General features: G+C 40.7%; 2 protein-coding genes across 3 annotated transcripts; one reads left to right on the top strand and one right to left on the bottom strand.

Moving 5' to 3' along the window:
* Positions 1-82,077: 82,077 nt before the first annotated feature.
* SDHAF3 (succinate dehydrogenase complex assembly factor 3) lies at positions 82,078-110,353 on the bottom strand. Its single transcript, XM_066317779.1, has 2 exons — positions 110,175-110,353; positions 82,078-82,456 (listed from the first exon to the last, which is right to left on the bottom strand). The coding sequence occupies exons 1-2, from the start codon at positions 110,334-110,336 to the stop codon at positions 82,289-82,291; spliced, it is 330 nt and encodes a 109-aa protein (XP_066173876.1). The 5' UTR covers positions 110,337-110,353; the 3' UTR covers positions 82,078-82,288.
* A 30,689-nt stretch (positions 110,354-141,042) lies between these two features.
* Positions 141,043-143,964, top strand: DLX5 (distal-less homeobox 5). Of its 2 annotated transcripts, XM_066317765.1 has the most exons (3): positions 141,043-141,660; positions 142,862-143,046; positions 143,272-143,964. In XM_066317765.1, the coding sequence occupies exons 1-3, from the start codon at positions 141,306-141,308 to the stop codon at positions 143,602-143,604; spliced, it is 873 nt and encodes a 290-aa protein (XP_066173862.1). In that variant the 5' UTR covers positions 141,043-141,305; the 3' UTR covers positions 143,605-143,964. The 2 variants fall into 2 exon arrangements, with proteins under 2 accessions (XP_066173862.1, XP_066173853.1); XM_066317756.1 differs by lacking the exon at positions 141,043-141,660 and having other exon boundaries at positions 142,325-143,046.
* The last annotated feature ends 215 nt before the right edge of the window (positions 143,965-144,179 follow it).

The following is a 144,179-nucleotide window of genomic DNA, read 5'->3' as shown; positions in this document are numbered from 1 at the left end:
CAGCAACTCCTCAGTGTCTCAAGGAAGAAACTAAAGCAAATCTCTTCATTTGGACTGACATGGATCAAGACCATCTAGCCTCTATCCTGTCACCTCAAGTGCAATGAGGTGATGAAAAGGATAGTAACATTGACTTTTGGGCTGCCAAATATAAACCATGTGACTGTTAGTTGAAAAAAAAAAAAAGTAGAAAGTGTTTGCATAGTGATCTGTAGTAACTCACTCTGTGCTTTATCTATTAAATATCTACAACCATATCCCTTCATAAAGAATGTACATTAGCCTGTGCTGCCTTCTTGGGAATGGAAGAAACAGTAATAAAACTTCTGGTTTGGAAGGAACAATGTGGAAGGACAGAAAAATCTGTTCTTCTCTACATGAATGTCTCTGAAACACAAAGGTATATGCTGCAGAGCAGCTTGTATCATCTTCTTTTGCTAACTTCCAGTTTTTCCAACATACTGTGTTGGAATTTCCAGCAGAGCAGAAAGGACATTCCTGTGACAAAGAAACTGTGCTCCAGAACAGATTGATTGAACTCAAGATCACCTGAGCTTATCTTTATCAGCCAGTTTGATTTCATTTGGATGTAATCTTTTGGCCTTGCTTCAGTAGCATTGTATCTGAGCTGGAGGGAGCAGCTCAAAACACAAATGCTTGGCATTCCCCTGGCTCAGAGATTGGTTGTTGGTTCCTCTGGGAGGGAGGGGGAGCAATCCTGGTCTCTGCTTTCTGCTCATTTGCAGAGTCACTCTGCTTCAGGGGACGTTCACTTGAGATCCTCCTTATGTGGACACAATCTCTTGTCAAATATGAGAAATGCACAGAGCAGGCTCCAGCTGAACCCTGCATGCCACTGCTGTTGGTACATTAGGGCAAGGTGACCACGGGGCTGCAGAGCAGCCCAGGCAGACTCACAGGAATTATTACCCAGAAAACAAAACACCAAACTGTTTCTATCTGGGAGTGCATCTTCTGCACGAACGCATTGCAGCATGGATGGAGGGTGATGATCCAACAACAACCTGTGAGCTCTCAGTTTCCAAACCGTTTACCAATTGTCAGCTGTCTGACCAATTATCCAGTACACCAAGAATTTGCAGGGGCACAAACATTACAGGATGATGGCGTGTACTGGCTTGGGGTTTTGCCTGTCTTTGGGTTTGCCTTCTCCTGCACAGAGGTGGGGGAAATCATCAATGATCTTGCATGGACAAGTAGTGATTTCTCATAGTGCAGAGAATTCAAATTGAGCAGTGGCTCCATTTAATGAGTCAGTCTGGCCTTCTTACTATTGAATAGCTATAGCCTCAGCTAAGAATTGGAGAATGAAAAATAAATAGGAAGAAAAATCCATTTTGTGAGCAATTGCATCTGTCAAGATACTCTGCCTCTTTCTCATCTTTAGTTTTATCATTACACAAAAGATGCCTGTTTCAGTCTCTCCCTCTCTGGGCTGGGCTGCCTTTTCTCATGGATTTAGATGCTCAAAGTGTGAACTGTAATCCCCAGATGGCCAGAAGCATTGTTCAAGCTGGAGTTTCCAGAGAAAATAGGGGTAAGTGCAAATGCTACAGAAAGAGGTGTTTCAGAAGAGATCCATACTGGGGCACAGAGACCTCTGATTTACCCAGGGACAAAGTGTTAATGGGAGGTGCAGAGAGACAAGTCTGTCAGCCACAGCAGCACGGGCACAGCCAAAGCCACACAAACACAGCATTGTTTATGTCCTGCCAAAAGGAGAGCTGTCCTTCCTGGACTCCTGATCCTGGCAGCCTGTATCTAAAAAACAAACCCTGCTTGAAGCAGGGCCTGGACAATTATAGGTAAACAAGATTTGATTCAAGACTGGCTAGTTTCTTTAATTCTAGAGAGAAATGTTTTGGTTGGGAAATGAGGAACAGATAGGGCTGAGTGTTCTGCCTAAAGGCTCAGAATTTAAAAGGGCCTCTATACCAAGGTATGCCCTTACAATTCAAACACTAATTCTCAGCCACAGAGAATTGTTCTGATAACCACAGATATCAGTTCTGATAACCACAGCCACACCATACCACAGACATAACCTCTCTATTAATCAGAATCTTCCTCCGAGCCAACTTTTCTACCAGATATAACCAAAATCTGCTTGTTCCATCGTGGTTGTGATATCCTGCCTCGCATGCCCAACCCAGCAAGGAAGAGAGAGGATTTTTACAGTGCTTCTCATGTTGCCCCATGCATGTGTTTCAAGTGTTTCAAATGGGAGTGGAACAATACATTACAGGACTTTCTGCAGTGCTGAGGCTGAGCCAGTGTGTGCACAGAGCAAGCTAGAGAGGGAAACCAGTAAGATAACTGTACAGTAGTTCGTGCCAGGTCTGCTTGGGATTAACCATCTCCACAGCAGCCCCTAGGGAGCTCTGGATCTGATCTGTGCCCGGAGGAGTGCTGGTGTCACACCGGTGTCACGGCTGTTGCTAAGCAGTGCTTGCAAAGGGACTTTCTGCTTCTGACTCTGCCCTCCTGGTAAGTGGGCTGAGGGTGGGCAGGCAGCTGGGAAAAGACACAGCCAGGACAGTGGATCTCAGGTGGCCAAAATTATATTCCAGACCATGTAAGGGGTATTGGATACTCTATAACATCATGGGCAGCAGCAAAACCAGGGATTTGTTTTTCCGGGGTTATTGCTCAGAGACCAGGGGGGCTGTCTGCTTGTGGGAGGGGGTGAGTGATTGCCTTTGCATCACATGACTGTTTTTTTCCTCTTTCCCTCACTTTAAATTGTCCTCACCTTGACCTATGAGTTTTTCTTGCCTTACTTTTCTGAGTCTCCCTCATCCCACTAAAGTGGTGAGTGATCAGCTTTAACTTAACTATTGGCTGGGGTCAATGCACCTCACATTATAGAAGTAATTTCTTTTCTGGACATGTGTCTAGTGGAGTTTCCTGGAGGTTTTACTGGGTTTTCTTGTAAAAATTTCAGCAGGGTGTCAGCTACTTATGCTGCAAGTTAGATGAGAACAGTAAACAGCCTTAACCAGGTGCTTTTATTGCAAAACACAGAAGCTTGTCTGAAGTACTACCATTCATGAGGGGTACTCCCCATGTTATTTTCTGTCTTTGAATATCTTTATATTGTTTTAGAAAATTAAGGATGAGATGTGAACTAAAAAACAGCAGTACAGATCTGTAGCAACATTAGGAAAACATAGTTGTGAAACAGAGTCCCCAGTCTGAGGAAGCAGATTAAAAACCTGCTTAGGAGTTGAACAAAGAATTGCATTTTCCCATTTCTTGCCCTGAAAGAGAAAATTAAAATCCAAGTTTCATAATTTTTTTCATTGATTACAAAATGTTTAATGAAGCTGTATGTATTCTGCTTAAAAGATAATGTTTCAATTGAGCACGACACACATAAGAAAGAAAAAAAAAAGATTGCTGTTAGTGAACTCAGTACCATCTGGTCACAATGCTGTGCAATATGTTCTAGGATGATTCTATCTTGAGTGGTCTTGAGGTTGGACCAGATAACTCACTGTGGCTCCTTCCAACCCTAACCATTCTATGAGTCTGTGAACCCTTTAAAGAGGCTTGAGGCTCCCGAACTTTCCTGCACACGATGAGTTCTTGAATTTGTGTTTATTTCTCAATATAGAAAATGTATTTCTGAGCGTGGGTTTGGCTTCTGTGAGCAGGTCAGAGTGGGCTGGCAGGTGATGGAGCTCCTGCTGACCACCCTGGTGCAGAGGTGGCTGGATTTCAGCCATGGTCCTGGGGCACAGAGGGGCTGGGGAACACCTCCTCCCTGTGCAGCAAGCAGTGCCCAGTCAGAAATTCAGCACTGAGAGAGAGCTCAGTGCCCCCAGGGTGCCTAAGGAACCCCAGCTGTGTGCTCCCCACTGAAGAGACTGGAATTTCTTTATCCTGGGGCAGTGCAGAGCAGGAGTGAAAATGCAGCTTGAGCTGCCACATTCACCATGCATCAGCTGGCCAGCACCACTGCTCTCCCTGCCTTTCAGGATGTTCAGGATGTCATATCTCACCTCTTCATCCTCATCCAAAGCCTTTGGTGGGATCTTTCTGCCCACTTCCCTTTTCAATACCAAGAGACTACATTTAGCCATGCTTTCCCCTGATCAGCAGATGTAGCTTCAAAGCAAACACTGCCAGTGTGGGCATGTGAACAAGGCGTGTATTGTCAGCTCTGCTGTGTAACTCTGTACCATCACTGCTGTCCATTAACCAAAGGAGTGTGTCTGCCTCTGCTCTGCACCACCTACACATGGCAGCTGTAGTCAGGGGGTAATAGAGGGGGCAGGGAGCTGCTCTGTGTTTTCCCAGATTTCCCTGTGTCAGGTGACACAGAACTTCTGATGGATTGGGCAAGATTTAGGGGTGAGAAGAGGAAAGGCAATCTTTAATCTTTAGGAAATTCCCCAGGGAATCTACGCTTGAGAGTCTCCATTATTTCCCAAAAAGACATATCTCTGACACAGATTTGCTGTGCTAAGCAAAAAAATTTAAAAAACCCAGTTTGCTTTTGCCCAAAGACAAGCAAATTTGTTTTTGTCAATCAACTTGTAATTGTAGCACAGCTGGTGTGGAAATTATTTGGTTTAATTTCTCATTTGTTTATGACTGTGATTTAATTACTGCAATCCCAGCTATCAGCTCCTTTAAACTTTTAATTACTGTAGGGCATCAAGAATGTAATTTATTGCCTTTTGACAGAAAACTGCTTTCCATAAAGTGGCAATCCATCAGGTGAAATTGTGGCATTAATCAGTCTATTCCCAAATATAGCACATATGAATAATAATGACCAGAGCTAAATTGAATTAACAAGAGATCAGGAGATCCCAGGATGTTACCTATAGTTTTGGTCAGGAGTAATCATTTAGGATTATCTCTGTAAAATCACATGTGATTTGAATGAAGGTTTTTTCCTGCAGAACAAGTTTTCATTATGAACACACTTGCCACATGCCTGGGTCTGTGATGGAGACATGACGCCAGCAAAATTAATGACATCAACTTTTCAAATTATAGAATGACAAGGGATTTTTTTGTGATTAGGCTGAATGTGAAACATTCTTTTTCCCATATAAGATAGGCAAAAGATACAGGAATCTAGAAGAGACATGTTAGAGAACCCAAAGCAAAACATGACAACGAGAGTACCACCTCACTTTAATGCCCAGGAGACAGAGAGGCTGATCCTCTCAGGCTGAAACAACCTGTGGATAGCCTTGCTCAACATCAAACTTCTGTGTGCACCTGTAGTTTATTAAAATTCAGAGGTAATCCTTATGTTTCTGTTTTAAGTGTTACACATTCTTCTGTTGTGCATCTGAAGTAGATGTTTGAGTCAATAGGAACAGAGGCCTGCATAATCCCTTCTTTCAAAAATTTTGGACAGTTTTGACAGCACACAGAAACCTGTCTCCATAGCCAATGGGTACCTACAGAATGTTTTTCTTTGTGTAGTTCTTCTTGGTTGTTGGCAGGAGTGACTTTTTCACTTTTGCTCCTCTGTAACCATGACAGGTATATTTAAGTTCTGATCTCCTAAATTCCTCATCCAGAGTCCCTCTAAGACTGGTGTGGAAACAACTGCTGGAGGCTGCAGGGTGGTGTAAAGGTGGATTTTGAGGCTGAGGAAGAATATAAAACATGAGTTTCACATTTCTGCATTGCTCCTGGCTCTGCACAGAGTCTGTGGATCTCCTGCCCATCACATTTTCCAGTGGATGTGAATTAGAGCCATTGATTTCTTTAGAAAGACATATCTGACTTGCTGCAGATGAAGAGATTAAGGACACTTTATCAACAGTTCTAGAAGGCAGATCTTATAATGTATAAAAATACCAGTTCTTTGGAGGGAAAGGAACCGGACATACCCATTAATAGTTGCCATATAAGAAAAAAAATGACTAAACTTAAAATTCTATAATTTTATCAGTAAGCACCTTAAATGCATTAAAGTTTGACCAATCATAAAATTGCAGTGATCAAACAATATTTTATATATATATAATAATGTCATTAGTTTATCTTTATGCTCAACACCTGGGCACATATCACCAGAGCCCCCCTCTATAAATCAGTCTGCCCTGATCACACATATACCTGGATGATTTGCAGCATGCTCTGTTCAAATTCTTTTGGCTGTTTTTGCACTTTTCCCACACATTTTGAGAGAACAAGCACTGCTATAACAAAGTATGTCACCATTACTTAACGTAGGGTGTATCATAAGATCACTGAATAGCTTGGATTGGAAAATACCTCTGAGATCATTAAATCCAATTGTTAACCATTAAGCCATGTCCCCAAATGTCACATCTACACATCTTTTAAATACCTCCAAGGATGATGACTCAACTCTCCTGAGCAGCCTGTTCCAGTGCTTGACAACCCTTTCACTGAAGACATTTTTTCTAATATCAAATCTAAACCAGGGATGACACAACTTGAGGCCATTTCTTCTGGTCCTACTGCTTGTTACTTGGGAGGCATCCTGCTCAGTTCAATGAAATAGAGAGATTTGAAGCATGTGATTTATGTCTTTGCATGTGCATGTGCACACACACGTGCAAAATTATTAGACGCTTCAGTCAAATATTTCTGAGACTAAAAATCTATACAAGATCAGATACCTAAAGTATCAATGGATAGATGTATCTATGACTCTTAATGAAATCAAACATGAGTTAAGCCTACTGGAAGGCTACAGCCTGCCTTCGGACAAGAGTGTTATTTATTTTGAGTGCTGGAATTAATTTCACAAGGTTGCTTAATGGTGTTGTCAAAACAAATACATTTTGCAGAAAAAAATGCTGGCAAAACAGGAAATGACAGAAGAAACAAGATATATTCATAAAGGATTCTTCTATACCTTTTTAATATTAATTAATTAGAATCCCAGCAATTATTGTGCTCCCAAAGATCTGTTGCCTGTTTGCTAAGCTGTACAATGTACTGAGTTTGTTATAAAATTAATACTGCTATGATTTCCTCTGCAGACCTCTTCAATATAAGGTATTTTATAACTAAAATATGGTCCTAATTCACTGTTAAAAACTAAAAGACTTCACTCACACACATTAAAGAAAAGAACAGGGCAAAAGAGTTGTAAAGGTATGAATTTAATTTAGATTTCTTCTAAGTGCAGCCTTCTTTAAGGGCATAAATACTTAATTTTGAATTTTCCAGAGTGACAAATGATTTCAGACATTTTATTGTGGGTACCTTTTATGTCAACACTATCTTTTGAACAAACAGCAAATCTTGTTCAAAAGAATAGTATTTTTTGGTGGCTATTATAAAGTGAAATTTGAAGTGGAACAGGAATTTTCTGTATTGGATCTTGCAACAGACTTGAACATCTATACTTTTTCTCAGTGCTTTCTCTCTTTGACATCTAGTGGGAAATTCAAAGTTCTCAGCAGTTGATTTAGATGTCTGTCACTGCTTAAAATTTGTGAGTTCCAGAGAACTTTGGTTAATTTCTTTTTGTTTCCTTGATGGTGATAGCAGGCATTCTGGGCATCAGAAACAGGAAGGAAACCAAGAGCTAAAAACTATAGGTGTCATTCGTGCACCTTGGCTAGGCTCAGCTTGGATGATATGTAAAAAGGGTTCCTGGAACTGTAACTTTTTTTCTTCTGTGAAGTCTTCATTCTCTAGGACTTGGTTCTGCAAAGGATTGAGCCCTCTGAAACAGCTGCTCATGACTGGGGAGACAAATGCCTGAAGACCACGTATTTCAGTGTGTGTTGCTCTAGAAGTGCCTTGGGTGCTACTCAGGAGAGTGTCACCCCAGCAACTTTGTCTCTCCCATTAGATGTCCTACAGAGCAGAGTCACCTACAGCAGGTGGATGCTGTGTGTAGTGCAGGGAGCTTTCTCACCCTGCCTGCATCATTCCCAAGTACTGTATCACATGTGGGATACAGCTTCTAAAAGGAACAGAGGGCTGGGTGGGGCTATCGGAGCTTCTCAGAGATATCTTGCATGAAAGATTTCAAAATAAACCAACAAACCTGTTCTTCTATATGCTTGAAATGATTTGTTGTCTTTTAGTAAAACCTGTGAGAAAAAACCTTGAGATTTTGTGTCCTATTGAAAAAAAATATCAATTAACAGTGTTCATCAAATGATTGCCTGTATGGGTTCATGACAACCCCACAGTGAGTCAATTCACATCTTCCTCAAAATGATGGTCTCTGCATTTCCATCAAGAAAATGTAATCAGAGGAGGACTCTGCTGCCTTCCCCAGCAGTGGCATAAACAGTCTCTTCTAAGATTATTTGTACAGGAAATTCATTGCTAAAAAGCTTTAAAAGGTGATGTTAAAATGTTGTGATAATAAAGAATATCAAGATCAATAGAAAAACTGATGTTCTGGAAAACCAGATCCAATTAGATGGAGATCTTGATGCACTTGATCGCATCTGCTGTGCCCAGGCAGTGAATCACAGCCCAGCAAATTCACCCAGGTTCACAGACCAATCTGTCCCCAACTCCTGTCATGGGGACACCTGCAGGAAAAGATGGAAAGTGCCCAAAAGAGTCCCAATCACTGAAGTCTCCTAATGGGTGAGCACTGGACAAGGAAGCTGAGCAGAGTTCATGCCAAGCCCTGCCTGGGGCCATCACCTCAGCCCTGTGCTGACACCAGTGATCCAAGAAGGCAAATTAATCAAATAACTATGCAAACTACCAAGAAAGAATAATTTCCTCATAGTTCTGGAGCATCATCCCCAGAGAAAAAAGAGAAATACCTGTAACCATGGATGCTTAAAGGAATAAAAGTTGATACAAATACACAAAATTATTCTCTAGCTGTTACTTATCTGTCTAAGCACTCTGTCTCCTACTCAGTTGTATTGTGTTACACACAGTATTTCAACCTCTAGTAAAATGCATTTTGAAGAAATAGAGAACAGTTAGTATAGCCTTTTTATTTTACCTAGAATATATGATCAGACTTTTTTCTGTCATAAAGTGAGAACTGCATGTTGAGACTTGGAATGAATAAAGCAGAAAATAAACAGAATCATAATTTCTTAATATGAAAAATATATTCCTGTAATAATAATGTTTAGTATAGAGGAAAGATAGAGAAAGCATTACAATAATATTTGGGGCTTATTTTGAGTCCAGAAAAATAATCTAGCATAAACTCAATTTTAAATGTGAGGTTTTTTCTGATAAAACATATTATATACTTTGCCAGATCAAATCTTATTATAGCAAGACATTAGAAAGAAGAAACAAACATGCAACTTTTATTCAAATGAAAATTTTGCATTTTTCTTTCCAGTTACACCCCTTAAAATTATTTGTAACACGTAAGTAAGAAAAATATTTGAATTTCTACAAGCACAGAGATCAGTATGGCCTGTTCAGGTAATAAAGGAAATAAAATACTGCAATGTCTGCATTTATTTAAATTAAGCAGAAAGTTTGTGTATAAAGGTGAAGCTGGATTATAAAGCAATATTAAGAAACAGAACCTATTGGTCATGTTGTACAATTGACTGAACTAAATAGAACATAAAATTGAAAATTCTCTCTTTGTCTTAATGCAATATGATTTTTCTAGATTTTAGTACACTTTTTATACTTTGCAGTGTGAGGTTTTCATAAGAAAAATTGTAATGATTTGAACTGTAAGTCAAAATTCATTTTCTTTTATTTCTCTACAAATTCTGGTATGTTGTTAAGGAAATTCTTCTGCTTTTTATCCCCTCTCTTTCCTTCAATAGAGCATAGCACCATTTTTTATCATTTCAGGATATTTTCTCCTGCTGGAGAAAATACAAAATACAATTCTGAAATGAGACCAGCCCTCAGAGACCATCCAGGTTGAGGATGGAAGAGAGCAATTTCTGCAGGGCAGATGGGGTTCTTTAGCGAGCAGGCTTTCTCAAGAGCTTTGGCTTTTATTTATTTTGGTTTTCTATTCTGTGGGAAAGAAAATTCATAAATCTGTGAATGAAAGCTCAAGGTGCTCTCAGACTGGTTAAAAATCATTATGTTTTTCTATCAGTAAACATAGAAAATCCATCTGTTGATCTGTTCTTTTATGTGATAGAGCTCCTGCTAAGGGAGTCTCAAACTATTATCCCTTCATTTGACACATTACAAACACTAACATGCATAAGGTAAATATCTTCCTTCAGGTGAGAGTGTTTTTAAGAAAATCGTGAAGAAAAAGTTAAGCATAAAATCAGTCAGTTCAAGTGAATGCCAAATATTATTTATGATGGAATGAGAAAGCAGAAGGGAAACATTGTCTATGTGCATATAGCTCTTTTGAGTATAAGGAAATTTAAAAGAAGCAGAACTGAAAAGGCATGATATACTATCCTTTAAGATACATCAAAAGGTTAAGGAATAGACAGTGATCTCCTTGTAGCTCTCCCAGGAAAATTATGGTTTCCATGCACGCTTCTGCAAAACAGTTTAAGGAAAATAAGCATTGTGGCTGTATTAGTTTCAGTGTCCCCTCTTTAAGAAACATGTTAATTAATAGCATAGAAATATGAAAAAACCCCCAAAAGTTACAAGACTGAAAAGGCTCTCATTTGCAGTTTCTGTAGCATGGCTAAGGAAAGCTTTTTCTCAGTGTTTCAAAACAGTCAACAAAGATGTAGGAGCTGACAACTAGGAGCAAAAGTGAGACTGAATGCAATTTTTATCAGTGAGGGTAGCTCACCTTTGCAGTGACCTCCTAGGAGAGTAGCAGTCTCCTGGAAATTTCTTTAGTCAAAATGAGATCATTTTTTCTGAAAATCATGCTGCAGTTTACATAAGGCTTTACTCAGAATGTCCTAAGGCTTCTTAATCTCAGAAACCCTATCCAGTAGTTAGCAGATTTCAAATGCAAAGTGCTGGCAAAGGTTGTTAAAGAAATAGAGGCAAAAGCTGAGGCACACTTAGTGTTTTTACACTTACTGAGTTTGAGACTGCTGCCTTCAGCCCAGGATCTTGGAGAAGTTGTGGACTGCAATTAGGATCAAAAACTAGCCTTTGCTTATTTATGATTAGGTTTTGACTTTTATTGGTATCCCTGATGGCAAGGTCCAGGTGTTGCATCACACAGAAAATTGCATCAGCCTCGAAGGTAGAGGATGACATCCCACATCTTAAACAAGCACAGCTTCTGATGGCACATGTGTGGCACGCAGAAGTTAGACAGAACTCTGACCTCAGACATTGCTTGGGAACACCTAGCACTGGGCAGAGACATTTACCAGGGCTATAACTACACTAGAGGGTCTGTGGAGTGTGTCAGGGTGGCTCAGGATTGACTGTTCTCTTCCCCCAGCCAGCTCCAGCCATGTGGACTGAGTTTTCTGGGGCAGCAATGTCATGAGCCAGGAGCACTGCTCTGTCAGCTCATCAGGATGGTGGCCTTGGCTCTGTCCTGAAAGCACAGTAATGATGACTTCACTGCTTACTGAGCCTGCAGATGCTGGAAGAGTTGGATCTTCGACTCAGCATCTAAGGAGGCATCTTCCACAGTTTATGAGCTGGTTTGTCTAATTACTTCAATGAGAAAGTCAGTTATTTCATTAGTAGGCACAATCAAACCTTTAACCTAAGCCCTCTCCTTTCCAGGGATTTCTCCCTCTGCTATGGGAGATCTGTATAAGCTCCTTAACTTGGCACATTTTCAGCCAGCAGTACTGTTTTGCACATGGGTGGATGGAGTGATGGATTTCCCTTAAATAATTCCCTCCTTGTTCATTGACCAGCATGATGGTTTATGTGTCACTCCCCTGCCAGCTCTGTGATGAGGTGACAGCCTACCACCCATGCAGCAAGAACTTTGGCTTCTCTTCAGTGATTATGTTGTCCTTACTACTAACTTCAAATACTGCCAGTGACTTGCACTTAGTGGGGCTTTTCCACTTGTTCTAACATCAAGTCAGGCTGAGTATTCTGAGGCTGATAGCTCTCCTATGGCTGGGAGGAGGTAAGATAAACCCCTCAGCCAGTGACAGTATTCCAGCATCATCTGCAACCCCATGCAGCCTTCACAGGGTGAAGAGAGCTGTGTCTCTGAAGAAATGACAGAGCAGCTCTGCTGAGCTCCAGGCAAAGAGCAGCTGTGTTTCCAGAAGTCCTAGTCGTGGAGTAAGAACACAGGCTGCTCCTTGAGCATTGCTTACACAGGTTAGGCCAGCCTGGGTGCCAAAACAGTGGCGTCAGTCATTGTACATCTTCAAAGTGATGTCCTGTTTTCAGTTTCTGCTGTAGTACTTAACTGCAGGTATCTGGAGGGCTCAGTGTCAGGCAACAAACTCTTCTGTTCCCATAAAACTTTTGTGCCAGTGAAACTGTTTGTCCCCAGTATGGGAGACAAGGTGCTCAGTAGTTCAAATTAAGTATACCAAAATCTATTTATCCTGTTCATAGCTGCTGAGAAGATTAATATTTTAAGCAACACAAATCACATTTAAATTTGGATCTGAAAATGCATATAAGGTTGCTTTGAATGGTGTTGAATAAACAGAACAAATTTTTCTTAATTATTTTTTAATAATTTACTTGTTTACACATAAAATAAGGGGAACTTAATTCACTGGATTTTTATAAAGTAGAAAGTCAATCATCAGGAAAGTGAATGTTCCCCTGTTCTCACACTGCTATATTGAGGCATTGTGAATACAACGTAATTACCAGAATTGGTTTATGAATCTTTCAAAAATATTTTTATGCTAATAGAAATCTTATAACAGAGAATTGGCAGGTGAGTAAAGAATGGAACTTGAACAAAAGCCATCAAAATCAAACTTTCCTTGGACTTCGATAATATGAATTATTCCTCAAATATATTTTAAAATTGATACATCACTCAAGAAAATCCAGGGTAATGAAGAGGGTCTGGGTGATATCTGAAGCTACAGCTCTGCTTCTAAAAGCATGGGACAAGTCTGAATGGAGATGATTCCCCAAGCAAATAGGGAGCCTTAAGGTTCTCTGAATGAAATCCATAAGGAGTGTTCCTAAGAAGCAGAGCATAGTGGAACTTCTTGGGATATTCCTGGTAGGTTTTTTTTCCTTCAAGAGATGCCACCTCTTCAGATATGTGGTGTTTCACATGAAAAAGTTTCATTTTGCTAAAGTTTTGCTGTAACCACAATGTCTGTTGAGCTTGGAGGGGCCTGGGCAGCCTTTGTGGTGGTGCAGGAGCACCCTCAACACTGATCCCAGAGCCACGGACCCCGTGCAGCTGGGAGGGTTGGGATAACTGGCTGCATGTATAAGAGACAGAGTTTATCAGATATTTCTACTCTGAGTCAAGGCTTACTTCAAAAACTAGTAAGACCCTGGAAAATCTATCTGCTTGCTTAAATAGGTACTATTTTTACCACTGGTAATTTGTATCAATGAGGGTGCATATGAGCTGATAATATCATGTCCGTATGGAAGAAGGACACATATTTTAGCAGGTTTTTATATGAGTTACATGAAGTTGAGCAGGTGAAACAGCAAATAGTTTATGCCTTACTCCTAAAGTCAATTCCATACAAAATTTATGTGCTAAGTGGGAAATAAAAAGTTATATTTCCTGTCCTTTTTTTCTCCCTGTGTGGCTAAAATGTGAAAAAGTGATCGATCATAATTTCTTACTAAAAGAACCACTAATGGCTTCTCACAAAAGCTGTGCTGATTTAGCCCTACTTAGGAATGTCTACCCATGAGCTTTTCACCTGGCCATAATCCCACCATGCTCAGGCAAATTCACACACATCAGACACCACCATCTGTGACTACAGCACCCCAATCGTGTCCCATGGATGCCTTTTTTCCCTGGGTGACAGTGTTTACTGGGAAGGTCCTCACCTGGCAAACAGCATCCTCTGCTGTCCTCAGTTCCTTCCTCCCTGTCCCCTCTTTCCCTGCAGCAGGACCTGGTTTCTCCAGTAAATTTGGTAATTCCCAGGCTTTGGTAACTTCCTTGCCTGCTGGGGTTTTGGACATCTTCCACAAAGCTACAAATATCTTAAAGAGCATCCACCCACAAAACTGTCAACAAGTTCAGTACAAATGCATCTCGCTTTCTTTGCCATGGATGGTACTTTCCAGCCCTACAATGTTCAGATTGTGTGACATTACCTGTGACTCCAGCTTTCTAAATTATTCTCCCTGACAGACATTTTTCAAGAGCTTTTTTTTTGTGTCAGCACTCACCAGTGATATGCTGTTGTAAATATTTCACAGTATTAAAAGCCTGCAGGTAGTTTTATTTTCAGCATTTCCACCCTGTGCTGTTTTGATGAGATACTTAAAAGAAGATTGAAGAATTTCCACTGAACCTCTGAGCTTGGATTTTAATTGGTGTCAGGTCTAATTCTGCATTTAAATTAATCTGTGCATTTCCTTCCTCTCCTTCTTCTCTAAGGTCTTCTCCTGATCTTCACTCCCATTGCACAGTGTGATTTTCTATTTCTTTTCCCATCATTTTCCCATGGTCAGTACATTTCCAGAGTTAGCACAAAAGGATAAGAAAACAGAAAAATTAACTCAGACATCCCTTGTTTATTCTAATGTGTCTCAAAATATCTCAAATGATCTCAATCCATCTTGGAGAACAGGTCAGAGTGTTGCATTTTTAAAATGTAGTGCTTATGAGATTGGGGATTTTTAAGAAAAGTTTTTTATTAATATTTCTAATCTTTCAATAAAAAATGAAAGAGTTGGATCTTCAATTAGCTGAAATGCATGATACTAAATCTACCAGCTTTAGCCCTTTCTGAGCTCCCTGTGAAGACCCAAATAAATGTCTCATCCTGGGCCTGGATGAGGTACTCAGCTCTTGATGAAGGCAGTAACCTCTGTGCAAGAAATAAGCATTACTTTTTTTTGTGGAGAAAGACCTGAGATGATAGGAGCAGATGACAGTTGCATACAGAGATGATAATGATGATGATGCATTTGGCAGCACACAGGCCAGGAGGTGAGATAACTCAATGGATCACGGGTTTATTACATTTTTCACTTTGATTCATATACAGTAATTTGGCTTCCTTTCCTGATGTATTTTCTTTAGTATTGTCTTAGTGTCTCTTCAGTGTCATTAGTGCAGCTTGCTCCCATGGTCAATATGGTCTCCAGTAGGGTTGACAGTCTGCTTTGCTTCAGAAGAAATTATGATCCTCTGCTGTTAACCCTGCAAAAGCTCTCTTTGGGCTGTAAATTGGAGTGGCTCAGGTGACCTCCTTTCCAGCCCATAGTATTCCATGAATCTATGAAGGAGATTCAGCTCCCAACCAAGCAGGTGAGAGGTGGATATGCACTTGAGTGGCTGAAAGGCCGTAGACTCTCTAAGGAAAGTGTGATGGATGATTTAGTGAATCATTATGAGTGTGTGGGCTCTGCCTTCCAGTGGGTGAGATCTGTTTCACTCCAGCATTGTCTCATGTTATAAAGCAGGAAAAAAGTATTCTTCTGGAACTTTTTATTTATATTTCACAATAAAAGCTGTGACAGCTGGAATAAAGCCATTCATGGATTTATTCTTTTCAAAAGTACAGACTCAAACTCACAGACAAGTAGAAATTGTGGTAAAAGAAATAGAAGGTTTGGACTTACAAGGAAAATAAGTGATAAATCACACTAGAGTGGGAAGATGGTGGGCAGGTGGCATGGCTTTGAGCATCAAGGCTGACAGCCATTTCCACCTGTCTACTTTCTGCCACAGCTAAACACAATTCAAACTGAGTAGGAAGAAAGGCCATGATGACACCATCACATTCAGAGAGAAAGAAGCAAAGGTGGTCTCCCACTAACCATAGTTTTTCAGGATTCAGAGGACTAGATAGTCCTCATAAAAAGTTGTTATACCTGGGCAAGTTGTTTCTAAAGGCTGATAGAGCACTTGCCTGTGTTTTTGGAGCCAAAGAGGAGTTGAAGTGCTCATGAGATGTGGCTTCAAGCAAGACCTTGTCTGCTTGTACTGTCAGAGCATAGCTCTTTTTGACCATCTGTCTTCCTTTCCCATAAATCACTGTGAGGTTCATCTTGGCCACAGGGAGGAGATGGTCACAGAGGCCTTTCAGATACCAAAGTTTGAAGAAGTGTTGTTACAGATCATATGTGCTCAAAACGCTAGGGAGGAAGGAACTGAATCACAGAGGAAGCAGTGGCATGTGTTGTGCCTGTTTTAAAATACTTTTCTAATAAGAGAAAAGCAAAAGGCTAAGAACCAGGCATAAGGCTTGTGAGCTCTCTTCATTCTTGTGTTACTCTATTGCTATGTGTCAGACCATAATAATATAGACATTAGGATGTGGTACAATGGGCAAAATTAATTGTGGGCATAGGCAATAAAGGTAAATGAGGCCAAGAACGAGAATGTCACCTGGAGATCAACTCCCTTGCTATTCCTAGTATTATACGTCTTTCCAGGTTCTCTATTTAACTCTTCAATGCTGAAAATGTTTGATTTTTTTTTCACTTAATAGAAGTTAAGCTTCCTACATAATTCTAACACACTAAAGAATTAAAACTTTATCACAGATGTTCTAAGAAAAGCCCTTTTTCTATTTAATTTGTTTTTTCAAGATTGTCATGATTCAAGATTCAGCTGAATGCTGTGACGTAACAGTCAAATTACAGCAAATAACTATGTCACGAAACTGCTCAAAAGATTGTCAGTCTTTCTCTCAACCCCAATTCTTGCATGTCAGAAAATCCCTCTGTCCTTGACTCATTTTCTGCCAGGAGTTTCCCCAGCAGTCTCTTCTGGGAGTGGTGCCAGCCTAGCAGGAGGCAGCTGGGGTGGCACATGTCCTGGAGCACAGCAGAGGTGGCGTGCTGGCTGATCTCCACAGGCAATGAACATTTTTGCCATTACACATTTACACTAAGCCACTGTAATAAATGCGTGGCAAGATTCCCACCAGCCTGTCTGCAGATGAACGATCTGATTACTGAAAAGAGTTCATTAGATCATTAGTCTCCCTAGCAAAAGGCTGTCTTAGTGAGTAGTTAAAGGGATTGCAAACATTGCAGCACTCAGGCAGGAGAGGCCTATGCTTCTGTCCTGACATTGTGCATTGCGAGGTCTTGATGATTCCCAAACCCCATCCAGCATCACAGTCTCACAAAGCAGCTCATCCCTTCTTTGTGATTTAAGACAGAATTCAGGGATGGATGTCTCAGGTCCAGGCAAGGAAAGGCAGTGACTCAGCAAGGGGACCAGCCTACCTCCACTGCAGTTCATTATGTGACTGGGAATCCAGAACAAGGGACAACATTATTTCATCAAATAGCTATCAGGGTTTTGCTTGTTCACAGTCTATTTCTGCACTGAATGCTAAAAGCATTGGGGTTTTTGTTTGTTTAATTATTAAGCTCTTTAAAAGATGCAGCTTCTCCTAAGCCTGTGCTGGGTGCCTGAAAAAATGAGATGGCTTTGAGGAAAGAAAAGCCAAATGCAGTGAAGATGTATGTTTATAATAGATTATTTCACTAATCATAACAGGGCTCTTACACACACCAAAGCTAGGCTTGATTCATTAGCTTCCATTGTTACTGATGAAGGACTTTAATTTTTTCCTAATCTCACATAAACTTATTAATTCTTAAATCAAATATACTTTACAACTGAAAATGGATGTTCTGAGACCAATTAAATTAAAGTACAGTGTGTATTTCTCATTCTGGGAAACAAATACAGCAAGATCTTTGTGAGTATTTTTCCTTGTAGAAGTCTGTGTTTAGCTGTTTGTCTACTGCAATGAATATTTTGACACTGCTTTTTGAGATGCTTGGGTGTAATTACTTGCTTATCTGGAGAAACACGATACGTTTTTTAAAATATTGCTGCTTGGTGAGTTTTGATTTTTTTAAGAATAAGAAAAATCTGAAAACTGTAAAACAGCTATTTCTTCTGCATTTAGACTTTCCATCATTCTCTTTGGAAAAATTTGAAACTATGAAGAAACAAAGATTCATTTAAAAATCAAATATTAAACAGATGACCCCGGTGGATTTTCCCAAGATTTTTTCCTTATTTTTTATGAAAACATTGCATTTTTAATGTTATTTCAGTAAATTAACCATGTTGTTCCAGTCTCAAATATCAGATGTCATCCAAGAAAATTGATATTGATTAAAAACCTTTTCCCCAAGTCCTTTACTAAAATATGGACATCATAGATACATAAAACAGTAACTACAAAATACTTTTTCTATCTCACACAGCATTCTCAAACCCAGAAATGCTATGCTATCATAAGAAAATTCCTAATTAATGGTAATCTTGCGTTCAGGTTTGATTACAAATTGCTCCAGGGAGTACATTCTGATAATATTTCCAGATCCATTTTGATGACTCAAGCGGTCTGGATAAAATTTAAAAGAAACAGGTGGTCTTCTAAATGCTTCTTTTGTTCATCTCATTATTATTTAAAAATGCCTTTATATGGAGTAGATTGAATCGGCCAAAGGTTCAGATACATTTCATTGCTGTTGTTATGGGTATTGTTATTATTAACAATATTAGTAATAAAAAGAATAATATGGGAAATATCAATAGTAATAATGGCGTCTGCAAGGCAACTGTACAACTATTATGGCTTGTTCTGCTGTCTCTACTGGATTATATTTCTGCCAGAAAACTTGGCTTGAAATAAAAATCCCTGAGATATCTAACTTAGATAAAATTGTAATAGAAACAAGGTAAATTACTTAGCACAGCAAAGAAAAAGAATGTACTACCTTGCTAAATTATATGGTAAATTTTTAAATAAAGGGGTTTTTAAATAAAGGGTTTTTTCCCCTCCTAGACAATATTCTTTGGAACAGAATTTTAAACCAACTGACTAAAAATCTAGATTTACTTCTGGGAAAATACCTTTTGGAGAAAGCTAATAATTTTTTGCATATACAGGTTGACATAAAGAAGTTGAACATTATAAAAAAGTTAAATGTTTTGTTTAAAATAACAGACCATTTTATGCCTTTCGATGCTATGATTTTGTAGTGCAGGATATAAATCAAAGTTGGAATTAATTTTTTTGTCCTTTCAAAGGAAGGACTTAGTTTAGTCTTCACTACTGTTTGTTCAGCGTTTCATTTCACTGCAGTACATTTCTTTTCTTAATTGCTTTTAGGAAGGGAAATATTCCAAATCATGGTATCATTATGAAATTAATGATCAGATTTCCATCCAGCTCTACTTTTGGACTTGCAGTGCTATTTCTTATACCAGGAATCACACTAAATAATCTATACAAAGAAAATCCAACAATGTACCTGTAGAGATTTTGTACAGTCAAGGAAAAAGAGTTGCTGATTAAAGGGGCTTTAATATATACTTGTAATTAGGCAACAGCTTAGGTATAAAGTTTTATAAATGCGTATTTGATGACTTGTCCATGAATTGTTCAGCTGCCATTTATAATGAACATCAGACATTTAAGAAAGTAACAGGAGCAGTGTTTTCTTTTATACCAGATTTGCTCTTTTTGATATGTTCCCAAGAGAAATATCAAGGAACTTTCATAAAGGCTAACATTCATTGCAAATGATATGTTAATTAAAATTCTTTTTTAGACAGAAGCTCTCTCCAAATGGTGCAAATTTTAAGGACAACTACCATCAGTGGAGCAAGTCCTGTTTGTCTCCATTTAACTACTAAATATTCACTACTGAAGTGATTTGGTACCCTTGACAATTTCCGGCTACATAAACAAGTCCTACAGAAATATTAATCATACTCAAGTTGGTGTAAAATATGTGTGTGTTTTTGAACTTCCTTAGTGATTGAAGCATATGTCCAGACTTAGAATTTTTACTCAGCAGTAATTACAAAACAGTGCTTTAACTTGTTAAACTGTCATAATTAACCAAGCCCACAGAGAACAATCACAGTACTTTTCTAAGTGTACTCCTGCCAGGGAAAGTTCAGATGCTTGTAGCAATGCGGATGTAGAAGGGCAAAAAAGTATTTGCTGAATCTTTATAACGCCTGTCTTGTAAATGACAACAGTGCATCCACACAGGGTGTTCCTTGCACACTGACAGCTCTTTGCAACTCAAAGCCATTAAAGGCAATGGTGCAGTTATTCAATTATTATCATTTCTGTAGAAAGAGGAGAAGCTTTGCAGTATATACAACATCTCCTGTTTCTTTCTCTAGCATTCCACACCTATCTGAGATTAAAAAAATCAGGAATGGTGGCTATTCTTGTCTTGCCAACTCAGGTGCTTTACAATGCACTCTCTGAAGATGTACAAGGTCTGTAAAAAGGATTGCAGTAACCCTTGACTGCTGGCTATGAACCAGTCAGACTCAGATCACCTGCAGACATGTTCATAAATGTTCACTTTTTTTCCCAAAGGTGAGAAATAAAGCTTATGTAAGTATAATGAGAAAATACTTTATTATTGTTCTCATACTAGATCCACATACACAGATAAAATCTGGCAAAAAAACCCAATACTTCCTCCCCCCAAAAAACACCCCAAACCCAAAACAAACAAACAAAAACAAACACACAAAAAACCCCCCACAAAACCCACAAAAGCAAAAGCAAAGAGAAATAGGTCTGGCATGTGTTTCAAGCTAAGATTTTGTTCAGAAAGATGATAACCGAAGCATAGAGCAACATTAGAGTAGAATAGAGTGGAAGTGAAGTAGAGGGAGAGTTTACTTTCCTTTTCTTCAAGAGCACTAAAGAAAGGGGCTACTGTGAGGAGGATCTGTGCTCTGTGAATAAAAACCGCCAGCAGCTTTAATTGGCTCTTACAGGAGACAGTTCCTACAGGTAGTCAGAGGCACTATACAAAGAGGGAAGGACTCTTTCCACAATGAAAACATTGTGGTCAAAGGATATAACAATGATTTTTCCTTCACTTCAAAAAACCCCATCTGCAGGGGTAGTGGAAGGACTTTTCACACTACCCTAAGGAGAAATCCACTCAGGAAGACCTTACCTGTTTTAGTCTTGGTGTTCTCATTATATATTATAAAAATAAATATAAAAGGCCATGGCTATGACTCTCAATCACCATCTGCAGAGTAATTGCATCTCTCAGATTGGATTCCAGGTGGGTGGATTGGAATTCTTTCAATTCATCAATTCCAGAGGAGTTCCTTCTCCATCTGAATGTGGATGGTAGGACCAGAATAAATGCAAAGTTTATTATCATGTTTTATATTACTTGTAATTAATGAGCAGAATAAGCATGCACAAATGCCTCTGTAGATGTACATATAATGCATAAGTGAATTAAAGAACATAATTTATCTTCAGTTTTCATTTTTCCTCTCATCTGGAATACCTGACTATCTGTAATAGTGATAAATGAAAATGCTCTGAATACTACACCATATAAGAACCAGTAGCGATCTATCCTAATTCTCTTCTGCCAGCTAAAAACCTAATTTTAAATGAAAAGTTCTCCCTTGACTCTTTGAAGTAACTGCAATTACGTCCATTTGGGCCAAGACTAAATTTAGCCCCTGAAATTCAATAAACTCTATTGGCACAAGAAACTAACTCCCAGAATCTTATGAATCTAGAGGCATCGATTTCTCAGCTTAGACTTAGATCAAAGCGTTTGACTGCAATTCACTCCACAGGACTAATCCCATTTACTTCATTTATATGAAGACCTTCCTTTGTTTTGAGCAAAGTCAAACCTAATAAGTCAGATGGTGGACATTGTGTTGCAGTTCTGATACCTGGACTGCAACAGGCTTAAATATCCTGAGGCACAGGAGGAAGGATATCAACCAGTGACAGGGTAGCCAGAGGCAGAGCATTTTCATGTCAGATAGACAATAAATTCCACAAAGTCGTGTCTGTCTTCTCGGTTTTTTCAGAGACCATAGGAATGATAGTCTTAGGGCATTTCAACCCAGGGGAAAAAATGGCTCCCATGTATTTCCACCCATCCTTTCAGCCACAGCTTAGGGAGCAGATTCTCAGTCAGTATGGGTTCAAAATATCTACCAGCACTGAAGCTGGACCCACCAGGGGAAGCTGAGAAATATCTCTAGTGTTCACTGTAATTGCATTTTAGCTTTCTCTTTTCACTTTATAACAGAGCTTACCTTTTTATTTCTTGGCCTCTGATCAAACACTAGCTAATTACCAAAGAAGCATGGAATTCGGATGATTTGCAGATAGCATCTCATGAGACAGCAAAAAGCTGCATTTTGAAAAGATAAGACAATAAAGTTATTTCAACACGAAGTCAAATAGCAGGATTCCAACAGGGAGTGCTAAAAGACTCCCAGATCATCACACTGGAATGTCTTTGGCTTCCTGAGAAGTGGTAACTTCAGTTTGGAGGGTAGGATTAGCTCTGCTTCATTGAACACAGGAGGCACCTCATCTCAGTTACTTGTCTTGTCAAAAAGAACAAATACATCTCTAGATCAGTTCAGGAGTGTGAGACATGAAGCATTTCACACAGGATTTAATGTTCTTTTCTGTCTTTTATCTCCCTTTTCTGAAGACATGTCATCAAGAGAAAACATGTTGGAACTGCACATGTGAAATGCCATCTTTCCCTTTCAAAACTACTTCCAGGATCTCAGCTACTTCAGGTACTACAAGGACTAGTACACTCATATGAGAAACTGACCTTGTTTTCAGGTGTCTGGTTTCTGGCTTGTAAAGAGAAAAACTAGAAAGAGAAAACTAGATTTCTGCCTACTTCCCCTTCCCCCCCGCACCGCCCCCCCCCCCCCCCCCCGCCCCCTTCTTCACCTCTAATTTCAGGGGTGGATAAATACTTTTTTTAAAATAAGAACAGTGGCTGTAAGGAAGTGTCAAGCCCAAGCATGTGGTTCTCACAGATTTCAAGACCAGAGGGTTTTTGGGTTGCCACCAGCTGCCCCTGGACACCTGATTTTTCTGAGAGGGTGTTTCGCTAACAGTGGCCCAAGGGGCACTAGCAGTTCTCCTTTCCATCTACCACGTTTTGACAAATATATCAGCTCAACATTTTGTTAAGGCATTTTAAGCGGTGCAGGCTTTGTGTTGCAGCCTGTTGAAGCATTTCCACTGACTTCTTCAGTCGCAGGAACTCCACCAGCACCCTCTGTTCTGAACTGCAACAGCCAGCTTCAGTGTGGCCTTGTGTCCTTTTATTCCCAGTCAAGTGTTTGCATACCAGACTGATGTCTTCACTTCTAGCTTTGCCCCTTGCACTTGCACCTCAGCCTTGTTTGGCTGACCTGTGGGGTGGCCAGCTTTCCTAGAGGCCAGGCACAACAGTGCAAGTCAGCTCCCAAGTCAGGAATGCAGCTCGTCTCGGGTCAGTTCAGAGGACTAGAGCAACACCACACACTGCATTTCTTTAGGGAAGGACCTGGTATCTGGGAAGAAGGAAGCCGGTGAGATTTCCCCATATGAACTCTCTTAGAGACCCCATGTGAACCTGCATGTCCTGGCATTCAGTAAGACTGGTTTACAAAATGTCAGTGTTACACCAAGGGCACCACTAATGCTACGTAGTTGAGATTTCAGGCTGCTTTCAGAGGCTTCAACCCTTTTCTGACTGCATTTGAGGATGATTCGGCACGATGCCCCCAGGCAAGCCACCAAGTGCATGACTGTGTAAACAACATGGTAGAGTTTTCTTGATCCGAGGTCTTTCCTTGGTAGTCTGAGCTCTAACATTCACTGCCCTCCTCAGCTGTAGAAAAAATCAATGCATCTCCTGAGGGGCAATTCCTCTGGAAAGGACAGCTGTAATTTAGAGCAGCTGATTTCATAAGCAATTACTCTGCTTGAAAGAAAACCGTACTAAGACGCAATTTATGTATGCTGTAACAAAGATAAGAATTTCTCAAACATGTATAATTTTTAACATTATATGCGGGCTAATTACTCTTATAGAAACATAAGATTGCTTCTCAGGCTCCAGAGAGCAGTTTAATCAAATGTGCTAGAATATAAAAGAAAATATTTGTTGCAAAAACGATAAAAGTTATTATCAAGGCATTAGTGTCACTGTTTATCATGAAGGCTGATTAAAAGGTGTGTGGCATACTTCTTCACTGGCAAGAGTGTCTCTGTGTTTCAATTCAGAGGAGATGTGAAAGTGCTATTCCTGAACATAATCAGGAATCGATTCTCCCTGACACCACTAAGCAATTACAGTACCATTAGGTTCCATTAAGGTGGAGACACTGCCAAATATAGACTCAGCAATTAAAATACTAAATGAAAGTTTGTTATCTCCATACTTTCTTATCTTCTGCATGTCAAAAGAAGACTTGTCAAACCAAATCAGAGCTGAGAATTTTGACTAAAACTTGTAGGAATCAGAAGTTCGCAAACTTTACCTAAATTGTGGTGAAGATATTATCCCTGAATGAAATGAAAAAGTCACACTGACCTGCATTGTTCTTCACTTGAAAAGATTTCTGGAAGTCACATATTAATTTATTCTAACATGATCCATAGTTGTTGTTTTTAAATTATACAGCGAGTAAAAGATGTATCATTTCACCTCACCTTCATTTTTACATACTGAAACTGTTCAAAGAATGATTTTTCCCTAAGGGAAGAAAAACCCCCAAGTAATCAGTGATCACTGCAATATAATTCAGTCTGGGAAATACAATAACTAGCAGGAAAAGTGCCTGAAAGCAATTTAGGAAACATCTAAAATCACAGAGGGCATTGTACGGTCAGATTCTGAAGTTAATGGATAGATTCTTAAACCCTAAGAAATTATATCTGAAACTTACTTTCTGTCTGATAGTGTCTTTCACTGGACAACTGTGTTTCTGCTCCATACAGAATGCATTCAGAAACTGAGCACATCGTGGCACAAATGGTGCCGTGTGACATCCTCCATCCCAGTACAGCTGGTGCTGTATGCCTGCTTCCACCCATGTCATGCTATTACAATGCATCAGCCAGCTGGTTCCCAGTGCACTGAAATACTCTCTAAGAAGCTGTTCTGAACAGTGCAACAAAAAAACAGATCCATTATCTTTAGATCACAAATGCAAGCAGTACATGATGTGTGATTACCTTCTCCCAGAGCTCCATCTGATTTTCATACTGAAAAGAAAGCACTTCCATGATTTCATCTCCCATGTGCAAGGGGAACAGTTTTCAATTCAAACTGCCCATGTCAGTGCCCTCCATGCCCTGGGATGGGAAAAGACCTTGCCCTTGACCACCCTTAAGGGCTACCTGGGTCTCAAATTAGGAGGGGGCTTCATCAGAGAGAGTCCTTGCACCACCCCATCATGGGCAGTGTCAAGTGTTGCTTTTCCCAGAGCCACCCCACCATTATGGGGCCCTTGGCCTTTTCCCAGATGGGGTGAAGGTCGGCTCCCCATGGGTTCTCCATACTTTAGATTTGCATTGCAGGCTGAAAAAACCCTAAGCTTTCTGTTGTGTTCTCTGTGCTTTCCCTGCTTCAATTTTTTAAACTTATTTCTTGTAATTGTTTTGTTCTGTTTCTGCTGCAGCAAATATATATTCCTGGACTGCAGCTCTGGGAGAGATTCAGCCCAGCAGGTTAGTATTAGTTAATATCATTGGATACATCTCAAAGGAGCTAAAGTAGAGCTACTGCTACCAGGGGTAGAGCCTGCATCTTCCTGTTCACTTTAATTTGACTTCAAGAGAAGCCAAACTACTTCCTGCAGCCTGCACCAGACAACCATATATCCTTGGTTTAAATGCACATTTCTAACAGTTCCAGCATTACCAGAACCCAGGGGCAAGGGGAAGGGAAGACATCTGGGCTCACTTGAGAAAAAGATCTTGAACCTCTCCTCTCTTGAGCATCTGGAAAGGCTGGCTGTGTACCCAAGGGATTTCTGCTATTGTGAAACACCAGAACTTATCCAGATGCTTGCTGAAGAGTGCCCAAATGCCTGAAATTCCACAAGCAACAATTTATAAGGATTGAGACACAATGCTGCTTTTTCCCATGCTGCCACTGTCAGGGGCTGGCACAGGCAGGAGCAGGTTAATGGTGTCAGCAATAGGCACACAGTGTACCTGGGTTAAAGCAGAAGATCCATTGGTGGTGTGACAACACGGGATAGTAAAGATGATTTGGTTTTAATAGGCAAATGCAAGCTGGCTAATGGCCCCTTCCTAATGAAAGAGCTCTGCTTTTGAGCCAAATCACTAATTTCAATCCATTACTCTTATCAGTCTGTAGATGCTGGAAAGGGTAGAGTTCTTTCTACTTTCTATTAAGAATGACAATAGTACCATGGAAATGACCTGGTAAATCGTCTGTTCAGCTGGTAATTATTTCAAGCACTGAAAAAAAATGGCACCAAAAACTTTTCAGATACTTAAATAATTTCTGTGACACACTAAAAAATGTAAATGACTTGCATTAATGGAATTAAACTTAGACAAGATAAACATTCAAAATATCTATGAATTAGAGTTTCCTCCAAGAGCACTACACTCTGGATGCCAAAGATCTTTCAAGCTTAGATGCAGTACAGTTAAAAGAGCCTTTCCTACCTGCTGCCTTTTTTCTTCACCGTACTTCAAGACTGAAAGATTTAAAAAAGACCAAAACAACCACAAACCCCACGCTGAGAACAGTCTTTTGTAACAATCTGATTCCTCCCTCATCTCTCCTAATCCTGACAGGCATGCTACCTTGCCTCCTTGTTTTGCAATTGTCATATTACATCATCAAGAATTTACCAAACATATTGCCCTGCCAAATGTATATGTAGGATTTGCATATGTTGCACTAGAAATAGAAAGGGGCTAAATACAAATTTATTAATATATTTGAATTGTTCTTCCAGGTATATAATGAGAAAAAAATAGAATAAAATAAAAGCATTCCAGGATGAAATATTCTGGTTTAAAACTCACAGAAATAAGCTTAAATGCACTGGGTATAAAAGTATCAATAATATTTTAATTGTATCTATTTTCAAACTAGGGATGCCAAACATTAATTTCAAATTTTGAATTAACACAATATTTAAATATTCATGTTTAAATATTGAAAACATTTTTTAATCTATTCTTTACCTGGGTATAAGCTGAGAATGTGGAATTAACTATTAATTTAATGGTTTTATTAAGCTGACAACAGAATACCTTAATTGCAGAGAACCTTTATTTCCATACTCAGTAGTGAAGATCAATCTGCCCAGAAAGCAATTTATGCAAATTGACTTTAATGAGAACTCTTCTCTGCTTTACTAAAAATATAGAATCAGATACTTTATGTCTTATAGTGCTGACTGTTTGATTTCTTGTAGTTCTTCAGTAGTTTTAGTCAAATTTAAAATTAAAACGTCTATTTAGGGCACGCACTTATCTGAAAAATTGATTTCTTATTTCTGAGTGTGATGCAAATGATTTTGGGAGAGGGAAATGAATAAACTGTTTTTATTCAGTAACAGATTGTGTGCACCTGGCTGTCCACCAGCGATAATTGAAATTCAGAAGAAATGAAACTCTCAGACTCCCCATTCTAATCATATCCTCTCATAGTATTCTTTGATGGTTACATATTTCACTTGAAGGAAGAGTAGCAAATATGAGAATTTGGGATCAGGGACTAGGAAAAAGTATACTAAAAACTGTAGAAGCTATCTGTAATTTTTGTATGATATGATGAGGTTTTTTTCCTCTTCATCTGTTGTGTACTAAAGGTATTTAAAAATTGAGTCACTCTTATGTAGTTTTACAAATACTCTGACGTTTAGCTGATCTCACAGGCCTCTGAAATACTGTTCTTAACACAGGTAAAATTTTTCTGCTGATGTATACATCAAAGCATGAGGAGAGGATCATAAAACATTTAGGTTGGAAAAGACCCTTAAGATCAAGTTTAACCATAAACCTAACATCATCATAGATACTGAGAAAACCTCTATCCTAGCAACCAGCAGATGGTGGGCAGAGAATCTGCAAGAAAATGGGCAGAACCCTGTGTCCCATTGTTGCCTGGAATAAAACCACAAAACTTTCCAGACAGTATCAAGAGTGATAATATAAAACCCAACATTTTAATGAAAGTTTCAGGTGCACAAAATAGCTCTCCGCACATATGATACAGGATTTCTACAATTTTAGAAGGTTAATTAATTAGTATATCTAGAAGGTACATCCAATAGGAAATCCGTTGCCCCAGTAACCCACCCTTGGGTCAGGCCCTTGGAGTTGGTCCAAGGACTTCCTTGCCCTATTTCTTGTTATGTCTCTTTAAGTACTGGTGGAAAACAAGATGTCATTGTCAAAGCTCCATTCTTGAAAATAAGACTAAACAGAATTTCAATAATGTGTTATGGAGGGTTTGCCTATTGTGCTAAAATGTCAGAAAAATATCCAGGAAAAGTACTAGAAGCTATATAACTATGTACTAGCAGTCTACAAAACTATGAGTGTATGAAATACATATATAAAAGAAAATAATCTTTAGGCATCACCATGACTGACAACAACCGAAAGAAGTAGGACCTGCATAAATTGTAAGCACATACTATGAGTTCAGTAGAATAAAAAGTCATGTAAGCTAATATTATTTAATATTTTTGTTGACTCTTAGAGCCTTTGGAATATACTCCTTATATTACACATCTTAGAGGATTTTTTATTGCCTGTGGCTCCTAAAAATAAGTCTTTTATGAGCATGACTTGTCTGCATGTTCTAGCACAGGAGCTGTTTTTGAAACTGTATTGCTAAGAGGGAAGATCCTTACTTGAACATGCTGTTACAGAAGGGGTCAAAGATATAGCTAATCCTATGGCTGTGATCACAAACCAGAGGGAATATTGTGGTTTCAATGTGATATATCATTTTAAATGGCTTGAAATATATTATTTCCCATTATTTGCTAGCAGAAGGTAAATGCAGCAGTCAACATTTAAAAATGTATCCCCTAAGCCTCCCCATGCCTACAAGGTAGGTGTGGGATTTTTCTCTGCTACAGGATAGGTGGCTGATGCAATTTGTCACGCAAACTCTCTTTGTAGTCAAGGCAGAAATGGGCATGTTGAGAGCCAGCTTCTCCCACCCAGATAATTAGCTTAGATTAGACATCACACTTATAAAGTGTTAAAGTTAGGGGAAATTTTTCTACCTCTTAAAAATGGCCTGATTTTTGAAGCTCCTCTCAAGAGTGGAAATTGTAATTTACTTCAGTATCTCAATATGGGTATGGGTTTCCAGCTTTTGACCCCAATATTTAGAAATACTGGCAAAGCCAAAATTGAATAAAACTTCAAAGTTTTTAAATCAAAAGTGCCATGGGGTTCCTTTGGGTTGATGATGTGAATTGACAGTACAACTGGAAAAGATTAGGCAGGGGGCTGTTTGTATTGACAAGCCACACTGGTGGTCCTTTGCTGAGGCCTCTTGCAGGCAGTTGGAAGGCTGTTCAGAACCAGGATAAGTCATTTGCTCCAGTTTTAGCTTGAGTGGTTGGCGTAGGTTGTTGCATATTTACCACAAAAGCAGCTTCTTCAAAACAACACCATGCTGGCTAGACACAAGGAGTCGTGACTTGGGCATGCTCCACCAAGTGGGATAAAGTTATGGTGAGAAGCACACTGCTGTCTTAAAATCATATGCGCCCTTACAAAACCAAGCAAAATACCAGCCAACGGTGTGACCAGTAGTCACATCATTCAGTATGTTTGCACTGGCTCTTATTACTCTCATCTGAGGACTCAAAAAGCCTCTGAGCTTTCCAGTAGGAGTACAAAAAACCAGCAGCCACCAAGAGACAAAAGGGATGACCTTTTGTAACTCATGGCTCTCTCAGCCACTACTATTTTCCCTGTTTTTCACTACCATCACTGGTAGGCAAAAAAAAAAAAAAAAAAAAAAAAAAAAAAAAAAAAAAAAAAAAAAAAAAAAAGAAAAAGTCATAATGTTCTCCTATGAATCATCCTTCCCACTAAACTGTCTCCTTGAGTGGCAGTTGAGTTTGTTAGTCATCCATCGTTTCAAAATTGTGGGTGGCAATTATCCAGCATTTCCTCTAGGTGTCAAGTCACACGGATAATCCCCTGGGGTGTGTCATTACACCCACTGGAACTGCTGAGCTTTTGATGTCCCCATCCTTCCAAAGCAGAGGGTATGTGTTTTCCTTCCAGGCTGCAACTGCAAAGTTTTGCTGTGTTTCTGCAGATTTTACTCACAGGGGCCTGCTACGTTCAGTCTGTTACAGCCTCTGTCTAGTAAATTCAAGCTGGTAACTTCATCAGCGGCTTTCTTCTTCAAAGATGAGGGAAAAACACTCATCCTGAATAGAAATCGAGCTGCTCAGCCATACATACATACATAAACAGAAGTTGAATAACAGAAAACTAAGGTGACAAATGAGATTTGCATTCATCATTTTAGTCCATGAAAGTGGCTACTCTGATTTTAGCCTCACCAAGCACAGCTAGCTCTCTGTCCCTGCAGAGAGCAAGGTGAGAACCAAAGGGTGTCAGGTGGGAGCAGTGTGGGTTTAGGAAGGGCACTTCAGAGGGAAATGCAGCCCAGGTGGATAGCCAGTGATAAAGCAACAGGGCAGTAGCCCTTTCTGGGGAACAGAGGGGTGTCTCCATAGGGGTCAAGGTCAGGCCCCCCTCTGGGGTTCTGCACAACTCTATGGGGTTTATTTTGGTCTGTAATATTGTAGATGGGACTTGGTGAGCCTAGCCTCACATTCAGGGACAAAAAGCAGGCATAATAGATGCTGCTGTCCAAGATGGTCTGATTTCACGTGATTTCATCTTCTTGCTGTTGAAGATTCCAGTGCTCTTGGGTTTGGAGGCTTTGCACCTACCCCCTCCTAGACTGGGCCCTCCAAACTGTGAGGGGCTGCCATAAAGCTGTAACCAAGCCTTCCTGAATTATTTCACCTGTTTCACCAAATCTCACTGGAATAGTTAGGTAGTCCATACTGTTTAAAATCATCATAATTTCACCTCTGTAAAGACATATTAAAACATGAGCCTTAGTATGGGTGTATGATTGCCACAAAGAACCAAAAACCAAATATCTGAGCAATGTATTCAGACTGCTATAACCCTTCAGGTCTCACAGGTGTCTTCTTCCCACTGCAGGTGGTAGGTTTGGAATCCCTTTTTCATCATATTAATGGAAATCTGCAGCAAACTCATCAGTTCTAATTCCTCTGACTGGCATATCAGATCAGGAGGTATATATTTGTGGGGTTAGTTCTGGCATTTTCTGTCAATAGAAATAAGAAATTTCAATAGCTAGTTATTTCTTGATAGCACTGTGCACGTTAAATTCTGTAATGATAATATACAATGGTTGGCCATTGTTTTTGTTGTCTACATGAGGATAATTTTTCTTCCAATTCAGTCAATCTGGATTCTAGGAGATGCATTCAAACAGACACAAAGTGAAAGACTGCCATGTAGTTTTATGAAAGGCTTACTACTTGAGAAGCAGTACCAAATCACTGGTACAGCCTGGATGGATGTCACAGAAGGCAGCTGGATGTATCTGCTAGACAAAGCTTAATGTGGTTTAGATGCAAAAAATTCTGTGGTAACAATGACAAGTAACTACATGATCATTATTTTTATTTTTGTCCTCATTTCCTCATATTTTCCTTCTTATTTCCTCTTATTTGTAAATAAATTCTTGCTAATACAACTCAGTCTAGTACTTGTTGCTACAGTGAATTTCCCATTCAATGAGAGGCTTCAAGACTTGAGGTCCTTTTCAGAATAAATCCATTAAATAATGAAAGCATAAAAAGGAGGAAAAGAAAGCTAAATATTTTGATGTCATCCTCTGTCTGATTAAATTTTGGTCGTGTGAACTGAAAATTAAAATTCCACAACTACTATTATTTAAAGAGGTTATTTTTATTGTAAAAATAGAAGGAGAAATCGAAAGAAAAAAATGGAACGCAAAAACCAACAAACTCAGAAGACAACTGGCATAATGAAGAATAGAGAATTGAAACGAGCAAGACAGGTAACAGAAGACAAAACCATGCCAAGAAAGAGTGCATTGACATTCATAATGATTTCATATGGCTAAGAAGGAATCTCAGTTCAGCAATCCCTGGGTTACTCACTCTCCTAACACTGTTGAGCGTGCTCTGATTCCCAGATGTGGGTGGTTTCGCTCACGATGCTGAGTTAACTTGTGGGGCCCCCAGCCACAGGAGCTTCTGGATGCTAAATGTTGGCTGGTGCTGAAGTGGCAACCAGAAAAGTTAGTTGAAGAGAAATCCAGGGACTTCTCTTAAATACAAAACAGGAAGTTACATAGCTGTTAGAAATGGTATTCTGGAAAAGCAGAAATATTTCAGTATATGGTAGAAGTACTGCAAAATTTTTATGCGGTTGTACTGTTCTGTGCACATCATTTTTGGCCACTGTTCAACTCTGGGTCAATCAAAGCTTTACTCTATTATCATAGGTGCTCCTTTTGTTCATATTTCATAGAATCATTGTATCAGAGAATAAGAAAATATGCTGAGTTGGAAAGGACCAGCAAAGATCATGAAGTACAACTCCTGACCCTGCACAGATCTAAGAGTCACACCAAGTGCCTGAGAGCATTGTCCAGATGCTTCTCAAACTTTGTCAGACTTGTCGCTGTGACTGCTTCCCTGGGGAGCCTGTTCCAGATATACCATGTCCCTTTGGTGAAGAACCTTTTCCTGATATCCAGCCTAAACCAACCCTAACTCAGCCTCATGCCATTTCTTCCAATTGTATCTCTCCAATTGGTCACTCCAGAGAAGAGATCAGTGTCTGCCCCTCTTCTTCCCCTCATAACGAAGTCATAGACTGCAATGAGGTTTCCTCTCAGTCTCTTCCAGGTCAATTAATTGACTTCAGCTCCTCCTCCTAAGTCTTCCCCTCTATGTTTGGCAAAGTTTGGACAACATGCTGTGTACCTAGAGGAAATGAAGTTTGAGATTTGTTGGATTTTCTTGCTGTTCCAGATCATTGCAAACTTTATCAATGTCATCCTATGAAGTTTAAGTCAAAGCATGTTGGCTGCAGAAGATTTTTCAGACCTATACCTTGTGGGGTTTTGAGTATCTCCAAGGATGGAGATCTTCACCCAACTTTGTTACAGGAAAAAAGGAGGAGGTTTAGGTGTAAAGGGAATTTCCAGTATTTCCATTTTTTCCCTTTGCTTCTTGGCCTATCACTGGGCACCACAGCTCCATCTTCCTTGCACTCTCTTATTTGATATTTATAATCACTGATAAGATCCCTCTGAACCATCTCTTGTGCAGGCTGAGCAGTCCCAGCTGTGTGAGCCCCTCCTCACAGGTGAGATGCAGCAGTCCCTTAGTCACCTCCGTGGCCCCTCAGTGGGATCACTTCTGCTTGCCCTAAGGGGCCTGGCCAATGGTCATCTAAAAGGGGATCTGCCAAAAAAAAAAAAAAAATAACCCAACACGAAAAGCAAAACAAAAAACCTCCAACGTTTGCCAAAACAATGGGTCTTGAGGAACACTTGCAGGCTACCAGAGAAGGAGGCCAAGTAAATGTTTTATTGTGTAATCTACACACCACTGATTGCAGAGGATTTTGACTCTCATAATCATTTCAATTCTAGAATTTGATGTTGTTACTAGGGAAGAGTTGGATCATGGTGGGAAACCTGTCTAAACAATCTCTCTCAATGTGGAATTACCTGTGTTTTAGTAGCCCTTATCTTAGGCAAAGGACATATTTCACTGTTAGACCAGAAAAAAGAGACCCAGGAAACCTCATGATGCTTACGCTTAATTAACAAATAGGATACTAATGGTTGACTGTGAACCTCAGGGATAAACTCCATGGTAAAAGTAAGGAAGTCAAATGCAATTAGTATTTAAAAAACCTCAGGTATGTGAAACTATATTTAAGATGTTTGATTTTTGGATTTGTCTATGTGTCCATAGTAATTCTTCATTTTTCCTCTGAATAGGACCCAATCCCTCTTTGATTTTTTTGTCACAACATGTATTAAAATCTGTCCCAATTAATGCCACTGGAGAATGGGAATGGCTGTAAAACTTCTGTTTTGTAAAGACAGAATAAGTGGTACAGTTGGCAAAAAAAAAAAAAAATTCCCCCCTTTTACTTTTTTCTTTCCATTCTCTTTTACCTCCTTCTTTTTTAAGAGGAAAAATTGCACTCTGACTACAAATGGTAAAGAAGCAAAGCAAATTTTCCAGTCTGTAAGTATCATGCACACTATGAGAGTTATTAGTATTGGATGTGTATTTCTCTTATGAAGTCTTAAGGGATTTTGCTAGTGAGAAATGATGAACTACTGCATTAAGAGATAAAAAAGTCCTCCAGGAGACAGCATTAGACTCTAAAAATTCTGTTAATTTACTTAGTTTTCATTTTGCTTAAGGACAGCAGAGGTAGCATTACATAGACAGAAACTGAATACATTTTCCAGTCATGCAATGTCTGCCTTTAAATTGGGGAACCTTTGACCTTGGGTATTTCTGCCAAGATCGATTTTTTTTATATTGGTCCAGCTAAAACGAATTATGGCGAGAAAAGTATTAAGCAAGCACATTTTGACTTTTTTTCTCCATAGCATTTGTCTAGCATTGCACCATTGAACCATAAGTTGTTTCTCCACTTTTTACCGTGCTATTTTCTTTCTTTCCTTTCCTTCTGTTTCTTGGGGGTTTTTTCCCTAAAGATCTTAGGCAAAAGAGAATTTGGGATCATGTAGATTTGGACAATTTAGAAATGAAATGCAACAATCAGAAGTGGGCTTAAGAAGTTGTTTTAAGGTATCAAAATTAATTCTTTTTAATGCACCTATATTTGAAAAAAATTATGTAATACTGCACTATTGAGATTCAAAATAAAATACTGAATGTCAAAAAAATTAAGGACATTAAAAATCTACTGACTCCCTATTGAAGATACTCTTTGAAAATAAGTTATTAGACTTAAAAATATTTGAAATAGTCAAAATATCTTCAGAGTTGGAAAAATTATTATTATGAAGACATTTAACCAGGAAGTGGGCACAGGAAACCTGAAGAGTGTATTCTCACATTAGAGTTAACCTACTTGTGGATGCAGAAGTTTACACACATACTAAGATACAGGAAAAAAACCCAAACTTAACCAAGTCAGTAACTGGTGTTTAGTTCTCTATTGCTAAGTAATCATGTTTGCAATTTCATTCACATTTGTGGATTTGTTTACAGTGACTGGGACAAGCATAAGTCTTAAAAACCTGTTCATGATACATATTATTCAAGTCTTTTTAGCATTTAGAAACAGCAGGTTAAGGCCTTCTGTGCACAATAGTTGAAGAAATAATCAATCCCATTCCCTTGAAACCAAGACCAAAACATGGACATGAGGCAACATGCAGCTACAGCCACCACAAAAGCAGTGGACATTTCTAATTGCCAGGAAGGCACCAATACCTGCACAGGAGATCCTGATGTTGTGTGTCCTTTATAAATATGGAAAGTTCCTAATCCAGGGGAACCTCCATGGCAAAGAAGAAAGCAATTCTTCACATATTCAGAAGAGGGTCCTCCCAAATACAAACAACAACAGAGAAGAAAAGACAAATATGACTGAAAATGCTCTAAAGAGCATAAAGCACCCACATGGGAGAAAACTGGATATATTTGCCCAGTCATATTGGCCATAAAATCCCTAAATATGGTCCTGTGTTGGTAGAGTAGTTTGGAAAACACAGGAGAGAATTAAGATGTTAATAATGAATGGGAAAATGCAATATGGACTTATGTCTGCAGAGAACTTGACTCATGGTTTGTTTGGGTTTTTTTCTTTTAAAGTTCAAACCCATTCAGAAAGATGCAATTATATATTCTGTGAGCAAACCTCTTGGACAGAAGAGTTAACAAAAACAAGTTGATTTTGAATGATAAAATGGGCTTCAAGGGACACAGATATTTACTATTTTGTAACCATTGGGAAGCAAACTATAGGCTTTATGGCTTTTGTGTAGCAGCTATGATGCTCATTGCATCACTAAAACTAGCTAATGAGCAGCTGTAAGCATTAGAGTCAATACAGGAAAGTGAAAGACCTGCTTCAGAGTGCTCTTTAGAAGCTTACCTGGACAAAAGAAAAAGAGATAAATCATGTAACTATTATTGTAATTTCATACCAGAACTTCTAGGAATGACAACAAAAGAATATGGAACTATTTGGGCTGATGCCATTAAGAAAGCTGTCTGACTTCTTTGCTTTTGCCTTCAGGATGTTGTCCACTGTTCCCAGCTGAGCACTACATCCCCACTGAGGCATGTCTCAAGGATATGACCTGGCTTTCCCCAACAGGGACAGAGAGAAAATGCCTACCTGCAGCAGTGTAGCTTTGCCAGGTGTGGAAGGATGGCAGAGCTTGCCTGCTTTCATAGCATCACCTGCACAAACGAGACCAGACAGATCTCAGGAAGCTGTTATCGACATTGCAGCAGGGTTGGTCCTGTACAGAAACAGAGGAGGCCTAGAAGATCCTGGAAAAGGCAGCAGCTTCACACCTTTGTCTGGATATTGGTTGACGTCTGAATAATTTTTGGAGTGTGCTTTCCTACCAGTGCTACCTCATGTGCCTAGAGGTATTGACATGTACTACCTCAACAAAGACCTCAGAGTATAGTCTTTTAAACTGGTGAACCATTACTTCTTTGGTTTTGTCCTTGTGCGATGCTGAACTTGTTTTAGCCCATGGATGCATATCTCTGGTATTATCAAGCAATGTTCAACTACAAAAAATGCAAACATCAGAAAGTAAAGCCCTGCAAGGTCTCTTTATTTAAGAGGTTTCCAATCTTCCTTAGGTGATGGAATTAAGGGCAGAACCCTTTTATGAGCTCAGTTAGCTGAGGCACAGAGTATGAAAGCCAAATTGCTTCCACAGGGTTTTCCATCTGTGTAACGTTGGTTACAAGAAGAAACCTTTATGCAGTTAAATAAGAATTAAGAGTGGCCTGCTCTGTGCAGTATTAAAAGTGGATACTTCAGATATATTTGGGGGGTGTTTCTTTGCAGATGTGCCTGTGCTAGTGACAAGCTTAAAGTTGGGACCCAGTTCAGCAAGCTGAAGGAATATGTTTGAGAGTATGGAGATAAACAGCTAGAAAGTATATTGTTTCTTGTGCCTTCCTAGGAGAGATCAGTTTTGGCAAAAGTAATAGAGCAAGCTGTGTCTGTCTGCATGTCAGAGAACCCATGCTCTTTCAAAAGTGGCTGGTGAGTGTCTGGTCAGAAATGAGCCTAAAAAATATTTAATTGAATCCTGTGTAATCCGACAACCAGTAACACTGAGAATGACATCAAAGTAATATTGTATAACCCTAAAGGTCATGAGCTATCCTTTACATCAACTAGAAATTGAGAAGCTTTTTGTTTGATGTCTTAGCATGGTGAGCAGTGAGAATATTCCTTGAAAAATACAACGAAGGCTAGACTGATACCTAATGCTGTCAGGGAGCTGATTACTTAAGAACTAGGACTTAAAAGAAGTTAAACTCTTCCTTTTGTTTAGCAGCCAAGGCTATCATATTGGGGAGCTCAGCGTGGGAGCTCTGCCCAGCAGGCTGTCCAAACCACTGGTTCCTTGAACTTCTCTCACCTCAGTAGGCACCTAAATCCCTCCCATGTGCAGTGACAGGGGATCTGCAAATGACCCTGTGGCACTTGTCCCACGGGGGAGGTGAGGCTGCACCCAGAGGGCAGGGGCTGGTACTGGGCACAGCTGTGTGGGGTGATCCGACCTTCACAGGCACTGGCATTGCTGCTTCTGCCAGCCAGGAGCCTTAGCACTCATTTCTCACTGAGGGACAGGCTGTCCTGTCTTCTGGCCTGGCGAAGCTATTTCCACAAACCTGTTCATCCCACTTGGATGGGATTAATTACTCTTCCTTTGCCACTGATCATTCTCGCAGCCCAGACCATAGTAAAATACTAACTGCAGCTAACACTAAAGTTGTCTTGTGCAAACATAGCAAAAATAACTTGTACAGATATTGGAAAAATTAAACATTAGCATATCTGACAATAGCAAAAGTAAATAGAAAAAAATGTTCAAGGGCTTTTTCTGAGCAGCCATCCTGCTTTAATCTATTAATTTTAGAATTGCTTTGAGTAGAATACAAATTGCAGAACAGTGTCTGAAAAGTCTGAAAGTCTGAACAGTCTGAAAAGCCAACATTCTTTAGAAAGTTTGTAAAAACCATGTCCATGTGAGACAGACTGGAAGTCAGGAAGCAGTTCTGATCATCTTATTTGTAAGCCCATTGTGGCATCATCACATTTCCTGCTCAAGGAGCAGACAAAAACTTTCCTGAACTATCCTCATGAGTTGTGAATTATGGATGTATCTCTGTGAACCCTTGAGTTTCTGTCTGAAAGTTAAATAAAGCAGAAGAATATACTTTTTTCTCTTTTCTTTATTATTTGAATTCTCTGCAGAGGTCCTTCTATCTCTCTTTTTACATGGCTTTTGTTTCCCTACACATATATACACATATAGCCTTGAGGCTCTTCTGTATGTCCCCTGTGGTTTTAATGCTTCAAAGAACATGTGTATGTTCTGCCTAGATATATTGATACTTCTTATTCTCTGAGTAATCAAAGGTGCTTATGTCTCATAAATGTTTGTCCTGCTTTTTACATGCAAATATTTATTTTCATCAGGAAAATTCTGTGTCTATTTCAGGCACCTGATATTCCTGCATTGCCTTCCACCAAAGGTCAGTCACTGGATCCAACTTCTTCAAATCCTATTAGACAGCTTTTCAGACCTGCTTCAGAAATAGTATCTAGACAACATGAAGCATCTCCTTGTAAAAATAATCATTCTTTTTTAGTGCAGGAATTGTTTTCTAAAAATTCCTCTGCAGAAGAGTATTTTTGTTTCAGCACACTTACAAGGGCTTTGAGAGCATCTTTTAATAACATCATGTTCTGGAATGCTGGCAATTTCCCTAGAAAATTGTCCACAGATTCCTTAGGTTTAGTTATCTTAGGGATAAGAACATCAACCATGCTGACATCCATTCCCATCAGTCTGGATGCTGTTTTCAAAGGGATGAGGCTGCAATATTCCTTAGAGCATCTCTGCCCTCTGTGGCCCTACCCTCAGCTGCAGCCCTGCCCTCTGACTCTGCAAGGCTCTTGCTTTGCGTGCATGCTTAGGAGGCTGCGTGCCTTGAGCTGTAGTTAATGTTTAATTAAACAGAAAGGCCCAAAGTATTAATAATAGACTAACTCCATGGCAAGCAGAGGAAGAATCATCTGCCAGAAACTTTATCCCTTTGTGTCTTCTAGCAATTCTTACTGTTCCTGCTGTTTTACCATGCTATCCAGAATCCCAAACAAGGAGCACACTTCCCTCACTCTCCTCCCATATCTCCCAAACAATCCTGTTACTTGATTTTATCTACATTCCATAGAAGTATGCCAGGGGACTGTTCCTGCTTCATGGCACTGTTCTTACAGGAGGTCACTCCATCTGGGCTCTTACAGGAGCTGTTGTTCCGCACAGTCACAGGTAACCACCACTGCACATCCTCCACATCAGCTTTTACACAGGGTGACTTGTCCCCAGGCCCCAGTAATGTCCCCCCATACACGGAGAAACACTTCCACCTGACATACTCCTGCCTTCATCTTTATTTTCTCTATTCAGTACAGGTCGGCACTGCAGGCAGAAATCTCTGCCAGAATCTGCATGTGTCTTACACAAGATAAAATCAGCCCAGTCATCAGTGACAGGCTGAGGACCAGACACCAGGTCTCTAGATTCCCAGGGCCAAAGGGCTCACACATCCTTGCAGTGATGGTAATGGTGAAGAAGAGGAGAACTTTTCTTTCTCAGTAAGGCTAAACTGGAAACATCACAACATCACAGCTGCACAAATACCTGGTGGAAGAAACCCAGAATATAAACACACAGAGTATGAGAGGAAATAAAGTAACTCACACAGATTCACCCCACAGGCCATGGAAATGTCCATAATAAATTTTCAGCAGTATGTGTTCTCAGTCTTTTGGCCTTCTGAAATGCTTTTGAAAAGAAACCTGAACTTTTTTTGGCTTTCAAACTGTAGTATTAGATAGCCCAAAAGAATTAAAATCCCTGCTGCTGTGTAACTGTGACAACTCATTTGGGATGGAGTGCATGCATTATGCACTAGGTGTGATCCACTGACTATCCACAGGGCTCTTCTGGAGCCAACTGTGCCCTGTCCTCCTACAGCAGCTGCTGAGATCCAGGCCAGCTGCCAGGCTGCCCTCCCAGCCTCCTGCTCCCCTACCCACTCTGCCTATGCCAGGCTTCTCTATCCCTTCCTGAGCTCTGATGCTCAGCTAAGCAGCTCCAATTTGATTTTCCATGCTTCTTCAGGGTTACTTCACCTAGAAGAAAAGGAGAGAAGAAGAAATCTCTGCTCAAGCCCTGCCTTTATCACTGCTTCCCTCCTGCCTCTGAAGCATGTGGCACCATCTGGTTACAGGACAGACTCAAGCTCTACTGAGTAGATAGTCATGTCTCCACGTGCATCACACACCCACACACAAACACACACACAACCCTCTCTCCAGTCTCTGATGCGCAATGTTTTGGTCCTAAGGTAAGAGCACTAGTGGGCATTGCAGGATGAGCTGCCTGAATGCTCACATAATTAACATGTTCCAGAGATGGGGGAGCTGAAATGTTTGTGATCGACCTTGCTGCACATCAGCATGCACAAGACTACAAATTACTGCTGGAGACTGGGTCAGCTGGGCAGACTGTTCTCAGGAAGTTGCAGAGTATATCCAGCTTGAAGACTGAAAACACTCCTTTTTGAATGGTTGAGTAAAAGTGAGAAAAACCAGTCAAATACGGAGATAAAATCCTAAAGTAGCTACATACATGCTTTGCAATGGTGAATTCTGCAAGGCTGAAAACTGTAAACCTGTAAACTTGTATGCTTCTAGCCAAACCTGCTTATATTATAACCCTTTTGGCATGGACTGTGCACCAAATCTGAGGCTAAGTGGACCTAGCCACACCTAGACTTCTCTAAGAAGTTCAGAAAGCAAGGGGATCTCACTGAAGCTTGTTGACACAAGAGGAGGGATCATCACCTCATTATAGTATAATCAATTGTAATATATGATAGAGTTTTGATCTAGATACCAGTCTGAAAATATTTGCAATAAATCTAAACATAATCATCCACATGATCAGTGTGTCCTATTTTTCAAGCCTGGCCAAGAGCCTTATTTTGATGACACTGCCACAAAACATTGCCTGTCTAGACTTGAAGGATACCTGAGGAACTGCTGCATGTAAAATCCAGAATGCTGTCCTTTGGGAGGAATCTCTGGAGATTAGCCAGTCCAACCTTCTGCCCAAAACCTTCTGTCCTTCTGCCAGACTTAAAGTTAGATCAGATTGTTCAGGGCAGTGTCCAGGGAAGGTACCTCCAAGGACGTGCCTGCTCAGATGTGTCTTCAGGCACCTGTTCCAGTGCATGACCACCCTCATAGTGATTTTTTATTTTTCCTACTGGAAAAATGCTTTCCAACTAGAACTACCCTTGCTGCAACTTGAATCTGCTGCTCCTTGCTCTGTCACATGCACCTCTGGGAAGCAACCTGTCCCTCTTCCTGTCTTCTCCAAGAGGGCAGCTGAAGAGGATAGTGAGCTCCCATCACTGACAGCTCTTACAAAGGCAGAGAGTTTCCTCATCTCTCCTTACCCTTCATGTACTGCAGCCCCACTCCTATCCTGGTGTCCTCCACTTGGCTCCCTGCTGTGTGGCAAAGTCTTTCTCTTACTGGGTAGCCCTAAACTGCACCCAGTGCTCCAAGTGTGGTCTCACTGGGTGGAGGAGAGAAGAAGATCCACTTTCCTGCACCCGCTGACCACACTTTTGCCAAGACAGCCCAGCATGTAGTTGGCTTCCCTGCTGCCAGGCACAAAACTTCCCTGGGGGCAGCTTGCCCACCGTGCTGCTGAGAGCACTCTCTGCCCCCTCATCCAAATCACCAGTAAATATCCCAAACCATTGCAGCCCTGGTGTCTCTCCCTGAAGGATGCCACTAGTCATGAGTTTGTCTGCTAGACTTCTTATGGCTCAACGCAACCCTTTGAGACTGGCAGTCCTACCAGTTTTCAACCTAATTATTTATCCATTTATCCAGGATATTTTACCAGCTTGGCCTTGGTCATTTTATGGAAAATTGTGTCAAAAATGTTCTAGAGGTCAGGATAAACAACATCCACTACTCAGCCTTCATCCAGAGCCAATAATGCAATCAGATTGGTCAGGGATGATATGTCTTTGGTAAATCAATATTTGATGTCCAAATTATCTTCTTGTCTGTCCTATGCCTGGACTCACCTCTCCAGGGCCTGAGGTCAAGCTGACTGGCCTATAGATCCCTTTTAGGCCCTACTTGAAAATGGATGTAACCTTTGCCCTCTCCGTATCATCAGAACTCTTCCCTGATGATCATGACCTTTCAAAGACAGTAGAGAAATGTTTCAGAGTGATCAGCATTTTTTTGGATGATCCCCTGCATGTCTAATTTGCTTTAGTGGTCCTTAACTTAATTACCTTCTACAGTGGGCGGGCGATGCTTCTCTCCCCTAGGCTCTGCTACTCATGTAGATTAACTGACAAGAAGTGTATTCTCTTCTGTTACAGGTGATCAATATTATTTTAGTTGAAACTTCAGTTATTTTTGAAAATCATGAGGTTTATATTCAATCCTTGATGGTTTTGCAATTTTTATATCTTTTGCCTAGCCATTACATCAACAAAAATTGCCACATAGCTATAATCATTAAAATACTTTTCTCCCATCCAGTGACTTAGTATCTGGGGAATTTGCATGAATTAATGGAAAAATATGTCTGATTCAGGTGATAAACAAATTACCAAATTGCACCAGATGTGTGGAAAGTTTCAGCACCTTGTCTTAAAATAACAATCTGAGGTCATGTCTGGGTCAGATATAAAGCCTCCCAGAAACTTTGAACTTTCTGTGTCTTCTCATGAGTGCCAGATTAGAGGACTGTGTTACTCAAATATCTGGTCCTAAAAATACTCAATGTTTTCTGAATAAGAGCTAGTCTGCCTATGGAAATTCAAATTTTCGATGCAGCAGATGATAACACCAGACCAGAATTAATATAGTTGCACCTGTAATTTCGTGTGGACAACAGAGAGCACAAGTTGGTAACTTTATTGGGAATTTATAAGAATGTACTTATATTTTGCTTATTAGCAGTTTGTTGTTGCCAAAGCTTGAATAGACAAGACTGAGACCTAATTTTATTTTTTAAAAGTGCTTCAGAGTAAGAGAAAGCCAGGTTAATGTATTGGGCAGATAATGTTGGAAATATTGATGAAGAGATTAGCGCTTATTAATGGTTTTGAGCCCCAGAAACTGAGAAGAAGCTGAAACCTCATATGCACACAGCCTGTACAAGGTCATGCTGAATAACCGCTCCTGTGGACCTGTTAACAATATTTTCTGAATCACTTTTAGTAGCTTGCATGCTTATTCATATGTGCAGAAATACAACATATAAATTGGAATTTCTTCCAGAGATCTCAAAACACCCAAGTTCAAACTACCAAAGACAATCTTCTTTCACCCAGAACAATGAAGAATGGTATCTCCTCTTGTCTCATTGACTTTGACATAGAGAAAGAGTGCTTTACATTTGAGCTTGCCCTTTTTGTGGAACTCTGGTCAGAATAGAAGGACCTTTTCTAACACTGTGTAAAAGAAAAATTACTTTAGAGGAAGAGGCATCATCTGACTGTCAACCAGGGATTTTGAGGGAGAGGTTTGTCTTTTGTACAGTATGAGATTGAAATTACTAAACTAAGATTACACTTAGACTCCTGAATGAATATCTAATTGAAAGCAATCTGGATTTCAGACCTGCAGAATGTGAGCAACTTGAAAAGAAATTAACCTGCAGGAGATACCACCTCTCTGGTTTGTGGAAGTTCCAAAAAATTGTTTCGAAACTAAGTAACAGTTCATAACTCTAAATAACTTAAGGAAGCAACTGTTTGTTCTATCTTTAAGTAACACAGTTTAGAGATTTTAGCTTTAATTGCAAATGCTCTTGCTAACCCATACCCCAGAGACGTTGCATTGTGTGTAGAGACAGACTCCATGTCCTGTGCAAGAGAAAATGGATGTATCACCATGCATTGAGACAGCTTTGGTTCACTGTAGGGCGAACCTCCTTTCTAGTTAGTCAGAGGTTTTTCTGGGAAGCACACACAGAGCTTTGTTTCACAGCTCTTCTTGCCTCCTTGGAGCGTAAAAACCAAGTTTTGAAGAAAACCTGCATCTTGTGCATGAATAAACACAGAAGAAGAGGTAGTGAGAGACAAACCTTGATAATCCTCTTTGACAACAGGATTTGCAGGATTTTATCCTGCAGTTTTCCCTGATTTTGGGAAGCAGCCCCAGATGGCTAAGTGCCCCATCAAACTGACAATAACCAACACACACTGAAATGCTGTGGAAAGAACTCCACAACTAGTAATAGTTGTTAGAGTGGTATGTATTTATCGATGTCAAGATGCACAGGGAATAATTTCACCAAAGACACACATACCTCCCCCCCTGGAACTTGCCCTCCTTCTTATTCCCTGAGGCCTTACATATGCATGGCAGCCCACAGACCCTCTTCATACATATTCATTCCCTGATCCCGCCCATCCTCCCCTGGAATGGTAATTAGTCCATGCCCTTCTGGGCAGGCTCAGTCCTTAGCGGTGGTGGTCTCCAGGCCGTGGTAGTGGTTTTCTTTCATTCACCTCTTCACCTTTATCTCTCCCATGTGTGCTTTCGCCTTCTTGGCGTGTTCTCAACGGAACATATTATCTTAGAGTCTGTGTTCTTCTCTTTATTTGTGCCTTTGGCCCTGTTATTCTGTTGTTTAGGCTAGTTCTTCTAGTTCATTTTCTGAGTATGCTGAAGGTTTCCCATACTTGTGCTTAAATATGTGCCAAAGAGTAACAGATAGGGTGTTCAGTATTTACTAAATGCCATCTCATATATTCTAAAATACTACTTGGAATACATTCTAACTTACAGTATATGCTCTTTAATCTACTATAAAAGAATCAGTTGGGATTTCTCAAATCCATGCCTCACACGTCTTGTGAGGACATGTCTGGAACCTAACACGCAGAGCTGATCCTGCCTCAGCCTACCCTGCATGGCCCTGGGCAAACCACTGCCATTAACCTTTGTAGTAATAAATACTAAGGTATTTATTAATAAATGCTGGTGTATAAATACATACTTTTTGCTGCATTATCTTTTCCAGCCATTAATCTCTTTGGCTTCCTAGGTTCTCAAGTCAAGGAGATCTGTGTCTCTCAAAACAACAAAAACATATATGAGAAGGGAAAAAAAAAAACCCCAAACCGACAACCCCAAAATAAAATAAAAATAATAAATAAATAAATAAAAAATTTTGATGCCTTAAAACTGTCATTTAGGAACACAGCAATTTATGCCACCACATGTTACTTCAATATGAACAAACAAACAAAAAAAAGAGCTTAAAGCCAAGCCTTTATTTGCATTTTCCTCTGTCACTTGTGAGACTTCCAAAAGCTGCACATACTAGGGGGAAATGGTTTGTGCAATAAGCCTTCTTCAGGCAGAATTCCTCTAGTGGACATGAATAATGGAAAAGATATAAACTCTGTTCCTGTGCATCTTTTTATTAAATACACATCTTAGAGCCAAAATGCCCAAACAACCTGAAAACGAGTTTGCTCAGAGCTGTGTTCAAGCGTTCAGTCCCCTGCCTTGCCATGCCTGAGCAGAGCGTGCTGCAGTGCCTAGAATCCTGCAGAACCTGCTCCAAATGGCTTAAATGCAATGGCCAGAAATAAAATAAGAGGGAGCTCTGAAAAAGAGATACAGACAGAAGGGTGTAATTGAAGGAATGGAGTAGCTTACCAAAGAAGCACATGAAAAGCAGGTTAAACAAGTTATTAAGAAGAAAAGCATCTTATTAATCCCAATTCATGTCCCTGAATGCTGTTTAGATATCTGCTCCTTCTGGTAGTCTTCAGTGTATCAGGACTGAAGCTGATGAGATGCTCAGATTCACTCAAAGATGAAATAGGATATTTCCATTTTTAGGTGGAAATAGTAGCAGCAAACAAAATTGTTGTAACAACAGTATCTGTAGATGTCTCTTTCAACAAATGTCCATGAATCCAGAAATGGATCTGACTCTATGCCAATCTTTATGGTGAATCAACGCTAGGGGATTTCAGTCTGTTGGCACTATGTTAAAATTCCAGTGTAATTGAGAAGATGCATCCTAGTCACAATGTTTTGTGAGCTGCTCCCTATTTATTCAACTAAGGGATCTGGTGGAGTCCCAGTAAGGTTTATTAGACAGGAGCTGGCCTCCATGATCCTTGGGGATCCCTTCCAACTCAGTATATTCTGTGATTCTGCAGTTCTGTGATTTTTATTATTTTTCTAATGTAGATCCCAGGCCATATTAAGAAAGAGAGAGAAGGTGTTAGCACAGCTTTCATTATATTCTTCCTTGTTTTTCCTCCAATTCTCTCCCTGGCCACTTGTCCCCATTCTGGTACACTATCTGGTGGTCAGCCAGTAGTTCAGACCAAAGTCAAAAGAAGACTCACTGTTCAGAACTCTTGGCTTTCAAATCTTGCTCTGCAGCTCCTTTCTGAAGGGATGCCTGCAGGATAGCAGACAGTTTCATGGCCCTGAAATGGCTGTCTATCCTTCGAGATGTACAGCTGCAAATATTATTCTGAATATCCATAAGTGTTTCAGTGAGAACACAGAAGTAGCACACACATAGTAGTTGAAGTTTCAGGGCTTGTTATTATTTTTCTCACTGCTGATACAAATATTTTTCAGTGAAACATTACCCAATACTGAGTGAACACTTAATTTGAATGAACCTCAGGGAACCTTGGAAGTACAACAACTGGCACATAGGTTAGGTATACTCTCCTAGTAATTGTGAAGAAGTGTTATTTATATTTATATTATTTATATTTATATTTATTTATAGTGTTCCTCTTCTGTCCACAAAACACACAGCACGTGGCAGACAAAAGCTGTCTGCAAACCCCTCCTTTAAACCACAGCTACTTTCTTCTGGAAGAGGTCCACAGCTTTCAGCCACCAAAGAAGCTGGCCATGCTAATGTCTGAAAAACAAAACCACTTTAAATATCCAGGTAGAGATCTACTGATCTCACTAGCTGAAAGAGGACAAGTCTGTTTCAATCTTTTATAATTTGAAAGGCATTTTCATAATGGGTCTTCTAAAAACACACTACTATTAAGAGATTTACAGAGTGTGCATTTGCCACATGGTTAAGTCAAGATGATGGAGATAATGTTAAATGAAATGGTGAAGAAGCAAGCATTGTAATATCATTGTGATTTCAGCACTATAAGAAGAAATTTTCAGATGACATAATGTGGTTTGATCCTGGCTGGATTCCAGGCACCCTCTAAAGCCACCCGCTCACTCCTCTACTGCAGCTGGACAGAGGAGAGAAAATTTAACAAAAGGTTCATGTGCTAAGGACCAGGAGAGAGATTCTTCATTAAATATCATCAAGGGCAAAACAGGCTCAACTTAGAGATATGAATTTATTCCTAACAAAATCAGAGCAGGATAATGAGAAGTAAAATAAACCCTTATAAACACCTTCCCCCCACCCCTCCCTCCTTCCAGCTCCACCCCCTACCCCAGCAGTGCAAGGGGTCAGGGAATGGGGGTTATGGTCAGTTCATCACCAGTGGCTTCTCCCAGTGCTCAGGGAGAGGGGCTGTTCCCCTGCTGCACCGTGGGGTGGCACAGAGACAGTTCTCTGGGAACCTCTCCAGCGTGAGCTCATCTCACCAGCACCAGCTCCCTGTGAGCTGCTGACCCGTGAGCTCATCCCGTGGGGAACAGTCCTCCCCAGGCTGCTGCGGTGTGGGTCACTGCCCCACGGGCTGCACTCCTGCAAGGACAGGCTGCTCCAGCCCGGGAGCAGGGCCCCTCTCTCCATGGGCCTCCCACAGGGTCACAGCCTCCTCCAGGCATCCACCTGCTCCGGTGTGGGCTCCTGCTCCATGGGCTGGGGATGGATCCTGTATCCCCAGGGCTCTCCATGGGCTGTGGATGGATCCTGTATCCCCAGGGCTCTCCATGGGCTGTGGGTGGATCCTGCATCCCCAGGGCTCTCCATGGGCTGCAGGGGAATCTCAGCTCTGGCACCTGGGGCACCTCCTGCCCCTCCTTCCGCACTGACCTTGGTGTCTGCAGGGCTGTTCCTCTCACATTTTCTCACCTCCTCGTCTTTGCTGGCTGTAATTAAAACTGCATTACAACCTTTGTTGTGATTTCTTGTTAAATATGTTATCGCAAAGGTGCTTTACCTAATTTCTAATTGGCCCAGCCTTACTCAGCAGCACATCCTTTGGAACCTTTCAGGGACTGGCTCTGCCAGAGGTTGTGGAAGATCCTAGCAGTTTCTCACAGAAGCCACCTCTTTGGCCAAAACCCAGGCCATGCAACACCAATACACATAAAATGTATTTAAGATACTTCACTATTTCTGACCCTTGAATTCTCAGGAGGAACTGAACCAAGAGTGTCAAAAAGTATCAAGCAATATTCCTCACTTTTTTACTTAACTGTTTTTTTCTCTAGACAATGTAAACAATTCTTCCAACCAGTATCCCATCAAGACTTCCTGCTGTGTTAAATTGGTCTCACCCTGAGATTCACACTTTGGTACTATGTAGGGAAGTAATGCCACTGCTCCAACTAAATAAAAAGTCATCAAAGGGGTTGACACATCTTCTACAAAATGTCAAAATTAACTGCTTCTCAGCAGGGAAGGTCTTAGAAATACTGAAAGTTCCTACTGTCACTTAAGTATAAGCAACATAACAGGCACTTATGACATGGAACTCTTAATATCCTTTTATGAGGATTTTCACCTCTAAGAAAGAAAAAAGACACAAAAATTACAGCTGAGGGAACAAATGTTCTTCAAAAATTATCAGCTCCTTCTTCTTAATTTGTATAGCCTATATTATTTCTACTATAATATCTCTGATATTAAGAGTGACCACCTTCCTGTGTATTGGGGCCCTGCAGGACCCACGTGCCAGAGAATTGCACAGAAAAAAGGTGATTGAGCTGTTACAAGCTATGGCCTCTGACCAAAGAAAGGAGCTCTTCATGTTGTGAAAACTAGTTTTCTTTATTTTTCTCAGGGAAAATATGTGCTTTCCTTACTCAATATTATTTAATAAGATAATCACTGCAAAAAAAAATTGTCTGGACATATCATGCACGTCCCTTTTGGGAAGGGATGTGTACATAGATTCAGTGAGCCAGCAACCATCCATCCACAGTCTGCTGTAAAGTTAATTTAGTTTGAAAACCAAGCTTTTTTCTTCTGAAAAATTCAGACCTTGTTTTTCACCTATGACATCTAATGCAGTGATGTTTTGATTATGAAAAGAAAATGGACAGAAGTAGGAGAGAAAATAGGAACACCTCCCACCACTGGGGGTTAGGGGTTTTTTTCTGCTAGGATAAGCAACAGATATATTACTGTGGTTTCGCAAACCTCTGATACAATTCAAACCATTCTCTGCATTCTGTATACTCAGTGTGTGCCAAACAAAAAGGCATCTATTCTGCAAACAGCACTGAACAAAATCAGCACCAGGTAACACACTCTCCTACCAGGATAAAATGGGCTGTTCTCAGAAATACACAGTAAAAAGGGCTCTCAAGACACTAGCAAAAAACAAAATTATGTTTGCATCCCCCTTTCCATTTTCAGAACTCTTTTTTATGGATTTACACTGCAGAAATCTGATGTTCTCTGGATAATGACTGTTTTTTGCAGGACATGTATACTTGTGTTCTGTCATGGGCTCTGACTGCTGCTGTGCTTTTACTGACAGAAGAGCTTCAATTGCTTTGAAAGCCAAGCCTCTGGCTCCCATCTGAACACACTCACTTCTCCACTTTTGTCTCAGCATTTCCACATTCCTAGCATAAAAAATACACAAGGACAACAGCTCCAAGTAGATTATTCTAGCCCAGCACAGGTATCTATGTACAAAACAGAGATACACATAGATATTTACATGCATAGGTAACCAGAGGTTTTTTGGGCTCCCATTTTTTAATGCTTCAGGTTCACTTGCTATATTTCTTGTAAAATAAATTCAACATGAAAGCCAAGAAAACTTTTTTTAAAAAATAATTTCCTTCATTTTTTCAGACTCACGAAAATAGATATACAGAAAACAGCTATAGGTACATATACCAAGATAACAGGTATAACATATATGAGGACATGGCCATTGCTGCCATGCTCTCAGCATGAGCAGGAGCAGCAATATAACGCTGTATGGGTGGATTTTTTTCCAAAAGATTAGTGGTGAAAAGCAGCCTGACATTGGCTCTGAGATCTAGATTGAAAAGGACAGTAGTGCCTGAACAAAGGAATGAACCTGCCAACACTGATGCTTGCCAGAAGGTTTGGGGATGTTTCAGAGGGAGTCACCCTAAGAGTACCCGTGGATGCAACCCATCTGTCTGCTCAGAAATTGCTAACAGGTCTGAGGAGAAAAATTCAAATGTTTTTGGTGCTGATCAGTTTTTTGTATCACCCAGAAAAAACTTAAGTGTGCTATAGGCATGCTAATCAAGTAACCTAAAACAGCAGGATGAAGTAATTAATTATATAGTCTTTTATGGTGGTAAAAGACACTATTCCTGTGATCAGCCAGAGGGAATAACAGGAAGAATACCAGATAAGGACGGGCCGGTCACTATCTTCGGCAATGGGCGCAGCCCACCAGTGAGATGAGATGAGTTTTCATTGTTAAGTACAACCAGGAGAGCATATTTTGCTGTTATATCCTTTCCTATCTCTGCAAATCTGTGCTGACAACTGACCACAAATCTCACCTGATGAGAAAATCGTGAGCTCTGTGATATGTGTCTGTGTGATGCTCCCTTCCCCAGGGAGACAAGGTCCATTCATTTACACCCATTGCAGTGTCCACGTTACACGGGCTTTGTGTCAGAGAAACACCTGGGAGCATTGGCAAAGAGCAGAGGATACAGGGGCTCCCAGGGGAGCAGCAGCAAGGTCAGTGCTGACACTCGGTAGAGCAGGAGTTCACCCTGCATCACCCCTGAGCAGCATGGGGGATACACATTGCTATATCCCCTCCAGTGGCACTGATTAAAAAGGCATGTTGCTTGTAATCCTGATCTGTTTACAGTTTCATGCTAGTCATTCGGGTCAGGGGTTGTAATTAAAAAATTAAGGAAGAATAAACCTACCACTTTCCAGAACAAAACTGCTCTTCTAATGCTCATTAGGCTCATTTGTGCAGCAAAACATCCCCAGGGGACAATTCTGCACTTATAAAATAAACATTTTCCACGCATGTGATTAAGGACCCTCATAAAATATGTAGTCAAGGCATTTCTGCTCCATGTATGCCTGGCTTCCTGGCAGGAAAGTACTTGCAGTGGATTGAATGCAATGCTGGAAAGAGAAGAGAGTGAGATAATAAAAAATCTATGGATTAAAGACAGAGATTGGCAGGGAACACGACAAGCCATTACTCTTCTATTAGTACGTATTTCCACTGGGAACCAGGTTCTGAGAAGGATACAGGTTGTTCTCTCCAATTTGTAAGTCAGAGGAGAGCAAATCTCAGCAGACCACCACTTAAATTTTACCTTTCTTTTGACTCCCTATAGAAATCAGGATTGAAACCCTTTATTATGTTTTGAGTTTCTCCCCACAAGCACTGCCTCTTCTGCAAGTTCTGAGGAATTTTCTCTAGAGCAAAACTCCCTCAGCATACATTGCATTCCTCAGTCTTGGAATGCCTTCTCCTGACCTGTTCTGTGGGCTGCATTTTGTGGGAGAACAAAGCCAAGACAGTCAGGAGTCAGCCTGCTGGCATTTTAGAAAAATCAATGCCACCTGTCAGCATAACTGTCTTGGACTGACAGCAGGAATATCAGTGAGAACAGCTCACAGCTTCACCAAGTCTAAAGTGCTGCTTCTTCAGGACTGAAGAGAAGAACTCTCCTGTTTTATCATACAGCACTTCTAATCACTCATACCTTCCTTTACAGATCTATGGCACACCAATTTACTAAACAATTACATTTATTATGAGATCAAATGTGATTAATCTATATTGTCCTTCAAAGAATTTGGGGGTTTTCTGCATTTTTGCTGTGTGAGTAATGTGAAACTGAACAGGGTGATATTAAATAATAGATACATCATATTTAGGCTGCGTGAATAATTTATTTTTATGTCTTGTGAGAGGCAGCCTCCTCTGTATCTCTATAATGCATGTCTAGATTGAAGAAACAGTTTGTTCAACCTCAAACTGAATTTTTTTTTCAATTTTAAGGTGGAATTTAAAAATTAATTTAGATATCTTAGAAAGAAAAACAATAATCAAAGGGCCTTATTTGACAATGATGAAATAAATGTTTTGACTTTTATAGCACTTCTACTCATATTTTAATGTACAATTTGATATAAATTCAGAAATACTTTAAAAATGTAAATAGTTCTGAAATTGAAATTTGCACTGACTTGTAAAGAAAATGCTTTTCCAAAACACTGCTCTAACTTCAACCTTACTCTTTGCCCCATTGTGAGCTGCAGCATACCTGATATAAAAGTTCTGGCCTCATCAGTATTTTATCTTATGGTACAACTTAGTTTTTTTCCAAACAGTGCCAAAGACTGCGTCCCACTACAGAGTGCTCCCTGTAAGAGGCTTCCACAGCCAGTAAAAGGAAATGCATTTTTTACCTTATAATCTGTCCCAATTTTTGTTATTAACTATAGGGGAACATTATACAGTCCATGGAAAAATATATTATCAGCATAGAGACGATTTCATCCTTTATGAAAGATGGGGTTTTTTGTTGTTGTTAATCAAAATGTATTGAAACAACAGCAAGGTTGCAGAGGGATATTGCCACTTGCAAGAATCCCAGTTGAGGCATTAGCCAAAGAAGGTTTTTTTTTTCCCAGTGATTGCTTCCTTAAGAACAAAGCAAACAACTTCCTTTCTTACTTTTTACATAATTCAAAACACTTTGCCACCTTTTCCTAGTTTTACTTCTTTCTTTCAAGACGACACAACCTGACAAATACCAGCTGAATTTGCAGTTTAACCTATCTGAATTTCCATTTTTGGTTAATAGACGAAACAAACTTAAGCAATCATCCTCTTCTATCAGAAAGGATTGTTTGTCATCTCTTTCCTATTTATTTTTATTTTCTTTCTTAACTGAAACATGCATGATTATTTAGCCATATCTCCTTGCTAATGCTTATGTAGGAGGGGCTGATACTGTGGCCTGCTCAGAGCACTTTGGGCCAGGCTTTCTGCTCTGCTTTCTGAAACATCCCTAGAGGATGCTTTGGAACAAGTATTTAGATCAATTCCATAAGATGTACCCCAACAGAACTCTACCATTCCAGTTGTACAGCAAATCACACAGACAATACCAGCTAAGGATGCCAGTGTAACTTTAAGCAGACCCATTTGCACACATCATGATATAACTTCTAGTTGCCTGAGCACAAGGCTCTTTCTGCAATCTGCTGCCATCAGCTCTGTGTACCGCTCATGACAGCAGCAACCGCACTTTGTGAAAAAGCAATCCATGCTCCCTGGCTTGCAGCCTGCATCCCTCCCAACATTGTGCTCCACTGGGCGTGGGACCTACCTTGGTGTTCTGCCTGAGAGAGGATGCAAGAATTCAAGCCACTGAAGCACAGTGAAACAGAAGTGTCAACTTGTGCATCTGCCCAAATGTTTTTGCAGAACTCTCTCCATAATTCCTGAATTTCATGTGCACAAAATCTGGAATTTCTTATAGAGAGGATCCTAGAGTGGGAAAGATGCTGATATTCAAAGCTCTATTATATATATGTATGTATATGTGTTGAAAGCATTTATGCAGTGCGTGGGTTTCTAAGTGCTTCTAAAATCTGATACTCCTCTGTCAGTTTTTGCTTCACAAAAGCCCTTTAAAGTCCTTAAATAAGTAATTAAAATATATTTTAGCAACTATCAAATGTTTTAGAGGAGGAGTTTGCTTTTGATCAAGGTGACACAAAATGCAGCACTCCCCCATGGCAGGCATTTCACCCTCTCACTTTTACTGGTATCTGTCTCTACTGTTGATTAGAGCAGATGGAGTTCAAGATTCCAGTTCACAAAAACAATGAAGCTGTCCGAGTAAGAAAGAATAAAGAAGGAGGAAGCAGAACCATGGGACTAAAACACACCTGCTGTAGCTGAATTAATATTGAGGAAAGCTGAACACTTTATTTCATTCTTTCCTTTTGTGAATATTACAGCTCTTACAGGTTTTGCATTAGTTTGTCTTTCTTTAGTTTCTCAGTGCAGAATGCCCGTGATGCCAAGCAATGTCTTGCAGGATTTGGCACTTTGCTGAAAAATAAAGGACAAAATGATGAGAGATGAAAAATACCTGTGTAAATGTGCTAGTTCCCTGATAGGAGCACCGCCATGGTTGAAATAATTTCTAATTATCTAGTGCCTCAGGCTTTGCGCACATATGCAACTTTCATATGCACGGACTGAAATTTCCATCACAGAGAAAAGAGATAATGTAATATGTCATATCTGCATTCTTCTTATTCTGTACAGATGCAGCTTTGCCAACCCACCAAATGGAGTCCTTCGAAATGCCTGTCTTCTAGATAGATGGAACTGTTAGAATATCACAACTTTAAAATTGCTTGATTATTAGATTCAAATAATGTTGCCTGTGCTCAGAGATTGTACTCAAACAGAGGACAACAGCATACAGATCCTAATGTCCTGCCTTTCTCAAGCTTTTACTGTAAGGAAGCCATCTCATTTGTTTACCTATGAAGGTTTAATCAATATTAGATTTGAAAAGCAAGATGAATATTAATAATAGGCAAGGAACAGAATATCATCCGTGCAGCAGCTGCTTTGTGAAGCTCGCTGCTGTGGGAAGACCTCATTTTGCCTTCCTAATCCTAATTGTCAGAAGAGCTTTTGCTCAAAGCCAGGCTTATAAGCCAAAGCCAAAGTGATGTAATGTGGGCAAAATCTGGTGGGCCCCATGACAACCCAGCCTCTCCTAGTCTGTCCTGGCTTGTATTGCCAAAACCCAAGTAGCTGTGTGGGCTTGCACAGCCTCAGAGATCTGTGTAATGCTGAAAAGACTCCTAAGAGGACCCATGAATAAGCCAAGTCCCAGCCCCTGAGACACTGGCCAAGCACACTGGAAAGGATGCACCACTGAGTAGCAAGACAAAAAAATCTCCTTCAAGCTCATGAACTGGGAACAACTTCCCTGTATCCCAGCAAGGAGGGAGAGGAGAGCCCTACCATTGCTTATCTGTCCATGGGTCTTCAGGCTCCTGCCTCCACAGGTCTGCAAAGAGCCTGCTCCAGCATGGGATACCTGGATATCTGCTCCAACATGGCTCTCCATGGGCTGCAGGGGTGCACCATGGTCCTTACCACAGGATGCAGGGGAATCTCAGCTCCAGCACTTGGAGCACTTCCTTGGCCTCCTTCTCCACTGACCTTGGTGTCAACAGGGCTGTTTGTCTCACAAGCTATTGATCCACTCTTCTGTGACCACATTTGTGCAAGAACTTTTTTCTTTCTTAAATATGTTATCACCAGGCATTACTACCATCACTGATGGGCTTGCCTTTGGTCAGCAATGCGTCCATCTTGGATTCTCCAGGGACTAGCTCTGCTGGACATGGGGAAAGCTTCTGGGAATTTCTCACAGAAGCCATCTCTGTAGCCCCCTCACTACAAGAATGCCACCACACACACCAAATAACTTAGATTCAGAGCTCTTAAAGTTCCAGAAGCATCAACTCAGTTGCAGCAAAAGAGCGGCTATCTGTAGTTAGAGCCTGGAAGTGCTTTAGAAATGCAGCAGGTTTTTTTGAATTTAGAATTTTTGGAAATGCAGGCTGGAGTGGTGGGGTGGGGGCAATAAAATTATAAGAGAGAAAAATTTACTGAACAAGTAAGCAGTTTGGTGCTCTGTAGATTGACGTATTGGAGAAAGTCACAGAATCACAGAACATGCTAAGTTGGAAGAGCCTCATTCATTGAGTCCAACTCCTGGCCCTGCACAGGACACACCAAGAATCACACCCTCTGCCTGAGAGTTACAGCCACCCAAACCATCAGGGTCCTGGGACAAACACATAAACACAAAGAGATTCGAGTCTGCTTTAAAAAGGAATTCTAAACAGGATATTGCTGGTCCCTTCAGCTGTTTAATGGGAAATCATATAGAAGATGAATTCATACTGCTCTCAGACCTGCACAGTAAAAGAGGAAACAAGCTCAAACTGAAGAAAGGGAATTCATTCAAGAAAAAAGGTTTCACCACAACAATGGTCAAGAACAGGAACAGGTGTCCAGAAGTTTTGTCCAGATGCTTCATCCTTTGAAGCATCCGAGGACAGACTGAACACCCTGACCCTTGATCTTGCTAGGAACAGAGGCTTGGAAAGGATGGCATCCCATCCAACCTACACGATTCTGTGATTCTAAAAAAAAATAATAAAAGGTTTGCTTTTTGCCTAATGTAGCCTCATACCCAGCAAAATACCTCTAAAATATAAAACCAACATTAGGTAAATCGACCTTCCCCAGTTTCCCTACTGCTTATTCAACAACAATAGATCTGTTAAATGCTATTTTTCTTTGGAAGACCGTGAATCAGTGTCCTTGAATATAATCTATCCATTTTGTCAACAAACCTTAGTCGCTAGATACACTCGTTTTATTAAATTAAAGTTTGGACATGCTATTTATCCAGCAACAGAGAAAAACATTGCTAAAGACAATTGGTCCAGTCCGGTCTCTCTCCTCTGTATAAGGGCAGCAACTTCACTGAAGTCAAATGAATTTATGTTGGCATAATAGTGGTTTCTGGGGGACTAGAACAGATCCTGGCTGCCCAAGGCTGTTTGACAATAGGAGAGAGCAGCTCAGCAAAAGATAATGGGTTTAGAGTGCTTACTTCTATAGTCCCTTTGGAAGGCAGAATACTTCTGCAATTAAAAATGTCATGCCTAGCTACATTGAGTCAACAGCACAAAATCCCCTCTGGCAGAAGAAGGACCTGTTCACCAGGTGCTGATATGAATTGCTGTCATACATGGGCGAAGCATTTAGTGTGTTTGGTGTAGGGTTACAGCGGTAAATAAAGGCTCAGGAAACAATCCAGAATTCATCTGTCTTTATTTTATTTTTGTTTTTATGTCTCTATTAGAGTGAATTAGCTCTACTACTATCAGTGCCCATGGAAATGGTGAAACACAACACCTTCAACCACCACACTGACCTTAGGAAGACAGACAGAATGAAAACTATGAGGGCATGTTCCCTTTTGTGGATGAAGTTTAAGAAAGAATCTGCTTGCACTGATTAATTGCTTTGCTTAAGGTGAAGAGAAGGATTGCTTCTGTTTTGTTCTGGGGGCCAGCAACAGGAGATGTGTAAGAACACCACCATGTGACATACTTCTGGATTGGTTTGTGTTTTCTGCAAACATTAACTCTGGTCTTAGTCAGCGCACTCATTCTAGTCATTATAAATCTAATCAGCACACTAGAATCAATGAAAGGAAAGACAATTTAAGGAGATTAAAAGAAAATTCTGGCAAATGAGAGCTGAGGCAGTTCTTTTCCAAGGTGATACAGACAAAAAAGTTTAAGATGAGAGCATTGGTAGTACGCATACAACCTCAAGAAAGCAGCAGAAAATCCTTTTATTGTAGAAAATAAAATAACTTTATAATTTATTAAGATTTCACCTCAAGTTCAAAGCCTTCTATCAATTTATGTTCCAGCAATATACTGCTTTAAAACTTCTGTAAGTCGGCATAAGAAAAACATGAATAATGACTTTAGAAAATACAGATGCAAGTAGCCAGTCTGAAGATTTGTAAAAGCTTATTTGGAAGAGGGGAGAGGGTACAGAAGATTGCCTCCATGAAAATCAGCCTTAGAAAAAAGAAATCTGCATTTCTTAAATGAAGTCAGCTGAAGTTTTGTGTGCCTTTAAGAAAATAATCTAAGCCCAGTCTTTTTAAGGTGCTTTTTCAAGCACATTGAAACTAATTTAAAAAACAGAAGGTCCTGTCTGGTCGAGCAACAGCTTTCAATCTGAATATTACTTTTGATACAATAGACTTTTATACAATTCAAGGTGGGGTTTTGTGACATCCAAAACTAGCCCAAGTCATTACTGGGTGCTGCACATTGAATTATTACAGTATATATAAAATATACATAAATGTATACATATATGTTTTTTTCTACTTCAGAAGTTCTGGAACTTTATTTGTTTAAACTTAATTTTCTGTTCTTGCCTCACATCACACCTGATATTTTTTCTGAGTCTGTGCTCCTTCAGCTTTCAGTCTTTGAGATGAATCACCACCATGTGTGAGAGGGAGGCAAATGGAGGGTGTCAGGCCCATGTGATTCTGCCTTCTTTTAGCCCCATATCCCACAAGAGGCTGGTTTCAGCATTACAGAGGTAGAAGGGGCTTTAGATCCCTTTCTCTATTCCAGATGTCAATATGTTGAGTGAGTACAGACAGGGGACATGACTTGCATTCCTTTGCCAATGGCACATCCCTCCCTCACACCATCCCAAGGCAGCTGGAGCTGGCAGGACATGTGACAGGGATGTTGCCTTTGCTGCTGGCACTGTTTGTTGCTATGCTCTTCAGATAAAATCACCCACTGCCCCCTTAAAGTTTGGTTTTATCTCACGTGAACAGTAGGAAAGTTATTAAAGTTCTAGCTAACCTTGCTCAAAACAATCCATCTAAAAGTAAAAGATGAATGGCAGCATTTGCATAGAACACCTCAGATCTTTTTAACAATAAGACATATTTTGGAAAAACAATAGCACCTTTGAAGTAATTCTTGAGTGCTATAACAATGCACAGGAAAGTGCAAGAGCAATTAAAGTAGGGATCGATTTGAGACTGAGTAATGCAACAACATGTGCTGCTGACAGTGCCAGAGAGCCATGGAGAACTCAGAAATTATCACGTTTTCTCTCTCCATAAAAAAGAACCAAGACAGCCCTTATTTCCAGTAATAAAAGGAAATTTACTGACATCAAGAGGTAATATGGGATTAGTGACCAACATATTACCAATTACCCACCAAAGTTCCCCTCCATACTAATTGATGCAGCAGGTGGAAACCTGCCTTTGAGGTTATCCAGAGCCCTCCATTGTAACAGTCTGGTATTAGTCATCCGAATCTTAGCTGACCATTTCATCTAAAAGGTCACAAGATTTTTACAGGCAGAAGGAGGGCAGAAATAGTAATGAAAACTATACGACCATTCCTGACAGCTGGTTTGTCCTTCTGAGAATTAAGACTTTTCCCATGGGATTTGATGAGAGACTGTGCATGGCAAGAATATCCCTTCTCTCACCCCCAAAAATATCTGCTCTGGTTCACCAGGGCTGAGCAGCTTCAGTTGACAGAAGTTATGCCATATGAAGTGTGACATTGCAATTTAAAATTAGATATAGTGCATAGCCAAACAGGAGCCAATTGCAGCTTTAGGGCATTCTCTACCTGGTGTCTGGTGCTCTGCACCTCACAGGGAGCACCTGAGGACACGCAGCAGGGAACCCAGCAGCTTTGCTTTCCTACATCCTAACCTGCTGTCCCTGACTCCCAGCACCTGTTCTGACAGACAGCCCAGAGGAAGCTGATCTCCATTCTGTGGCACAGCAGGAAAAGGCACAGCCAGCAGCAGTGGGAAAGCCCTGCAGCTGTGTCCATAGGGAGCTGTGCTCTCTTGTGCACCCCCTGACTCCCAGCACAGCCCAGTCACTTGAGCTCATGGCTATCAGTGTCTGGGTTGGAGCTCAGGCTTGGAGCCAGAAGGTTCCTCGATCAACTATTCTCAGTTTTCTAAAAAGCAAAGATGGCTCTGAGCTTGCACCAGCCCAAAAAAAGTTTCGGCTTCATAGTAGGTTTTATTCTTCCCAAGTTACACAGTCCTGGGATTTGAGAGGAGCTGATGTTTTCTATTCAGCTGATGTATTGTATTTGCCTGCTCTGTGAATGCCATTATAATTAGAAACAAACGTACACTACTGATAAAATAAGACACTAATTGTTGTATTTATTCCCCTGTGAAGGCACACTCTGGCACTATTAATTGTACTTAGTCACAATCTGTTCATCATCTAATTGTTTTCCACGGAGCTGAAGAGAACCAAATATTTACCCACATGAATTTATTAATAGCTACTCATGAATCATAACTGCTCTACAACAACTTCTTTTTAAAGGCAAGGAAAAAAATGCAGAAAATGAGACGTACAAGACCGAACAGTTTGGGTGTCAGGGCTCTCTGGGGACCAGGAGCTATGGGGCCTCTCTGGAAGCCCAGGGCTCATCCCACCACCCTGTGCAGGACTGGGACAGCCCCATCCCTGGGCATCACTGTGGGTGCTGCAGCCATGGGGAAAGGGCCTCATGCCCCACCACAGCAGCTGTGGGGGCCTCTCAGCCCGTGGGTCCATGAAATTCTCTGAGGATGCAATCCTGGCCTCAGCTGGCATCTCTTCCAGACCTTGCTTTGGCTTGTCTGTGCTCTCAGGGTGATATTTCTACTGCATTTAACTTTAAGGCTGATTAATTTTTTAACTGCTGTAGCGACACCTACTCCAAACCCAGCATGAATTAAACACATGAGCCAGTCAACCAGTAGGACTAATTGACTTTCCCAGCATGTCCTAGAAAAAAAATGTATCAAAAATACTTCTCCCATAATATACCAGGTATTTTCAAACTCTAAAGGCAGAGTTCTCAAGTTCCTCAGAGGGCTATCTTTGCTGCAAAGGTGTGAGGTGGGCTGTTGGCTCACATTTACTCTTGTTTTTTTCCAGATAGATTAGCCGCTTTACAATTTACATTTATTGCAATCATAGATTTGGTGAATTATTTGATCATCTTGTAGGGAGAAAAATGCCAGACTTTTCTCTAAGTGGGAAGAGACATTTTCCTTTTAACACATTGTAAAATGCATAAAAACAATATGTGCTTGGTCAAGCTCTATTTTTCAAAGGATTGTAAGAGTCAAATTCTTGTTAAGAATTACAGGGGGCTTTATAACTTTTATGTTGAAAATAATGCAAACTCTCTCTACCTGAAGAGCAATCAAATTTAAAGACAGAAAACTGGTACAACAGGTAACTGTAGTATGAACTGAGTCTTATAAAGCACACATGAGAACTGTGGTTCTACAGCACATTTCATAGAAGGATATAAATGTCCTGTGTGATCTTAAATACAGTAAATTGAGGTCTCCCTTTTCCCCTTGGAAGTTATGCAGCTGTGAAAACTCTAGAAAATGTAGCATGGATAGATATGTAAATATTCTTCTGTAGAAAACATCTTCTCGTTTGTTTTGGTGTTTGAGTTATAGAAAAAAATATTCCTAAGCACTTTTAGACCTGTGATTTTAGTTATCAAAGGCAAATTTGTCTTTTAAAATCGCTTAAAATACAAAGTACTAGAAAGCTGACTGTGCATATGTGAGATGAGCAGTAGATGAAGTACCTTGCTTGGGAAGCTTGAAAACATAAAGAATTGTAGTTTTAAGTCTGATGAAACTCTGATACTCACTGATAGTGACTGCCTCCCGAGAATCAGATGAAATCCAGAACACAGATTTATATTTGTAAAGACTGTGGATCTCATTAACAATGTCCTCCCCAAGACACTATCTCAAAGTAACACTAAATATACTGAAAGAGTGTTTTCTTTTACCACTGGCTGTGGCCCACCGTGTAGGATGTCTGGATAGAACTGCTACCATACTACACTTGATGACAAGGATGTATCACCAAAATAAGATCTCCTGGGAATAAAAGCTCACTGTAACAACAAAACTCTCAACAAGCAATCTCTTCATTTAAATAAAATAAAATAAAATAAAAAATAATTTTAAAAAAATCAACCCAACCCAACCAAACAAACACAAAAACAAACAAAAAAAACCAAACAAAAACAACACACAGGTAACTTCAGATAACTTTAAGGATAATTTGGAAGATATTATAAAATCAGTGTGCTGGCATATCCAAGTGATTACATATCCAGTCCACATGTTTTTTGTTGTATATTCCTTGCTATGAGATAAGAATATAAAACAGAGTGTCCACAGCTGGTATCCTTCCAGGGAGAGGTTGAACCACCCTGAGTGAAGACTGAAAGAAATATGTCATGGCCAAAATCCAGTATCCTTTCTCTGGGCCCCACTTTCTCAGCCACAGGAGATGAGTACGAAAACCAAAATCACTTCAAGGGTCCTTCTGCCCTTCTTTCTCTAGACTGGGATTTTTACACCTCCTGCTACATCATGCTTGCAGGAGGTATATCCTGGTGACCAAAGTTTGCACTGAACAATTCTGGTCAGAAAATAAGGGGGCAGATTCAGTATTCAGATAACAAATTATCTGAATATGTCTGTGGCTTTATTTCTTTAAAAAAGAAAGCATTCTACCACAATAACAACATCCCTTCCAAAATCCTTGTGTATCTGGATTATAAGGGGAGACCCAAACTTGCCGTGTAGCTCAGTGAGTTATTCCCAATAAGAAAGCCTCATATAATTCCATAAATCCATATTACAGTAACTTCAGTAATTCAAGCCACAGGCAATGGCAGAATACTGATTTCTAGAGACACAGTCACAGATCTCAGCCTCTCATCTTTGGGGAGGGGCCATCAGAACGTGCCTGTCCAATTTCAAAGACCATGATGCTCAGAGCAGAGATAACTGATTTATACTGGATGCTCTACCTGGATGACAGTCAGGAAACAAGAATCCCACTGTGACATTTCCTCAACCACTTGGTACCCCATCTTCCCTTCCTCACTCTCTAGATAATCATAATGCAGAATGTTGTGAATGAGGTCCACTTGTTTAAGTTATAAATTATCCCAAATTAGCAGGTGCCATCAGAGCTTCTGAAAGGTTCCAGCAGCCATTTAACTGATTCAGCCTATGTTGCAGGGGTAGCTATGAGAACTGAACATTCATTTTTAAAAGAAGACTCCAATCCAAATTTATATAAATTGCTTTCTAACTAATCTCCCACAGAAAGCAACCTTTCCAAGTCATGCATGTTAAGTCGCACACCAACCTTCCTGGTGCCATCACAGAGGGTGACAGAAGAGTGGCCACACTGACCAGAGGCTGCCAACTTATCTAACATCTTTGACCAAGTAAAGCTCTTGCACAGCTTCTATCACCAGAACATCCCTGCTCTCATGAGGATGTTCCATCTCTCACGAGAGCAAGCGAGGGCCATCATAGCCTCATGTCTGAATTGTTAGTCCTACCAAGTTCCTTGTATGAATTCAGGGGTCAATCCTGGCTGCCTGCACAGCTGTCAGCTATGGCAGACTGATGTCAGTCATGTACCTTCATTCAGCAGACAAAAGTACGTGCATGTGTCAATAGACACGTTTTCAGGAGCAGTGTTTGCGTCAGCCCACACAGGAGAAAATGTCAAGTTCACCAGGAGGCATTTTCTCCTTGCGTTTGCCACACTAGGGTTGCCACAGCAAATAAAGACAGATAATGGGCCAGCATATGCTTTCAAACAATTTAAAACATTTTTCCAACAATGGGGTGTTAAGCACTCCACAGGCACACCACGCTTGCCTACAGGTCAGTCAATTGTTGAAAGGACCCATCAGAACATCAAGTGGGTCCTTTGTCAGCAGGGGGAGGAACAGAGACCTTACCTCCCATTGAGAGGCTCTGTAAGGCCCTCTATGTCACTAATTTCCTGAATTGATCCAACTTGGAACTTAAGCACCCCCGTAATCTTTCTGCTGATGGCCCATAGATGGCTGTGAAGAATTTGAAGGGCTGTACTGCTTCGACTTACAGTGAGAGCACCCACACGCGCATCCAGAAGCTCCAAGAAACCGTACATGATCTCAAATCAGAAAAGAACCCTGGAGTGGTTTGAAGATCTATTTGGATATTGGGGTGTGAAACGTTGAGTGGAATCCTTCTTGAATAGTATGGTTTGGATTTTAATAATTATTTTTATTGCTTTACTCACCACTGCATGCCTCTTCAGGTGTTTCAAGCACATTTTTAGGGTAGTGTTCTTTTTAAATAAAGAAGGGGGATCTGTGATGGCTCCTGAGCCATCCACTGATAGTGTTGCTCTCCCTTGGAGGGTTTGCGGCCTTTAGGCTGTTTAAGTTGGGATAGCTCCCTTGGGGAAGTCTCTCCTGGCTGGGGTGAGCAAAGTAGAAGGTTTTCTGGAGGACTTGGATTGGTCCCTTTTTGATCCTCTCCCCCACTGGCCCCTTTCTCAGTCCTTCACCCCATTGGCCAAGTTGTGAAATCTCACTCCCTGACATCCCTATATAATCCCTGCTCCCCTGAGCTCGCTGGGTTCTTCTGTCCTTGGATCCTGGAGAATAAAAAAGGCTTCTGGAAGACGGGAGGATTCCATCTCGCCTTATTTCTCCTGCATTGCCTGAAGCGACAACCATCACGGCTGTGCTGCTCAGCAGCAGTGACAGAAGAGCACTGAAATCACTGTGGGCAGGGAGCATGTCTGTGCCCACAGGACACCTTTCTAAAGATGCTTCTAGTGAGAAGGTGACAGCACCTCACCATTGTACCATTCCAGGGACAGTTTTGCTCTGTTTAATCCCAAATGGAAGTACTCTGACTTGAAGTGCTTTTTCTCATCATCTTTATCCCCATTTTTGCATGATGTTAATTCTACTAATCGTTCCATATGAGAAGAAGCACAAAAAGATTCTTTGAGAAACTGGAGCAATGCATTTCAATGAATCAGCTATTAGAATAAATGTAAGTTAGGGTATCAGAGTTGGGACAACTGCTTCCAGTGAGAACCAAATCTACACATTAGTACCACAGTCACACTCAGGGACTGCAGCCAAAGATGGGCTCCAAACCATTCCTATTCAGATGTAAATGCATGTTTTACATGAAACAGGTATTTTAATCACACTTAATTAGGTGAGGTTTTTATCTGAATGAGATCTCACAGTTAGAAAATGGCATTAGCAAGTGATTAATATACATTATTGATGGATGTCTTATTGGATGGAAGCTTATGATACCAGTTTAAGTATGTGCAATTAAAGATCATGATATATAGCAGTGTCTTCTCCATGTCTGCAAATCTTGGCTGGAGTCACTTAAAAGTTAGCTCTCTATTTAAGACTAAGATAAAGCTGTTTCTCATGATGGCATAACCACCATTTCCCATGGAAAACCTGAGTGGAAGAGGTTGAGTGCAAAAACATCAACAAAATGTTTTGTAACTAATACCACAATATTTCAAATATTTCTTTATTAAAGTCTTTTTTCATGTTGTCTTTAAGTTGTTCCTACTGTCTGACAGTAGAAAACAAAACACACTTGAGAAGTTTCAAAATGCGTTAGATTAAAAGGATGTGTTCCATTTCTGGTAGCTACTTTTGTTTAGAAAATGGATAAAGAAATTATTTTGGTATCACTTCTTTTAGAGGATATAGCCATTGTCATTGTCCTGGAAAACAGAATTAATCTCAGGTTCCTCAAAACAAAACTGCCCAGAGATAATCCCCTTGTAAACTGACTTGACTTTGATTACTGACTTTAAGCAAGTAGATAAATGTAGCTAGAACTAAGTGCACCTTGGAAGGTGAGCATGAGTGGCCACATTGCTTTTTGGGGTCTTACGTCAGTAGAAAAGAAAAAAAACCAAACCAAACCCAACCTAAAACTAAAACTAAACAAAACCCATAAACAAAAATCAAACAACAACAAAACCCCCATAAAACCTCAAAAAGGAATAAAAAATATTAGCAAAAATTGAGTTGTCATCTAGATATTGCTAAAGTAGTTGATATATAAGACTGTAGGTAAATGATGCCTCTCTCTAGATCACAGCAAGGCAGTTCTGAAGCCTCTGCGTTCTGGTGTTGAATATGCCTGTCTTTGCAACCAGTTTTCCCAGGATCCTTACAAGCCTGCAACTGCTACAAGTAATTCTCTAACTGGCATAAGTTTTTCATTCTTATACCAGTTGCAAATCTCCTGAAATACCTGTTCTGTAAAACTCCTTTGTGAAGCCATTTACAAATGGCAGATGACGTCCCTCAATCAGACTTTGTTATGAGCAAGTTCCACCGTGTACATTTATCTTTCAGCTTTATTTCATGCTACTGATTTTAGAGTAACTGTACCCCGTTTCTCCAGACCCAGGTACACCACAGTATCTCTCAATGCCTGTGCATCAGCCTGAATGCTCAGTAGACTTCCCCTTTTCACCCACCTACACCCACAGCTATAAAACACAGTGTGGCAAGCCTGCAGCCTTGGTCTGTCAGGTCAAGGAGAAGAGAAACACACCAGCAGTGTCACAAGGACTCTGATCACACCATGTGTGAGTCACTCTGATCCTGATTTCCACCAGACCACCAGCAGAGAGACTCGTGCCTGGAACCTGAGTTGCACACCCCTCTCAGGACCTCTATGGTCACTAGCCATGGCAATAAAGACAGTGTAAAATTCTCCCCTCGCAGGGAAGTGCTTGGGCATTCCCACATACACCCAAGCTATATTAACCCATGGAACTCTGTGTTTTGTGGGACCCCCACCATGAGCTGGCTGAGCCACAGAAGTGATGATGTAGTGACCTTGGAGATGGGGCTTCTTCTGTCCCTCCAAGCTCTGGATGCCCATGCTGGTGCTCCCAGCAGCTACTCCGGCACACCTTCAGTCCTGGAACATGACTGTCCGGCAGCACTTCCCTGTGCAAGCTAATCTTCAAGGATGAGTTTACACAGGATAATTTAATGATGAAAGAATAGAGGAGAGGATGACAGGACAGGTATTTCAGCTTTTTTTCCCAAATTCTTTGTGGGATTTACAGCTGGATTAGAGAGGACATATGTGGATGGATATTGAAGAGCTATAGTAACCACAAATGTGACACCTACTTAACACTAACAGATTTCCAGAATTTCTGAGGCATAGGTTGAAATTCATTGTGTTATGACAGCCAGCATCTTTCAGAGCTGCTCTTGAACCAAGCATGAGTCAACACAGTGGTTTCAGCCATGAAAAACTGACATATTTATAAAAAACTGATTAACAAAATACAACATGCACATTCATCTGTCTGAGTAATTCATGTGAAATTTGGAGAGGAAAGTAATCAATAATTCCACATTTTTATACATCTCAGTATCCTACTGACACCAGGTTCCCCATGGAGCAAGTCAGTCCACCCAAGCTGACAGATATGGGTACACAGTGGCCTAAAGCAGCAGTGAGAACATTTCCCAAAAGACATGAAATTGCAATGAATCACTATGATGAATAGCCTTGGGCAACAGCTCATCCTGTGAAGGACCATGTTAAAAATGTTCTTCTTTTCTGTCAATGAAATATTGTCCCATCAGAAAGCACTGATGAATGAGTTATGCTAGACCCATCTCTGTAGCAAGATGAATCTGCCTGTTCCCAGGGAATGCAATGTGAGGCTTAGTGAGCCCATCCATGAACCAGGACACTTCTGCAGCACTTTGGTGCAGACAAGGATGCAGAACAGCAGCTTCTGGCTGGCAAGGCTTTAGAAAAGCTGAGCCAGCAGCTCCCTGTGCAGTGTGCTCCAAGAGCTATCAGGTGCAATAAAAACTTGCTTGTGTATGAAAAAACAAGGGGAGCTTGGGGCTGTAAAACAAAGCAATGGGCTGTAAACCTGTTTCAAAGTAAGCCAATCATTACAAAATCAGGATCGTGTTTTTCATGAGCATAACAAGGTTTCACAATGGAAATTAGGTCAGATCTGTGTTCCTCATTTTAAACAGAGGTTACCAGGGACCGATTTAGAACATATGTGCCACTGTCATACATTTCATGAATAAAGCAGATTTGAAAAATTTGGTTGAAATAAGGAAAACATCATGCTTTTAAAGACTAGGGAATGTTTCATAAAGATCATGTGCCATTAAACTCACAGCAAGAAAAACAGGATGAAATATAACCCACTCATGCCTGCACCTATTGCGAACATCCTCTAGCTAATTTGAGCCAGACTGGATCCTGTAAATTTATAACAGTTTGAGGCAATCATTCTCATCTCTCTGAGAAACTCACGTTGCAAAACAAATCAGTGGAAATGGCTAAGAAGTGGGAAAGGATGGGCTCTGTGTCTGTCTCAGGACAACAATATTGGACAAGTCCTTGCCACTAACACCTGCACCCCATCTAACTCTGTAATTAACAGTCAGACACTACTGACTTCCGATATAATTTCACAGAACAAAGTCCTCTTCTGTTTCTTTTGTAGCTTTACAAAATGTTAGTACTTCAGTATTGTTAACTGCATTTCCCAGCAAACCTCTAATATTTATTCACTTCTCACGATAGCCCACAGCAGGGTATTTCTGGGTGTCTTGGCCAGGATTCCTGAGCTAAGAAGTAAATAGTGTTTTCCATGTCTCAAAAGACTGACATTTGGAGATCTTAGCATCCTTCTCACTGGAGCTTTGGCAGAGGAGAAGGAGGTAAAACACCTGCCCACTCTTCAAACACCTATCCCAGCACCTTCTGTCCTTCGCATCCTAACAGCACAGTAGCATCCACAGTGACATCCCTAAAATACATTGGGTGGGGCAGAAAATATCCAACCTGTCTTTTCTAGTGATGCAGCAGAATTTTTAGATCCATTTGAAAATTACTATTTTCTTTCTTTTCAGAGACCAGAAAGACTCAGGTTTACAGTGACAGTTAATTGTGCCTCCATAATAATCTCATTAAAAATTCATTTTTAGTTCAGTTGCTAGCAAAGGGATTTGGATGTATATTCAAACTCTGACAGGGCAAGGATTACTAGGGATATATAAAATGTATATACAGGTGAGCTGCTTTTGCAGCTACAAGAAGTTGGTACCAAACAAGTACCTACAAGAAGCTGGTATCAAACATTACAAGTATTTTCAAATTTTGGTAGTAAAAAGAGTCTTCCTCGTATGTTTTATCAAGAGGTGACAGCAAAGTTTCTTCCCTAACAAGGCAGGGAATCATCCTGCACCGAAGGAGTTCACCTGGACAGGTGAGCAAGGCTCAGTGCTCCAGCCCAGTTTCTGGGGAAGCTGTGCCAACAAGGAGCTGTGAAAATCCGTGTTGGCAAGGGCAGAGGCACTTGCAACATCTGTGTGATTAATGCAAGCTGTGCTTGCAAAACCAGCAAACAACAGCAAACCTTGACCTGCATTAATCACACTAAGAAGGGGAAATATTTTGCCTGTCACTGTGATTATGCTGCGTCAGAAGGAAGCTTTTTCCATATTGGCAGTTACTAATATTTACTGAAATGCTTTAAGGCGTTATTTAACTAAACTTTATTTCACTGTGATTAAGGCCTTCTCTCTTGCTCTTTTCACCCAATTGCCTTCATCGTGCTGATAAGAGGGCTTTTGTTGTGGGGCTTGGGGTTTTTTTACTAGTTATGGAATTTTTAGTTTTTGATTAAACTGAATATTGAGCCTTTCTAGTTTCTGAATGGGTTACTTTGCTGTAAAAACAGGAAGTGACAATAGTATGGAAGGATTTTTAAAAAACCACATTAGATAGTCTCTAGACAAGCCAGTAAAGATTAACATTTGCAGCATCAGCAGGAGTTTCAATTTGTGTCCGCTGCATTTCCATGTTCAGCCCACTCCCTCCCTCTCTCTGAGTCACCACAATTAAAGGAAAAGATTCTATCTCAAGGGATGTCCTTCTGTAGGGATCTTCATCTTCAGCCAATCTACATTTTGTGATGGAAAAATCTTTCGTACATCATATCCTTCAGTTAATTGTAGTATTTCCAGGAAACAATTTTTTTAAAAAAATCCCAAACTACTCTGGATAGTGGAGACTTTGCATCCAAAGATTCTCTTAATTTTCTTTTTCTAAATTTCAGCACTGATCCATTAACTTATCAGGGATAATGGAGAGCATGTTGCTTCTTGTGTAACAGTGCTAATGTATTGCATTTATCAGATTTGGTAATTTTCTGTTTACAGGAAGCCAACATTTACCAGTCATTAGTCTTTATCCTTTTCATCCTTTGCAGCAAGGAGTGATCTGTATTTTCTCCAGTGGAGCCACTGAGATTTGTAAACCATACAGCCTTGAATCTGGTATTATTCACAATGGGAGCACTCTCTGAAATTAACTTATTGCAGAGAAATGTAAATCAATTATGTTTACAGCTCTCAACAAACAGAATTAAAATGTTCCACCAGTCTGCTTCGAATTCCTAATCATTTTTGTGATTAACCCAGTGTCTGGGATTTGCAAGAGAGTAGGAGATGAATTGGTTTCTCTTCATTATCTGACACAGTTCAGTTATTTCTGAGGTGTCCTAAAAAAACAAGCAGCCAAGCAAATTCCCCTTAAATAGTTATCCATCAAGAAATAGACAACATCCACTGCCATTCCTCAGGACCACTGTGTAGCGTATGTGCAAGTCAGAAGGTCATGCTCTTGAGATGGCAAATGAAGCAAATTCAATCCCAGTCCAAGAATCCCAGTCCAGCACACAACCAGCTTGGCAAGCCCAGCCCGCTCATGAACTGTGAGTGAAGGCGAGAGAACTGGGTGCATGATTTACAGAAATGCACTTCTTGAAAATAATGAGCAATATCTAAAAACTTGAAGCTCAAAGCACCACTCATCTCCCCACCAAAACATTTTAATACTGTTCTCTGCAGTAGCCATCTCCCATCGATTCCATTTCATTTGGACCAGTACAATAAGAAGGTTTTGGTGGTCCCTTGGATCTGTCTGCTTATGCAATCACATTAAAAGCGAATCCCTAAGTGTATGTTTGATTGTCTCCTGGCTCTGAAGAGAGTTTTGAGGAGGAGAGGTCCGCCCCACACCACCGTAAAGATCCTGCTTCCTGCTGGCAGCCATTGGGGGCTGTATCCAGCTGTCCTAGGGAGAGCAGGGATGCTCTTGGGGATGCTTTGTCACTCTACAACTACTTGAAAGGAAGTTGTTGTGAGGTTCTCTCAATCTGTTCTCTCAAATAACAAGCAACAGGATGAGAGGAAATGGCATCAGGTTCCACCAAGGAAGGTTTAGATGAGATAAAATAAAAATTTCTTCATGGAAAGTGTTAGCACTGGAACAGCCTGACAAGGAAAGTGGTGGAGTCACCATCCCTGTGGGTATTTAAAGGATGTACAGATGCAATACTTGCAGACATGGCCTTTAGGTCTTTTCCAAACTAAATTATTCTATGATTCCATTTCTAAAGGACATGGGTCTTTCAGATATGCCCAATAAAATACCAGGGCTGGAGCATTTACCCTTCGGTGCAGTAAGACATAACCATTTTTAACATTATAATCACTTCTGTATTCCCAGCACACATGCAAAGGAGAAGCTCCCCCATCAGACAGAGGGGAGACTCTGGCAGTCTGAGCACATGACAGCTCTCTAGGTAACCCTAGAAATGCAGTAATTCAGGAGAATCCAGTGTGCTCATACTGCCCAAGAGCTCAGACTTTTCTGAGACGCAATGGCTGGGTCAGCTCTGCACAAGACATCAGCCTGAGCTGCCAAGCAGATTGTGCTCACTCCACCTCATGAGAAATTTGGCCAGCTGAGAGGGAAAGGAGCAGCTTCCACCCAGAGAAGAGATGAACCTCCACAGCTGCAGGAGCCCAGCTCCTCCTGTGCTCCAGATGTGCAGGCTCCCATGGGACAGGCACTGCACCAAAGCACAGTTGCATGCAGTAGGAACACTGCTTTTACAAAGAGCTTGCTGTGCTCAGCAGGCTTCATCCATCTCTGAATTTCAACAGCCCAGATCCTTCACAGCCTTATGTAAATCTCTGCTCAGTCTAGACTGACAAAATACATACCTTATGTAAAAGCCTGCACTGATTTCTACAAATCCAGCATTTAGTGGCTTGACACACTGATGAAATATCACATTTTTTATTCCAACCTGGTAATCAGAAAGTCAGAATTACGGTAAATGGGAACTTTTCTATCCTCTTTTAAAAGGTCTAATTATTTTATTATTCAGTGTATGTACACGCAGATAAGTAATAATTATTCTGAGTATTATCCTGCATAATAGAGCCAGTTAATGCTCAGAGATAATAGCACAGAGACAGCTCATTATACCAATTTGTACAAAAATAACATAATTATTTTCTTCTTCTGAACAAACTTGTTCTGGTGTGATAAGAGCAAGTTTCAATCACTTCTTTCTTTGCTGAAAGATTAAACACCATGCAGCCAGTAAGGTGATTATTATTTTAATGATGAATCATCATGTGGAGTGGGGAATTAGCCATCCAAAGGGTTTGAAGACAAATTCTTATAAAGCCACACTAAAATAAGGACGCTCCAGAAATTATTTGATATCTGTTTCTAAATAGCCTTCTTACCCAAAATATCACTTACAAGTCCATCCTGCTAACAGCTGAGAAAACTCAGATGAACATGGTGATGTTTCCCAGTCTGCAAGTTTGAGATGCAGAAAGCCACTTCAGCCACTGAGTGGTTTCATCAAGGCTGAACTTACACTCCAAAGCAGGACAATGGCAACACAGAAGGTAGCTTTCCTGCAAAATGACAGTTTTGCTCCCTGATAACCCAGTGGCCTGGAGTATTGTGCTCTCTGGTGGATCTAGCAGCCTGCTGTCCTCAAAGTGGGTGTGGAAGTCCTGTGACAAAATATGTGTTTTATTTTTCCAGCCTTTTTTGCCTTCATCACCACCGATCCAAGCTCTCTTCATTCAGTTCTCCTTTATCTAACCCCTTATTTCACTTTAAACCTGAAATAAAAAACTCTGGGGAAAAAAACAGAAAATACAAAACAAATGAAACCAATGCTTGCCACTCTTGGTTCCTGACTCTCTTACTCCAGTACCTCCCCCAAAGTCAGCTGTGCACCAGAGCTGTGTCCTGGGAGCAGGGCATGGCAGGGCTGAGCAGCAAGAAGGAGACCGACCTGCCACCACCTCCTTTTCTTGTGGGATGGGGCTGCCAGGGCCAGAGACTGGTGAGAAAAATTATTGTCAAGATGGAAAAATAAGGGAGGACAAAGATCTAGAATAAAAATCTCCATAGAAAAGGAAGACTTTGCTTTCAAGCTTTTGTGTCTTGCATCCCTTGGAGTCTGTCCTGCAGTGGCAAAAGAAAGTCACCATTGTATTGAACACAATTTCATAACTCACTTCTGCTTTTGATGAAAACTCATTCATGGTGGGTTTTATTCTGCACCAGCATTTATGCATATGCTCAGGAAATGGAAAGTTTCCCCTTAACCAAAGGAAATACTGTTCTTGCCTCTAGACAGACAGTATGGATCATTGCAATTTCTATTTTCCAGTAGAGGACCTGAGACTCCGAATTTGTCTGCAGCTTTGGGTTTTTTCTGCACCAGCTGTGTGAGGGTGAGCAATGAGAAATGCTGCTCCTCAACCATGACCTGTGCTTCCCTGACTGGAAACTCAGGCTGGTTCTCAGCCCAAGATGCTGACAAATCTCCTTCTCTAATACAAGCAGCAGGAGCCTGGATCCATGGACACAGGTGAACCACTTCCGTGTATCTGAGGTTTACTGGAGAAATGGTGGTGCTAATTTACTCTCCCTTTGAGGCTGATTTTTACATGAACTTTTAAATTTATCCAGTTTTTGAGATGAGCAGAATCATATTTTGGCCTGTAAACTTGCTGAAAATTGGTTTCAAAATAACTATACACATTGAAGGATGTCAATAACATTGAAACAGCTTTTACAGGGTTTCCTCTAGCTCCAAGTACCCCTGATGCCTTAAGTTTATCTTTCATATTATCCAGACTCTGTACTGCATTGGAACATAACTCTGAACTTCATATTAAGTGTTAGCAAGTTCTCCTCACAGTGTAGTTAGACAAAACAATCCTTTTCCAGCCTGAGAACCAAGGACACTGTTGCAGCTTCCAGCCCAAAAGGTATAAACAGCAAATTGAGGAGAGTGATCTGGGAGGATGGGAGTTCATAACCTGAAGCTGTAATTGGACAATGAACCCCAATATGTAAATGGACCAAAACTTATAAAAGTGTGAAAACATGAGCATGGTCCATCTTGGGCGGAGCTACAGCCGGGCTCTTGTAGTGCCCAAGGTGTATCCTTTGAAGGCCTTTTAATAAATACCTGCTTTATTCCTTTAACACTGTCTAGCCTCTGCTCTAGGTAGCCTCTCAAGGCATCACACCCTTGGCATTCAGGTCGATATTCCTTGCTTGTTTTGTCTTACTCTATAGATTTCGGTGAGCTTTTGGTTTGACATCCTGTAAAATTCCTACAACAGTTCAACATTAGGAATCAAACTAGTAAATTCCTGCAACACGTCCCCTACTATCATCTCATTTCTGGTTTGTTCTTTACACTGAAACCCAGTATCCAGTCTTTTGATAACTGTCAGTCAGCACAGGCATCTGTACACCCTCTACCTGACTGCTCTTTATTAAAGGCAAATATAGATGTTAGGAACAGCCAGGAGAAACACTTCTTGCTCTGGGGGCCAGCTGCAGCTTTGCAGAGCTGAACAGTGAAAGAGAAGAGAAAATGAAGAAGGTAATTCCATCTGATTTACTTACCCTGCAGCATTTCCTGCAGCACTTTTTGGACTGCTGTTTCAGGACTGACATATGCATCACTGTGGAAAAGCACACAGATCCAGTTATGTCGAGAGTCATGACAACCAGAGGAGGCTGCTGATGGATCTGAGTGGTCAGGGATGGGGCCATACGGCCAGCTTCTTTGCTTCCTCAGCACAAGATATCAATGTTGATGGGTTATTTCTCCACAATGCTCTGAAACCTGTCTGATCACAGTGCTGGGGATGCCTTTTGTCTCCACTCAAGAGCTTAAATCCTGCGACATCAAAATACCTTTAGTCTGGCAGGGTCCCACTTTTTTGTATGGATGTGTGGGGTTTTTTTAAGGGTGACCTATTATGCTTGGGATATGTAATTTTTTGAAACTTCAGAGCTGCTTTCAAATACTGGAAATAATTTATTTACTGGAGCAATATGATCAGACAACTTCATGCTTTGATCTGCAATAGAGCCTGGTACAGATTTCATGTACTGTCATCATACCCTTACTGATCATGTGCTCACAAGGAATGGACATGTTTGTTCCTTACTATGCTGCCATACAGCAGCATATGTTCCATACTATGCTGTCACTACAGCAGATTTTCCTTCAGGTGATGGACTAGCAAGGGAAGAGCACACCCACAGCCATTTAGGAGGAGCTAAAGTCCCAGATTCCATACCCTTGTTGTTGAAAGATGCATTACAGATAAAATATATATATAAAATACAGATATTACAGATAAAATGCGGGTAGGTCTTATTGTTAAAAGTGTTATGTTATTATTCTCTTAGCATCTGACCATGAACTGCAGGCTGGAGCAGTGGGTCTGGATAGGAAACACTGGATCCTCCAAAGCATCTGCAAACAGTGATTGCCCTTATGTTCACTGTGGTCCTAACTCCTTTTCTAACTTTCTCCTAGTTCCTTTGCTGCAGAAAGAGACTGTCTCGAAACACAAAGACTTTTTTCTCCTTATTCCTGCCATCTTCGTTTTTCCTTGCAATACTGCTGAAAGGTCATTCAAATTGTAATCTCATGTCCCAGAGGTTTTTTTCTTTGATATTTTCACGTTCCTTTTCTGGTTTTGTTTTGTTTTTTTTTTTTTTTTTTTGGGGGGGGGGGGGGAGGGGGTTTGTGGCGTTTTTTTGTTGGGTTATTTTGGTTTGGGGTTTTTTTGGGGGGGTTTGGTTGGTTTGGTTTTTTTGGGTGTATTTTTTGCCTGAGATCAAGGAGAGAAAAACCAGAACAATGATACAATCATTGCAGCATAAACTCTAGTCTCCATAGCAACAGTCAAAAATATTTTCCTTCCTCAGTTTTACAATTCTAATCCTATAGTCTCACCTGAGGCTTGGGAGAGTGGCAAGAGGTTAAAACATTCTCTAACTTACTTGTTCATTGCAGTTTTGAAAGCAGGCTATTGGGATGAGTAGCATGGGCCAAATTAGACCCAAAAGCTTTCCTGAGATCTGGAGTGTGAGGCAGGGGCTTGGGAAGGACAGATGGGAAGTACTGGATTTACCTCTGTAGGACTTACTTGTATGCAGTAAAGCACATTGCTCTGACAAAGAAAGCAACAGAGAAAGGAAAATGTTAACACTAAGCAGAGCCAATCTTCCTCTGACCACTCTACCACTGTGGGATCAGAAGGCAAAACTGTACCAAATCCTTAGAAAATATGGGGCTGCATTGCTGTACTTGCACTAAAATTAAATTAATTGTCCAAGGTTACTGCCATGAACCTCCCACAGCCATGCAGAGTGCACGAGGCACAGAGGCAATGCTGCACTCCAGAGCACAGGGGAGCTGACAGACATCCGTGACCACTCTCTCCTTCAGTGGACAAACTGAATTTTCTGGGACCAACTGGGGAATTTTGAGCCTGAGGAAGACTGGACCCCACAGTCTGAGTCAGTGTCTGGCACCAAGACCTTGGCTGTGGCTTTGGAGTTTTGTGTGATGGATCAGTGCTCGGCAGTGGCTCTCCAGAGGAAAGTACCTAAAAGTAACAAGAGATGCTTGGAAGATTTATGTTTTAGAAAAACCAGTTCTTCCTAAATACTTTCTTCCCTGGCTGCCAGTCTCCTGGGCAGGGTCTGCCAGTGAGCAGCAGGCAGAGGCTGCAGATGTGCAGTTGTGTGTGTGCCATGCTCCCATCCACACCACAGCAACACGTATGTCACACATCATTAGGCATCCACATTGTTTGTGGAAAAGGTGTTGACTCCCCCTCTCAGGGTCTGAGCTAAGCTCCCCCATATGAAATCAGCAACCAACAGCGTGACTGGTGCTCTGCTGGCCAGTCTCTCTGGTGACCAGTGAGAGGACCAAAGGGTTTGGCACGAAAGCATGCCAGGGGAGATTTAGGTTGGATATTGGGAAAAGGTTCTTCACCCAAAGGTGTTTGGACACTGGAACACGCTGCCCAGGGAAGTGGTCACAGCACCAAGCCTGACAGAGTTCAAGAAGCATTTAAATAACACTCGTGGGCACATGGTGTGATTTTTGGGGCTGTCCTGTATGGGGCCAGGAGTTGGACTTTGATGATCCTTGTGAGTCACTTCGTTGTGAGGTTATTCTGTGATTCTGTGACTAGACAGACAAAAGCAGGCTGAAATATAGATGCATCTAAACAAACCTTAATGCACATAAAAATGCACTTAATTTCTTTTCCAAGCTGATCTTTCGATTGACAATGTTTATTTGGTATAGCTGAACTGGACAGGAATGGTGTAATTTAAGTCAGAAGTAAAAAACAAAGCAGAGTAGTTCAGTTTCACCTTTTTAAGAAAAGCCACAAATGAGTTTTCCTTTTTACTGTACCTGAGGATATGGAGCACTGTACAATACCATCTTAAGCTGATACTTAAGGCAGGTCCGTTTTTCCACTACCCAGTACTATGTAGTCACATTATGAATCTAATAGAATGGAGTTCTCAAATCAGTTTTAACTGAGTATATGACTAACTAGAGATTTTTCTTCAACTTTGAAAGTTCTTTTAATTTACTGGATTATAATCAAAGGTGACTTCACCGATAACAGCATGATATTTTTACTATGTACTCAAGTAGTCTGCTTCTTATTCCACCACAGTAAAGCTAAGTGAAATTCTCCCTTTGATACAACCCAAACAGGGAATTTCCATCTTAGATTCCTCTGCAGGTTTTACAGGTTTTGCTGTTAATCTCACAGGATAAATACACATCAGTGTTTCAGATTCTGTACTTGTGCTCTCTCCAGAAATAGGAACCTTTGGGGAAAAAAATTGGTAAAAACGTTAATTTGCTTAACACAAATTTCAATTCAACCCTCAAGGAACATAGCTGGCATAAACCAGAAGGCTCATCAGTGACAGAAGTTTTGTTTTAAGTGGTGGTGTTTCAACAAACTACTTATTAAGGGCTTTACAGTGGTAATAAGCACGGATGTTCCTCAGCATTTATAACAAATTGACAAATATTCAATAACTAAAGATAATTTTATTAAATAAAGGATTCTTCCTTGTTTATACTTCAAGTACTAGCTTTGAAATGCTTACAGAGAAGATTAAACACTGAACTCCCCAGACACACATATCAGTTGTGCAGGATCATGTATCCCGTAAGTGAGCTTGTTGAAACACCTGGTATTTCCTCACAACACACTGCTACAAGTAGCAAAACCATTCCATTCTTATGTGCTGACTACAGCTTTCAACTTCAATGAACACAATACTGTGTATATACATACATAAAGGCTGCATCTAAATAAAATCTGGTTCTGTGATCTATATGTACCCTACCTAGTAGACAGAGCACTGGAAAAGCTGGAAGGACTTAGCATTTTCAAGGCTGTTCCCAGAGTAGGGCTGTGGCCATTGAAACTGCTGAAAATGTTCTTACCAAAGCCAGTTGTTTTGCGGCAGATGCATAACCTTCATGAGCAAGAAGAGATCATTTACAAGTGCAAATGTTTTCACTCCTAACACCATTTAATTTGCATCAATCTTTGTACCCTCCTACAACTACACCATCCAACAGGAAGGATCTGAAAATCAACAGTTAAGCGGGATAGTACATAGAGACTTACTCTGCCCTAGAAGGTAAGCTGTTTTTCACAGTGATTCAGCTTTCACACTACACCAAAGGTATACAGACCCTCCATGGTCCTGCCTGGGTGTAATCAGTCCGCTGGAATATTCAGCCTTCCCTCTGCTATTAGTCTAGCTATAGAAAGTAGAAAATAAAACAATTATGACAGGCAGGGAAAGAGATGTTTCTTTCATTAATTGTCCAATATTTTTACCTAGAAGCCAATCAAAATTTAGCTACTGACTCATCTGTGCATTGTCAGTGTCTCACAAACATGTATTCAAGAAGAAAGAGAATGTCCACTAATAATTTAAAAATATTAGAGTCCAAATAGCTAAGGAATAAAACTTCTTCATAAATCCTACCTTCAAGATGTTACATTATTAATTTATTTTTAAGGAATAAATATTAGTAGCTCTTGCCAGGCAATCAGTTAAAAAAACCATAAACTCACATCATAGGCATAATAAAACACTGAAAGAAGGACGTTTTATTTGTTCTTTTTAAGATGTATAACTTTGAATATCAAAACTGGTAGTTTTTAATGAGAGAGAGTTCTGAAAATTCTTTACTTGTTGATAAGACTTCAGCTTCTGCCTTTAACAGCAGCTTAAAGGCTTCAGCTCCCTCCAACTCCTACCAGCTGCCAGGCAATCACAGAAAGTGTTACCCTTGATAACGCTCAGCCAAATCAAACAGTGAATTGTATCACTCTTTTTTAGTTCCAGAAGAGATCAACGAAATATAATTAATCTTTCTTAATGGTTAAGCTGGATGGAGAGAAGCCTTTTGTGGGCAGTAGCGTTTCAGTGGTGAGTTCTAGAATAGCAATCCACCCAATACAGAGAACACAACTCAAAACTTTGTACTCTTCTCTAAAGTGATCAGAGCTATTTTTCATTATAAGGTGAGTAGAATCTTTTCTAGGCAAGTCTTGCCATTTGAAACAGCACACTGCTTGGAGTTTTGAAGTATTTTTGATGGACACTTTCTTCTGTTCATTGTCCTTCAAACCGAGTGTGAAGTTACCCACAGAAGTACTTTTTTAAAAAAACACCCCAAATTTAAAGAAACAGCATCTGTATCACTCTGTCTTTCTGTGGCCAAGATGAGAAGCCCATTGTTTTCCTCAGCTTAACTGTCATTAACCACACTTGTAAATCAAAGAATTTCATTAATCCATGGCAGTGTTGACATCATGAAGCTTCTGTGGGACCCCACCACTCACACAAGCCCTGCTCAGACCACAGCACACCTCGCTCTTAGCACTGCCTGTCTTAAAGCCAGCAATCTTGAAAGATGCTTCATTCCTGTAATGGAAGTTTGGCTTTTGTGAGAGTTATTTTAAACAAGAATGCAAATATCATACCAAATACAAACTACTGTTGGGAATGAAAGAAAAGAAAAATGTTGGATTTATTAAAAAAGGGGTTGTGAATGTAAGGATGTCTACCCTCACCTCCAACTCCCTTTAGGTCTCATTATAAGCTGAAGTTTTTCATACCAAATAGCACATTTTCATTCTTAATTAATTTAGCCTCTAAAAATCTAGGTGCATATGTGAGTAGACAGATGCGAAAAAAGTATTTTAACTAGTTTCATTAAATGTGTTGATAAAAGTAATGGTGCTTTAAATTGCTTTACATTTCAAATTTGAAATAAATTTGAAGCAACTTGGATATTGACTGGAAAGCAGGCACAGGTCTACTACCAATCAAGGACCAGAAAAAAAACTCTGTTGTCAACACCCAAAAATTACTTTTGGTATGAAAGCCAAATAGATTTAATGATGGAATTACTGCTTATGCTATATCTGATAGAAGTGCAACAGAATAAATCTTTATGCCCCAAACTCTGGAGTTGGATTAGATTTTTACAGACTTTAAAACTGTAAAAAGAACAAGAATTTAGAAATGTGTGAATGGCAGTATCAGAGACAATTTTCAAGCTTCCCATATATGCATGCCATTTGCTTTCCACTTGGATGCTGGGGCATCCTAGGTAAGGAGCCAACCAGGGGAGAGCTGCCATTCTTGGAGCAACCACGGCCCTGAAGCACCAAGAATCAGGACTTGTGAACAGCCCTGCAGCCTGGATGCCATCTCTGCCCTTCCATCCTGTTTGCATTGGATGCTTGAGACTACAGCAGGCTCCTACTGCACACACAACAAAGGCAGTGGGTGCCAGAGGAAGATGCAGCAAAGTAACCACACATTCCTCACACATCAATCCTGCAAGTGAACTTCTAATTGAAATGAGCAACCTGCAGCCTACAATCCCATCTTAGGATCCAGGAGCGCAGCTTTGGCAAACAGCATGTTGTCACAAATTGAGACAGATGGAAATGTGCTTCCTTGTCAAAACTGTTATTCCACAAGAGCAAAGAAATTTTGTTGTCTTGAACGTGCTGTGGGTAACAGACAGAGAAAGGTCCAGAAATAGAACAGAACTAATAATATAAAACTAGGTTTGGAAGATGAAATTAAAGCTATCTTTTGCACAAAAAAGGGTGCATTTTTCTTACAGATAACCTCCCCCCCCCTTTTTTTTTGTTCCAATAGTATGTGTTACAACAAGCATACATTGTCTTACTGAAGACTTAACTTACTAGAAATAAATTACTAATGTTCATCATACAGTATTATCAACTGGATAATTTCTTTGATCAAGTAATTTACAAATTCTGGTCTGTACAAAATATTGCATAATATGGGATCCCAAATTTTAAAAGAACCTTCGAATTCAAACTACAGCACAACCTACTCACAAAAGGTTTTTAAAAAATTTAGATACTAAAAATAATCTGAATTTAGCTTTGAAAAAAATGCAGATTTTTCTGCATAAGAGTGATTCAAGGTTAATTTAATAATGAGCTAAATCTTTTATTTTAAAGTTCAAAAAAAAGGCCAAGAAAAAAACCAACTTCCAGTTTCACCATCAGTATGCTTTTCCAATACTGCTCATTTCTTTCCATGAAAACAAACCCACCCAAGCACCATTCCTCTGTCTCACCAGAAAATAAATTTCTCCATTAAGAAAGAGGATAATAGACAAAGAGAATGACGTTTTGCCCTATAGGTGCCAAGATTACAAAACAAAAAACCCCCAAACTAACAAATCCACATTTTAAAAATGTCAAATTACTTTACCCAAATTCTTTCAGTCTTTGACATCCATTAGGAGGAAAAAAAAAAAGGAGAAAAAAATGCAATTAACATAAAAGTGTTGTGATTATTTCATTCTTCCATTTATTCTTGCACAGAAAGCCAAACACATCCATTTCAGACAAGTCATAGCATCAGCAGCGTCCATTATCTCACAGAAACCACATTCAAGTACAACTGGAAAAAGCAGTTTCAAAATACTTCCATGTGCATTAAAATATATTATTTAATCTTTTAGGTTTTGTATTCCGAGTCTTTAGAAATGGTGATTTATTTTTTAGGTTTGGTAGCCTCATCCATCAGTTCCTTCAGCTGCCCAATCTGTTCATCACGGAAGTCATTAAGTCTTTCTTCTGTGAGCTGAATTCCATATACAGCCTTTTCTCTCACTTTTTGTTTCTCCTCATTAATTTGTTGCTGGATCAGTGCTGCATAGCTCTAATGAGAAAGAAATATAAAAGTCACAAAACTGATAAAAGCAAGATTCAGGTCAACTTTTTTAAACAGCATTTTATTGTAGTAACATACTGTTACACAAGCTCCTACAGTAGTTTATTAATTGACAACAAGTTACTAAAAATATTACACTTTTTATAAGAAAGAAAAGTTATTAAAGCATTTCTAGTATCTACAGTCAATTTTATGCAGCTAGTTTCAAATGCATATATGTAGAGATTAATGCCCTATCATATGCTACTACTGAAAACAAACAAAAATTTTATTATAGATCTAATATATGTATTAAATAATCTTTCCTATATAGCAGGATATCAATAGGATACACTTTGTAAACTGATACATCCAGAAAAGCATTATTCCCAATTTTCAGCTAAAAGAAACCTCGGTACTGCATACTGAATTGTTAATCCAATTACCAGCAAAGTAACTAAAGCCACTACTTCAGCTGTATGTCTAATAATTCCAGAGAAGTGGGTGAGGAAAAAGATATTCATGAGCCCGTGATGAATTTCAAAATGACACCATTTACTAACACAAATACATTACATTGTTAATGGACCATGTCAAGCCTCACTGAAGTCAGCAGGATCTTACCAGCCCTGTTACAAAGCTTAATTCATGGCTATTTAAAGAAAACAGATAGCTAAAACAAACAAAAGTTATTTTTATTCATATAGACTCTGAATCAAACTGATTCTTCAAGGTTTTTCCCAACATCACCTCTCCTGCTTTTAAATTAAACAGGGATTCAGAAACAGTGACACCATGGTTAATTCCCATGGTAAACCTATACCTCAGTGGTATTAGCTCATGGTAGAACTGGTGCAGGGTTTAAAATAAACTAAACAGGTTTTTTTCTCAATGACTGAACAATCACATGGTAATGACATGATAAAAAACTGAAATGGGTTAATTCTTCAACTTCACAATTTACAGAATTTCTTATCAAGGCAGATGGAGAAATGTGATCTCTGAAGCTACCCAGCAGTAACACACTGATGGTTATACATCAACCATTCCACCTCATTCTATTTTATTCTATCTTTGCATTTCTGCATGGAAGAATCCAGTCAGTACTGACTCTGAACTAAGGGAAAACAAACAAACAAAAAAATCAACCAACCAACCAAAACTAACAAACCCACATAAAACCCCTGAAAACCAAAACAACCAAAACCCCCACACAAACACAAACCCTACACCACTTTCATTACACCAAAATGAACACTGACAGCATATAACCGAGAAATAATACTGAAAGCAAGCAACGCAAAACTCTTCACATCTTATCAAGAGATCTGACTGAACATACAAATCCTAAGAACCCCTCCATGCAGTGTTACCAGTGCAGGTTCTACAGTGGGAGAAGTCCTCCCCACTGCTAACACCAACCACCTGGGAGCAGCCTGCAGCTATTGAACCTAGAAATAACTCTAGTCCATTTAATAAACAGTTACAACTTTACAAACTGTTGACTGTTTTCCAAAAATATCACATTAATTACCGGCAAATAGTCTGCAATAGTTTTTTAAAATCTAACAGCACAGTACCTCATCTCACAGTACATCGGCATTATAGAATCCAGATCTCAGAATGGTGGTTCTCAACAAAGCTGCAATGCCCACTCTCAGAGGTGCTCTGCACCCAGACACACGGTCATGGACTATACATCCCCTGGTTCCTCACACCAGGTGCTCTGCTTCACAACCCTTTACCAAAAGTCAATGATGCATTAAAGAAAATATGGTTCAGCCTACATTTGCAGATGTGCTGAAAATAAGATGAACTATGTGGCATATCTCATTTTTTCTGCCTGCATTACCAGATGAGGAACAAACAAAGCCTGGGATATTTAACTGTTCAATACATTACTGTTCCCTCAGAAATTAATACTATTATTATGTAATAGTGATTTGTAGAAAGATACTACATGATTTGATGGTACATAGTAATTTAAGATTCAGCTTCTATATAGAAAATGTACCATTTTCCTAACAGCACATGAACCTAATGTGCTGAACTCCATAGTTTTGAAACAGGTTTAAAAGCATAATGAAAAAATAAAAGGGAGAGAAGCCAACATATGTTCTTTCAAAAATATAACTTTCATCATAAAATACAATGATCATAGCCCCTCTCAGGTAATAAGGAGCAGTATGTTCATGTATGACCTAGTTTTCTTCATTAGAACTTAATAAATACAGAACTTAACTATTTTCCACTGTCATCTTCCTTACTAGCAGAACTGAAATAAACTCCTGCTTAGCTTCCTCAAACAAGGAAAATTACTTCACTTCTGCCTTTCATACTATGTTATATTTAACTGCATCTTCCAAATATAACAGAACTCCCTTGTCGTCAATCGTGACACAAATCCTTAGCAGATTTTTCAAGGGCATCTTATTTCAATTACACTGTGCTCACAAAAAACAGAGATAGGAAACACAAAATGGAACACAAGTAATCCTGCACCCTCACGGAGCCAGGCTCAACATATAAGGATGGCAGAGGGGCACAGGAGGGACACTCCTTCTTGGCCGTTTTTTAGGTTGGTTGGTTGTTCCTTTGAAGTAGCTCTTACTGCAATGATCCTCTGCCTGCACCAACTGTAAACTTTCTGGGCTTTTACATTAAAAAAACAAGCAAAACTGAAACCACCAGCAGAATGGCAAGAGCTTTTCCCCCCACCAGAAGCACAGAAGATCAGAATCAAGTTCAAGTTATGACCACCTCTCCTGACCATTTACCATCAAAAGATGGCTGATTTATTCCGTATTAAATCCCAGCCTCCTGTCCATCCATATCCAGACACCCTCCTTACCTTAAAGGAGGCCCAGGGTAGCAGTCCAAGGTGCAGACTGGTCATGTCACTGCACTGCCATCAGTGTGTGCAACCACAGAGACACCCCAAACCCCTCCATACTTCCACTGCGGAGGCAGATCCCTCACCTGAAAGGTCGGATGCACTCCTCACAGCTGATGGCTCTGCCTCAGGTCACTGGCACCTACAGCATGCATGCTGAACCCAAGCCTCAGGCTCTCTTAAAATCCTATATAACTAAATGCTTGATCCTCTAAAATGATTTGTACAAAAATACAGAAGGTGAGTGTTTGCTATAATCAATAACCTTAGGGGTTTTTTTGTTTAAATTCACTAAGTGAAGCAAATACAAAATTCTCCTCTGCTCTCTGACTCATAGGAATTCACAGAATGCACAAATTCTTTAAAAGGGCAAGGGGATGGGTGACATTTGAGGTTTAAAATACCACAAATTACAGAAAGAGCATCAGCCTTCTTGTTTTCCAAGTTGAGAAAAGATTAAAGAGAAAAATAAAAAAGCAAAAATCACACAGACAAAAGCCCCACTCTCCGACTGCCAGATATATAGACTCCTATCAGGCTTAGTTCACACTGACACATGTTTATGTCATATGCTAATACAAAGTGCTGATAGATATTTATGATTTAATCACAAAATTAAACGGGTTAAGAGCCCATTTGCTCATTTTCACTGGAAAGAAGAGCAATCATAATTTTTATTTTCTCTGGCATCCTCTTAAACATGTACAATGCTGCACTTTAGACAATTGCTCCAAAAATCTCAGTAAGATATGTCTGTTCACAGTAACTACCTGTACAATTCACTTTCTAGTCAGATTTTCTCTTTAAAAAAGGTCTAGAATTTTTATCTCCTTAAAACAGTTGAAGTATAAAGCTGAATTATTCATCCACTCCAAAAAGACTACCTCCACCTGCAACCAAATTAATGACAGCACTGATAAAAAACATTACTGTGGCCAGATCAGAAAATGCTGCTCTGAGATGTGTTGAACAGGGCACAGTCTGGCACTGGAAAAATGCCATCAGTTTAAATTTTTTTTTTCAGGGTGACATAAAAAAAATCAGCATGGTCTGACAGGCCACTGTCATTGCTCTCTGGAAGTTAAGTTCAAATTGCAGCATTTCAAGTGTTTCTGCTGCTACTCAGAGCAAAATCAAACACATGCTGCTAAGGGGGACAGCATGAAGAAACAGCTGTGAATGAACAGCACAGCAAGAGCACATAGTTCTTATTACTGAGCAGAGATAAGTTGAATGAATTATTTCATATTCATTCAGATAGAATTTTGCCAATTATTTACTGTATTTTTTACTGCAAAACTGTTTTGATGTTAAACTGAGAATCAGAAAAAGATACAGTATTACAGAAGTGATTTTTAAATGGGTGCTACACCCCATGAAATTCTAGAGTATCTTCATACATTTTACCTGAAGCTCTAAATATACCCAAGTAATAAACCCAAGAAAGTTCTACCACATTTAAATAATACCACATTGAGTTGTATTAAACTCAGCTTAATACATGCCTACAGCGAACATTTTCATACACTCACATACACATTAACCCATAACAATCTACATTTCACCAGATAAGACCATTAAAAACTGCCCTAAACATTTTAAAAATTGCGTAAAATACAATTACTGCCATATTAATTAACTGATGTGAATAAACACCTATGTGAAGTCCCAAATCCTCTAACAGGAGCATGTATTATCAATTTCAAAATTTAAATTTCAAATCACTTTTTGTTTTCTAAAGGTCACGCCATTAACACATAAAAAAAGAAAAATCAATACACTACAAAAAATTCTGAGCCTTCTCCCTGCTTTTGAAAATACCTATCAAATGGTATTTGAATAGGTATTCAAATAGGCATTCAAATTTGATGTTTGAATATTTGAATATTTCAATTACTTTAAAACCAAGTAATGACATATGGCAGCATTAGAAGAGTTTTTTATGTGAATAATTAAAACGGTAATTGCTGGGAAAAGGGCAACAGAATGAAGAATCAAGACTTTCATGTTCAGGTACCTAGCACAGCAGATGACCTCTAGGGAATAAAGATGTCCAGCTCCCACTGCAAGTCTTGACAGAAGGTGAAAAAGCAACTTTCTCTTGTGGTATTTCAATCACTCCAGCATCCACCATACATGTAACAACACACCAAGGATATGCAAAAAAGAAATAGCAATAAGCTACTGTAATTCATGAGAAGCTCTAAAACAAGTTGTGTAAAGTGCAGTTTGGACAAGTTTTTTTGTACTTCAGTCCATTATCAGATGTAAAGATTAGCAGAGATAATTTCAAGCCAAATCACACACTTGCAATGGGACTGCCTACAGTCAAATATCAGGTGCTTAAGTGAAGCTAGAGATGTAGCTTGTCTTTGTGCTGGGCACTAGAGAGAGAAACTTCTGTCTTAAACATGATGTGATGACTGTATACACTGTCCTCCAGAGATGTGGGTCTCATCACGGAGAAAGCTACTACATATCTCTGTGTCTCTGGCTGTAGATGACTATCTAATCAACTTCCTTGCTTATAGTAAAAGGAAGATGTTTATTAGTTATTTTGTTTTGTGCTTTTTTAATTACAAAAGGCAACAAAAATACCATTTCTCTTTGAATGACTCTACAATCTCCCCCCTGGAGTTTGTTTTATCTTTTCCTTATACTGCTGATATCAGACTTGGCAACATCCTGAAGTGAAACACATCAGAAAAAAAAAACCCAGCACTTCCTCTTTATCTATAGAACTAACTTTGAATTAGGCATAATTACATTCCTGGGGATGAAAGACCATGTCACCATTTCCACTTACAATGCACAAAGGTAAAAACAGATGTCTCCAGGACAACATCTCTGTGTCATAAAGAAAAGGGACAAGAAAATATAGAAGTTTACTAAAAGTGAATCTGAAAGGAAAAGCCATGAGAACTTTAACAATATCAGGTTTTCCCAGGATATTCAAGAGGAATGCTAGTATGTGACTATCAACCAATTTCAAGGAACTGATCACACTAACACAATGATGCCCATACTGTAACTATATAAAATTGTTACTGTAAGAGGTTTGGGGTTTTCTTTTTTTCAGTTGCTTGCTTGTTTGCAGTTTGGGAGCAAAGAATGAAAAATTGTTCAGCTAAAATGGAGCCAGGGAATATAATTATGTTATACTTAGTAATCAGCATGAAGAATTATTATTTGTTCAGGAAGGTATAAAATGGACTGCTTTTTCTGAACACAGTTAACTAATATCGTTAAACTGGAAGAAATGACATTTATTTAGAAGAATGTGAAAAAAGCTCAAGGACTAACTCAGCTTCGTTTGTAGCTTAAATAACATGTTATTTTAATGTCCTTTTTTAATGTAAGATTTATGAGATCATAATTTGAGGTGAAAGTGGGAAGTTTATGGCCTGGCCATCAAGGTAAACACATATAAATGCTATTGCATCCAAAATGGAACACAGCACCATTAGAGTACATCAGAGTGACTACTGTCATTTGTGGAAAAACAAGCTGTGATTATTTATTTCTTTCTGGGTGCAGAATACTTATGCCACTATTGTACACTGGGGCCAAAATACAGGTCACTAAAAGCTTTTTGCATTATCTGGTAACAACCACAGTCTTTAAGTCTTCAAGATTCTCTCCACTTAGGTCAATAAGCTTCATCTCAGGCCTTACATAGGAAGCCTGCTCCCATTCTAGGAAATAAGGAAGTGAAAAAAATTGGAACATACTTGAACATTTAAGCAAAAATAAAATGGCAAATTAAGTTCTGGGAAGAGAGACCAATCTGAAATGTGGGTGCAGCACAAGAAATGAGGCAGGAGGAAGAGATGGGAGATAGAATGAAAGAAATGGTCACACAATTGGGTTCCAATGCCTAAACAAGATTTTGCCTTGCTTGTCTACCCTTGGACAGGTTGTATCATTCAAAGTGTGAGTTTCACTGAACAAAACAGTTGTTTTATGAGAGACTTAAAAAAATACTCTTCTCTGATGCGCATATCTGTAATTAAAAGCCTGTTAAATTGATATTGGAGACAAAAATACCTGGAAGAGAAATATATTAAAACCTCCATTAGAAAACTTACTGAACTTAACAATTAAGAACCAAACATGGACAATTATTCAGTCTGGGCTTTCATCTGTAAAAATCAGGATGAAAATACACTGTTGCTAATACCAAACTATCAGACTGCTGACAAATAAGGACAAATAAGCTACGGACCAGAAAAATTAAATTTCAATAACATTATTTCATATTTTCATACAAAACCCCCAGCAATTTGAAAGATGGTCATTTCTTGACTCAGTTGCTATTTTACTTTTGACATTTTATGTCATGCATGGCAGCTGGCTAATAAAAAAGCAATGTTTTATTTGGAAAATATTGTGCTATAATCTCACAGAATACCCAAGGATTTATTGCATGCTGTTAATTTAAAACAAGGCAAGGGAAAAGACTGGAAGACATAGTATCAGTTTGGTTTTAGGAATTTCACTTCTAAAGCATCAGTTACACTGTAATATTTCTACTTAAACATGAAGCTAGGAAATCTTGGCAAAGTGTTTCACTGCAGATAATTCCTAGACAAATATCAACACTAAGTACAGGCATTTTACCTAAAAAAAACCACTAAAGACTGTTTTAGCAACATAAGCACACAACTATAATTAAAGCTCACAATGCAAGCATCACAGATTTCTGTATCAGTTCTTTAAATAGAGGACAAGCATCTTAAATCTGCAGTTATTTCTTTTAGAAGTATTACTTCTAGATTTTCAAGGAAGATGATTTCACATCTAGACATTCACAAAAGGAAAATAAAGCTTGTTTCCAAGACAACCACATTAGTTGTCAGATTGCTAGATACTAAGAACATGCAAAAGATTATATATCCCAGATGATAACATTTCAAAGACTTCCATGCATGTTCTTCTACTCAATTTATACCTAATGATGCATTTAAAGTGTACATATATGTCCAAAAGAGATTTGGTATTCTTATTTTTCCATTGCACGCATTTCTACATGCTCATTAGAAACAAAACCTTAAATTAATACAGCAAGGAAGAAAACCTCAAGCATAAACAAAAAATTAATCCATGAATAGGCATCTTGTATTGATTTCCATGACACCACAAATAACCCTTCTACTGAGAGCATGCTGAATTTTCTACTTTAATGGACCTGTAGAAGAAATATGCGCTTGGATGAATTAAGTCAAAAGTCACAGGCAATATTTAATAAACACACAAGAAGGTCATTAGTGTAGAAGTCAGATTCACCCCTTAGGACAAACAGACAGAAACTTCCCCAGTTTTAAATGAACATAGTCAACTTTACCTGTTCCAACACAATACATGGGACACTAATTTAGCAAAGCAAATTTGGCATCAGAAAACACTGAATCGGAGGCTGATTTCTTTGGCCAGTATTACCGTGGTCCCGCCAGTAACAGGGGACAGAGACAAGCTCTACCTCAGTACTTGTGGAGGCATTTAAAACAATTCTTCAGCAAAATACAAACATGTTGAGATGTGCTCTTCACAGAGCACTATTTAGGAGACTGGTCATCAATAAAAGAAAGTCTACAGACAGGCAGATTCATGATTTAAAAAATGAAAACAATACTGCCAATGGGAAACAGGGGAATTCTTATAAGGGTGTTACTTATCGAAGTATGACATTTAGTCTGGAATTTCTGAAGATCGTACTCTGTAAAAATAAATCAGTGTATTTGGCCACAATCCTTTGGTTGCAATTCAGTCCTTACTTTTAAATAGGTGCAACAGGACATCTCTATGAAAAGAAATGCAAATTGATGTAACTGACATTTTCCTTATGACAACAAATGACAACATAACACACTGGTCTCTATTTGTACATTCACTCTACGGAAAGAAAGCTTGTTACTGCAATTAACAACTACCTCACAGTACTTAATAAAAGGCAAAAAAGGTTAACTTATTACTCTCAGTGCTAGATTCAGTGAAAATTTTTAGAATTCTTGTTGCTGTAGCAAAATATGTTAAATGGCATTCAAGTTTCAGACCAGACAAATGCTTTGTAAACACATACAAACACTACCTCTCTCAAATGAAATGAGTAACAGATATTGTTTAAAAAGTCTTCCATATCCTCCAAGCAATAGAATAAATCATGGCATTTTCTTCCTCTTCAGTTTTATTGCTCTCAAAATTACAACATAAAGTTCCTCAACACACATAGCCAGAGAGTCCTCTAGTATAACTGCAGACAAAGATGGTCAGAGAAACAAAAAGTTCCCATTCTAAACCTGGGCATATTCTTTCAGCATTTTCTTAAGGTAAAAAACTCTAAAGCCTACAAATCTCTGTATCTTACCAAGCGTTTTTAACTTGCAGATTTTTATGTAATTTCTGAATTACTTCAGAAGGAGCCACAGAGGTTAACTGAAGAAAACAAATGTGTCATCAGTACGGTCAAGAGCTGCTGAAAGGGAGCATGAATCTTTCTGGACTACATGAGAACCCTCAATCTGAGAAACCAAAAGACTTCTGTAATCATCTGCAAATCACTATCCGTTTATCCAACAGCTCTGACATTTAAAAGGATTTTTATAGTGTCTGCCACAATACAGCAAGTGACAGCCATGCTGTCACAGAAGACTGGAGGGATTAAGCAAAAAATGAAAAAGGAAAATGCAGTCATCTGCTAAACAAGCTTCAAAATTCAATAATGTACTGTAGAGACAGTAAATCTGAAAGTACTTCTAAAAAATCCATCAAATATTCTCTACTGTTCTTGGGGAGATCAAATGCATATCAAACTCAAGCCTCAACACGTTCTTCTGTAATCTATATACAACAAATACTTTAAAAGCAACTCACCTATATCTTGCTCTATTTTTTTCTTTCTTTTTCCTGGTATTGCCAGAGGTTTTCCAACTATTAAAGGGGGCTTGCTTTCAATTAGCAAATGACAGGGAAAACAGGATAGGGGAAAAATAAAGGGATGGAAATCAAGTATGCCAAATATCTTAGAGCTGTTTTAAGTGAACGCTCAGTTAACCACAAAAATCCACACTGCCTACATATTCCTAAAACTTCTCACCCACCTGGAACCTTTCCTTTTTCTCTGTGCAAAAACAGGGCATCTGGTCCCAAACAAACAGGTATGTGCTGAACTGGAATATAAGTTAATTTACCTCAAGACTTCAAAAAGCATGTGAAAATACCAGAGCCAGGAAAATATCAGGGCAACCTTTCAGAAATGGGGATGCACCACATTAGGACTGGTCAGGTGAGTTCAGCTCTGTGTTCTGGCACCCTCACAGGTGCTCCCACAGCCAAGAGCCACAGTCTTCACTTAGAGGTAAAGAAAGCATTAACACTGGAGCAGAAGCAGCCTGCTGTGGCAAAGGCAGCACAAATGGGAAGTGTCACATACTAGTTCTACCTGTGTGTCCAAAACTTCCATGCTAAACTACCTCTGCTCTAAGTGGTACCATTTAATCACTTTGGTATGGTGCACTCACATCTGCTCGGCTGCTCTCTGCACACTAATACTCTTATCATTAGCAGCAATGTCAAACCATTGCACTATTTGCTACTACTGAATTAAGAACCAAGTTCTTTTTCTACTGTATATCATCAGGAAGAGTTTTAAGCTGACAATATAATAAGTTTAGAAAAATCTTTGCCTGCCATCCACTAATGATGCAATAGATGTAGTCCCTGCCAGTCAGAGAATACTAAAGATACTCAAAAGGTCTTATTCCTGTTTCAGGACTTTTAACACTAAGGACTTATCTCAGCTTATATTTGCATGTCTTTAAAATTAATCTGGACTTATTTAAAACAATAAAATGCTAATTGAGCAATAAAAACTTGCATAATTTTTGAGTCATTTACACATCTTAATGGATTTTGCTTGCTAGCCAATAAAAATATGGAAAAGAAAGTCTTGTGTACATCAAGCAGAGCAGAATCCCATGGATCACAATGAATGGTAATTCATGGGGTCTTCATGAGCAGGGGTTTATTTCAGTCTTAAAGGTGGGGATGAATATTAGCACGATTTGCTGTCCTGCAGAATGTTTCGTGTGACTTTGAAAAAAAGTAATTTGTGAAGGCACCAGTCGAGAGGGAGCCCAGGCCAGTCCCACTGCATCTGTTCAGTGATGTAGGGAAAAGCCCTCCCCGTCACTTCTGTCATGGCACGCAGCAGGTGAGCACAGCACACATTTGTTGCGGGTCACAGCTCTGAGCACTGGCCGTGCACAGGAAGGCATCAGATTGCAAGGGCTCCTCTGCCATCCCAGCACAGGCATCATTTCTGTCAGAGAAGACATGGCTAAACCGAATACACACTTCTTCCAAAATCCACTTGTTGGCTGCTTGTGAAATGTCCCAGTGGGCTAGACACTGAAAGTTCCTCTGACCCACAGGCACGTCCATTACAGTAAAGTCAGCCTGAAGTGCACCTGCTGCTACAGTGAAGGACTGGCCTTGACAAGTGACTGCTGCCCTAGAAAACTGAACAAAATGAAACATCTCTGTGTCAAAGCATAACATTTTAATGTGAATTTTTAATGTCTCAATAGTCGAAAACACTGAAACAAGACTACACAGCATTGGGGAAAAGTGGTGGAATTGTTTGTGTTCTACTTTATTTATGAGAAAAATAAAGCAGATTTTCTTCATCTTCACTGAACTCTTTGCTATATCCACTACAGCAGTGAATTTATAAACAACAGTTTTGCAAAACATCTTGCTTTACAGAACTCAGCTTAGTAATGATTTATCTCATCAGGTAGATAGAGAATTTCCCCAGGAAAGTTCTGCTACAAAAGCTGTCAAAATTATCATACCTATTTGAAATGTTTTTCAGAATCTATCTTTCCTCAACAATGCTCCTACAAGCTACCTAATCACAAACGAAAATAAAAAAGTTCCATTACTCAGGAAAAAAAGGAAATCTTTGGCAGGTAACTTGGTAAATACTCAGTGATGGGTGCATCACTGTACCAAAAGCTTTAATCAACAAATGGGATATGCTGAACAGTACAAGGGATCATGAGAATTTCCTCTCACACAACAGAATTGAACACCTGAAGATGAAGACAAAAAAGACTAAGCCAAATAAAACAAATTCAAAGCGCTCATCCACAGTGCAATTAAATCCACTGCACACTGCTGCATGCTTTCTCCTGGACCACTAAAAAAATACAAACTGTTAGATATCAATCTAATGCCATGAGGGACTGGAACAAAGTCTTTTAGATACCATGGCATTGATTTTCAAAAGAAAAATATGCACAAACTCATACACTTCGTTATTTTTTATATTTATTACAATGCTTTAAAAGTACGTGTGCAAATAAATATGCAAACAATCCATCAAACACGATACAATAAGAAATAATAATGATGTAGACATCATTCACATCAGTCTAACACAGGTTTCCAAGCTCTTGCTAATTACCATTAAAGCTGTTCCATCACAGTTACATTCCACACTGTCTAGCACATTAATCCTCATTTCAACAACATACGGAATATATATGGCTGACTTGTGTCTGTATAAAAACAGACAAACTAAACTAAAGCATACTAAACATACTGTTGAAGCACAAACACACTGCTAACATCACACCCACATAGTTACATTTCTTTATAAAGTTAACTAATTATTAGGCAAAACTCAACAGAGTATGATTTAAAATTTTCAGGTTATATGACTCTTGGCATGAAACCCAGTGACCAAAGGACACCAACGTGTGTCAGTGATCATACCCTCAGATTGCTGACTCAGCACTTGTACTTCAGTACCATTCAGCAGTGACTATGACTTAGGTTACAACTGACTTTTAGAACTGTACTTAGTTTTGTTTGAACATAAGAGACTTTGGGAACCTTCTCAGCTAGCATTTGAAAATTATAGTTTAAGTCAAATCCTTTCTACACATCCTCTACCAGCAAAACCCAAAAGGGTTTGTGTAAAGGACTGGACACAGTCCACACCAACCTGATCTAAAATGGCCCCTCTAGTCAAGGTCTTCCAGGCTACCTCTGCTTTATTACTCCATTCATTAAAAACCCAAAATTAGCCCAAGTTATATTTTAATGATTACCCCCAAGTTAAAAATATTTTAAATACAAATCTCAAGTTATTGTTAAGATCTGACATTAGGTTTTGAGGACTATCAGATTTCAGGTTTTTTTCAAATGTTTCAGTACTTAAGATATCATACTATATCAAACAGTTCTATTCTTCCCCCAAGGCAATTGTTTCAAAATGACTAAATCAACTACAAAGTTCACTAAGACAGACAAGTTCACATACTTAAAAGATCAGTATAGAATACTGACATTATTCAATAATCAGCTGATTTATTCAAACTCTTTTAGTATACAAGCTTTTACTAACACATAGACAAGCTACTTTCCATCCTATTCTTTCATAACAGAAAAACTTTATTACCAGCTTTTTTTCAGAAAAGAAACAGTCTGTATTTATAATTTTTCCTTGCTATGCCAAAGTAATTGAAGCTCTACTTGTACAATATGCAAGTGAAAAGAAGAACAAAACCTCCTTTCCACTGGCAACACAATACACACTATGCAATAGCACTCAAAAAACCTTGATCAAAATTACACAGTACCTCTTAACAGTTCACCAAATTAGGCTCAGTGACAACAAAGCATAATTAGAAATGCTTTAATACACAAATTGGCATTACTCAAAGGTTAATATTCTGCCTGCTTGCCCTTGAGGTAGTGTGTAAGATGACAGTAGCTCTAGTTTTTCCAGGGAACTCAGGAATTTCTCTATACCAAACATTACCCAAACAAGTTAACAGGCTTCTTCATTCAGCTTTTCCTTTACCCATACAACACACCCTCTCAGAGGCACAACACAAAACAATCTTCCCAAACTCATTCTCATCTCTGCGGCCCATGAGAGTGTAAAACTGGTCCACAACATTTCAGAAGCAGGCCAGTAAAAGGGAATGATGAAAAATGTGTGCTTACTTGTCTTATCAACACAAAGCACAATTATGAACAGCAGCTGGACCATGTTCTTCAGAGGCCTCTGAAATTGCAGTGACGCTTTCTTCGAATTGAATAAGAAAATTATTATTTTTTTTAATGTTAGTAGTGAAATAATATTTTACAGATCTAGGATGCAGAATAACGAGACACATGTCTGGCAAACACTTCTGGTTAGAAAGACAGCAAAAGTGGGTTTTTCTCACTTTCTTTTCCTTCCAGGAATATACTTTCCTCCTGCCCAGAGCTGAACATTCACAAATGCTACTGTGCAGATACAGTGCCCAGCTATGACATGCAATTTTATTATGGCCTAGACAGTCTCCTCTTGTTTCACCAAACCAGCAGCAGAATAGCACTAGAGAGCTCAGAGCTTGTTTCTTAGACAGCTCAATCTCCACATGGATTTCAGATATGACAGCTCTGGATTTGGAGAAAGGTAGATAAGCCCAACAGTTGTTGAGAATCTGCTAATGTGTGACAGAGAGAATTCAGAACAAAAGCAGCACTCGCACTTGACAGCAGAGGAGTCAGAGCTCTGTCTGCAGTAACAACTTACAGCAGCACCAGGGAATGCTTTGAGAAGGTACCAGAACTCAACCACCCTCCCTGGGAGCTTGGTGCCACAGTCCCTGGCACAGGATTTGATCAAAGATACCCATCTTTATGCACAACTCCCAGGTTCAGCCAGCGAGCTGGCACAGATCAGCAACTGCCCCCAGCAGGCAGTTTGGATGTGGCCACCCTGCTTTGGAGCATAAGAGTTTAATAGCAAGGAAATGGGCTGCTCCCCTGCCAGCTGCAAAGCAGCCCAAGCACATCAGTTCAGCAGTACAGACCCACCTTTAGCTCAATAATGCTGTGGCCAAACAGCCCCCAACACACTCTGCAAAAGGCGTATTCCTGTTCCCAAGACAAAAGCTTACTTCATACACTGCTTGGTTTTGTCTTAGTATCTCCTCTGCGGTTGTAGTTTTTGTATTGGGATAACTTTTTCCAAAACCCCATCACTGTGAAGGCTCTGAAGGCTCTACATGGCAGAGTGCAACATCTGGAATGTCGTCAAGCAGAATTAATACAAAGGTTTGTTTGTATGCAAACAGGAAATGTTTAAGTTCTCAGCTGCAAAATTCCAACTCTTCTCTGACCCAAACACTCTGATACATGAATGGCTTTACCTTCACACTTCAGTAAAAGAGCTGAAAGGAACTTCACCCACAGCTACTGTCCACTGAGGAGACTGTCCAGCACACTTGCAATTTCAGAAGAACCCTGATTTCAACATGCTTTGCTTCAAGTTAAAGCCATTAAACACTCAATGAATTCGATGGTGCCAAACCCGAAATACACCATATGCATGTATACTGCACAGCTATGGATACATGAGTACAGTAAAAAAAAAAAAAATTATCCCAGAAGGTCGGAAATAGTTAACACCCAGAAAATTAAGTCTGTGAAACATTTAAATTTGTTTACACTAGATAACTGATGCTAATCAATGCTCCAGAAAACATCCTTAGGAGAAGCAGGTTTGTTGTAATGTCAGCAACACTTTTTCCTGAAAGTGATGGAAATGAAACAATATGTGGAATATATAATTTCCAAGGGAGAGCTGATGAAACCCAAACTATAGAACAGAAGCTAGAAGTTAAAGGAGAACTTTCCTAGGAAAGATGTGGGCACTTTATAAAACTGGCACTGATGGCTTTTTCACAGTTAATTCTCCAGGGCTCAAATGGTATTCCCAGATCTTCACAGGTTTCCCACTAGACACAAGAAAGTAGTCTGCATTATTTTTAAAGTTGAGGAGGCGTAATGTGTGTGTGTATATACATATATATATACATATGTATAAATAACAGATCTTCTCCCACCAGGAATATAAACCTAAACTGTTTAGAATGAAACAACACACACAGGTGGTTCTGTGAGAAAAATCAAAAACTTGTTAGCTGTATCAGGAATATTTCCATTACTGGCAGACAGATGGAAGGGGTCGAGGCTGGAAAGGTGACAGTCATCATCTCAATCCACGATCTGGTGGTACAACTGTATTTACCAATTATCAAAATAGTCTTCTATCCTATAGTCTATTATCAAAATAGTCTTCTGCAGATGCCTACAGAGGCCAAGACAGGCCTTGCCTATATCCAAAACACTAGCTATTAAAAAGATGGCTGTTGAAATTTAGACATAGAAGTATGTCATTATTCATGTCCCACGACATATAACCACAGAAATAATTTAGAAATGACAAACAGAATATTCTCACCAGGATTTCCTTGTCTATTTTCACTGCACAGCTTCTTAGTTCCTTACACTTAAAACAGGGCCATCTGTTTTTCCATATGCTTAAAGGACTTGGCCTATTGCAAGCTATTGAGACTTCAACTTCCAAGTCTTATTACATCTTTTCAACAATTCCAGCACAGACACCTTTACACCTTCCGTAATGAAGTTCCCTCAGTCCTGAAGGATTTCTGGGTCATCCTCTATTCAACTAAAACACTTTGAAGAACAAAGGCATCTTACCCCACATATTACCATTTTTGCAGCCCTGGGGTTTAATGCATCCACAGGAAACAAACCTTTAAACAGCCCCATTGTAAAATATAAATATTTAATTGTTTATACCATAGGTTCCTCTTACTGAGGAAAACTAAGACAACCCTCGGCAAACTGCCACCAGCGTTTCCAAAGACAAGAGTCTACCACAACTATTTTCTTCTGTTTGGTTAAGTCTGGGAAACTAGTCTGCTGCTGAGGAGTGGCATCTGCTGGCAGACAAGCACTCCACAAAAATCAGATTCACCAGTAAAACAGATAATAAAAAAAAAAAAATTAAAAGACAAATCAGAGTCCACATTACTCACAAAGCAACCCTCACTTCCTTCTTGATTGATAGGATGATGATGTTTTTCTCAACAGTGTAATCCTTTCAGTTACACTGATGATACTGAATTATCCATGAACCAGAACAACATTGCAAGTGCTACCAATGAGATTTCTTTTCACTCCTCAATCAGCAGCTGAACTGAAGAACAAAAGACATGTTTGCTATTTAATTAAAACCCTTCACATCATGGATCTCTTAAATAAATTCTTAAAATTACTCACTGTAGTGGATGTCAAACTGTTCACCAGGGTACTTCACTGTGAACAATAAACTGAATTTAAAAGGCCCAGAAAACAACTGAATATCATGATTTGCTGAACACCTTAAAACTAATTCTAAGCATAAAATTGAGTTTAAACTACTGCAAATAAAGAATATAGACAGAACAAGTAATTGAACATGAAGCAAAATATCCTTAATTTTAGAGCAGTCTGATTGTACCACAGCCAAAAGCTTACCCACACCTTCCACAAGGTTTTATTATTGGAACTGTGGCAAACTGTAACTTTTTGGCTTAAAATATCATGGTGGACAACTGACATATGCCATATTCATTTTGAAAGGGGAAAAAAAAAGAGAAAGAGATCCAGTTTAAATATTTCACTAGCATCCAGGAATAAAAGCAGGAATAAATATTTTTATACTGAATTTTCACTTTTAAAGAAAATTTTGTACTCTAGGCAATACTATGCAATACCAACATATTTTGTAATAGCATCTAAAAGGTGACATTTCTAACAATAAAGCTTTTCATTTGGTGAAAAAGTTTTTGCATTTGGGCTATTACTACACACTTCCAAAAATACAGTTGCTTTAAAACTCAACAGATCCACTATGAAAAAAATAAAATAAAGAGAACTTTTTAAAAGAGTTTTGTGTCTACATACTAAGGCTCTATCTGCTCTGAGCATATTGTCCTGGGCACTACCACAGCTGATCTGAATTTGATAACCAAAAATATGCCAAGTTGGAAAGGACCCACAAGGATTAGTCCAACTCCTGGTCCTGCCCAGCACCATCCACTAGAGTCACACCCTGAGCCCCAGAGTATTGTTTACCAAAGCAAATTCAAACCAGAAAGCACATTATGACAATATTATGACTAAACCATGTGGAAACCTCAGTAAAGTTTTCCTATTGAAAAGCCTTCTCAAAATCTGCATCAGTAAGTTAACAATTCTCAATACATATTTCAATAAATAATTTAACAACAATTGAATCTGTAGGAATTCTAGTTTGTATTAGAAAATTCAGCAGTCTCTTTTTTCTAGCATAGGAACAAGGCTTCTCTAGCTGAGAATTTGCTGCCATCGTGTGTACACTTTAAAAACTGCAAACTTATGAACAATACTTTTCCTTCATCAGGTCAAAAATCAGCCAGGAAAGTACACATAAGGGCATTGCAGACTTCAGTCAGAAGGTGATGAAGTTTCAAGGATTGTTAATAAAATATGAATTCTTACCTCAATACAGACTGTCTATTAAAATCCAAATTCTACGATAAAGACGGCATGCTTTCACTATGCAATCATAAGAAGCAAGAAATTGATTATAAGTAAATGGTATTCGATGGCTCACAAAAAAAAAAAAAATACACCAGTTGCTATGGTTTATTTTATGCAAATACCAACACTTCCAACATCACCCAATACCTTCAGCCATGACATCTCCAAAGAAGCAATGGTGATGGGGACTTAAACCCATTCACCACATTTCTTGTGGTTCAGGAAGGAAAAAAGTTGCAAAGTTGCAGTGACCTAATGTTCATTTCCTCTAAATTACAGAACAGAATAGTTCAGCAGGAACGAAAAAATATTATAAGGTTGCATAAAACTGTTTATCAAGTTTACACCATTCAGTAATTGCCACAGAGAAAGGGAAGATGCATCTACACTGTGTCTGTTGTTAGCCAGTCCTGAAATATGAGTGCAAGGTCGATTTAGAAAGTATTTTAGATTGACCTAGCCACTGCAGTGAGGAAAAAAGTGCATCATGCTCTCTTTCATCTTAGACTGCTCTGTCTCTTACCACTATCCCTGAAAGAATAAAAAACCAGCACAACAACAGGATTCAAGCCCCCCCACACATATCAATAAGGCTAAAATCCAGCAGTCAGTAACTCTGCTTCTAGTAGGACTTCTAACTTATTCCCTAGAAATACCTCATATTACACATTACTTCTGGAAACAACTTTTAAAAGCTAGAAGTTCAAACATTTGATCAGATACTATGATTAAATATGTTATCTAAATTATATCCTTCAAAAATACAGTTTGAAATTAGCAGCTTTCAGACACAGAAAGAAAATATATTTCAGCAGAAATTTTCTGTAGATGGATTCCCAGAAGTGAGCTACACAAAACGCAGGACATCACGAAGAAGACATATGGTTGCAAGTCATCTTCAGCCTCAAAGCAGTCAAAGCTCTCAGCATTACAAAAAACAGCTAAAGTGACACGAATAGTAATAAAGATGCCACTAAATACAAGATTATGAGGTCAAAATCTGAGCTTCAACTTCTTGCAAAAACCAATATTCAATTAAATTATTTTAATATCAGTGAACTGATAAAAAACCCCTTTCATTTCTCAATTGGTAAGAATCAGTACATCCTAAGTATAGCTCTATACATCAAAAATCCAGGGCTTTAAAATCCTCCAGTACACATAATTCTATTTGTGCAACCACATTACATTGGAAGAAGAAAAAAAACCCCAAACAACAGTTTCTAAACAATTATTCTCATGTGCTCCAGATGCCATTTTAACTTGCAGAAAATATCAATTTTCTGTCTGCACAGGACAGAAAAGCACACCTATACAGTACATGCAATTACAGCACTCATTATTGCTGTAATTACAAAATATGGTACTTGACAGTACTTGTAGAAAGTTGGCAGTGTTTAGTGTTGATAGTGGAAATGCACTGGCAAGGCGTGAAACCCACCATGCTTACAAAACACTACATGCTGACAATGTTCACACAAGTACCAAACAAATGCTAGAAGGAGGTGTCAATAAAATACAAACAAGCAGAAATCCTTATAACTTTGTAACTGCAATTCATACTCTGTTTGTTTGTTTGACCCACTACCTTGTCTTAAAACGCAACAAAGTTCAGACCTCGATACCTTGTGTAGCAGAGCAGGATGAGTTAAAGGACATGAACGATTTGCTTGAATTGCTGAAGATTGTACAGCGAGAGCTGTGAGGAAAAGCTGTGAGAAAGAACTGCAGAAACTGAGAAAGATACATAAAGTGGAACTGCAGAAACTGTGTCCCCCTCCCAAAGGACAGAATAGCCTGCTGTGGTGAGTAATTGCACAAAAAAAAAAAAAAACATTATGGCCTGCTATGTATTAAATTGCACGTTGGCTGGACAATTGGAATTTGTTATGCAGAAGCTAAAACAATATAAATATCTGTGCCTTTTGTCGATAAATGACCTTGCAGCATCACACTGCTGGGTCTGTCTTTCAGTTGCTATCAACCTTCATTTGAAAACCTAACCTGATAAGGTTTTCTACATTCTACTGCAAAATACTTTAAATAGTAAAAATAGGGCTATAACACTGGGGCAAAAGAATCAGAATACCCATCTGTCCTGTTTCCTTTTTTTTCCTGTTTTGTTTACATATAGGAGAAAGCAAGAAATCTAATAACACTCATACTCGCACACATACAACTTGAAGAAAACCTTTTCAGACATCCATTTGCTTTCAGTAACCCGTCAAACTTTTTGAAATGGCTGTCAATGAAAAACTGAGAAAGAAAAATTCATAGCAAATAAGATAAACTTGAATTCAAAGAGTATTTGGATATCTGAATGCACAAATTAACAGACGGCTGGTCATTGCAGCTCTAACTCAAAAAAATCTGGAGGTCCTGAGAATTATGTGCTATTACATATATAATTCGTACATAAAAAAGGCTTTTGATTCCCTAAGTTTCACACACATACACAAGTACAATGCTATGTCAGGAACACGGCTATGCACATGCTGTCTCCTATGGCTTGGACAGAATTTTATGCCACCACTAGATGGAAACCTGAATTACCTTTTAAACTGACAATTCTCTAAATGCTCATTACTAGTTCTGCTTCTACTGTTTCTGGCTGTTTTCTTATTTAGAGATCTATTCTCACACTGGCTGTCACCAATCTGTACTCACTAGGAAGGTACAGGTCTGCTCATGGAGAAGACATCATTCACAGAACTCCTACAGTATCTTTAACCCTGAGAGCATCAACCCTGAGAAATACACCCTGCCAGTGCTATTCAATGTAAGGAATAAACTGTTAACACTCACTAGAGATGCCTCCCACTTCTACAGCAATTTAAACTTCTTAATCTAAGCTACAACTAATAAAATTGCTATACTCTGCTGAGAAATTTCAGTTCAGGGATTCAATGCATGCCACATATTAAATATCCAAGGCATGCTATGAAACCATCTGAAATTTATAAACCTATTTTCACATCACGTATTTTATACCCGCAGTGTACCTGAGGTGACTGGCACATGCAAGTGACTGACATTACTGCTGGATGTCACCCCTATGACTTGGGCATGATTTCATGCTGTGTCAAAACAGTTGTAAATAAAAACTTCAACTAGCAGATAAGCAATTATCAAAACAGCCATCTGACTAGCTACATGTAATCATGGATATGATAGCATACAGACAACTGGCATGGTAACATGACAGAAGCATTGAGAATACTAATGACACAATTTCTAAATTTTTTAGTTCAGAAAATATAGCAAAGGTCTAAAGCCAGTATGTACACAGGGGGAACAAAACAAAAAACAAAAAACCCCAAAAAACAAAAACAAACCAACCAAACAAACGAAAAACAAAACCAAAAACCCAACCAGAAAGAAATCACTAGCCTCAGCACCTGAAAGAGAATGATGCTGCCTTCCAGGTAAGAAGTAACAAATTCCCCTTCCTGCAATGGGTATGCATCATGCACAAGACAGTGGATATCCACCAGGCCACCCCAAGTCTCACCACTTCAGAAAGCTCCCAGACTGCCTGGATTCCCTATAGAAGAGAAGAAGACACCAGCTCCTGCTTCTAAACCCAACACTGAAAGAGCACTGAAAGGATGGAAGGCATGGCATAATACAAAAAAGATGTTATTTGCCTGAAACTTCACAACAGGGATTCACAACAAAAGGTCAACTTTTGCAAATGCACATAAATACTAATTCAGGACCCTCACCAAATCATGGGTGCACACAGACAAAATTTAATCAGGGGTAGACTACAAATCCTACAACCAAGCAGGCCACCAGGAACACCGGGCCAGAGCAGCAGCCTCATTTCCTGGGGCCATTTATGCTCAAATCCTACATGCTCTTCAGTGCTATCAGCCACAACTCACTGGCTCTCAGAAAAGTGCAAAATTCCTTCCTACCTTCTGAGAAATATAGAAAAAAATAGAGAAAATTAACTCCAATTTAGTTCTTACAAATTAATAGCAAGTGAACACCCTAAGTGGAGGATAAAAACATAGGACTCAGTAGGAATTTACTTTTAATAAGGTTTTCATCCACATAGCCACAAAAATCACTAAAAGCAAATTCCAATGTGTCCAGCAATGTTAAAATGAAATACTACTCTAAAATCCTATTTCACAACTTTAATAAAAGTAAAAAAATGGCAAAAATCCTAAAGACATATTTTACTTCCAAAAAAAAATTATTTCATTGTCAGGCAAAGAAAACATCTCTTATATAATGTACTTCACTGAAACTGAGAGCAGAATTCAGAATGCCAGCAGCCGTTTTATACTTAGTCTACCTACATTATTTGCTGAAAGACAGCACAAAGGGCAACCCACACATCCCATTCCCATTTCAGTCTGACTCCAGCATTGGCCACAATTTCCTCTTCCACCCTCTTTGACTATTTGCTCTTCAAATTCTCCATTCAACATTTGAACATATTTTTGAGAGCCAGTAGTTTAAAAATAAATCAAGAAGGGGCAGGAAGATCGTACTTGCCCAGAAAATTTAGAAGCAAAAAGTTCTGTAAGTGGATAAACTCGTGAGCAACAAAAAGACATATCAGAACAACTATATTCTCCGAGATTTGACAGCATCCCACAACATCCCAGCAAAGTAAATACTGCAAGTGACATAGGCAACTGAAAATAAATTTGATGAATGACAATTACTTGTATTGCATCAAATACACTGATTCAAAAATTTAGTCATTCCTGAGAGGCTGTGTGACAGTTCATTTGAAAGCTTGTAAAAACGTTTTCAGGGTCTAGAGCGGCCAAAGAATTTCAAAGGTAATTTATTCAATCTATTAGATTGAGAAAATGTTGTGCAATTCTGCAGAATGATTCTGCTTGCCTTAGAGATAGTCCAGGCCCTCTCATCTACATGGTCAGGCTTTTTTAAAAGCCAAGTATAAAATGGTCATTTTCAAAATTAATGCTTAAATATGAAACAAATTGTTACCGAAATTGTTTTGCTGCATATTGTACCTATTGCAATCTGAAATGAAGTAATCAATACTATCTTAATATTACTTATCTTATGTAGTATTCTCATCAGCTACCATGATTTAGGAGACTGCTGAACTAATTGACTTATCATACCTGTCAACATTAATTCAATAGCATTCCAAGGTAATAATCAGTATCAATCTAATTATATCAGCAGTCTCCTGTAAACGAGTACCAATTATTTTAATTAAAATATTAAATATTTAGAAAATAGATAGGAACATATATTAATAATTTATATGCTTAATTTTAATCTACCTGAACAAGTATAATCCCTGAAAAACAAAGCTTACTTTCTTTGTACCCCCCTTTAATGTTTTTCAGCAGGTTTCCAGGCACAAAGCAGCAATCCAATACCAATAATAGGAAAACCACAATATTTATATTCTTCTACTTTTATATAAACATATGGACTTATAGCCAATTGTTGGTCGTACCCACTTAAAAACTCCTCCAAGAATATTCAGTGGATAGTTTCCCTATTTTATAAATGCAAGTAGGTCAGCTTAGGTTTTCTAAAAAACTTCATTAGCCATCTACATGGCTGACTTAACAGCAAATCTCTCAACTCCTGTGCATTCTAAATAAGACAAGATCCCGTCTCATCTCCTTTACAGGAAAACAATATGAACCACTCACATACTACAGCAATATCATTTCAGAGTGTTATACCTCTTTTTTTCCCCCCCTTCATTTTTAAAGCTGATCTTAGAAATCTCCCTACAGGTTTTCCACTATGTTTCACAAGAAATAAAGGAAATTTGTTCCATTTGTGAGACACAATCACAGAATCATTCAGACTGGAAAAGGTCTCTAAAGTCATGGAGTCCAACCTTTGATCAAACACAACTTGTCACATCTGTCATCTCCTGATCACTTCCAGGGACAGTGATTCCACCATCTCCCTGGGCAGTCTATTCTTAACAACCATTTTTGTCAAGAAATTCCTTCTGATGTCCAACCTGAACTTCACCATGGCACAACCTGAGGCTATGTTCTCTCACCCTGCCACTAGCTGCCTGAGACAAGAGGGCGACTTCCACCTGGCTACAGGTGGGAATTAATACACCCAGTTCTCTTGAATCAACAGAATTTAAATGGCAAGGGGGGCAGGGGCATCATTTGAGGCAACCATAATATAATTGAAATGCCAGGCCAGTTTTCTAAATGTTTAGCTAAAATGAATCCAATTGGAGGACAAGAAAGCACACCACAGGCTATGAACTAGTACATTCAAGCGCTCCCAGAAGGTCCAACTACCCAAAGAGAGCCTGAAGAGTTTTAGCAACAGTCAAGTAGTTTCACGTTAAATTAAGACAACCTTGGAAATTTTCATTCAAAAAGCATTTCGGATGACTTATTAAGATTACACTTCATATTGAAATCCTCATTCAAAGTCAAAAAACATCACTGCAATCATCATATCCATACTCTTTACCCTCTCATGAATATACATCAAGATATATTACTTTAACATAAAATTAAGAATACTAATTTTCTGTAACATGAGACATCATGCCACTCTGTACCAGATGCTCTGCCCTGCATGCAACAGAAGGCATGAGGAAAGAACCTTTCTAGATGGAAGCTGAACACTGACAACACAAAGTGCATACAGCAAGGTATATGCTTAGTCTAATGAACAAGCAAATTGGGAAGAAAAATGTTGGAAATGTAACATGCCAAAATACTGTTATCAGAACTGTAAGCATATGTTTTTAAAAAAAAACAAACAAAAAAAAAAAAAAAAAAAAAAAAAAAAAAAAAAAAAAAAAACAAAAAAAACCCCAACTTAACAGGAAATTCAAACAACCAGCTTGTATTAATGTTGTAGTGACTTCTTAAGGTGGATTTTTTTTTGTTTGATTTGATTGTTTTTTGCTTTGTTTAATAAAATTAGAGGCAAGAAGTACAGTTATGGTTCATGTACATGAAGCAGCAACATTATCTCAGCTTCACTCATGGCTAACTGTGTGACTCTTAGGCAAGAACTGGGCACTTCACAGCTACGCTGGTGTCCTGCAAGAACTGTCCTGGAACTTCCAGCCTGTTTCTGGTCAAAAAAGTGTCCTGATGCCCAGGAAGGGTGTAAAGAATAAAGCACAAGAGAAACAAGTTGTGCACAGTACAACTGCTCACCACCTGCTGACTGATGCTCTGCCCACACCTGAGCAGTGACCAACTCCTCACAGCCAACTTCCCCAGTTTATATACTGCACATACTACAGGTTGTATGGGATGGAATATCCACTTGGCCAGTTTGGGTCAGCTGTCCTGGCCATTCTCCCTCACAGCTTCTTGTGCTCTTCTCTCACTGGCAGAGCATGGGCATCTGAAAAATACCTGATTTTGAGTAAGAACACTTAGGAACAGCTAAAACAGAGCATTACCAACATTATTCTCATACTAAATCCAAAACACAGCACTGAACAAGCTATTATGAAGAAAATTAACTCTATCTTAGCCAAAGCTGGGACAGAGGACTGACTTCAACATGAATTAATTAACACGTAATTAGAGCCCAGAGTTACCTAATGTCAGTTTGTCCACAGTCCACTTTCCCCAATTACGTAATTCAAGTCTTCATGGGGCTGGGAACCAGAGCATAACATAAAATGCGAAGCAAGCCTCGCAGGCCAGAATTGTGAAAGTCTGATTTAAATTCCACACTTGAAATAGATTATTATTTGGGTAAGAAAAAGACCCCAGAACAAAATAAAAATTAAAGATGAGAAGAGACACGTTAACTATGTGCTAATATCTCCCAGCATCTTGCTGGAAGACAGACATATTTGCAAAGTTCTTTATACTCACACACTCAAAACAGTTATTAAATTAGTTTCCTTTCCTTGAACATATCATAGCTAATAGCACTAAATGTCAGGTTTCAAAATTCAACTTCTGTTACTTGTAGTCTAATTTTTGTCACAATTTTCCCTATAATCTCCATTTAAAATATTTCAAAACTGAGAAACATTTTCACTATTTGTTTACTTCACTTTAGAAATGGCTAAAGATATCTCAATGTAAACATTTGAATATAAATATTTCCTTCCTTTTCTAAAACTACTTTAAGGAAGATTTTAGCACTGAAAATAGTAACCTGTAACTTGTCTCTTTAGCTCATGTTAAAATTGAAAGCAGTGATGCGGAAACATTTCAGCTGTATCAAGTAAACGGCAATTGAGAATTACAATAGCATCAAGCATTTGAGAGGTAGATACAAATTTCTCTGATTTGAGGACCTATCAGTTGGCAAGAGGCAATTAAAATACACTTATTCCTTTCCTCTGTAGAGAATACCAGGCAGCCTTCTCCCTGCTTATTTCTGATGCCCCAGCCCAAATTACTTTAACCCACAAGACTTCAGCAACTGCAGGTAGAAGGGAAGGGGCAATTCTTCCCCACTACTCTTCTACCGGTCAACTGGGAGGCAATGGACGCTACCTTTGGTAACCACCTCCCACTGCAAAGCAGAACAGAAATTCCTTCCACAGAAAGGAAAATAGTTTAGAGATTCAGAAGTACCACCAAGCCAGTAGTTCAATGAACATGAAAATTAATGGGAAGTTTGTCTATACATCAGTCTCTTGCAGCTGTGTTCATTCTTTAACTGAAGCTTCTCCTCTGTGAAGCCCCTATACATTCGCCTGCCATGTGGACTTCTTGGGGACCTACTAATATGCTGATACCTGCTGGGGTCGTGCAGAAAGCACCTTAGGGCTCTCCCTCCGGGGCTGTTTGTGAAACTTGTTACAACCTCATCGCTTGGCAGTGATCTGTTTTTCTCCCCTTGGTGAAACCAGGCACCAAGTTCAGGGGAAGGGGTGTTAAGCAGAGAAGACATGTTCACGTAAGAGTTGTCACAGAAAAAATGTTACTCAAAAATGAAATACAAGTTCATAGGGAAGCTATTTACATCTGTGTACTTAGCTAATTATAATTGTACAATTAGTTATATACGTAGTTATAAATATTTATATAGACTTATATAATGCGTTATTATAGAACATACAGATGATTCTGCGTATATTTTTATTTGTATGTTTATACAGAGCTAATTACATAACTGATATCACTCTGTTACATATACCTGCGTGTGCACAAGTATGATCACGCTCCTCTGAGGCAAGGCAATGAGAACCATAAAATATAACCTGCCTAGAGTTACAAGGCATTCCGCAGCTCTGTAAGGAGCTCGCCCTTCACGGGAGCGTGCCCGAGAAGAGACAATCTGGGCTGGAAAAGACCTCTGAGATCACCGAGCCCAACCTCCGAACTGCTGCGACCGCCCGGAGGCCCCGACCTTGCCGGGGCCTGTCCCCGTGCGGGGACGCTCCCGGCCGCGTCCCGGCCCCGCGGGGCGGCGGGCACTTGCCTCCCATTCCCGCAGGAAGCGCTGGGCCTCGGCGGGCTCGGCCGCTTTGTGCCTCCGGAACTCCTCCTTGACGTAGCGGTCGCCCAGGTCGCGCAGGGCGGGCGGCAGCGAGCGGTGCAGCTGCAGCAGGCGGCGGTACAGGCGCCGCGCTCCGCCCGCCATGGCGCCCGTGGGGGCGGCCCCGGGGGCCGGGCCGGGCCGGGCCTGCTCCTCCGCTGGGCCTGATCCGCCGCCGGGCCGCCGGGCTGATCCGCCGCCGGGCTGATCCACCGCCGGGCTGATCCACCGCCGGGCCTGCTCTGCCGCCGGGACACGGCCGGGCTGCCGGGACCGCCCCGGGCAGCGTCCGCGGGGGGAGCGAGCCCAGCGGCGGGAATAGCGCTGGTCAGAGTGCATGGAGGGTGTTGTTTGACAAAGACGGGTGCGGGTGGCAGAGATCACGGCAGATAGATAGATAGATAGATAGATAGATAGATAGATAGATAGATAGATAGATAGATAGATAGATAGATAGATAGATATAAAGAAAACAGTTCATTTTTGGCTCCCGGTTCACCACCAGAAGAACAAAATGTGCACTTTATGCCAGAGTCGAATGTGGCACAAATTATTAGAACACTAAGCACAAGCTTCATGTGCTTAAATTTGATTTACTTGCATTTTCACTATGAGATGAGTCGTCACAGCAAGGAAACCTTGCTGCCTCCGTGAGGCTGCTGGGGACTCTGTGTCACCATTGTCACTACACTACCGAGCTCCTGCTTGCTCCTACCTCCCACTTACAGCTCAAACTCAAACTCCACAGTCCTCCATCAAGCTTTTTCAGCAGCTTAACATCCCATCCAGCTCGCCCATGTGGAAAAACCTTCACATGTCCAACAGTCACAGATATTATGGAAAAAGCAGAATCAGGCAGTGGTAGCAGTGGCAAAAGTCCTGCCTTAGTGCGGGTGGGTGTTAAGCTCCTTCCAGCCAGTGAAATTACTCATGATTCAAAAGAAACATTTCCATAGGGCCGGGGAGCAATAAGCTCTACTAAAATACTAGGAAATGCCATAAAAATGTACTGCCTCATTGAAAGCCCAAGTCATTATATGAGAGCAACAGAGTAAAGAGCAAAGTACTGGCTATTTTACTGACTGCTATTTCTTTATGTTTATTTATTGTCCTAAGCACTTCATTTATGGAAAACTGAAGTGCCCTGTAACACAAAGTTACTGAAATAAAAGCAAATGCTTATAGGTTCACTATTCTCAATGACAGTCTCCTGTCCTTTTCATGCCAGTGATGCTGTCACAGTGGGCAGTCAGGCCCTGGCAGACGTGGCCTGATCCTCAGATTGACTGGTCTTGCTATATTTTCAAACTGTATTTTCTGCAGACATTTCTTTTAGGGAGGATCTCTGGACCTAATGCATTTTGTCTACCATGTGTCCTTCAATGTGTTCGCTGTTTAAAAGGATTGAGGTTAGAAAACTGATTTGCTGTATCACTTATTTGCACTGATGCAATTCCTCTGAATCACCTCAGGATGCATTCATTTAGAATATTTAAATATTTTATTATATCCTCACCACGGCACTCATGTTGCACATTGAGAGCTTTCTCCTTGTTACATCCACCCTGTGTGGTTTTTAGGAGTCCTCTTCCTTCCGTGGCCTGCTTAAGCCCTCTGCTGGACACGCACTTTGCCACTCAGATGCTCACTAGGCTCAAATACCAACTCAGGCAGATCTGTGACCTTCAATGTTGCCTATATCTTGTCTTTCTGTCCACGGAGACCAAAAGGCATTTTTGCCCATCCTGTGGGGCAGAAATCCCAGGAGGATTCCTGCAGCATCTCTGCACCTCCAGGCTGCTTCAGCTGCAGCTCTTGAGCCTTGTCCTTGTGCTTTCCCTAGGTGCTACTAGGGGAGTGAGGATTTACCAGTGAAATCCCCGTGGAGCAGAAGATAGAGCTGTAAGCTTATCAAGCTGCTGATAACAGTCTAAGTTGTCAGTCTTTGTCTACTAAAACCTTTTATATGCCTAAGTCTTCAAAGGTTTCTGCACTATCAGGCAATGTAAGAGGCAGCAGAGGCAATTGAGTGCCATATTCTTTGTGAGTAGGCACAAAAGGACTCACCATCAGAACTCATTAAGGTATGATACAATATTAGAGGTATTATTTTCATATAATAATTTTCATATAATAACTTCTCAGTCATGAGTATTCAAAATATCTGTGCCACACTTTGAATGCAGGCAGAATTTCAGTTAACACACACGAGTGCAACTCCTTTGCTTGCCACTTGTTGGTGCCTGCCTCTGCTTCCAGGCAGCACTGCTTCTGTGCAGAGCACTGGGGCATCTGTCCTGCTGCTCCTCGTGTTCCACAGCCTGCGAGCCCTTCTTAGATTGCATCAAAGGAAGAGGCACCTCAGGAGAGTGGTTCATGCCACTCCTTTTTGGGCAGCTGGAGGCAGTTAATCACTACTTCCTTTTAAGTGTCCAGAGTACTGAGGTACATGTGATTAGACAACCCATAGTGGATTATTCTGTATCTGACTGGGCTTTAGAGCACTGGTTCCGTGTTTGTTGTGCTAGAATTGGTGCAGATGTTACAAAGATACCAGTGTGTCTTCATGCCGTAATCCATCATAGTGCCTTTGGATCTGGGGAGGCAGTGTCAGCTCTGCAATAGGTCAGCACAAAGGCAGGTGGAGTGGCTTAGCCAATATATGAAATCTCTATTTGCATGGCTAGTAATGGTGTAAGTAGCATCTCAGCTTTTTCCCAAGGATATATAAGAAATCTGTGGTAAAGCATGGGTGCAAAGTGGTTTCTTAGCCATCCTTCTGAGCTTTTGACCCTGTGAATCTGCCAGACTGGCCGTGTTGTTTGCTACAGTCCTAATTCCAAATGCAGAAAGACTGGAGGAACACTTCCATGTTTATTTTTTTCTATTTATCAGTAATATGTTGACTAAAGAAGATGAAGCTGAAGTATTTATTGAGCTGATATAATTGCTGTAATTTTTTTAATTATCAAGAGCATCCTGAGAGAAGTTCTTTTTGTGAATCAAAATAAATGATAAATATAGAATGCAATGATGTGATATTTCTTTCCAGAACTGGTAGTCCTGATGAAGCTAAATTGTATTGTCATATTTAAAATATACCCCACAGAATAATCTGCAATCTTTTTTCTAAACTGTGGATAAATGTTCAAGTCTAATTTCCTGCTATTAATAAATAAATAAATAAAAGTTAGCCTTGTCCCATGCTTCCTTTTTTTGCATTGTGCAGATCACAATAAAATTGCATCTTTCACTTCAGAATTATGATTTTTTTAATAAACTCTCTAAGTATTTGAATAGAGTCACCACCAAGGCAGAATGAGAAATCAAGCCAAAGATCTGTTATGACAGGACAAGTTGTCTAGCTAACATTCTGTGGCATCTTTCAATGTGCCTCATAAATTAAAAAGACATGGAATTATCCCTGCTCTGTAGGAAACAGAAAATTAATACTTTCATGAATTAGAAAAAGCCATGGGTGCTTAGAGATTCTGAGGATGCTTCTGCCTCTGTTGGACTAGAGTTTTGTCCTTGATTCAACAGAAACAAAATCAGTCCTAGCATGGGATTGTCTGCTTCAAAACCCACCCAAAAGCTGGACATGCGACCTACTATACTTGTACACTGCTAAAAATGGAGCAGCTCTTTCCTACAGCTGATGAAGATCCCAGTCATGTTTGCTGTTGGCTGCAGAGGCAACTGCCTGTCTATGTGTGGTACAACGTTCTTCACACAGCCTGTGCTTGGTATGCTCCAGGCTAGTCAGCAGAGCATGGTAGTGAGATCAGGACAGATGATTTTCTTCCAAAGGTTCCATTTCAGTGAGGAAAAAAGATGCCATAATAAATGTGATTTGGTGCAACTAATCAGGATGGCTTCAGGTACTCACGCATGCATCTGATAGTAGGATGAAAACAAATAGAACATATTTCTGATGAAATAAATACAGCACATGATGATTTTGGAAGGGAGAGGCAGTCAGCTGGTTTTGGACTGCAGTCAATTACATACTTGGCATGCTCGTAGCTTTTGGACATTAAAAGGAAGTTCTGCTTTGGTTCAGCTTATGCTTGAGCTGCTCATTCATTGCAGAATTTCTTGTACTTTTGTCTGAAGAATATGATCTGTATCATCCAAAACAAATTTTTGACAGTTCCTAAGGAAGCTCTGCTTGCCTCCTGCAGACATGAAAGATGCCAAGTGTGTTAAAATATTCAAATAATTTAGCTACCAAACTCCATCAAGTTTCTGCTTGAATATGTGTGAGCAGAGCTTTGCAGCAAGCCAAGTGTAGGCAACATCAGCCCAGAGGAGTGCCAGGCTTGCACGTGGACCCTCCTGCTCACCATCTCCCCACCTTCATCTCCTCTCCCTAGTCCAGCACTGGATTTCAAAGCACACATGCAGCAGCATGTCCCAGGGAAGTGTTGTGAAAGAGAAAGAGAAGATTGCGATTAACCTTGTAAGGGTTTTCTTTAATCTCATTTCAGAAACATCTAGTATTCAGTGGAAATTTTCTAAAAGAGTTCTACTCAGTGAACTGATCCAAAATTAAATTTTTGAGTAGAATGATTAAAGAGCATAAAAACTCCATGTAATGGCAGGCAAGATGGTTTTAGGGGGGGAAAATCCTACACCTTCTTTTATAGATGGTGCCAAGTCAGACTGTGAACTGGAAATCTTTTTCATCCTTAAGCTCTTATTGTTTTTAACATTCAAAGAAAGCACCCAAAAGATTGTCTCTGTTATAAAACATTTCTTCTACTTCTAAAAATTCAAACAGAATTTGAAAATGTCGGTTATTTGGAATTGCTGTGTGTCTTCTTCTCTTGTGAACAATCTTTTTGACAAATAGAGTACTGCTTCACTTGGTTAATCTGCCACATGTGCTGTTCTGTTTAATTCAAATTCTGTAAGAAATGCAATATTCTGCTTTAATTCAGATAGTAAGTGAATTAAGAGCAGAATGTTGATGCTGAAATAAATACAATTTGAAAGCACACATTTTGTTATTTGGAGTATAAAATGCACCATTCATAGGTAAGGCTTTGTTTTCCTGTTCTACTTAGTAAATCATTGTAAGACTTAAGGCCATGCAAAGATGCTCCCACAAATCCATTAAAATTCCTTTCAGAACGACACAAAAAGAGCACAGAGATTTTTATGTTGATGCTTTTAACGGGGGGGGGGGGGGGGAACAGAACAAATGAGTAGATGATCATATTAAAAAATTAGTATTTTGAAAAGCTGCAGAAAAACCCACATATATGTGACTGCAAAAGCATAGCCCAGCTTCAAAGCATCAGGAGGGGAGCTAAAGTGAGCTCCCTCTGAAGAGTGGAATCCATGTGTCCTGGGAGCTCCAGATGATATGCTGTCAGGCCCTGAAGCCTAAACTCAGGGGATAAAGCTAGCTAGGCTACATCACTTCAAAACTTTTATCCAAGCTTCACATTAACCCAAGAGGAATTTAAAGTGCAACCTAAACATGTTTAAATGAAGTTAGAAGAAAGCTTGTTGTCCTGTCTCCTGTTTCCATTAAATATGTTTTATATGAAAAGCATAGCTTACAAATGCAAGCTATGAGGTTTCTCTGGCAGGATTGCAGCTCTAAGTAAGCACACCATAATATTATTTTGTTTGCTTTCTACTCTAATTAAGTTTTTAAAGCTTCCTCTGTGTGGCTGCTTCAGTTTTGGCATTAGTACTGAGCCAAATGGGACTGGGAAGAAGACTGTGCTTTCTCTTTCTCCCTCTCTCCACCAAGTAATCACAAATCAACTGGAAATCCCTTCTTGCTTTTTTATGATATGTAGATAGCAGACTGCATGCCACAAATAAAGCATGAGCTCTGTGACTCTTACTGGTCTCTTCTGGGACTCTTACTCTTCCCACTGGGAGAGAAACAAAGCCATTGACTGCATTGACCATGGGAGATGCAGCTGCGAGTGTCCAGGCAGTGCTGCACACTTCAGAGCAGAAGGCAGGGAAAACCCACAAAATTCGAAGCCAAACATAAATTTTGACAGCCTTTGAGAGTGTTTGGATTTCTCCTTTTACCATGCTCAGTGGTTACAGGTTTTCAGGTTCAAGGCTTTGCTATAACATTGTTATTGTTTCACAAATCCAGATCATTGTCTGCTGTTTAAAATGAAGCATGCATAATCCAACATCATTCATTATTTTGGCATAAACAATATGCTATCAGCAAAGCACATGTTCCATCTCAGGTCTCTAGCACTTTAAAAGCCCTCTGAATGCATCCAGCCTGTCCAGGACAATTTAACACGCAGGCCAAGTTCTGGAATACTTGACTGGCCTCATGGTAAAACACTTGGCATCACCTTTGATGCGCAGCCTCGGATAGGCATCTCTTGTCTCTATCCAGTTTCTGATGTTGTAATCAATCAGGAAAACAAATCCAACATGAAACTGTGTAGCTCTGAAACTGTTTGTGCTCTTTTGTTGTGTTCCCTGCCCTGAAACTCAGCACCACACTGCAGACTGGGGGTGTATCTGGATGGCTACTAATCCAAGGTCTATTACTGGATCTGGTAATATTTATAATTACATTTCTTGACAGTCAGGATTTTCATATGTAGTTTCTTGATATAACATCTTGTGTTAATGGCTGGGATTCAGGACAGAACTTAGGATACCACATGAAAAAAAGCTTTTAAATAAATACTCAAGGTTCCTTCAACCCTTTTTATCCAACACCACAATCACTGTTAATCAGTTCCTCCCTCCGCCCCCTCCCCAAACCACCTGAAGGCAGGATCAGTGGTGATCAAAAGACAAGGTAGCATTTCTAGAAACGATCACCTCTGTGAGATGTGGTTTTTAATAATGAGTTTATTGCTGTTGCTTTGTGAATTATGGCTTTTCACTTCTCCTACACCAAAACAAAAGTTATTTGCAAGGTGCCACAGGAATAATTTTTAAACTGGAAAACAAGTAAGTTAGTGATCACAAACTGCTTGCTGCTTTGTGGAAGTGGCATTTGGTTTTTTACTTCTTTGGGATTTGTTTTTAAACTGAGATGTTGAAAGATAACTTGTTCTTGTATGCTATGGAGCAGTAACAGCTCCAGGTGCTATAAAAAGCACAGACCAAGATGTAGGGAAAAAAATTTCAACTGTTTCAGTCTAATGTATTAGACACTAGGATGGTCACAATCTCTTGAAAGGAAAGAAGTTGGAAACTTTTCACTGATGGGATGTAGTAATTACTAAGTGTCCTAGTGTTGTTTATTCTCCAATTTTGTTTTGCTACCGTATATAAGTTTTAAATTTTTTATATTCATTTGTAGGGTACAAAGATAATGTACATTTAAAAATCCTTGACAATGAATCTTGAAAGCAAACTGTTTAATGGTTCAGCAATGTACTCCTGGAACTTACGGTGAAAACAACGTTTTGTAGGACAGATGATTGTTCTGTGAGCTCTAAAATTCAAATTATTGCTTCACCTTGACACCTATTGTGTCACCTTGAAAAATTGGAGAATCGCTCCAGGTCTAGGGTACAGTGTCTATTTCAAATATCAGGCTGTGATATCCAAATGCGTACTTGAGGGGATGAGTACTTCAGAAGTTCTTCAAACGGACAAGAATTGTAACCCCTTCTGCTGTTCAGCTTAATATATCAAAACTGTACTCTTCACAGCTTCCAGAGGGCTTTGCTGGGACTCATTTACTGTCTTCCTGCACTCTGCTTTCAAAGTTATGCCCTGGGAGCAAAACTTCTCATTTTGAGCCCTGGATTTCAAAGTGCTCTGCAATCCACAGGCATCTCCAACATGTTTTGAAAATTGTTACACCTCACCAGAGCCAGAGGCATCATTATCCATGCAGGTCTGAAGTCAGTTGGTCTAACAGGTCTTCAGATAATACTCCTACTTTTCAACCTTCCCAGGAGAACTGCATTTTGTATGCTTAGAAATCCACTGGGATATGACGATTGTCTTGAAAACTTAGTTGTGACAATAACTGGAACATTTTGCAGTGTAAGTTTGGAGTAACTCCTTCCTCCCTGTAGAATAGCCTAGCAATTTTTGATTCTTGATTTTTTTTTTTTTTTTTGTAAACAAGTCAGAGAAATCTGAGGGTATGAAACCCATGAAATATGTGTATATTGCAAGCTGATACAAAGCTTAATTCTTCAGCTAACTAGACCATTGAAATTTGGTAAACAGCCAGTTGAGAAATATTTAACACTCCTGATGGTTTAGAAGAAGTAAAGTAAAATAAAAAAATTACTTTTCTGATACTAGAACATGAATAATTTCTCTTACTTTCAGTAAATACTTTCAGTTCCTTCTCAAGTACTGTCTGTTTGATACATATGCTGCTTTCTGCAAGGAAAGGAATAGATGTGCCACCCAAGTATTATGTGCTATGTGTGCTTATACATGTTTTTATATAAATGTATATACATTTTTATATAAATTTGGACAATACATCATTGTCATCATCCTCAGATATATTGCCCCTACAAATCAATCTAAAGTCTATGAGAATTTTAGCAAATGTTCTCTATATATCCTGTAGAAGCTCTCTCAACAACAGGAATGTGCAGCTATTGAGATCTGAAGCCTTAACCCTAAAATGAACTGAAAGGTGTTCCCACAGCAAAGGTTGAAATGCCCTAGCAGCAAAAGACTTGAAAGATACTGATTGTCTCTAGCTGACATTCAGTAACAGAAATATATCTTAAGGCAAGATTAAAACATTCATTAAAGAATGAAAATAAAACATCATTACAAAAAATGAGGTTTCCCCTCTTACTCTTTAGTAGTTACAAAACATTCTTCTGGTTCTTTAATTGCTGCTTGCAAAGGCTCTGTACTGAGTCATTTAGTTTTTGAAAGTAACAACACTGTCCTAGCCTTCTTATTGGCATTTACTCCTATGCCACCCACATTGAGCTCCAAATCTGGATCCAAGGATTGCTGAGGTCTGAAGACTGTATTTGTGTAATTCTGCCAGCAACCACCCATATAACCTCAGAAGAATCAAAGAGAGCTAAAGATATGCTGAAACATTCAAAAGTCATATGAACACCAACTACTAGGAGATGCTTACAAGCTTAAGGATATTTTACATACATCCTGTTCCATTTTCTGGTTGGTCTTTTCAGGGTGGAGAAGGATGGGATGTGGTCAAAGACAACTCTTCGTATTTGGTCATTTAGCAAAGTGAAAGTTTTTTATTCTGTGCATCTCATCTTCAGATGATAGTAAGCCAAATCTCAGCATTGTGCCACACTGCAGGACCAGAGAAAGACAGTTGAGTGTTGCCACAGGATGAAAAAAAGTATCTTAAAGATGAGGACTAAAAACTGCTAAGAATTATTAGCATGGTTATGTTGTTTAGCTATTCCACAGTTTGCTTATTCGCTGTTTAGTGATCATCCCTTCCTCACTGGGCATCTCTGTGCTGAAGAAAATGAGGAGATTTACCCAGGGCCAACAAGGGATCAAGGCAAGATGAGAGTAGTTTCAACATCAGCATTCTCACCTCCCTCTCTTTGCTTCACCCCTCATCCAGGTTGTTCCTGTGTCCAGTTTTGCATGTCCTAGAGGAGTTTTGTCTTTAGGCTTGACAGATGAGACTCTAAGGCTGGAAACAGTGTTTTTCACATCTGAGTCTGGATTAATGTTGACAGAGGCTCTAAATAATAGGAGGCCAGACAGAGAGCAAAACAACACGTTGAGCCGATGTGGTTATCATGGCGTTCTCCCTCTATTCTCTCTCAGACAACAGACGTTATATAGATTCTCAGTACAGTTTACAATGAGAGGCCATTCAAAGAATGCAAACAAACACTATTTATCTTACTCTTAAGGTGGCTGAACCGTTCATGCCACAACACTACACCCAGAAACCCCCTATTCCCTGGGTATGCCTTAACATGAATTTCCACCTGCGCCACAGGGGCCCACAGCCCTCCTAGGCCAGAGGCTCAGTCTGTGGTTGCTCAACCCTCAATCCAAATATAAATCATGTCCTCGCTCTCTAAGAAACTCCGCCACAGATTAAGTGTCCTAACGATGGCATAGGGTCTGTATTCCCAAAAAGCAGGCTTTTCCAGGATGTCTCAAAGTGAGCAGACAAAATGAATAATGCAGTTCACTCCTGAGGTGTATCCAGATGGAGACTGCAGTTCTGTGCATGCAAAGTTCTCTGGTTCATCTCTACAAATGTATATGGAAATGGTACATATTTATGCATCCACATATGCAAACGGATCTCTGTATTGAAGACAGGAATGCAGAAAATTATGTAAAAGGCTCCTCCTAACTTTGTTTAGCTGGAAATAGCAGTGATCTGTCACACCTGAGGACAAATGTTCTTCCAACTGTGTTTTTAGCCAGGGTGCTTAACCCTCCCACCTTTACTTTTGGAGACTTCATAAATATTTTTCAAGTATTTAACTGCTCCTCTGTATTTTTTCACTCTTCCAAATTAAGCAAAATCAGTTGACTTATTTCAAGTTTAAGTAATGAATTTCTCATCATTTTTACTCCCTAACTCCCATGCATGAGCATAAGGCTGCATTGTCTGGTATGATTGGCCAAGTGGAAGATGTTTATTTGTAATAAGGACTCAAGAAAATCCCCTATATCCACTGGAAATTATGAGCGTAGAAATGTCTCCACGAGTCTTTCATTTGTTAAAAGAATTGTGCTTAAAGTTGCTATCTCTAGGTCACAACAAATAACCCAGGCAGAGCAGTGCTTTTTGGAGGGAGAGTGAAGGCTACCAGTGAACATCTTTTTGTCTGGTCAAGACAGTCAGCAAAGTTTTGGGGTTTGGAAGAAAGAAAAAAACCACCAAGCTCACCCTTTATTATCTAAACAAATACTTTTTTTAATATTTCTATGTAAGTACATTCATAGGAAATGTAAATAAAAGTCAAATGAGGGAAGACAATAACTAAGGGGACTCCACAGAGTGATTATTACCCAGAATTATTGTGAAGTGCACCCCTGGACACATGGTGCACCTGCCTGCCAGCATAAAAGACAGAGGGTTTATATTAGCACTGAACAGGGACGTGAGTATCACACTGACCATTTTCAGGCTTCATCCCAGTTGCTGCAGTGTGAAAACCACTAACATACATGACCACTTTCAAAAGTCATGGATGGTGTGGTAAAATAGGACAGCAGCCCAGAAATCTGCGTCTGATTTATTTTTTATTCATTGTTAGGTGTCACTGTGTTTAACATAACAGCTCTGTTTATAAAAGTTACACATATCAGAAAAATATGGAAGACATTTCCTTGTTGTTGCGCCTTTTTTTTTTTTTTTTGGTCTCAATAGAATGTAGAATGTAGCCTTTCAGAACCAAAATCCAGGATGACATATGCAAACAAGCAGCTTCACAGATACACACTTTTCTGTTTTGTCCTGCATGCTGAATGCTGCCAGTCAGGAATCAAATGCCAATTCTGACACTCTGAAATTATTTGAGGAGAGAAATCCAGCCCCCAGTTGTCCCTTTGCTATGCAATGTACAGAAGGATTCATCTGCTGCATGTGGTCTGGTAAGAACTTCCTGCAATATTTTGATAGTCAGACCACTTTTATCACAGATTTCTCTTTTATTCCTATGAGGAGGAGGAATTGCTGCAATTTTTAGATCTTTATAATCACAGACTGAAAAGGTAACACCTTACCATTTTTAGCTTGTTTGTGTTATTCCATCTCACTTCTCCCCTTTTCTTCCTTGCAACAGCACTGTGAAAGGCCCATTGTTGAGAAGTAGGGTTATGACATTAGGGTCAAATCTCTTTGCTCACATTCCCTCCTCCTCTGTAAGGGATGAAATCTAAGCGAGGGAGTGACATGCAAAATTGTACAGAGCTTTGGAGCACTCACTTATGTTATACAAGATGCTGCTCCAATTCAAGCACATTCTTGACTCCTGCGAAATCCAATGTGAAGTGGAACTAAAGTCTCCATGGATTATGGTGACCACATTTAATGCATTGCTGATATTTGCTGCTCTTACTTCCATGCACAATATTCATCAGTTTTGGACAGCCTCTGTATTCTTGTCACCACCTAGAAGCCTGTACAACCATGGACAGGATCTAGTCTATGCTGTATTTCTTAGTTCTGGATTGATTTGCTTCCATGAACGGAAGCCAAATCTGCCTTTTCCACACAGTTCCTTTTCTGGATGCTGCACTGATATGCTGGCTGTATAACATTTCCAACCCAGTGCTGCTGACTGAGTAAATTGCACAGCCTATCCATTTTAGAAAGCAAGCATGATGGTTTTTAGACATGCTGGTTCTGCTGAACTGCATCATCTTGTTGAGGCAACACAACTAAAAATTACAGGAGCAGAGTTGATGGAAGACAAGAGATTTAAAAATTACACACTCTTTGAACATAAGAAGTGTGAGCTGGTAGGAAATCTATTCTTACTGCTATTGTTAGCATTTCAGAAACAGACATGTTTTTATTGCCTCCTCTATTTATTTTTAATAACACTGTTTTCAAGGGAAATACTGCTGGAGCACCATGCCTTTGGGGTTGATTAGGTATAGTTTTCTGCACAAGACTTATAGAGATTGCAGATGTTAAAAGAAAAAATGCACTAATATCAGTGCCTTGCAGAACTGTGTCATTTTAGGGTATCAGAAAGTCGTGCTTACATGTATCCCTTTTTTTAAGAGGAGAGGAGGCATTTGTGCATTTTGGATCTTGTTTGTGAGTTTTAGCTGGCTACACCCAATGTAAGTTGCTTTAACTTATTAAACTCTGACAGCCACTACTGAGGACAACAGAGAAACTTTGCACCATCAGAAGATTTTTGTTGTTTGTTTTTCAACTAACAATAAACAAGTGGTATATAAATAAAATACTATATATTTTCTATTTTTCAATCTCTATTATTTTTCATGAGATATCCGTGGGTGTTGTTCTGATTTATCATCCTGCCTCTCAGAAGAATGTCATCCCCTTTCGTTGCAGAGTCAGCTCTGGGCTGTTTTGCTCCGGCAGACACTCTGACAGCTGTCTTCATCGGCCAGTAGATGTCATTGTGTTTCCACTGCAAAAGCACATCAAACATATTCATCTGGCTGCAAATGCCTGTCTCGTCCTGCAAACAATACTGTTGAGTATTTAGGATTTTCTCTACCCTGCAGCAAAATATTTGTTAAAAATGCTTAGCCAGAGAAGAGTGAAAATTAAGTTCCAAGCATTTGATAGCTGTGACTAACTAGCCAGAATACCCTTGGCTTCAGCTTAATGCAGTGCCAGTGGTGTTATACAAACACAGCTTACTCAACAGGACACAAATCATTGTTAATAAACTATTACAAAAGATGCCAACAGAAGAAGATAGAAATAATGTCTCATGGATTAGCCAACTTCTTTAGGCAACCAGCTCATTCTGCTGTGAGGTCATCTGTTCTTCAACACTCAGACAGGATTCAGAATTTATACTTCAGAACTTTTTAGACCTTCAAAGTGTAATGAAAAGAGGCTATAGTCTGTTATTTTTCAGCTATTTTATTCTGGACTATGTTCACAGGTTCCAAATTTGCATGATATAATATTCGTGATGTAATTAGAAAGTTCCATTTGAAGTCAAAACTTGGTTGCAAGGAAACACCTGGCAGTAGTACAGGGGGTAGGATTTTTTCAAAATATCTGACATACTTTTTATCAGTAAAAACTCAAGAGAAATCATTTAACTATCATCTTGCAACATCCATGCTGGAAATGGCATTGAGGGCCAAATTCCCTGCTGGCAGCAACCAGTGTGGCCCTGCTGGCTCTCACAACAACCAAGACCCTTGACAGATTCAGCAGAGAACTGGCCTTTTGCAGTGTGTTTTCAGTCCCAGAGGCCAGTATGAAATTGAGTGAAGTCAACGGAAATCTTTTGCTTGTTGGCAATGGGCTATGGATGAAGCTATGAATCAGGTTTTCTGGAGGCTGGCGCAGCACATCTGTCTTGGGGTGAGGCAGCTGAAAGGCATAGGCTTGGATTTGAAAGGACAAGCTTCATTTCACAAATCTCTGCTCAGGCTTTCACTAGGAATAACCTGAGATGGCATAAGAGAAATACTGTTCCTCCCTTAGAGTGGCTCATCCTCTTGCTCATGGAAACATCTAAAAGCCTTCCTGGACTGGGAGACTTTTGCATGGGTAGGTGACTGGTTTGGGTTGAGAGGGTCCTTTAAAGATCATCACAGCAACCCCCTGCAATAGGCATGGACATCTGTCACTAAATAATGTTGCTCAAAGCCCAATCCAGCTTGACCTTAAACACTTCCAGTGGTGGACAGAGTGGTTGGACAGTGCCCAGGCAGAAAGGGACCTGGGGGTTCTGGTGACAGCAGCTGAACATGAGCCAGGGTGTGTCCTGGTGGCTGAAAAGGCCAATGGCATCCTGGCCTGGATCAGGAACGGTGTGGCCAGCAGGAGCAGAGAGGTCATTCTTCCTCTGTACTGGGCACTGGTCAGGCCACACCTCGAGTGCTGCGTCCTCAGTTCTGGGCCCTCAGTTTAGAAAGGACGTTGAGACACTTGAGCGCATCCAGAGGAGGCACCGAGGCTGGTGAGGGGCTTGGAAGACAAACTCTGTGAGGAATGACTGAGGGAACTGTTGATCCTGGAGGAAGGAGATGCAGAGGTGACCTTATCAGTCTCTACAGCTCCCTGAAAGGTGGCTGTGTTTAGGTGTGGGTTGGTCTTTTTCTCCAGGCAGCAACTGACAGAATAAGACACAGTCTTAAGCTGCACCAGGGGAAGTTTAGGTTAGACACCAGGAAAAAAATTCTTCACTGAAAGAGTGATTGGGCACTGGAGTCATCTGCCTGAGGAGGTGGTGGAAGTCACCATACTTGGACGTGTTTATAAAAAGACTGGATGTGGCGGCCAGTGCCATGGTTTACTTGATGAGATGGTGTTGGTCATAGGTCAGCCTTGATGACCTCAAAGATCTTTTCCAACCCAGTTCATTTTGTGATTCTGTGGGTCACCCACAAGTATGGATGATATAGGTGGTTGTTTCCAAGTTTAGATATGAGGTGTATGGTATACATACAGAGGTCCTGTAAATGAGGTCCCCTTGGACTGCCTAGATGGCCAAACTCTTGCACTTGCATGAACAGAGAGAGGTCCACAGGTACTACAGCAGTGTCCTCTGGGCTGTACAGTGGCAGAACATGTTTAAGGATCACAGCAGCCTTACCTGCTCTCTTACAGATAAATTCACCTGCAATTAGAGCTATCTATGGTGCAGAATTAGTCTTTATTAATATTTCAAAGTAGTCTCTTGCAAAAAAACCCCAAAAGTTGTGACTAAAGATCTACTTAATAATTCATGGGTTAGGCTACAGGTGGCATACCCATTTCCTACACACCACTCCACATTGATGTCATATATGCAATGGCTGCTCACTTTCCAAAGCACATGAAGGAAACTTTTTACTACTCACCTGAGAGCAGTCTCAGGCTGCTGAACTCCCAGTGCTGTGCCTCCAGACTTTCACATTTACCTGGGATTTCTCATTCGAATAAGATCATTTAGAGCTGCCCCCTGGTAATTTTTTTGATCTACATCAGCTGATCCATAAATATCAAATAAAAAATATGCAGCACTGCCTTAAATACTTGTATTCCCAGCTCACTACTTCCTCATCTGATTCCTCTCAGTCCTGTTCCCTATCCCATGCAGCCAGGGCTTGCTGGAACATTTGTCTGAGGATTTTGCTGACTAAAAACACACCATAAATTTTTCTTCTTTCGGATGCACATTTTTTCCCATACAACTGACTATGTCATTGCACTGTGAAGGTGTAAAGAAGAAAAATGTAAAGGATAAAATGTAAAGGAGAGGAAAATAGATCTGTTTTTCTGTCTGCCTCAGGATATCCTCACAGAGGTGGAGACAGTGGTGAGATGGATGTGGGAGACTAAATTGCTGACTTTAATCTGAACCCCAGTAAATGTCTTCTGGCCCATATTTCCATCTAAAAATGGTGGAGGTAATGCTATTAATTGTTTCATTTCACCTAACAAAAAGCATCATCAAGGTTGTTAAGGCATTTACATACTACAGAAACTAGAAAATTCCCACTCCTACAAAAGACCATGAAGAAATGACTGATTCTACTTGTTGTACCGAATGCACTAGTTAAGAAGATCACTAATTTAAAAATGACAGTAAAAATACTGACTTATCTCACTTCCTAAGCATGTCTTGGGTATCCTCGCCAACATAAATGTTCCAATTTATTAAAAAAAAAAAATAGTAGTTGATTATGTAATTAGGGCCTCTATTAGAACAGACTTCCAGAAGGGAGATGAATGAAGAATTTCTGAATATTGTACGTTTTGATAAATACAAGTTTTGCTGTATTTGGTTCTGCTGCTATTTAAATATTCCATAACTTTCAGTGTAATTGTGCACGAGTTTGCATATCTTTTCTTGCTTAGAGCAAACCCAAGTCTGGGAACGCTCAGTTGCAGGTGGAGGTTTTGCAGCAGGGTTCATGTGTTAAGGAAAGTTAACAGTTAGCCCATTCCTTCTGAGACTCTCTGCCAGTCACGTTCTCAAGACCAGTGATTGGGACTGCTGGGACCAAAGGTCCTTCAGAGAAGGCAGCTCCAGTGTGCCGAGGGAGCCCTTTTGACTTGCTCCACACTTCACTCACACATTTCAGACCAGGTGCCGCTACTGGTTCAGCTCTTTGTTTTTCCATTGCAGAGTCTCAGATGTCTAGTTCCATTTATTCACAGAGCAGTAACACAGAAACTGCCAGAGCTATCCTGTCAGAGGAGGACCCTCAACAAGGGAGTTTTCACCTATCTTCATCTCCTTTGTTATCCAAAAGATCAGCAGTTCCCGGCTTCTGAGGTGTCTCTCAGTGTCCACCTTGATGGCCAGCATCACTGATTTTGGTGTCCTTTGTTATTGTTTTTGTCTGAGCTCCCACTCAGAGCTCAATCTGCATTTCAGTCTGCATCTCAATCTGCACCTTGCAAGCCCAGCTACCTGGATCAGAGGTGTTCTCGACTCAGGGAACCAGGGACAACAGCCATTGCACCCAGGGAGATACCTGATCCTGGGTGGCTGCACTGCTGGCCCACATGGATGTCACTTCAAGAGCACCTCTGGCACCATGGATTCCCTCTAAGCACAGAGGCCTCCAAAAGGCTTCTGGCTTAGACTTTTCCCTTGGGATTCCTTTGCACATCCTGGCTTGTGCAGCCATGAATCTTTAAGACACAGCACTGAGACACATAAGAGGAGAGGTGTTGGAGTGTTGGAGGTTAGGGATTATTTTTTTTTTCCTTCTTGTTTATTTGTTTATTTGTTTGTTTGTTTGGGTGGTGTGTTTTTTGTTTTTGTTTTTTTTTTTGGTGTTTTTTGGGTTGGGTTGGGTTTTTTGGATTGTTGTTGTTTTGGGTTTTTTGTTTTGTTTTGTTTTGGTGTTTGTTTGTTTGCTTTGGGGTTTTTTTGTTTGGTTTGTTTTTTTGTTTTCTGTCATGGTATTTTTTCTCCAGTTTCCTTTTTTTTCACCTCTTTGGAGAGAACTAGACTCTCCTAAGCTTAATTTTTTTAAATTAAAGCAGTGATGCTAATTCACAGAATCATAGAAACATAGAATGGTTTAGGTTGGAAGGGATCTTAAAGATCACCTAGTTCCAACTGCCCTGCCATGGGCAGAGACAGCTTTCACTTCTCCAGCCTCTCTCTGCGGTTGGTACCACCACGGTCCCAACAAAATCCCATCACACCTTAAGAGCTGGTCTAACACTTAGAGGTCAAACTCCCTTTGGTTCCTCCTGCTGTCTGTGATGGGAATTTAACTAAGAATTGAGACACCTGGGCACCTTGCTGCCCAGCTCAGGCACCTGACTTCCAAGGAACCGAAGATAATGAACTGGTTCTTGACTCCTGGTGAGTGCTGTGCCCACTTTTGCTAGCTGTAACAGCAGTCTGTGAACCCACCAGGCTCTGCATCCTCCAGTTGCAGAGTAACTTTACCTATAACTTGAATCTCTTGACCATTTGGAAAAGATAGAAAATATGAAATTTTGCAACAGCTGAAACTTTGAGCAAGAAAACTCTTCATGTTCATACATAATAATTAATCTTTAGTAAGGCTATTTGTAATCATGTTAATAACCTATTTATTCCAACTATTCTTAGTATAGCATCATCACAAAAGCATCTTGGTGTGCTCAGTGTGGAAAGTCAGTTGAGATGCTATAATGATGTCGAAATGAAATGCTGTCAGTGCAAATCCATAAAATGACATAACGGTGTCAGAAATGAAAGAGAATCATATCAGAGTGTGTTCCGGCACCACTCAAAAATTTGTGAGAGGAAAGGGTGTCACAATTGGGGGACAATGTTTGTTATGACAGAAATGCTCAAGAAGCTAAAAAGGGAAAGTGTGTTTGCCAGCCACATTACTTTTTAATCCAGCAGATTTATGAAGAAGTTGTGCTAATTTCCTCTATAAATATCTCAGTGAGAAGAACACTGCTTTGTGTTGCAGAAAGTGGTTTTTAACTAGTTGCAATTCCAGGTTTCTTCTGAAAAGGAATAGAAAGGTTCATTGTGTTGTTTGTGTAAGTGAACAGTCATTTGTCTTTCAAAAGAGAGAGAAAGAAAAACAAAATACTTCTTATCCAGTTATCCTCCTTAAAGAAACTCACTTCCCATGACTCAAATACCATCCTAAAGAAAGAACTCTCTAGACATTGCAGGTAGGACAAATCTACCCCTATATCTATTATTTCTGCTTTTTAGTGGTTACAGGTGCCTAGAAATTCACACATCCTTCGAGGAAGGATCAGTGTTTTGCAGCTGTTCCTTGTAACAACATGCTCAGCAATAAAACTTGAAGAAGAAGGAGGGATGCAGAGCTGGTTTCCAAGTTGGTCAAATTCAGCAACTCTCTGGGCATTGGTAAGACAGCTGGGAGGTGGTGGCTGGTTGCCTTTGCTTTGCTTGCTGTTTTTTCCTCTTTTCTTCACCAATGAAACTGCCTTTACACCTTGGGAGTTCTCTTACTCTTTTTGCTTTTCCTATTTCTTCTGGGTGGGGGAAGCGAGTGAGCAGCAGTGGGTACTGAGATATTGGCCAAGACCAGCCCAGCAGGGCTGTGAACTGACTGAGTTAAACACACACCTCCCAGGTTTAAGGAATAGCTTGTATTTACCGTATTAAGTTTGTGACACACACTTTGCTAAGCTCTCTCATAACCAAAACTATTTCTAAACGCTTCTCAAAGTCCTGTTTAAAGCCAGGTGCTGTGGAGGATGTGGTAAAGGGTGAAAATACATGCTGCAAGAGCAAGTAGGCAGCTGCATTTGCTGCAGCACAGAAACAAAGTTTCATCTGGTCGCTCTTATCCATGCCTCATCCAATGACTGCACTCATGACTATAAACTGAGAATTTGCAGAAGCTGGGTGCTGACCTGACTTGGCTACTAGGGAAGGCCATGCTTAAGGTCCCCTGGCATCAGTGGGAGCAGCCTGGCTCCAAAACACTTTTGACATAATTTGCTGATGGTAATGAATTTGCCATGACATTTGCTTAGGCTATGGTGTCTGAGGTTTATTACCTTCATTATTAAGAAGAGTTGTGTCACTTCTGTTGGGAGTACTCTGACTTCAGATTCTCCTGAGACCACGCTACACTTGTCCCTGTGATTGAATACTTGTCCATAGTGCCTAGAGTGGCACTCATGCCAGAGGATGGGTTTAACTGAGTTTGAAGACTCAAACATTAAACTCATGGAATATGTGCACACAGAACAAAACCATCTTTATTTGCTGGTTCTTGGTGGTTGTCCTGGATTATATGCCCTTAGAGTGCTAAATATTCAGGCTGTAATATATTTGATCTGGAAAGTGCTCCTGGCAGGTTATATTAGCTTACATTATCATCCACCTGTATCCTAAACACTTGAGCCTGATCATTTTCTTGGTAGAAGTTCAGGGTTTCATTCAAACACCTTTCCCATAATGTCTCTCCTAGGAGAGAGTGATGCCACCATGAGACACACCCAGTCCTTCTTCATGTCAGTAATGGAAGCTGAAGGCACTGGCCTAGAATTGAAACCTGGATTTTATGTAACTAAAATAAGGCAAGCTGCAAAGACCATGTTAATGAAGGTTACTGACCAGATTATGCCCAAAATTCATGGGCAGAACCTTCAACAAGACAAAGGAGATTGCCTAAAATTTCAGCTTCTGAGAAGAATTTTTAGAATCACAGAATCAGAGAATCATAGAATGGTTTGGGTTGGAAGTAATTTGAAGATCATTTAGTTCCAATCCCCTGCCATGGGCAGGGACACCTTTCACTAGACCAGGTTGCTCAAAGCTGCCTCCAACCTGGCCTGGCAAAGCTGCCTGCAACACGTCTGTGGATGGAAATGCCACAGCCTCTCTGGGCAACATGTTCCAGCGTCTCATCCCCCTCACAGCAGAGAATTCCTCCCACATATTTAAACCTAAATGCCCCTTCTTTCAGTTTGAACCATTTCTCCCTGTCCTGTCACTACAGTTCCTGCCAAAGTCCCTCTCTGGCTTCCCTGTGGGCCCCTTCAGATGCTGGAAGGTTGCTGTGAGGTCTCTGCACAACCTTTTATTTTCCAAGCTGAGCAGCCCCAACTTTCTCAGCCTGTCTTCCTGGAGGAGGTGCTCCAGTCCCCTTATCAACATCATGACCCTCATTTTCTAAGTTCCTATCTGCTCTTAGGGCTTACACTTCATTGGCTGGTGCTTGATTTAAACAACAAAGTAGGTTCCAATTACTTTTTTTCAGCCAAGGTTGTTTTTAAACAAAAACTGTAAATTTGATTAGTCAGAAATATCCATCACTGATGGAGATTTCTGAGGTTCTTATCTTCAGCTGTCCATACTGAGGAAAAAAAAAAAAAAAAAAAAAAAAAAAAAAAGACAAAATAGTATGGAAGCATGAAAAGTCCATGATGATATTTTACAACACGTTTTCATTCTGTGACTACAAATTTTCTTTCATTTCCTTTATACAAAACAAAAGAACTGAAAGAAACACTTAAAATGGAAAGAAAAATATTTCGTTTCAGTCAGGAAAAACGTGTTTTACATGACCCAAGAATTTTGTGAGAATTTCTGATTCCTACAGCATTTGGAATAATTATTGAGTGAAAATTCAAAGTAAGTTTTTTAAAGACCCATAAAACTTTCCAGTGAAATAAAATCCTACCTAAAAATGTCTGAACTTCTTGAAAGTGGTTACATCATATTAGCAATAGCTAAAAATCAGAAAGCAATATTGATAATTTCGGTGGAAAGGTACTTTTCTGCAGTGAAGTCACAACTTATTTCTTCTACAGAAATGGTGGTTAATAAAAACTGATTTCATTTCTCAACAGATATTTAAGCAGATTAAAACCCTCCAAGAAATCTCTGAAGGTACTGCTGATTTCAACTAAAAGCCATTTTTCAGATATTTTCAATTTTGATAAAATATTTTCATTTTACTAGGAATAGCTCATTAGGTTATCATTAATGTAAAATACATTTCCAAATGTAGTAAAGAAAGTGGAAAATTGTCATTCATATTGTGGTAAAATGTGGGATCTGTTTTAAAATTTTGCAATTAAATTTTGGGTTTCTTCACGGAAGTTTGAGTATTATTTTTTCCTCCCTGAATAAACTGAATTTTCACTGAAAAAAATTCTCCAACATCTTAAGTACATTCATATATTTTAAAAGTATGTCTATTGCTGTGTGAAATGTGTCTTACTGGTAAAAGCTATTGACTTTTCCATTCTATTTCTTTAGTTTTCCACTACTCTTGTGTGTTGGAATACTCCAGGTAGGTGCTGTGTGTGCTTCTGCTTATGCTGCGTTACACAGCAGGGAAACCTCTTATCTCAGACTGGTTGCCTGGTTGAGGAAAAAAAACCATTTAAGGTTGTAAACACAGCTGTGGAAGAAATATTTTCTATTTTCTTGCTGTTTGTTTTAACGTACTAAAAAGACATAATTACAGAAGTTTGAAAAAATGCTGAAGTGCAAAATACAATAGTAGTTTGGTTTGTGTGTTTCTATGATATGTCTATATGTCTTCATATGTAGCTTTAACAGTCCAGGAAAATCTTTAGAAATGTCTTCTCTACTTTACACTCTGATTTGCCCTCAAAAATAAAGTACAGAATTTTCAGAAAAAAATAATTTAAAAGTAATCTCATAGCTACACTGGCATTAAAAACTGTTCAAGTCTTGTTCTTGTCATTTTTCATGCCAGCTTGAAGATTTGTGTTTCTATTGTTTCCTTTTTGACTCTGTGCAAACACTTTAAAGATAGGAAATTTGCAGATCTGTGAAAAAAAAAAAAAAGAAGAAGAATAGACGTTTTGTAAAACTAACCACTGCAACTTCATTTGAAGAAAATGAAATCTGAACTCTGAAAGAGGACAATGCCTTTTTTTTTTTTTTTTCGGCTTGCAAAGAAGTAGAGTAATGCAATCCTTTTTATTTCCTATTTAAATAAAGGCTGAAGCGTTTTCATCTGTGGTGTGTAAAGTCTGCTTTGCTAAGAATAAATTCAGAGCACACACATTGTAAGTATTTGCCAAGAGCACTGGGTTTATATTGGTTGAGTAAACAGCACTATAATATTACAATTATAAAAACAAAATGTGCAGAAAAATGTGATTCTCACTCTTTTGTTAACACTCTATTAGTTCCTGAAGTCCTAGTGAGAAAAGATTGGATGCGAAGCCCTCAGTAAAGAGCTCTGCTCCACTCAAGCTGCAACACCACCAATTATTTCACCAGAAAAAGAACTAGATTTGATAAAGATCCTTAGTCCAAATCCTGTGCAGGAACACCTGAAGGCATCTTCCCTGATATCCTATGTAAAAAAACACTAATGACATCCTGGTCACTTCAGCCTATGGAAGATTTCACCTTTTATATCACAGCGTGATAGCAAACAAAGGGCTGCATAAAGTTCTTTTGACTGTGGCTGGAAAGATCACACTGGCCCCAGTGTGCATTTGGATGACATTGTACCATCCTTTCACTCCACCCACAACTACTATTTCGTTGCCCAGAATTGTTGTAATATGACTGCTTCCCTTCATAATCTCTGCATTTTATCTAGCTTCTTTTCCGAAGCCAGAGAGGATAATTGTCATCTTCTGTATAACACAGAAGAAAGGCTGACGACAGGCTTAAGGGCAATGGCTTTCTCGTCTATCCCTACCTTCTCTAGACTGCAACTTCACTGAGGCAGACAGCAACAGCAAGCATGACAAGGTTTTCTAAGCTGCCTAAATTAAGTAACAAGTGCCAGAGGAAGAAAAGATTTTATGTCTAACCCATCACAGTGGAGTTCTCCAGCAAAATGGGATGGAGAAAGGACAGGTGACAGCCAAGCACGAGTGCTGCAATTAATAGGGTAAGGCAGAGTCTACAGCTCTGTGGCTCCAGGTATTGAACCAGGAGAGGGAATATGAGAACACAAAACCTCCGTCTACTCCCACTGAAGCCAGTGGAGACCTTTTCTATTGGTTTAGCAGGACATGGATCATGGTCGTGGTTTGTGTCAGGTGGATTCCCCATGGAGATCAGGGGAAAGGAAGATGTGGCCATGGACACCTCGTTGTAAAGTGCTGTAGGGTTAACTGCTGCTCTTTCAAGTGATGAAGAGTCCCAAAGTCAGGCATCATAACGCACACACCATTTCCAATACAGAATAATTCTGAAATCAAGGGGATGCAATGTTGTTTGGCGGCATGTGAGGGAAAAGTGGAACATTTTAGGAAACTGACAGAAAGATTTGAAGGCCAGAAGGGAGCACTGCAACCATTTGCTCTTGTTTCCTGTACAGTATAAGCCTTACAACCTTGTTGGTCATGTCTCCATTATTCTTTCTTCTCCTGCTTGAACCAAAGATCTCACTTGGAAAAGGAGGTATCTTCATGAAGAAGTATGATGAGTCATGGAGAAGCAACCATAAGCTTTTGGACTTCTTTTCAAAAATTAATTTATGCTTTTTGAAAGCAGAAAGAAAAATTGTAAAACATGTCTTATTTCTAATCCAAATGTATTTTCATTAAATGTCTTTAATGAAAATTCTTTTCCTTCTGTAGGTATCCACCCAGGGGATACTTTTCCTCAAAATATGTGCCTGCATATTCAAAATCTGTCTCTGAAGAAAACCACCTTATTTCTCATTCCCAAACCAAGACATTTTCTTAATAATAAAAGAACTAGCAAGCTTGCAGAGGCACAAATTATACAGCCCCAAGAGCTATTTTTCAGTCACTGACTAGAGAACATTGTGATGAAGAAATCTTAGCTGAAGAAGAAAATAACCTCCATTTTTCCAATAAATTAAGATCTTCACAGGAATGTGAAGTGAATCTTAAAGCAGAGCATCTTGATGTTTCTTGGAGCAGGTCCTCTTTCAAGGACAAAGATGTAATTCAAAGATGAAAAAATGAATATCAGAAAAAGAAAAGTCTTTTCCTCTATGCTTATAAATATGGTGGTAACCTTACAGAGCCCCTTGAAGAGACAGCACTGACAACGCAGCCAGTGACATCCAACTTCCCTGCAGGGCCACTCACAGCTGCAGGCTGGATTGTGAAAGATGAAAGAGAAAAAGGTTCTCCTGTACCGCATAGAGAACTTTTAGGAGGCAAGTCTGAATTATGGTAGTGTATGTTTCAGTGAAGGACATAAAACCTACAGCAGGAGATGAGATGAAATAAAATAATGTAGCCTGGAATTACATGGGGAAATCCAAGCATATATTTACTTAAGAAGTATTATTAAAAAGGCAAAGCTATAACAGAAGAACTGAACATAATGTGGGGTTTATGACAGATGCATGTTATAAAGCCATTTTGTAGATATACTCTACTGCTAGCTAGAGTATGTACTCTGGGTGAGTACATATTGATAAACTTAATAGGTAAGGCCAGGCAGACCATGTAAGGAATAAATAATAGGGACAGAACCATATGACAAGACATGTGCATTTGCCATTTTAATCTTTACCTGCAAGCTGTCCTTGTCCCTTGTTCAGTGTCCCTTCTCATATTCACTGCTCCCACTGTTTAATTGCTGTTGTTAATTTCTTCATGGATTTGTGTATGGTTTAGCACTCCCTGACTCGAGCTGATTGCATAGGCATTAGCTAAGCAAGAGATTTCGAGATTTTTTCCTAAGGCTGCCATCATCTGCAAATCCTTCAAGGTCTAAATTATAAAAGTTTGGCTGACCTCTGTAGGAAAACAACGTATTAGATCATTATAAAAAGAGCAAAAGGAAACTTGCAAGCTTAATTCCTGAGATTTGTAAGTTAAAATCCACAAGAGCCCGGAGGCAGGCTTCCCTGAGCCCCTCAGCCAGCAGCCCTGCCCTGCCCTGCCCTGCTGAAAGCACACCAAAGGGCCTGAAGAGCTGTGCCTCGAATTCTTTGGGCGGTCATCTTTTAACAGGGATGTCAGAGGTCTAGGAAAGCATTCCTGTGGCATTGGGATGCAAAGGGATTTATCTCACATCTGAAGTCCTGCAGAGAGGCAGCAACCCTGCTCCTATCTGAGAGGCCGACAAGTGAGTTACAGCTGAAGGAGATGTGACAGGCGAGAGAGAATAAGCAGAGTGAATTCCTGTGCTGGAGATGAATCAACCCTCTTCCTCGAGGAGCAACTGCCTTTGGCTACCAAGAGCTAAAAGCTACAGTAATAAATTTTAAGGCCTGAAAAGATCATTACAGTCATCCAGCCCAGCTGCCCACTCATCCAGGATGCTGAATTTCCTGAAGTCGTTCATGCCTGCCCCTCCTGCTTGCCACAGCTGAGGTCCTTTCCTCCCCTGCTCTTGGTTGGAGGCCCTTCCCAGTAAGTCACTGCCATCACCGTCTGCCATGCCAGATGTCTGCAGTGCCCTCCCTGTGGCACCGCTGCTGGGCAGCAAGAGCAGCTAGAGAAAATATTTTCCCTGTAGTGTTTCTGGCAAAGAGAGATTTTACGTTCAGCTCTCCAGTGGTGCTGGCTCATGCTCTGCATCAGAGCAGCAGCTCCAGCAGCAGCTTTGCCCACGCGTCTCCAGATCCATGCTCAAACATCTGTTATGGAAACTTTGGGTAACTTCACAGGGAGCCTTGCTTCTGCGGCTCTCACTGCTGACCGAAACTGCAAATCTGGAGAAGGCTCCATCTGGTTTGTGTCTTGGCTTTCTTTGAAACCCCTGGGCCTCACATCAGTTGAAGCTCCTACAGTTACTGGAATAACAACATCCAGCCACCTGAGGAGCAGGTGAACAACTCCATTGGGAGAAGTTGGGTTTTCTGATGATGGTTGTCTGCTGGGCTCCATGACCTTAGAAAGAGACCAGTATTACATTGCAGTGGAAGAATATGGGCTGGAAATGGGAGAAAAATACTAGGACAGACTTTTCCTGAAACATCCTGCCCAGCCCAGAGCACATCTTCGTATTTGTTGAGATGGGGTGCATCCATGTTGAGCCCATGAATGGAAGAATAACGTGAGTTCCCCATCTGCCCCATGTGCTCATTGTGGACAGAGGTCCAAAAGGTAAAGGAATGGTCGAGTTCATTGGATATTTCCCTTTCTGGAGGAGCAGGCCATGACTCAACAGAGACTGTGAGGCAATGCCCTGTGTTGGGAACGTTGTGATTCATCAAGAAACAGCTAAGCAACTCCTCAGCAACCCTGGAAGGCATGCCCCAAGAAAGGAGGGAAGGGGGATGCAGGCAGGAGTCTTGTGTGTCCAAGAATCTCATAACATCATCTCGTGCCCCGCATTTGGCTCAGCCTGCTACAGCTGACCTAAACAAGAAGCCCTTAGCTCCGCTCTTCACTCAGGCTGGTGAGTGAAATTTGAGGGAAATAGGTGCAAGTGTACGCTTCTCCTGCCAGCTCCTTGGCAACTTAAAGAGAAAGTCACAGGTTGCCCTAAAAAGCAAATTCTAATTCCTAATATTGTATGTCACGGGTTTTATACACTGTGCAATTTGTAGACTGGACAAGCAAGGCCAGCAGAGCCTAGACTGTGGCCGAGCCTGGCAGCCATGAATCCATCAGCCATGGAAATGCCAAAGTGATTGGTTCACTTCATTAACTGGAGGCCCAGTGTTTCTTGGGCATGCACAAGAAACTGGAAGAGAAAAGGATGTTCCAGGGATGGGAAATGACCCTTTTGGATGGATGATGCTTTTGGATGGAGGACTAAAACAATGCCTGCACCAGTGTTCGAGAGACCACACAGGCTTTGATCCCAAGTTCACATGTGCATCCTTCCATCAACACAAATGGTGACTTCCATAGGAACACAAATATCCTTTCCTTTAGGAGTGACTTAAGATCCCCAAAGCAGAGCAGGTTGTGTCCAGGTGGAGACATGCCCATTTTCCTCTCCCTGAACCAGCTGTACCCAAAGCCAAAAGCTCTTCAGAAAGCTACTGAAAAAGCTTTTTACTGTGAGCAAAAAGCTTTAGATGCCTTCCCTGAGTTTTCTGTCAGGTTTATTTCTCCTTCCCTGCTTGCAGTCGCTGCTTTCCAAAATCCTTTCCTGCATTTCTCCTTTTCTCACTGTCTTGTGAACATCCTTCTGAGCAGTTCACTAGCCTTTTCCACTGGATCCCTGACAGCTTTTGCCCATACTGAAAATTAAAAGACTTTACTTTGCAGCAGAATATTTTTGGCCTTAGGTGAGAATACAAGGACTTTCAGTCCCTTTGCCTCTTCATTCTGAAAACACTCCCCTAGGTAAACAAGTCCTAAGCCTAAGATGAGGCAAGTTGTTGAAGCTGTTCAATGGCAATCACCATTTTCTGATGCTGTAAAACAAGAGTTAATCCGTGTTTCCACTGCGGAGGGCTGTTCTGGGCTTTTTTTTTTCTTTTTTTTTTTTTTCTTTTTTTTTTTTTTTTTTTTTTCTTTTTAAGGAAGGGAAAAAAATTTTCCTTTCATTCTTTGCCAGCAATTTCCATGCAAATAAAGTTTCCCAGCAAAAACTCGGTGCCCAAGAGAGAATATTTTATCCAGAAAGTGAAAGATTTTTCTGTGAACAATTGCAAGATTTTATCCAAAAGTCTGAGAGGCTCATCCGAAATATTTCTCTCGTTGGCTGGAAACAAAGCGCTGCAGAGCGAGAGGGGACGGAGAGCCGTCTTTGAACCCGGCCGGAGAGGATACTCCCGAGCAGGACCGGGGCAGGGCGGGGCGGCCGGCGGGCACCGGCCGGGACGCAGCGCCCGGCCCGCCGCGGGGCTCGGTCGGGGCCCCAGCGCCGCCCCCGCGGCAGCTCCCAGGCGCAGGCGGGAACAATCGCCGCGTTGTCCTACCGCGGCCGCCGGCCCGGCGGCTCCCGCGCCCCGGTCCCCGCGCCCTGAGGGGACAGCGCTGGCGGGGCCGCCCGGCTCCGCGCCCGCCGCCGCCGCTCAGTCTGGCCCCGGCGGGGGCGGCGGCGGCGGCGGGGCGGGAGGGGCGGGCGGCGCGCAGGTAGCGCGGCGGCGCTGCGGGCCGCGGCCACGCCGGGGCGCTCTTGCCACGGGCACGGCCCGCGCGGCTCCGAGGCGGCCGCGGCGCCCCCGCGCCGGGGACACACGGACGCGGCGCCCACCTCCCCCGGGGGTCAGCGGGGCTCGGGCCCGAGCGGGCCGCGGGGGCCCCGGGCGGCCGCTCAGGCGACGCGGCGGGCATGTGCCGGTAAACAATGACCGTATTGTGAAATGGAAAACAGACTCCGGCTCCCTCCGAACCGCCCGCTCCCACCGGATGTGTTAAATAAAAACCGCTGGGGGAAAACAGCAGAAAGGCAAGAAAATCGGGTTCGGGCTGGGAAGGACGGGGGGCAGGAAACCCGCAAACAGGCGGATTTGTGTGCGCTCAGCCCGGTGATCCTCGCACGGACGGCGGCGGATGCCTTCAGAAAAAAAATCGGCTTGGGGCTTTGCGGTTGGATCTGCTGGGCTTCTGCCTTTTTTTCCCCTCTTAATATCGAAGAAGTTTTTTTGTCCCCTGCTCTGCTACTGAATAAAACAAGAGGAAACTTTTCTCTGCTGCAGAGATCCAGATTTCCCCGGTGAGCTGTACAAGCAGCCGGTCGGGACGGCTTGGCCGGGACCCGCCGCGGCTCCAGGGCTGCCGGGGCTGGGAGCGAGACCGGCGCCCAGCTCCTCTCCCGTTCTCTCCCCTAAAACGGCACCTTCCTGCCCGGACGTGTTGAAGTGCAGTGCCCTGGAATTTATGGCACAAATGGGCTTTCCTCCCCCTCTTCGTCTGCTTAAAACCTCTACCGTCCCTTCCAACTAGATGCAAACTGGGAGCCTTAATAAACTTACTCTCCCCTTCCCAAGTCGTAAACATATATCCCTCTCCTGTTCCTCTCTTTACAAAAAACCCCCCAAACCCAGAAAAACATTTAAAAAAAACTAGAGGGGGGAGAGACATTTCCAATGGATTTAAGTAAGTGATTCATGTAATGAAATGCTTAGGGATTTGTTTAATGTGATTTTATATGAGCTGTGGACATTTCCAAAGCAAACAATAAGTTCAAGTACAACATGCACGGTTGTGTTACAAGTGTTACTCAGCTGGCTGGGAGATCTTCGGTGAGCAAACAGGCTAAATCTGGAGAGTAAACAACTTCAGAAAAATCTACAACTCCAGGTCACTGAAAACAGCCTTTTATTTGTTTTCCTTAGTGTCTAGTAAAACTTGATCTTTTTCTCTTTTTTTGCAACACTGTAAAATCAGCAGGGACGGGCATCGGCAGCCCGTGGCTCTCCCCGGCCCAGACACAGAGCGCGTTGCCTGGGACCTGGGCGCGTAGATGGGCGCGAGAAAACGGGTGCAGGTGAAGGAGGGTGCTGCTGGCCGGAGCTGTGGGGAGGATACCCCGCACAGCGCCAGTCACTTCTATGGGGCTGTCACCCGGAGAGCGGGATCTTGCGACAGCCTCCAAGTGGAGAAGCCCCATCACGGCCTCACTGTGATCCTGCCCACGCGTGAGGGTGACTTGAGCCCCTTCGTGAGGGGCTTCTGACCCTGGGCCGGAGGCATACCAGGCGGTGAGCATCGCCCCGGGGGGATGAGGAGCGCACGCTCGTGGGGCCGAGCGGTCACAAACGCACTTGGAGGGGCGCCAGAGCTGGCGAGAAAGTCGGGGGCTCTCCAGCCACGGGCATCGTGTCGCAGGCAGGTCGCCTTTCTTGAAATCCGCGGGGTGGGTGACCCTAGGCCGTGGTGGTGCCTCTAGTAGCTCCCCCACACCCTCGCGGCAGGGCATTATGCCGGGAGTCTTCCGCTGGCTCCGGGACGTGCTAGGGTCTTGGAAATGCAGGAAATGATGTAACTAAAATTCAAGGTACTTGGGGGTAAGTAGGGTTTGCTGTATTTAGCTCGGAGGTCCCGGACGTTTCCCCGGGGAAGGAGGACGGTCCGAGGGAAACAGCACGGTCAGACGCTAATGGTGATTGTCACCAGATCAGAAATCGAGTTGGGAACCTGGAGCGCCCGGTGCGGTGTTCCCAAGCCATCAACGTAGCCAAGGGGGACCGGCAAATCCGAGCGGCGTGGCTGCAGCCTCCCCCAGGGCGCTGCGGGTGGAGGTGCGGGGCTGCAGGGCGGGGGGCTGGCCGAGCCCCCTCGCCGGCTGCAGGGGTGGGGGGAGCTGGAAACCTCCCAATCGCGACGCTCCGTCTCGGAGATTGCTGTTGGTATTCACTTTAAAAAGAGGTTGAATGGGACTTTTTTTTTTTCTTCTTCTTCTTCTTCTTTTTTTTTTTTTTTTTTAGCCAAAGCTTTGTTGTGCTAAACTAGTTGGACGAGTTAGGGTGTCGCTGCTCCCGATTGCTCTGGCCAATGGAACCCGATCCACCCTGCTGTGCGTAAGAGCGCAATTAAGGATTTAACCAAGCCTATGCTGCGCCCCAGCCAGCAGTCTGCCGGAGACAGACACCGCGCCGCAGCCTCCTCCCCCAGACATGTCTGCTTAGACCCGAGCAGCCCCGCCGCCAGCCCCAGCCCGCCGCCGGCTCCGAGCTATGACAGGAGTATTTGACAGAAGGGTCCCCAACATCAGATCCGGCGACTTCCAAGCTCCTTTCCAGACGGCTGCAGCCATGCACCACCCGTCCCAGGAATCTCCCACTTTACCCGAGTCCTCCGCTACGGATTCCGACTACTACAGCCCGGCGGGGGGAGCCCCGCACGGCTACTGCTCGCCTACCTCGGCTTCCTACGGCAAAGCGCTCAACCCCTACCAGTATCAGTACCACGGCATGAACGGATCTGCCGGGAACTATCCTGCCAAAGCCTATGCAGACTACAGCTACGCCAGCCCCTACCACCAGTACGGCGGGGCTTACAACCGCGTCCAGAGCTCTGCCAGCCAGCCAGGTGAGGGCCGGGAGCCAGGGGCGTGCGGGAAGCTCCCGCGGCTTTGGGGAGGTTGGGGGAGCGCGTCCCGGCAGATCCCTGACCCACGGACCATGGGGATGCGGCTTTCCCTGAACCAGAAGGGAATCTAAAATTATATAAATAAATAGGAGGAGGGGAAAAAAAGAAAAGAAAAGAAAAAGAAAAAAAAAAAAAAAAAAAAAAAAAAAAAAAAAAAAAAGGAAAAAAATTGGGAGGGGGGGGAAAGTGGAGAACTGGTTTACTGGTCTACTTCTTTTGACCACCCGCATAATCTAAACTACAAATCGCAGAACTAGTGCTTTAGCGCTTCTGTCAGCTGCCCCCGGGCCCCCATGGCTGCCTCCCTCCTCCTTCCCCCCGCAGGAAGAGTGAGAAAATAGCTGAGCCTTGTTGCATGTCTCAAACTCAGGTTCGCGGTGTTGAAGAAAGTTTCCTTCCCCCTGTGCTGGAGGGGCGGGGGAGGAGGCTGGGAGGGGGAGACTAGCCCTGGTGGGGCTGCGAAGCCGGGGGACTTTTTCCACCAGAAAGCGTCGTGGGTTTAGTGCTTTACTTCTTTGTAACTTGCTGTAGAAAAAAAAATTTAAAAAAAGTATAAAAAGTAAAGAAAGGAAAAAAAAATATAAAGGAGTCAGGGAGGAAAAAAAAAAAATCCCGTGGTAAAGCCAAGCGGCTGGGTTTGGATGGGACGAGTGCGGTCACGGCGGCGCTTGGGGACACGCCGGCGGCAGGGGGATGGCGCGGGCGTGTGGAGGAAGTGGTCGATGCCTTGGGTCCGACGCCGCTCCGGACAGAGTTCTTCCCAGCAGGGCCCCAAACATCCTCCCAACGCCCGCGCATGCCCTGCGCTCCCGCCCGCGCAGCGCTGCGCGCCCGGCAGGATGCCCGGGGCGGGCGGAGGAGGCGGAGGAGAAGGGCCGGGGGTGGCCGAGGCCGGTGTGGAGGGAGCGGGTTCCCCCCCCCCCCCCCCGTCTCACCGCGGGGAGCCGGCGGAGGCTGCGCGGGGCCGCCGCCCGGCTGCGGGAGCCCCGGGGGGAGCCGCAGGGGCCCGTCGGGCCGGCGCCGCTGCCCGGCCCAGCCCGCGGGCGGGATGCCGCCCCGGCGGCGCAGGCTGCGCGGCGCTGCGCGGAGCCTGTCCCGAACCTAACGTCTGCGTCTCTCTCCCGCTCTTGCGCCCGTGCAGAGAAGGAGGTGGCGGAACCCGAGGTGCGGATGGTGAACGGCAAACCAAAGAAAGTGCGCAAACCCCGGACTATTTATTCCAGCTTTCAGCTGGCAGCGTTGCAGAGGAGGTTTCAGAAGACCCAGTACCTCGCCCTGCCCGAGCGGGCCGAGCTGGCCGCCTCCCTGGGACTCACGCAAACACAGGTACCGCGAGCAGCTCGGCTCGGCCCGGCCCGGCCCGGCCCGGCGGGTCCAGAAGCCGGGCTCACTCCGGCGCGGAGGGAAGGGCTGGATCGGGCCCCGCGGGGGGACGGGAGGGCGGCGGGGCACCGCAGCCGCGAAGCACCGGCTTGGCCAGGCGGGCATTAATGGTGTCGCTTTCCCTCCCCACTCCCTCTTTCCTTCCTTCTCCTCTCCTCCCGCTCCCAGGTGAAAATTTGGTTTCAGAATAAAAGATCCAAGATCAAGAAGATCATGAAAAACGGGGAGATGCCTCCGGAGCACAGCCCCAGCTCCAGCGACCCCATGGCCTGCAACTCACCACAGTCACCTGCGGTTTGGGAACCTCAGGGCTCGTCCCGCTCTCTCAGCCACCATGCCCACGCACACGCTCCCCCTCCAAACTCCAACCCGTCCCCTGCATCCAGCTACCTGGAGAGCTCCACTTCCTGGTACCCCGCTGCCAACTCCATCAACTCCCACCTCCAACCCCACGGCTCCCTACAGCACCCGTTAGCGCTGGCGTCTGGGACGATTTATTAGAGCCCGACCCTTATTATTTTATTATTTTTTTGTTGTTGTTCCTTGGACTCCTGTGTTTTACTGTTAAGGAATAATAACGAAAGGAATGCATATTGGGAATTTTTAAAAGGGAAAAGAAAGAAACAAAAAGATTAAAATGTGTAAAGCTTGTGCATGTAACTTATTGCATTTCAAAGGAAACCCTTTTTTATACAATACGGACATTTTTTGGCTCAGCTGTGGACACTATCATTGGTGCCTTGAAATCTATGACCTCAACTTTTCCAGAGACTTTTTTCAATGTTATTTTAACCCTGTAAATAATTGTAGATAGAGGAATTAAACTGTATATTCTGAATAAAATAAAATTATTTCGACCAAGAGAAACGTTTCCAAATTACCCGTTCTTCTCTTAATAAGAGGGAAAGAAATATAATACTAATTCGCTTGCAGAAAGAGAGGAAAGAGGATGGGAGCTGGGAGTTCACATTCTGTTCCAGTGCCGTGCAATGCCGCCACAGTCCGGGTGTGCTGGCAGGATCTGGCCCTTGCAGGTACCCACGGGCGAGCCGAGGGGCGGCGGTGCTTCTCTCCCC

This window comes from Sylvia atricapilla, chromosome 1 (genome assembly GCF_009819655.1).
Source record: "Sylvia atricapilla isolate bSylAtr1 chromosome 1, bSylAtr1.pri, whole genome shotgun sequence".
NCBI lineage: Eukaryota > Metazoa > Chordata > Aves > Passeriformes > Sylviidae > Sylvia > Sylvia atricapilla.
Note: the sequence above shows the minus strand (reverse complement) of the source record. Positions and strands in the feature narration are given on the sequence as shown.

Coding starts and splice junctions, on each gene's coding strand:
- DLX5 (XM_066317756.1), top strand. CDS start 142,414: ATGGCGCGGGCGTGTGGAGGAAGTGGTCGATGCCTTGGGTCCGACGCC. Junction 143,047..143,271: donor TGGGACTCACGCAAACACAG/GTACCGCGAGCA, acceptor TCCCGCTCCCAG/GTGAAAATTTGGTTTCAGAA.
- SDHAF3 (XM_066317779.1), bottom strand. CDS start 110,336: ATGGCGGGCGGAGCGCGGCGCCTGTACCGCCGCCTGCTGCAGCTGCAC. Junction 82,457..110,174: donor GCTTCCTGCGGGAATGGGAG/GCAAGTGCCCGC, acceptor CTTTCTCATTAG/AGCTATGCAGCACTGATCCA.